This window comes from Cricetulus griseus, chromosome X (assembly GCF_003668045.3).
Source record: "Cricetulus griseus strain 17A/GY chromosome X, alternate assembly CriGri-PICRH-1.0, whole genome shotgun sequence".
NCBI classification, from domain to species: Eukaryota; Metazoa; Chordata; class Mammalia; order Rodentia; family Cricetidae; genus Cricetulus; species Cricetulus griseus.
The window spans coordinates 44033735-44177913 of NC_048604.1; the positions used below are offsets into that span (position 1 = coordinate 44033735).

The following is a 144179-nucleotide window of genomic DNA, read 5'->3' on the forward strand; positions in this document are numbered from 1 at the left end:
TGTTTGTGTAACTTTCCTCCTCATAGACTTGTATCTTTTCAGTTCTCGTCCATGCATTATGAAGAGCATGTGTTTTCAAATTTTAAGTATTCCTCCTTCTGGGTCATTCAGTTATGCCTTTGTTTTTTTAATTAATTTTTATTTAAATTAAATAGAATATTAGATTATGTACCAATTGCACTACCCTCTGCTCCACTCCTCTAAACCCCTCCCCACTAGTCCCCCATCAAACCCTGAGAGAGCATTAGGCTTCCCATATGGAATCATCATCAAAGTCTGTCACATCTTTAGGGTCAGGACCTAGTCCCTAGTTCCTCTCCTGTGTGTCTAGGCTGAGAGGTGCCTGCAAAAGAATGCCCAAGACCCCAACTGACAGCCACATTCAGGGGGCCTGGGTCAGGCTTATGCTGGTTCCCCAGCAGTCTGGCTAGTGTCCTTGAGCTCTGACTTGCTAGGTCAGCCATCTCTTGGGTTTGTCTTGACCAATCTTGCTCATTCCTGCTGCTGATTCCAGGAGTTCGGCTCAGTGCTTAGCTCTCTGGCCTCAAACTCACAGAGGCCAGCCAGTCTCTAGCTCCAGAGCGATTGGACTAAGTCGTGTGCCACCAATGCCCTGGTTGCTTGGATTCATAGTTGGGGTATTTTTTTTATTCCAGGGTATTTCCCTGGGCCAGTTATGATTTTTATTAGTTGTCTTTTTGTGAAATCTTCACATAGGCTCTGTGACATGCATTTTCTTCTGTGTGTTCTCTTTGACATTTACAGGCTTATTTTTATATTCTTATTTTGTGTGAGAGGTAAGCCTACACATGTCTGTTTAGTTGTGAAATCAGCATGTTAGCCTATATGACAGCATCACCCTAGAAAGCCAAGTATTAGGCAAATGGATGGAACTTGAAGAAACCATTCTGAGTGTGGTGACCCAGTCACAAAAAGACAGGCATGGTATGTACTCACTCATACGTGCATTTTAGACATAGAATAAAGGATTTCTAGCCTGTAGTCCAGGCTTCTGGAAAGGTGGTAAACAAAGAGGATCCTAAGAGAGACATACATGGAACCCTAGAGATGGGGAAAGGGACAAGATCTCCTGAACTAATTGGGAGTATGGGGAGAAGGGGGAGGAAATTAGGAGAGTGACAAGGGGAAAAGAAAAGGGATGAGGTAGACATGATGGGGCAGGGAGGATGAGTTGGGGGAAGAATAGAGGAGAACAAGATAAGAGATACTATAATAGAGGGATCCATTATAGGTTTAAAGAGAAATCAGGCACTAGTGAAATGTCTAGAGAGCTACAAAGATGACACCATCTAACAATCTAAGCAAAGGAGGAGAGGATAATACAAATGCCCTCTCTTGATAAAGAGATTGATGATTACTTCATATGCCATAGTATAGCCTTCATCCAGCAGCTGGTGGAATTAGAAGTAACCTTGAACTGAGCTGAAATCCAGTTGCAGAAAAGGAGGACTGATGAGCAAATGGGTCAAGACCAGGATGGTGAAAAACACAAATAAGCTGTCCTGAACAATGGAGAGCTCTTTGTCCCCAGACTGATAACTGGGAAACCAGCATAGGACTACTGCACTCCCCCTGAATGTGGCTGTCCTTGAGGAGACCTTGGAAATATATGTGGCCTCTCATAGTGGCTCAGTACTTATCTCTAGCATAGGAATGGACTTTGGGAGCCCATCCCATATGGAGGAATACGCCCTGAGCCTAGACACAAGGGGTTTGTCCTAGGGCTTATCCCAAAAATATGACAGAATTTGAAGTCCCCCTATGGAAGGCCTCATGCTCCTCAGGAGCAGAAAGGGTATGGGACAGGTAGGGTCTTAGTTGTGGGGGAGGGAAGGAGGGGAGTTTGAGGGACCTGGGATTGACATGTAAAATAATTTCCTAATAAAAAAGAAAATATAATTCAAAAAAGAAAGCCAAGTATTCATTCTGTAATTTGCAACTATCCATGATTTACAAAACTATCTTTCCACATAATAATCTCTGAAGCATATTGATTATAAATGCATTTTTTCTTCTTATTTTTCTTACCTAGAAGTATTCATTTGAGATCATTCAATATATATCCAGTAGTTTACACTAAAGTTTCAGATGGAAAACAAAAGTATGATTTAAAGGATCTAATTATGTCCAAGATCTTCCTTGAACTTCACATGCCAATGTAAAGAAAGCTTAATTCCACTAGGCCTAAAATTACATGTAATAGGACATATTTGGTCAGTCATTCAACATGAAATTCCCACTTTAAAATTCTTTTACTCAAGGCTGGAAAGACGGCAGAGCACTTAAGAGAACAACTGTTCTTACAGAGGACACAGGTTTCGTTCACATCTAGCATGTCAGGAGGTTCACAGCTTCCTGGAACTCCAGCTCCAGAACTTTTGGGTATTTTTCGTCAGTTTTTGATTGTGTTTGCACATGATATGATGTAGGTCCTAATTTATATTTGTGGGATATGGATATACACTTGCCTCAGCATTCTTTTCTTAAAGAACATCCTTTCTACACCAAATTGCTTTGCATATTTGTCAAGTATCAGTTCTCCAGCAATCCAGAGATGGTACATATATCAATAATCCCAGTGCCTGGGAGGCTGCAGGGGGAGTATTGTCAGTCCTTCTCAGCCTAGACTACACACAAGTTTGATGGCAGCATGGAATACATAGAAAGATGTTGGCTCAACAGAGGCAGTGGTCTGTAAATGTGTGGGTGTAACCCTGGAGTGTTGATAATGTGTCTTTACTTGCCTGCTTGGATTCCTATTGCAGGATGGCCCACCTAATGTAGTTTCATATACAGAACTCCTATCAGGCAATGCTCTTCTCTCTATTTATGTTTCTAAGATCCCTAATTCAATGCATTGGTCTACAACGTTTAGAATACCCCACCCAATTAAAATAGGGTAATCTTATTGTTTTCCATGGATTCTGTAGATCAGTTTTGAATCAATAAACATCTTAACAATAATTAGATGCTTGGCACATAAATATAATATATCCTTCATTCATGCAGGTTGTCTTCAATTCAGCAATGTTTTGACGTGTTTCAATCTATAGGTACTGCAGATTTACAGGGCAGGAGTATTCGTTAAGTTTTGCAATGTTTTAATTCAACTATCCCTGGTATTATTTTTAAAATTGAATTCCTAATTATTGTTTTTTTCTGTGAAATAGCTATTAAAATTTCTGTCAAATGTCAGGAACCAAATGTCAACGGTACCCATGAAAGATGTTTTTTGTTGAAAGCATGGATTACTCCAAGAATAGAGACCTTATTTGATACTGGATACAGTTTGCCCATATTTTCAAATCAGAGTTCAGAGGTCATTGACAGTCAATTGGGAGGAATGCCCCAGAGACAAGTCCACAGGCCATGTACACAGGAGCCACACCCAAAGAACATATTTAGTAGCTTTCAGCATCCCAAGTGTGGTTAGAGATGAATCTGTTGCAAGATGTGATTTCACCTCTTGACCTCTCTGTTAACACTGTAATGGGTATCAGGGAGCTAGGATAGTGAGAGGGCGAGGTGTTGTGTCTGTGGAACAGGAATTCCTAGACAGATGTTGGGACTGCAGAGACTGAAGGATTGATGGACAGAACTTGAGTGATGTGGAGAGGAATGAAGATTGGAGCCCAGAGGCTAATTACAGTGTGTGCTCTCCTTACCCCATGAGTAGACACTCCTTGGTCCCCCTGTGTTGGAACTACCTCACATCTTGTCACTGACACATGAAGTCGAACCTGACATCCTAACAGTTTTTTTTTAAACTCAGAACATATAACCTTAAAACAAAGTCTTAATAGTCTATCAGTCAAAGAACTGAATGTCATCACACAGCAGCTAACACCTGTGCTGAGGTTTCTCTGCTTTACCTAACATCCTCAAATATAGGTATGTAAGGAGTAACTGGATTCATACTGGTCTTTGTTCTGTTATAAAAAGTTTATGAAATTGTTCCCACATTGTAACATGAAAATTTTACTGTCTCACTCACATTTTCTCATTCATATTTGATCTCAGAATAAATTCTCTCTTCCTCCTTTGAGCAGAGAGCTGTGTGGTTTTTTATAAAAAATTACATCTGTAATTGTGTATTCTCTATATGTGTATGCATATGAAAACATATTTTTGAAGTTGCCAGGCAAATTCAACTTGTGCCAGACTGAGGGTTAAATGATGTGATCATTTCATTCATAGATTCATACCCATATGAGCAACAAGTTTGTTGTGCTGTTTTCAACATTGCCTTCATTTCCCTGCATCTCTACTACAGGGACATAATGACTTCTGTGACTAATGGAAGATAATAAAATTATATTCCTGAGTGTCTGTTAAATAACTTACTGCTATGAGAGATTTTAAGTGGTATAATTCTGCTAGTGCTTCTTCAGTGATGGTCTGGTGTTTATATATTGTTTATTTTTTCCATAGTCATATACTCTTATATTGATTTGTATCACTATGACTCAGAATACACATTACTATTATCCTCTCATACTGCCCTTCTCTTTATTGATGACCAATTTGTCCCAGTATTGGCCAGAGAAATCCATTTACAATGGCATCCGTGTTCATCTGGTGCCTCTGGAGTCTTTGCTGAGTCTAAACATTGCACTCACTGACCCCGTGTATATAAAGGAGGCAATGATGCTCACATCCAAGGATCATGTTCAAGACTTAAAGAGACAGAAAACAAAACCTAGTGTTTCGTGTGTCTTGTTTGGCACACTCCCCTTGCCTCTTTCATGCTGTCAATGTGATGGCTCTGGCAGGACAGAGTGGACATGAGCACATGAAAAGAAGGATAGGATACTTTTCGAGGTAATAGGAAGTGAAGAATCTCACATTTCCATTATGTCTATGCATTCATGGGTCTCACTGTGTGTGTTCAGGGGAATGTGATGAACTGGGAAGAGGAAGACCATCATTGCATAACTTCCACTGATGGAGTCTGCACAGGCAAGCCACCACCATTCCATATCGTGGCTTTTATGTGCTGGCTCATCCTGGTTTCCGCTGTTTAATGTGTAATATTTCCTCTTATGCTGCCTTCCAGTATAAAAGCAAAGGATTTAATCTCTGCATCCCAGAAGCTGGAGCTGGTAGAGAAGAATACATTGTGATGTGACATCTGTCAGACAGAAAGGGTGACTAGAACATGGTGACATTATGGGTAAGTCACTTGTCTTCCTGCATCCTTATCCATTAAGGGTGATAACACTCTCCAGTCTTTTGTTCATCAGCAAACCTTTGAGGCATCAATGCCTTGTCATCTCAGATGGATGGTAGGACCATGTACTTTGCAGTAAATTGTATTATATCAGCTGTTCCAGGACTTGCTGGTCGGTGTTATACTGGAGGTACTCTGATCTGGTGAGTGCCTGCATGTCTAAACTTTCTGATATTACTGTGAATATATTCCCTTCACTTGAACCCTTATAAGAACAGAGTCTCCAATACATTTTCTCTATGTCTAAAGAGGACCACATCATATCCCATCCCATTATATTTCTTTCATGAACTATCACACAGAACTGAGAAATATGAAGAGAAAAGCAAATGTGTGCCTTTTTTCATCATTTGTTTCCAATACTGCCTCTGTGCAATGACCTTCAGGTATTCCACCCTGGGTCTTCCTTCTTTTCAAGCGTCCAGAGGAGGTGGGAACAGCAGCTTCAAATGGGCAGACTGCACACACAGGCAGGGTCTGTGCACTCAGTGGAAATCTGTGACTGGGAACCTGTCCTGAATCCAGGACCTGTTCTCCATCTTTTCCGGCAACACCTCTCCTTGCTCCTTAGCCACCATTTCTTTTCAAGGCTTGGGCTCCAATTCCAGATGCTCCCTTGGAGTCTATGATTTTCCCAGTTCTGGCAGCAGCTCAAGACCTCCCCTTGGAGATTACAATGTTTTGGGGAGTGGGAATGGCAGAAGAGTTTTCCACGCCCTCTCTTTCAGGGATTCTCTATGCCTGAGTCTGAGATGAGGACCCTGAAGCAGGGCAGAGAATGGTCAGTGAGGGGAGGCTGGGTATTCTGGTGGGGTGTGGAGGTCAGGCAGGTGTAACTGGGAGGTTCTGACTTCTCTACCTACCTTGCCTTTAAATACATCTGAATATGCCCCCTAATCTGTGACATACTCTTACCTGCCATGTTGATTTTCAGTTTTTTTCTTTCACATTTTCCTGCTAGGACAATTTATTTCATTCCCTGTATAAGTGTAGGTGTACCATGTGGGCACCTGGAATCCCAAGAAGTCAGACATGGAAGGAATGGCACCAGATTCCTTGAACTGTAATTATACAAGGTTGTGAGCCTGTTGGTGAATGCTGGGAACCAAACCTGGGTGTTCTGCAAGAACAAGTGCTCTAAAGGCATTAGCATTGTCTTGCAGAGGCTGGAGGGATGGCTCAGCTTTTAGGAGCCCTTGTTCTTGCAGAAGGCCCTTGGTCAGTTCTCAGCACCCTAATGGAAGATCATTTCCTGGGGATCTCATACCTTCTTCTGAACTCTTCCAGCATCAGAAACTCAATGGCACTACATTTATGTATGTAGGCAAAATGCACACAGATAAAAATGACCCTAAAATATATGTTTTTCATTGTCATCAAATTTACATTGAGTCTTTTTTTACAAGTTGATTTTTAATGAGACCAAGAACCTCAAGATATACTGCTGATTGTTCTGGTATCAATGTGTCTTTTTTTATAAATGTCATTTTTGGTTTGTTCCTTGAGACAGGGTTTTTCTGCAAATTAGCACTGGCTGTCCTCTAATAATTTTTTAGACCATGCTGTCCTTGAACTCACAGAGGTCTATACACCTCTACCTCCCAAGTACTGGGATTATAGGCATGAACCACAATGCTAGGCTTCCAGATGTCTTAAAATGTATATTAACTGTGAGATGAACTATTCCGGTTTTTTTTTGGAGTTTTTCTCCTCATAGGATAACAATATTTGATCATTACAAAAATCCATAATGGACTGACATGGAAAAGTTTGGGAATCTGGCCATTTAGTGTGACATTAGTAATGAATACTTTATCTCTTCCCTTCTTAGTTCTTCAGTCTCTTGTAGACATGGGTGTGCATATATTCTCGAGTTTATATACACCTTATCACTATTTGGTGTTGCATTACCATATACTGTAAAGAAGACTCTTGGAAGATTTTCAATACTTAAGTTTGTTTTACATGTTTGTCTTTAGAGTTTGCACACTGATTTTCTTGTGGTTCATTTTCTAATCATTTGGGGGTATGTTTCAAATAGTGTGGATTTTACCAGTTGGCTGGCCAAATGTTATATATAAAGGCAAACCCATCAGAATACCACCAAACTTTGCAATGATGACTTTGGAAGCCAGAAAACCTCAAAAATGGGACCTAATCCTCATTTTATGGATGATGAAATTAGGGACCAGAAAGGGTACAGGTATAGCCTAAACTCTGTAGTAATAGAGTTATTATAAAAAAAAGAAAGGCAGTGTTGCTATATTGGGAATTGTTGCTATATTTCATTAGAAATATGCTGGTATGTTTGTATTTCCATAATCGTATATGAAGAAAACAATCATGTATTCCTCTCCTTACAGTTTTGTCATGGGTCTGATACACCTTTCTCCACATGCTGTGTGCTGGAATCTTAGCACCTGCCTCCAATCTGGGTTAAAAGAACTTTTTTGTCTTTTTGGATTTTTTCTGTAGTTGTTGTTTGGATTTTTAATGTTCCTTGGCTATTTAGTGACGGCTTTGGAGAAAAAGCTTGCAGTTTCTTCCACACATGGATTGTGCATCTTGGGCATCTCTCTAAAGAGGTGTTCCACAGTCCTTTAAACATCCCATGCTATGTATCCATGGTAGTCGCAGAAGCTCATAACTATAATAGAGAAATTCCTGAAGGGAGATACATTATTTTCAAATGCTGAATCTGTTAATTGCTGAGTGCCATCTACACCATCTTAGTTATGCTTCTCAATTGCTTCCCTTCTAAGGAAGGCATTTAGCTTTGATGGAAAAGTATGGAGACAAGGATGGAGTATGTCTCGAGAGGCGTTTCCCCTGTGCAGGAACAGTTGCAGAACATGGTTGTGATTGAAGTATGACATCAAATTAGCTACCCTCAGGGCATTTCTTCTGTACCCCTCATATTGAAAATCCTTTCTTTTCCTGTACAATATATCCTGATTAGAGTTTCCTCTATCTTTACTACCCCCGGTTCCTGCCCTACTCCCATGTCATCCAGTCCCACCCCATTGGTGATTCTCATTAGAAAAGAACAGGCTTCTAGCAGATGCAACAACACATCGCAAAATTAATCGGACTAAGATAAAAAAAAACACTATAGGATACAGGCTGGACAAGGGAGACAACAGAATGAATTTTGGAGAGCAGTAGAGAAGGGAAAAGAATCAGAGACCCCCCTGGTTCACACAGTCTGGAGTTTCATGAAGATGCTAAGCTGAAAGTTTGCTATGGACACAGAGGACCTGGTGCAGAGCCCTCATGCAGGCTCTGTGTCTGCTGCTTCAGTCGCTATGACTGCATATGAGCTTTGTTCAATTAATTTAGAGTCCGTGTTCTCCTGGTGGCCTCCATCCCCTCTTGTTCTTACAAGTTTTCTGCCTGTGCCTTTCAGGGTTCTATGATCACTGTGAGAAGTGATTTGATGGAAACATCATAGAGACATCACTTTAATGTCTTTTTGTTCCAACGTCTGTCTGTCTGTCTCCCTCTCTCTGTCTTTCTATTTTTGGTTCTCTGTCTGTTTCTATCTCTCTTCTCACGTGTCTACACTGGGGATTCTGTAATTGTTTCTAGTTGCTGCAAGATGAAACTTCTCTGAGGAGGACTGAAATCTGATGACTATAGCAGAACACCGTTAGGATTTAATTTTTCACTACTGGGGGAAAACCAGCATTGTTTCCTTTAACACTATCTAGTGTCTGGTTTGTGGTCAGGAAAGCAGTATCAGGTAGTGGTACCACGTGGTAGAGTGGCCTTAATTCAAACCAGACTTTGGTTGATTATTCCCATAAGCTTTGTGCTTCAATGGCCCTAGCATTTTTTGTAAGCAGGACTGCAATGTAGATCAAAGGACTTTGGCATGGTTGAGAGTTTTATTTCTCTTTTGGAAGCCTGAACAGTACCTTCCTATACTAAAGACACTGTGATGTAGTAATGATGGTTGTATGTAGGCACAAGCTTGACCTGTCCACATCCAATGAGTTCTGTGTGACTATCCCTCAGCTACGGGCCCTTGCTGTCAGTATATGGTTATAAAACTATTGTCTAAACATCTGTCTGAGGTGTTTGTGGATTTCGACCAGTCGCCTTTAGCCAACATCTCAACTTTATGTAAACCAGTCCTGGCAATGGAAGTTTTGTTTGATGAGAAGAGATTTAGAGTGGGAATCTGTCTCTCCCCATTATTTGCATACATCATCAGGATTGTGTTATTATATTTTGCAAAGACTTTACTGCAATAGATTTCCATACTACCCCTCAAATCCCCTCAATTATACTTGTGTCTCCCTGAATTCCCTCTCTCAAACCCATTTCCCTCTGCATCCCAACCCTATGCTGCTGTCATAGCCCCTCCAGTCCACCCATAAAATCTTGAATATTTCCCACTATCAGGAAGATCCTTGTTTCCTTATAGTCTCTTCCATTACACATAGTCTCTCTGGGTGTTTAGGCTGAGGCTTGGTTATCCTGTTTTTAACCCATAATATCATCATATAAGCATATTCATATCATATTTATCACCCTGGGTAACATCACTCACAATGATATTTTTTGCTCCATCCATTTGCATGAAAATTTCATGGCATCATTTTTTAAACAGCAGAGTAATGTTTTTGTTGTATGGGTGCACTATGTTTTCTTTAACCATTCTTCAGTCGAGGCACATCTAGGTAGTTTCGAATTTGTGGCTATTATGAGTCCAACAAGAATGAACATGATTGAGAAAGTGTCATTTTGGTAGCTGAAGCGTCCTTGTGGAACATGCCCAAGACTGGTATCTCTGGAAGGAGAGGTAGATTGATTTCCATGTGGAGTGGTAGTCACTGTAAATCAATGGAAAAAAAATCACAGAGACTGAATCAGCAAAGACTGGGATTGAATGAGTCTGCAACAGGTCTTCTATGTATGTATCGTGCCTTTAGTATATTGGGAGTACTTTTTATTTGTATTTTGTGGAACCTCTGATTCTATGAACAAAAGGGTCTCTGAGTTTTGGGTTTTTTTTATTTTATTAATTCAAGTTAGGGAACAAGCTTGTTTCACATGTAAGTCCCTTCTCCATCTCCCTCCCCTCCCTCCCATCCCTCCTCCCCCACCCCAACCTACCCCCACCCCATCCACTCACCACTCCCCAGGCAAGGTAGGGCCCTCAACGGGGGCTCTGCAAAGTCCACCAAATCTTCCTGTGCTTGGCCTGGGCCCTCCCCCATGTGTCCAGGGCCAGAGTGCATCCCTTCACGTGGGATGGGCTCTCAAAGTCCCTTCTTACACCAGGGAAAAATACTAATCCACTACCAGAACCTCCCTGGAGTGCAGAGGCCTCCTTATTGACATCCATGTTCAGGGGTCTGGATCAGTCTTGTACTGGCCTCCCAGACAGCATCTGGGGTCGATGTGCTCACCCTTGTTCAGGTCAGCTGATTCTGTGGCTTTCTTCGATCTTCATTCCTCCCTCTCTTTAACTAAATTCAAGATTTCCTCTCAGTGTATATCTGCGGATGTCTGTCTCTGCTTCCATCAGCCACTGGATGAGGGCTCTAGGATGGCATAAAGAGTAGTCATCAATCTCATTTTAGGGGAAAGGCTTTTAGGTTATCCTCTCCACCATTGCCTGGATTGTCAGATCGTGTCATCCTTGTAGGTCTCTGGAGATCTCCCTAGTTCCAGATCGCTTTTCGAACCTATAGTGGCTCCCTCTAATATGGTATCTCTCATCCTGCTCTCTCTCCTCTATTCCTCCCCCAACTCAATATTTCTGCTCCTCCATTTTCTCTCCTCTGCTCCTCTTCTCCTGCTCTTATTGTAGCAGCTCCCTCCACCCTACCCTGATGCTCCCAATTAGCTCAGGAGTTTATGCCACTTCCCATTCCTGGGGTCCATTGATCACTTAGAGTCCTTCATGATTTCTAGTTTCTTTGGTGAAGAGGATTATAGACTGGTAATTCTTTGCTCTATGTCTAAAATTCATATATGAGTGAGTACATACCATGTTTGTCTTTTTGTGACTTTGTTACCTCACTCAGGATGGTTTCTTCTAGTTCCATCCATTTGCCTGCGAATTTCAAGATTCCATTGCTTTTTTCTGCTGAGTAGTACCCCATTGTGTAAATGAGTTTTGGGTTTTTTTGTGGACTCTTTTCCTCCTATTGGTTTGAATTTCCAACTTCTATTTGATAGTTGTGTTTTGTCATATTCTAATTTATTTTGTTGAGTTTTCCTCTTATCTCTCAGGATCCTGTTATTTTCTTGTTTTAAACAAGTTTATTTATTGAAAGAATCTGAAAATAGTAATGACGCCTTCATTAACAGCTAAAAATTTTTAAATATCCATATGAAACATTAAGACTTACATGAAAACTCCATGTGTTATACAACATTCTTGTAGCAGCTTGCTTCTAGACTTGTGAACACTTTCTTGTTAGATGTGTTAACCATGCTCCAGATACTGCTCTGCTGTGGATCACAGCAGAGGCCTCTGTGCTCACAATCACATATGAACAGCACAGCTCTGGGGACAAGCTACCACAGCCAACAGCACAGAAGCCAGACCACTTAGGGCCCCATAGGGGTTTACTTTATTCAACAAGGCCCCAGTAGGTCCTAACTTTAACAGCAGAAGAGAGCTCAGCGTGGTCACACCTAGAGCTGCCGACCATCCTTTTTGAGCAGCATGAGACAGAAGCCGGGCTTCACCCCGGAAGCCAGTAGAAGACTGGGCAGTCCTCCCTTCCTACTCCTGCCATGAGAGGTGAAGGCAAAACTGAAAGCAGACACCTAAATGAGGTGAGTTTGCTGACCAATGAGTTCAGAAAAGCTCCACAACCCTTGTGACACTTACGTTTGCTATTTATTTTACATACATGTCTGCACACAGGTATCTATATGGCTGCTGCTCAGATGCAAGGCTAAGACTCTTGTGGAAGAAGCAGGACAGTCCCACAACCCTGATGATAATAGTGAGGTGACCTCAGATAATTTCTAGCCGCTGCTAGAAGATAGGAAGATAGGAAGCACAGAGCCCTGTCCTGGATTGTGAATTGGGCTGGACACATTGTAAACACTGAAAAAATGGCAGTGTCCTCTAAATCTTCACAAAGCATGTACACCCAAATATGTACACAATGAGTTCAGAAAGTTTAAAAGAAACTCTAAAGAGTGTACACAAGATTTAAATTGTCTCAGGAGCTGCTTCCCTGCTACAGGAGGAATGTGATGTTATCAGATGGCTTTCCAAGGTGTTGCCACTGTCTACTCTGTAAGGTGTCAGAGGACTTGGGCCAGACTCAGAGGCAACTGAACATCACATGCCTTGCTAACCCATAGCAAAGCTTCCAGGTGACCCCAAGTCATGCAAGGGACAAATCCCTCCAGGCTCTGAAGAAAAGCACTGCACCTAAAGGAAGATTTATGGCTGAGACATTAATTTCATTATCAAACTGAAAATCAATCCATACTGACCCCCGCAGGATTTCAAACGAATGATTCATGGGAGTTCTTGACCTGGGATCTCAGGGGGCCCACGAGAGAGATGTAGGACACCCAGCCCAGTTGTCATTTTGCTTTTCTATAAGTGAAAAATGTTTACAAACTTTAAAGGCTGATGTGTTCTTCCGAAGGCAGTCCCATGCTCTCCCACTAGGCAGGCAGGACACAGATGCCTGAACAGCCATGTGGTTGGACAAGGCCAGCTGAGCCAGAAGGCCATGGGTAAAGTAAGCTAAGGAAGGCCCCCCAGGGCTTGAGGGCTCAGGTTGGAGGCTGGGAAGTGAGACCTAGCTGTCTTCATCCTCTTGGTCCTCATCCTCATCCTCTGGGAAATGAGCTTGCTTCTTTGGAACATTCTGTGCAGACACTGGGCCAGGATCTCAATACAGTCCGTCACGGGGTGCAAACATAGAAAGAGGACAGCTGGTATCAGGAGGTTGTGATGCTGATGCTGTCTCCATGGCACATTTCCTGCCTCTTCTGTCCATCTAAAGACAGCCGTGCAGTGTGACAGCATAGTCTTCAGCTAGACCACTGCGGGGATCTCCATCTGACAGAATGAGAGCCAGGGGCAGATGGATGTGACCCCGATGGCTTGCACGTTGGTGTGGATCATGAAGTCCCAGCTGCTGCAGCTGTATATGGTGTGCTGGCCATGGGGTGGAGATGACCTCTCCATTGCCCTGTACAGTGTTGGTAGGGTGTCCATCCAGGTAGACATCTACATTCGACAGGCACGAGGAGGGGCCTCTGAAGATCACCACTTCATTGAAGGCTTGGTATTACATGACCTGCTTTAGGCCCTCTGTGTTCAGGCCATTTTCACTGAGGCCATTATGATACCATCAAGTTAAACTTATACTACAACCTAAATTTGAATTCATGTGGATGGGCCTGAATATTTGCAAGTATTATTTATTGTTAGCTTGCCTTGTTTTGAAGAATGTAAAATTTATTATTATTATTATTATTATTATTATTATTATTATTGTTTGAATGACAATAGATTGTTTTCTCATCCAATAAATGCCAGAAAATTGTTATTAAAACAGTCAATGAGTAGCCATAAAATATACTCAAAAGACCTGATGCAGTTCCTTTCAGGCCCTACAAGTACTGGATCATTCTTCCTGCATTCATATATGATCTAATCTCCCCTTTCTATTGTGTGGGGATATAGCTCAGTGGTAGAGCTCCTGCTTTGCACGCATGAGATCACGGGTTTGAATCCCAGTGTCCCCCATTTCGTTTCAATTGTTCCCTTTCAGGATCCATTCCTACAAGTTAGGTCAAACTTTAACTTCCTGTTATGAGGTCAAATTTCCATAGCTAATTAGTGGATGAAATTGCCCATCTGTCACTTGATGGAGATGTTCATCTATGACTTGATAACATTTCCATGGAGACCACCATGGTCTGGTGAATAGAACGTGGATCATGTATTGTTCTTGGATTTAACAAAGAAGTAAAGCTCTGCCTTCTTGTTGGTGTGAGATTCTTTAATGGGTATGCTTTCTAGTCTGATAAAAAGGGTCAAGTGTTCTTGATGTGAGAAAAAAGGAGGAGAGCTGGGCAGTTTTGTATGCTGTGGCATCTTCTCGGGTTATTTTTATTATCATTTTACTCTTCTCATGTTATATAAAACAATTATTTCATGATGTTTTATGTTGAGAGGTATAGATTTCCTGTGTAGAAGGCAGGGGAGCATATTGCAATAAAAATTCATTATCAGAAAATTACATTGCGCTTGGGGAGATACCTAAACACACAGAAGGTGAAGACAGCACATTACATATTATGAACTATTAGTTGAATTTAAGTTGTTGCAATTAATGAAGAGATAAATAGTGTGGGAAAATTATGAAACAAGATGACAAGCCTGCCCTAAATAGAAAAAAAATGTTTTTCAAGTTCTGAAAGAAGCCGTGTTCTAAAAGAGAATAGATTTATGATCAGGATGGTTTCTGGAAATGACCCAAGCTCTTAGATATAACAGCATATTGCTAGTCAACAGCACATAATTAGTAATCCCTCAGAATAATCTCCCTTTGAACTAGTAGTAGAGCCTAAGTGTGAATTAAAATGGATGAGCCTGAGTAATTCCAAATAATATTTAGTTAGCCTGCTTGATTTGAAGAAGATGACGTTTATTACTATTATTATCTTGCATTGATTGGAAATAGATTGTTTTCTCATCCAATAAATGTCATAAAAAGTTCATGAAGATATTAAACTGGAAGTCATATAATATAGTCAAAAGACCTGATGTATTTCCTTGAAAGCCCTAGAAATGCTGATTCACTCTTGACTTATTCATATAGGCTTTGACCAACGGACTTTACTGTATGGGGATGAAGCTCAGGTGGTAGAGCACTCATATCTCATGTTTGAGGTCCTGGGTTCGATCCCCGGCATCTCCAAGGAAACACTTCTAATGTTTTTCTTTTTTAGTATCTATTCCATAAGGTGTCCCAGACTTGTGAGCTCATATGTGGTTGTCATAGAAACCTGGGGTCATTATGGTGACCGTTTTCAATGGCTACCCAGACAATGTCCTGGAAAGGAGAATTCCTGCTATTTGTACTGAGTGAGCTTCTGGGTTCCCAGAGGTGAGTACCTGAATCTTCCTGAGGGTGGGGAGGCAGATGCAGGGATCCCATACCCAAGTAGGTTCACTCTCCCTTCTAGATTTGCAGCCAGGTGTCTGCAGAAGGAGAGAAAGTGGGACCATTCTGCCTCCTGCATGTGCTGTGCTGTCTGGACCTGGCTGTGCTGGAGCCATAGGAGGAGTGTTCTGGGGGAGGGAGCAGCAGGGAGATAGACAGTAGAGTGAGCTCTCTCTGATCCCAGCTTGCTGCTCCCTGAAAAGGGATCAGATTGCTCCCGCACAGGATCTGAGGGACATAAAGCAGGAAAGTCTAAAGGCTAATCAGTGATTACCTCAGATGCCTCTGTAATATGCAGTTGGTTAGAGGACTATTGTTCCTCCTTAGTAGTTTGTGAGTTAGTTTGGTTTTGAGACAACGTTTCATTGTGTCCTACCCTGTCTGGGAACCTCTCAATGAATCTCCTGACTCAGTTGCCCTATGAAGGGATTACAGGTGTGGGACACTGTGTGCTTGTCACCAGTTGGTGATTTTAATTTCCTTTTTTGTGGGTCCCACCTTCCCTGGTGACCCTGATCTCTCCTCAGAATCCCTGCCCTGAAGCTCTCTGCATAAGGCATTAAAATTTCTATGTTATGTCTTATAAATAGAACCAAACCTATCAATGTCCCCTTGAACTGCTCACCTACATCTTTCGAATTCCTCAATTTCTGTTTGTTGACTGACTTTGTGAGCTTTTCTGTGTGTTTCATGGGAATTAATTATGGTATAAGTTTGTGTTACTTTCCTCCTCATAGACTTGTATCTTTTCAGTTCTCATCCATGCATTTGGAAGAGCAGGGGATTTTAAATTTTAAGTATTCCTCCTTCCCCACTTCTTCAGTTATGGTTTTGATTTTTAATTAATTTTTATTTAAATTAAAAACAATCTTATATTACATACAAATGCCAGTTTCCTCTCCCTCCCATCCTCCCACTCCCTCCAAGAACCCCCTATCCCAACCCATCCCCACCCACTGCTCAGGGAAGATTGAGTCCTCCCATGGGTTTCATCTAAGTCTGTCACATCATTTGTAGCAGGGCCTAGGCCTCTCCAGTGTATCTAGGCTCAAAGTGTATCCCTCAATAGGGAATGAGCTCTCAAAACCCATTGGTACACAAGGAATAAATACTGGTTCCACTGCCATAGGCCCCATAGACTGCCCTGGCATCCAGCTGACACCCACATTCAGGGGGCCTGGTTCAGTCCTATGCTGGTTCCCTTGCTGTATGTCTGGATTCAGTGAGCAAGCTCCCACTTGCTCCCAGTTGTCTCAGGTCAACTGTTTCTGTGGATTTTCCCACCATCGTCTTGACCCCTTTGCTCATTAATCCTCCCTCTCTACAATTGGTTTCCAGGAGTTTGGCTCAGTGCTTGGCTGTGGACCTCTGATTCTGCTTCGATTAGCTACTGAATGAAGGCTCTCGGATGGCATATAAGGTTGTCATCAATTTCATTGTAGGGGAAAGACATTAAAGGTAGGCTCTCCAGTATTGTTTCAATTCCTAGTTGTGGTCTTTCTTTTTGATTCCTGGGGATTATTGATGTCTTTTCTGTGAGATCTTCACCTAGGCACAGTGACATGGATTTTCTCCTGTGTATTCTCTTTGATATTTATAGACTTATTTTTATATTTTGCATCTCTAACAAATTTTGGATTGTTTTTGCTCACGATATGATGTAGGTCCTAATTTATAGTTGTGGATGTCGCTATACACTTGCCTCAGTACTGTTTGCTTAAAGAACATCCTTTCTGCACAAAATTGCCTTTGCATATTTGTCAAGTATCAGTTCTCCAGCAATCCAAGCACGGTACATGTGTCAATAATCCCAGTGCCTAAGAGGCTGCAGGGGGATTATTGCTAGTCCTTCTCAACCTAGACTACACAGAAGGTTGATTCGCTGCATGAGATACATAGAAAGATGTTGGCTCAAAAGAGGCAGTAGTCTGTAAATGTGTGGTTGCAAGCCTGGACTTTTGATTTGGGTCTTTACTTGGCAATTTGGATTCCAATAGCAGGATGGCCCAACCACTGTAGTTTCATATGCAGATCTCCTATCAGGCAATTCCGTTCTCTAACTTTTCCAGTTTCTAAGATCCCCCACAGAATTCATTGATCTACAAAGACTAGAATTAAAATATTGTTTAATTTTATTGTTATTGCATTGATTCTGTGGATCAGTTTTGAATCAATAAACATCTTAACAATAATTAGATGTTTGACACATGAACATAATGTATCCTTCATTTATGTAGGTTGTCCCCAATTCAGCAATGTTTTGACATGTTTCAATCTATAGGTACTATGCATCTGTATGGCAGGATCATTCCTTAAGTTTTTGCATTTTTTATTCCACTATACCTGGAATTATTTTTAAAATGTAATTCCTAATTATTGTTTTTTTTTCTGGGAACTAGCTATTAAATTTTCTGTGAACTGCCAGGAACCAAATGTCATCGGTACTCATGAAAGATGTTTTTGGTTGAAAGCATGGATTACTGCATGAATAGAGACCTTATTTGTTGATTGATGCAGTTTTTTGCCCTCATTTCCGAATCAGAGTAAAGAGGTCATTGTCAGTCAATATCGAGGAATGTCCCAGAGACAAGTCCACGGCCCATCTACACAGGAGCCACACTGAAAGAACATATTTAGTATCTTTCAGCAGCCCGAGTGTGGTTAGAGATGAATCTGTTGCAAGATGTGAGTTCACCTCTTGACCTCTCTGTAAACACTGTAATGGCTATCAGGGAGCTAGGATAGTGAGAGGGCGAGGTGTTGTGTCTGTGGAACAGGAATTCCTAGACAGATGTTGGGACTGCAGAGACTGATGGATTGATGGATAGAACTTGAGTGATGTGAAGACGAATGAAGATTGGAGCCCAGAGGCTAATTACAGTGTGTGCTCTCCTTACCCCATGAGTAGCCACTCCTTGGTCCCTCTGTGTTGGAACTACCTCACGTCTTGTCACTGACACATGAAGTTGGACCTGACATTCTATCATATCTTTAAAAAAACTCAGAACATAGAACCTTAAAACAAAGTCTTAATATTCTACCAGTCAAAGAACTGAATGTCTACACATAGCAGATAATACCTGTAGCTGAGGTTTCTCTGCTTTACCTAAAAGATTACATAATATTTCCACAAAAGTATGTAAGGGGTGACTGGATTCACAGTGGTCTTTTTCTGTTAGTATATAAAGTTTATGTAACTGTTCCCACATTGTAACATGGAAATTGTACTATCCTAATTCTCTGTCACTCATGTTTTCTCATTCATATTTGACACCAGAATAAATTCTCTCTTCCTCCTTTGAGGGGAGAGCAGTGTTTTTTTTAATTTATATCTGTTAATGTGTATTCTGTATATGGTTATGTGTGTGCAAACGTGTCTCTGATGTTTCCAGGCAAATTCAAACTTGTGCCTCACTGAGGGCTAAATGATGTGCTCATGTCATTCATAGATTCAAGAAATATGAGGAACAAGTTTGCTATTGTGCTTTTTTACCCCTTGTCTTTTTTTTTTCCGGCATCATTACCACAGGGCCATAATGACTTCTGTGGGATTTGGAAGAGACTAATAATATATTTGTGAAAGTGAGTTAAATTACTTAAGGCTATGAGAGGATTTAAGTGACATAATTCAACAAGTGCTTCTTCAGTGATGCTCTGGTGTTTATATATCAATTACTTATTTCCATACCTATATACTCCTATATTGATTTGTATCAGTATGACTCAGAATACACATTACTATTATCCTCTCATAGTGCCCCTGTCTATATTGATGACCAAGTTGTCCCAGTATTGGCCAGAGGAATCCATTTACAATGGCATCAGTGGTCATCTGGTGCCTCTGGAGTTCTTTGCTGAGTCTAAACATTGCACTCACTGACCCCGTGTATATAAAGAGGTAATGATGCTCACATCCAAGGATCATGTTCAAGACTTAAAGAGACAGAAAACAAAACCTAGTGTTTCATGTGTCTTGTTTGGCAAACTCCCCTTGCCTCTTTCATGCTGTCAATGTGATGGCTCTGGCAGGACAGAATGGACATGAGCACATGAAAAGAAGGATAGGATACTTTTCAAGGTAATAGGAAGTGAAGAATCTCACATTTCCATTATGTCTATGTATTCACAGGTCTCACTGTGTGTGTTCAGGGGAATGTGATGAACTGGGAAGAGGAAGACCATCATTGCATAACTTCCACTGATGGAGTCTGCACAGGCAAGCCACCACCATTCCATATCGTGGCTTTTATGTGCTGGCTCATCCTGGTTTCCTCTATTTCATGTTTATTCTTTCTCCTTATGCTACCTTCCAGTATAAAAGCAAAGGATTTAATCTCTGCATCCCAGAAGCTGGAGCTGGTAGAGAAGAGTACATTGTGCTGTAACATCTGTCAGACAGAAAGGGTGACTAGAACATGGTGACATTATGGGTAAGTTACTTCCCTTCCCACATCCTTATTCATTAAGGGTGATAACACTATCCAGTCTTTTGTTCATCAGCAAACCTTTGAGGAATCAATGCCTTGTCATCTCAGATGGATGGAAGGAGCAAGGCACTTTGTAGTAATTATATCAGCTGTCACAGGACTCCCTAGTAGGTATTATACTGGAGGTACTCTGATCTGGTGAGTGCCTGCATGTCTAACTCTTTCTGATATTACTGTGAATATATTCCCTTCACTTTAACCCTTGTAAGAAAAGAGTCTCCAATACCTTCTCTGTATGTCTATAGAGGACCACATCATATCCCATCCCATCACTTATATTTCTTGCTTGAACCATCACAGGGAACTGAGAGATGTTAAGAAGAAAAGAAAATTTGTAGTTTGTTCAATCATATACTTCATTCCTTTTTTTGTTCTTTCTTCCTGTGTTTTCCAATGTTCTTAGCTCTTTGAAAGGACTGTTTTACCTCCTACCTCAAAGATTGACAACCACTGCTCTAAAAGGACATAAGTGATAGAATGTGGTCCATCGAGTACAACAATGGCTGCCTCGGGACAGTTGTTCATTTAACAATAATAGATGTCTCAGCAGTCCCAATTTGGTGTTAGAGTTCTAGAGGATCCTTTGGAAGCAACTACTGTTCTTTGGTCTGTATTGGAGTTTCAAAAAAGTAGGTTGCAACACTAGCAAAGGGATGCCTCAGAAACAGGATGGGTGAACTTGCTGGTAAGAATGCGGACAAGAGAATACAAAAGCTTTCTTCTTCATTTCCTTTCAAATGATCTTCCAACAGCGGTGTAGCCCAGATTTATGGAAGGTCTTCTCACTTTAGATGATACAGTCATGAAAATCTCTTCCAATGGTGATGCTTGGGTTTTAGTTGATTTCAGATGTAGTTAAGTTGTCAACCAAGACTAGCTATCACATTCCTCAAAGGAAAAATTTGCTATGTGGCTGGCATATACTTAGAAAAAGTAACATTTTCCTGATAAAGCTTAGCCCATAGCATTAATGATTGTTTCAAAAATATGTCAACTGCATTTTATTATTAGTCTTTTTTAAATATCAGAATTTTATCTCTTGTTTCTTTATTAGTAATTGGCTAGAATGCTTTTGTTCATTTTTAATTGTTTAGTGTAACATTTAAGTGGATATGTGGTTTGAAAGGCATTAGTTTCAGATTTTACCTTAACAGGCACTCTGAAAAGTTTTTTCTTTTCTTGGTAAATTCATTTGCATTTAAATGTTTTATAAAATTATTTCACTTGGTCATTTGGAATCATCTGTATCCTACTACATGAATACACATAAGCAGCACTTATCTTAATGATGTTGGCGAGACTTTCAGTATTCTAGATATATGGAGTCCATAATGTGACACATGACTTTCAAACATTTATTTGCCTACGAAGGGGCTTGTCTTCATTTTCAGCCACATACTTGGAAGAGTGTATATGTGTCACTTTATGGAAGTCCGAACAATCCACTTTTAAAATCATGAAAAGTGGTTAGTTATATATAAAAAGTTTGTTTTTAATCCATGTTCCTGAACATGGAGGTGTTTAGGTTGTACACTTTGGTGATTGTGTGTGTGTGTGTGTGTGTGTGTGTGTGGTGATTAATCTCTTTTAGATTTATTTTTATTTTTCCCTCATGAGAATGTTGTGAGTTTGTGTGTGGAAAATGTGCACATGAGTACATATGCTCATGGTGGCCAAAGCAAAACAAACAAAAACAAACAAACAAAAACCCTCTTTGCTCCTCCATCTTTCCTGCCTCTCCAACACTTCTTCATTCATCTTAGTGGCATTGGAATCCTCTGTGAGTCACACAGTATACCCTTTTGTCCAGTCAGCTCTACTTGCAATGAGTTCATTGCAATGAGTCATTGATTTTCTTCATGGCCTCTGGTTTCTGCTACACCATCCTCACTGGACCCTAGCCAAAACTCTTCATGGATATCCAGCAGCCACCCCAAGTAATGGAGAACCTGCAGGTATCATTCCACAGGACCAGGCCCTTTATCAGTTCCAACAGGTTCTATAGATGGGGTAGATGTTAGCATGGGCCACCCCAAGGCCCTGAACATGTGCCTTGGTGTAGCTGACTTGCCAGTCCAGGCCACTGTGGCTACACCTCCATCAGATTAGGGGTGGAGCCAGCTCTCCTATGCCCATGCCATCAGGGCCAGTTTTCACATTCCCACGGTGAAGGCTGGGGCCAGCTCTTTTTCTACCATGTATGGCTCTTATGACCTCCTGTGGTAACATGAGCCACAGACATCCAACCTACGGCAGGACTATGAACCCAGACATTGCCTTTGGCTTCAGCCATGACCTGGATCACACCATGGCTCAGGGTGGCAGCAGACAGCACTCTGATCAGAACTGTTCTTGCAGAGGCAAGGCCCTCAGACACCAATAAGGCCACAGGTTGAGGCCCATACCTCAGGCTCCCATGTGGCCTTTGGTGGCAACATGGGCCTTGGACTTCAACACCAGCTCTACTAGGACCATAGACCCAGACACGATCCTCGGCAGCAGCCAGGCCTGGGAGTCTTCATTGCCCCAGCTGACAGTGCTGGTTGTCAGTCACTCTTTGACTCCTCTTCATGTCAGTGTCAGGTCCCTTCTATGAGAAGAACAAAAGGACTGCAGAGAGAGCGTGCAGAAGCTTGACAACAAGCTTCCATATGTCCAACAAGTTTCCAATATGTATGAGTCATCAGTGCCACTGGTGTGTGTGTGTGTGTGTGTATGTGTGTGTGTGTGTGTGTGTGTGTGTGTGTGTGTGTGTGTGTTGGTGTGTGTGCATGGGTGTGTGTAGGAAGGGCCTGTAAGATGAGCAAAGAAGACAAAAGGTGTCACTGCACAGCTTCCACTGCACTGAATGTACAGAGCCTACTCCATTCCTATACTCAGTATAGTATAATGCATGCACTTTCTCGTCTGCTTTACTCTCTTTTTCCATGTGCTTTTTCTTCCCTCTCACTCTGCCTTCTAGTAGAACCTGAGAGAAAGCTTCGGGCTCTCCATCCAGAGCCAGCTTGTGGAGAAGAAACAATTGTGGTGTAGAGTCTTGTGAGCATGTTACCTGGGCCAGAGTGACAAGATCATGTGGGACACAATAGGTGAGTCATTTCCTTTCCTCTTCCCATCCCTCAGCTCTGTGGAGTCCTGATGCCTTGTAGGAAAGCATCCCGTGGCATCAGGTGGCAGCAGAGAGCAGCACACTTTGGGATAATGGCATTAATAGACTCCCCAGATGTCTGAACCCTGCAAGGGTGCCTTTAAATCACCAGTACTCAAACGGAAACCGTTCACATCAGAACATTTCCCGGAATGGGCCTGGAGTTACTGCATCACATCTGCAGGTCGTGCTTATGAAAATGGTAGAAATCAGAGTCCATGATAGACAGATGAATCAAACCCAGGAAGTGAGGTGGGGCACTTTCACTTCTTTCTGATGGCTGTCCCTGCTTAAAACGTATTGCTTTTGGGGTTTGAAATTCTGTCTTCTAGGATATTGTGCCACAGACTGCTTAATTCCCTTACATGGTCTCTCGCTGTTCATTTAAATACCAGTGTCTTATGTGGTGTGTCAAATATGCATCAATTCCTTCACTTACATATTCGCACTCTGTCCTCTTTTGTGGGCACCGTGTTCTTGCACTGAGAAGACAAGCAGGGGTCCTGGAGTATTGTATTAAATGGGGAAACTGTCAGCAAGCAGAGAAAATCAGTAACTGGAGAAATTCCTTATGTTATTTGTGCTTTAAAGAACACAGATGGGATAGAAAATGGTTGTGGCGGGGATTGTCGTATGTGGGGTTGTTCCTAAAGGTCAGTTTCAGGAACTAGCATTTGAGAGTCCTGAATGAGAATAAGAAGCAAGGTATATGCAAGCCATGTTGGTGTCCCAGTACCACAGGTAGTACAATGGATCTAAGAGCAGAGGACAAGGCCCATGGCCAGAGCCTTGGAGTCAGTGTGGACACTGCTTGGGAATGAGATGGAAAGGCAATGCTGTGACTTTTGCAAATCCATGTATGACATTCGGAAGGTTGGTTATTGGATTGACATAATTTGATTATTTTGGTGGAAGGTGTCTTGTGACTGTGTAGAGAATGGATTGAGGAGGGCAGGATGAGGGAGTGTGCAGGCAGCCATTGAAGGATGTAGACCAGGGGAGGGATGAAAGTGGAGAGAAGCCATGCTGCAGTGGTGCACAGAGGGGAGGTACCTCTGGGCAGCTTTGTCTGGGAGAGATCAGATAATGTCTGTATCTGTTGTGCTTCAGCTTGTGGAGAAGTTCAGTCTAGCACCTCTGGTTTTGTGTGACACATGAAGACACAGTGGTTCTGTTTACTGATATTAGTTGTTTCGTGTGTTTTTGACATATTCTCAGGATACTTTGAATACCCAATGTAGTTATTATAAAATTTAGCAATGTAATGTCATAAGTCAGTTAGTGAATAATTTTCAGATGTACACTTTTGCTGGTCCATATTTTTCTCCAGAAAAAGACTACCTTTAAATATCATATATTGCCAGGTAGTAGCACATGCCTTTGATATCAGCACATGGGAGGCAGAGGCAGGCGGATCTCTGCGTTTGAGGCCAGCCTTCTGTACAGAGAAAGTTCCAGTACAGCCAGGACTACACAGAGAAACTCCATAAAAATCCCTCCCTGCCAAAACTCCATATTTCAACATTGGTATGAGACATACTCAGGAATCTTCTTCTGACTGGGATTTAAAGCAGGTCTCATCACTGAAGGCCTCCCAAATCTGCAGGTGAGAAGATAGACTCAGAGAAGAGAGAATTCCTCTGTCTACTCCTCCCAGAAATGCCCTGCCTGGAGTTGGAAAATGGGTCCAGTACATGCTGGCTCAGGGAACCAAACTTGCTGGAGCCAGAAGGGTCTCACATGTCTCTCACTCTAGAGCACTGGTTCTCAACCTGTGGGTTGCAACCCTTTCCACAAACCACTATCTCCAAAGCTATTTACATTATGATTCATAACGGTAGCACAATTACAAATATGAAGTAGCAATGAAAATAATTTTTATAGTTGTGGGCCACCAAAACATGAGGAATGGTATTAAGGGGTTCATCATTATGAAGGTTGAGACTACTTGTCTACAGACATCACAGCAGAGAATCCCAGATCTCAAATAGGTCTAGGATCCGTTTATCTTTCTCCCCACATGCTTGGCGTGGGGCAGTGCCACATCAGCGCACCACACTCACAGCTGTGTATTTTCAGATTTGTTCTTTGTATCATCATCACTCAGCTTAAGGATGTGACTGATCATTTTGGCCAATTTTTTTCTGTTTGTGATTCTTCTGCAGAGTCTGGGTCATTGGCTCTGCACACATAGCCACAGCCAGTACAACAGCAGCATCCAATCCCTTGTTGTTACCTTTGAGGAAGCTGGGGCTTCTAAGGTAGGTTTGCTGGCAGGAGATTGGCTTTAAGGAGCATGATGGCCTTGCAAGAGCCTGAACTCCGGGATGCTGAAGCACTTAGATTCACACTGCATTGACTACCCCTGTCAAAAGTTTTGCACACATGTGATGACAACACACTTGGGTTTTTTATAAGTTGTCCCTGACATTGCTATTCCTTTCATAACTGTGGCAGGAAGTTCCCAGTCACATTGTTAGTCTCTCTGCTAGTTTATTAATGGGTATACTACTAGCGTGAAAAGAAGTCATTGGTTTATTTAAAAAGCCACAGTTAGGGGGCTGGGGATGTAGCTCAAGTGGTAGAGTGATTGCTTAGACTCCAAAGAGCATGGAGTTCTTTGATAATGAGGGATTGGTAGCCCTCATTTGTAATACCAGCACTCCAGAAGTAGAGGCAGGAGGAGGAAGAAAGAAACATCATAGCCATTATTGGTTGTGTGAGTATGGCTCTCAGCACCCATGTCAGGCAGGTAGTTAACAACTGCCTATAAAAGCCAGCTCCAGCAGGGGTTCACGTGTATATAATAACAAACAAAAAGATAGATAGATAGATAGATAGATAGATAGATAGATAGATAGATTAGAAATAAAATCTAAACAACAAAAAGAATAATTATCACTAGGTAACGTGAACACACCATAGAATTTTAAATATATGAACAGTAAAATGGCTAACATCCTTTAGCAATCTACAGTCCTGTTGGAGAGATGGTTCGGTGGTTAAGAGTGCATGAGGTTCTCAGACAAGGACCTAAGTTCTGTTCTCAGCATCCATGACCAACATCCATGATGCCCTGTAACTCAGCTCCCAGCAATCCAATGTCCTCTCCTGGCCTCTGTAAGCACCTGAATCCATGTGTATGTACACACAGGAACACACATAATTTTAAATGGTATCTACATCCTTTTCATTAAAAATTATTTATAAATTAAAGTAATTCTAGTGCAACAGATGTATCAAGCACTGATACAAACAGTTTCATCAGTGTTGTGTGGCATTTGCAGTTACTTTAAACACTGGGGTTACAGGATCACTTGTGCCAAGAAGCTGCAGACTAGCATGTATAATATAGAGAGGCCCTGTCTCAAAATGAAAACAAAAAAACCTAGAAACATCTCAGAAAATGTTAAATTTCTTAAAATAGCAACCTTAGAGTACATGTTGTTTCGAGAGACATGGGGCATTTTAAAATAAAATTTTGCAAGGAAAATAATTAGAAAATTACTGAGTGCCTGGGAAGTCAAGAAAAACGTTATTGGGCCAAGAAGAAAACAGAGTGGAAATAGTAATTAAGAATGTGTCTACATTAAAATGAATACTTGAGCTGGGGGTGGCTGGTAAGCTTTGAAGCCCTGAAGTCTGAAGGCCCAGGAAGGAGTCCCAGGCCAGCCTTGGCTACACTGAAAGTCACAGCATTAAACTCAAAAAGTAGAAAGCATGACTATTAGCATTACATTCACTTGTGAGAGAAGTTTCAGTTTAGCTCTGTAGATGGGAAGCCATCCTATTTTCATCCAATGCCAGACACAACCATGTGCACCACACCAGCCACACTTTTTCAGTCACAGAAGCCATAAAGATTAGCATTTACTAAATGGGAAAGCTGAGCAAATTCGGAGCATGGGGAAGGGGGGAACTAGGAGAATGAGAAGGGGAGAGAGGAGGGGTTATGAAGACTTTTTTACTGCAACATAAAGCAAGATGTGAGGGCAATGATTACTGTGACTCTATTCCGATAGCTCATTGTCAGGGACATTTCACTGAAGACAATCTTTTGGGTTGTGGGTAGGACTCAGCCCAGTGATGGAGACAGAGTCACTTATGGTAATAAATGTGCTTTTGTGTGTTTGAAATTTTGTATCCAGGAAGGAAAAGTAATTTTAATGTAAACAGAAAATACTGGTGCTCCAGTTGGTAAAAATAGGGCTGGGAGATAGCTAATCCATAAAGTGCTTGCCTTGTAAGCATGAAGACCCGAGATCCAGCCCCAGAATGCATAATTACAAAAATGAAGCAAAACTAAAGTAGAGAAAAATAACAAGTGTGGTGGCAAATGCTTACCTGTGATGGTGGAGACAAGCAGATCCCTGGGGCTTGCTGGCCAGCCAGGCCAGCCTACCCATTGTGTTCCAGGCCATTAAGAACCCTTGTCTAAGAAAAACTTACAGGGGGATGGCACCCAAGGTAAAACACTGGAGGCTGTCCTCTGTCCCATGTTATATGCATGTAAGCCTACACATCCATCCGTGCTACTACTACACACACATACACACAGTTTGATAAAGGATATATAGACCTTTGATACTTCTGGAAAGTATTCACTGTGTTCAGTTTCATGGGACAAATGAATTAGATGAACAAATGGAATTGAACCTGATTCTGTGTGCATGCATGTGTGTGTTCATGTTTGCACACATAGCTCCACCACCTCTATCTAATAGTGCAGCTTTATATTAACCTTAGACCAGGATCTGTTTCCAATCTCAGGTTTAGATTAGATATACCTAAGATGTGCATTATATGCCAAGAAAATATGTAGAGGTTAAAACAAACTGCCCAAGCTCCAAAGGTAAGGTCCCATCAAGTCCAGTTCACTGCCTATGTTCCTTCCCACCCCACCATAGATTCCATGAGGGCACTCCCAGATGCAATTCTTATTATGGCCAGGAGGTGGCGGCCAAACCATATTCCTACATTTTCATGAAAAAGGACTGATGTTTTACAGAGTATTGTAAAGTTTGTCTGGAAGCTTCACAGATATACTAAAGCAGTTCCATTTATGAATTGCCCCAAATCTAGTGCTCAACAATTCACTTCATCCTCCTTTAGTGTAAAGTGAGGAGTGCAGACGGGATATAGAGGGACACTTTGTAGAGAATATGGTATTCACACTTGGATTACCTGACACTCAGATGGGTTTCCCAGACTGTCCATCCCCTCTGCAGGAGGATACGGTATAGTCACCCAGATTCCGCCCCCCATCAGACAGCTGCCCTATTGGCCAATCACCTGCAGGCAAATTAGAATCATTTTGTACAAGATGGTTCAGAATCTCTCTCTCTCTCTCTCTCTCTCTCTCTCTCTCTCTCTCTCTCTCTCTCTGTGTGTGTGTGTGTGTGTGTGTGTGTGTGTGTGTGTGTGTGTGTGTGTGTGTGTGTGTGTGTTTTGTGCATGTGCAAGTTTACATGCATTTACAGGTTACAAGAGGATTTTGGGTGGCCTGGCCCATCACTTTCTGTCTTATTCCCTACAGATAGGGTCACTCACTAAACTTGGAACTAGGCTGGACACCAGCAAGTCCCACCCAGAAATCCATCTCCCACAGCAGTGGGGTCACAGATATATGTGTGTGTCACTATAGCCAACGTTTTTACTTTTGAAAGTCTTCATGGAAAGGATAGACATAGAGTACAGGAATACTGTGGGCCACTGTAAGGTAAGGAAGTACAGACTATCACTATCAGGAGCAAACTGTTGTGTGTGAGAGGAACAGCAATCTTTTATTTTTGTGCTTTGAAATTTTTCTAAGCACATAGAGACATACAGCGAAGACTTATCTACTTCAGTTATGATCTTTGTAACCCAACATTCCCATTACTACCATCATCTTCTCAGGAAAATATAGTTTATTCATTCAGGCAGTAAGTAGCTCACTATGTGGCCCAGGTTGGTCTGGAACTCATGGTATAGTCCCAGCTGGGTTGAATGTGTAATCCAATTTAGCATACTATTTGTTTATTTTAGTTTCATGAATGTTAAGTCCTACCCCGAAGAACACCAGCTCCAGGAGAATCCACACATTATCCTGACCCAACTCCTGTCTGTAGACTACCTTAAGATTTGGTGGTCCATCATTTCCATGACTGCAGGATTCAATGTCCTTTTGTTATCACAACAAAGGAAGATTTTTGGGCATTTCCCCCTTCACACGCCCTGCCTCTGTCTCCCAAGTACTGGAGTTGTGGGTGTGTGCTATCACACCTAGCTTGAAATCACATTTGTAAGCAATTGCCTACTTAATTTAGTATGATAATCAAACATATAAATTCATGATTTAACCATTTTGACATGATTTTAGAAGTTTAATGTATGTGTATGTATATATATATATACTATGTATGTATGTATATATATACATACTATGTATGTATATATATATATATATATATATATATGAACTACTCGTTTTTACCATCAGCTATCTCTGTATTAGTAAATAGTATTTGTTTCCTAGTCAAGATATTAAGTAAGCTTCTTAAAAAGTTAATATTGAGGGCAGATGGAGAGCCAAATCTGACCCTGAACCTGAGTAGAAAACCAACCAACCCCTGAGCACGAGATCTAGCCAATCTGAACTCAGCCAATGAAACCTGACCAACCCCCACCCTGGAAATCTCCTCCCTGGAAAAACTCTGCCCCTAAGAAGCCCTATATAAGCCCTGTGTCTGATCAGCTTGTGGCTGTCTGGCTGTCCTCTACCACCCTAGCAGAGGCAAGCCACTCCTCTGGATTCTTCTCTCCCAGTAAATCTCCTTTGCCTGAGGGAAAAGCAAAGAAGAGAAGTAAAAACTTTTCACCAGAGTCCAAGCAGAGAGGAGCAGAGCTCTAACACTTGCCGGGGAAACCTTCCCCTCGAGAAGCTGGGTTGTTACACTACACTCCTGGGATGGAGCACAACTGTAACTACTTCCCCGGGGAAGCCCTCTCCTGCTGGAACAGAGCTGTTACACTGGGAAAGCCTTTCCCTGGAGCAGGGCTATAAACTGCTATGCTTATTGTGACCTGTGGTATTCCCTGGCTCCCGATTGCCAGAATCCCTGTCTATCTAATCTGTCACAATGCTTATGGAAATATGCCCTGTCCCTGAAATTGGATCCAAAAGGATAAAAAGGGTCAGTTAAAGAAACACTTTGGCCCTGAAACCAGAGCCAAATCCGCCCCTGACCAACTAAGCAGAAAACCAACCAATCCATAAGCAGATCAACCAATCCCTGAGCACAAGATCTAGTCAATCTGAGCTCAAGAGACTAAAATCTGACCAATTCCCACCCTGGAAACCTCCTCCTTTGGAAAAATCTCTGCCCCTAAGAAGCCCTATATAATAAACCCTGAGCCTTTTCCCTTTGCTGCGTCTTCTTTCACCCTGGCAGAAGCAGCCTCTCTCCTGGATTCTTCCCTCCCAGGAAATTTCTTGAATGAGGTTTGAGTGACACCTTCCTTTGCCAGAATGGAGTAGAGGAGAGAAGTAATAACTTCTTGCTCGAGCCAGAGAGGAGCAGAACAGTTACAGGAAGCCTCCCCTAGCGGGGCAGAGTTGTCACACTCCGGGAGACCTGACCTGGACCAGAACTGTAACAACTTCAGTGGGGAAGCCCTCTCCTGTCCCAGCAGAGCTGTTACATTGCAGAAACCTTTTCCCTTGCACACAGAGCTGTAAGCTGCTATGCTTATGGTGACTGTTTGGTAGTGCTTGTCTCCCAACTGCCAGGATTCCTTTTCACCTTAGCTGCAATGCTTGCAACTACTATTTAAGCAAGAGTTAACAGAATATACCAATGATCCTGTGGTGGTCTCTTGCACCCTGCTCCATTTTACCAAGGGAGAAGCCCTACCCTGTCTTATTTTTCCTTAAATGCTACTCAACATGGAAAAAGTCCAGGATAGCACACTCCCTAAAGAGCAGGATTCCACGTATCCGTTGCTTTTGAGCCGCCCCGTCCTGAGTTCCAAAACTGTAAGGAGTCCACTTAGGTCAATGATCCCTGTCTCTCTCCACCTGGCAAGGATGTCCACCTCAGGGCATCCACAAGAGAAGGCAGGAAGTCAAAAGCTGCCCAATGTAGTCAAAAAAGGTGTCAGGTTTCTATGGCAACTGGGATGCACTTTGTCAAACCGGAAATGCCTGCGTGCCCACTCAAGTCTTTTTCTGTTTCTGAGAACAAAGCACCTTTCACCATTGAAGCAACCTGAGAAAATGTTCCTTAGAGAAAGTGGATTAGGACACAAGCCATTGACAGAATTAAAAAGTATGTTCTTAGCCCCAGAATGTGCTCAGAAAACCAGATTACTTAGACCATTTAAAAGACGTTTTGGTTGTCATAATGATGCCATGATTCTATCTTAAAACACCTATACATGACTCTCTTTTCCATGCCCTTGCCTGTCCCTGAAAGTAAAACTCCTTAAGGTAACCAAAGAAAACATAGGTATCTGAGAAAGTGTGCCAGACTGCATTCTGTTAGCAAAACTCTGTGCAAGTTGTGGAAGCAAAACAGATTCGCTGCAATGAAATCTTGTTTTCAGTATATGACACACATCTAACTAAAAAGTTATGGGCTGCCTTGATGATGTCAGGTTACTGTGGCAACAGTGGCCTACAGCCTTATCCTCCACTCTGGCACTGCTGGCATACAACCTTCCCTTCTCTTCCTTATCTTTCTCTGAAAGCAAAATGCTTGTTCTTTTGCAGACTACCATCTTAAAAGGGAATGCAGACAATTGGCAAAATTCTGCTCATTTCTGGAAAGTATGTACATGTCTGTTTGCAGGAATTTTGTTTGCTATAATTGTGAATATAGGGACATTTATTGTCAGAGAAACCCACATGTACTTATTATGGAACTGTATAGCCTTATCACTCCCTTTGTGTGCATCAGTTCCCATATGCTTAAAGTCAGGCAATAGCTCTGTCTCACAGGTTGTAAGAAACTTTTGAAAGTATAACTTATCACTTAGTGTCAGATACATGGAAGTTATCAACAAATATTATTGTATATTAGCATCCCTATCACCAGTGCTATTATTATGTCGATTGATACAGACAGGCATGAATTAATATTTACATATGACTTTCATCAAAGATGGTAAAGCCATGTCATTTGCATTCCTCACAAAGTAAGAGTTATTGGGCTGACATCATGGTTTAAGAGGTGCCATGGTGAAAGGAGAGAACCAACTCCCGAGTATTGCCCTCTGACTTCCACACATAGGCTATATTACTAATTTTCTTGGTGTCCTATAGTATTGTAAATGATAAGTTATGCTCTCTTTTTAATGACTTAAAATTACAGTTATTGATGTATGTCCATGGCCACACAGAGATCATAGTTTCCCATTACATTTGCCCCAAACTTTCCCAAACCAAGCCTGTTGAATTGGCAGAAGGCACCTCTGGTTACCCACTGAGTAGGGTATTAGGTCTGAAAATGAACTGTTCCCCACATGCTCTTGTTTTGAATGCTTGTTCCTGCCTAATGACTCCATTTAGGAAAGCTGTGGCAACTTAAAGAGATGGATATTGGTTAGAGAACGTAGTTCACTTTGGATAGGAATATGTTATCCTACTGAGTTCTGGGATTCCTGTCAGGCATGTGATGAATACCTTTCCTCTGCCACACACTCCTGCTGTTATAATGGAATTGATCATTAGTCTTCCCTGTGTTGGACTGAACCAAGATTAAACCTTTCCTCCTGGAATCTTTTGTCACGTGCACTGGTCAGACTCCCGCGGGGGTGGGGGGACCTCTTCACTTATAGCATGCTAGCAAGGACATGTTTTTGACTGTCTCTTGTGTTCTATTGTTCATGCTAAACTAGCTGTCTTACAAGTTTTGTCTTACCATCTCTTGTCTCATTGTAGGAGTGCTAGGATTGCAGACATGTACTGTCTCATCTAGCTTTTCTGAATTCTGAGGACCTGAACTCAGGTCTTCATGCTTTTGTGGCAAGCACTTTACCTGCAGAGCCATCTCCTCTCCCTCACATTTACTTCACACTGCTGTATTATGGAGTCTGTAATTGAAATCTCTCTCTCTCTCTCTCTCTCTCTCTCTCTCTCTCTCTCTCTCTCTCTCTCATTTTTGAGACATGGTTTCACTGTGTAGAACTGACTGTCCTGGAACTCACTCTGTAAAGCAGGCTAGCCTCCAACTTGCAGAGATTCTCCTGCCTCTACATCCCAAGTGCTGGGATTAAAGGTGTGCACCACCACTGCCCAGGCCAATCTTTTAATTAAGAGTTACAGGGCATTTTCTTCCTGAATCAGCCATCCTTCTTCTAAGGGTCTACCCCAAAGGCACAATAAGTCACAATGCACAAATATCAAAGGGGATAAATAGGCATGAGGTCTCTCCTTGAAAAAAATAAATAATAATAGAAGAAGACTAAAAATAATATACATTTTCACCCATGGGGGAGTCACTGAATAATGCAAGGTATATCTACATCCTATATTATACTGCAGGTATAATAAAGCAGGATCCCCTTTCTCTACTGTATAAGTTTCCTTCAGTGTATACTATTAAGTGGAGAAATTAAGATATGGAAAAATATCTAGAGCAGCTGCTATGTAATACTGTGGAACTAGCTAAACACAGCCACTAAAATTTAAGATTGAATTCCTACGAAATTAAATTTTCATTTTCCTATCACATGCATCATATTTCATGTGTTCATATATTCAGTGTCTAAAGTTTAAAGAAACTTAAATGGAAGCCAAACAAATAAGATGTATGGTCAACTTCACAGGGTCCTAGAATAACAGCAAGTTTTTTTTTGAAAAGGAGAACTATTGCAAAAGAATTAAGTATTTACATGAACCTTATTTGCATACCAGTGTTTACCAGGGTTAATGAGAAGTTTTTTTTCTTTTCTAAAGATTAATTTATTTATTCATTTATTTTATAAATGAGTGCTCTGTCTTCATGTACATCAGAAGAAGTAATCTGATTCTATTTATAGATGGTTGTCAGTCACCAGTTGGTTGCTGGGAATTGAACTAAGAGCCTTTGGAAGAACAGTCACGTGCTCTTAACTGTTGAGTCGATGAGAAGTTTTTGTAATAGAAAAATCCTAAATAATGAATACATAAATGCTTAGAAAATTACAATATCACCCCTTTACAAATGAAGATATACCCAACATTCTTCCTTGAATGCAAAAACTTCTTTGGTGTGTAATAAAGATTAGACATTTTATGATGACTTGATCAGTTAATAACACTTGAACCAGGTGATCAGCTTTAACATCACCAGAAGAAAGACAACTAGAATAGTGAGTTCTTAATGTGGTTGCAGGAATAAACATCACAACATTTGCCAAACTCTGAGTTTAGTGTCGTCTCTAAATTCAATATAAAGTTAAAAGGTGTAGAAGTGACCCAAATAATATATGGTATAATAGGGGTGAAATTAGCAAACTCCATAGGACATAAGACAAACTCTTTTGGAGTTTGCAAAATTAAAGACCTTTAATAAAACATTATTTTGGGTGTGTCTTTGAGGATGTCTGAAAGTGAAATTAAACTTGAATTTGTGAACTGAGCAAAATAGCTTGCCTTCTCAGATTCACCTCACCTAAACAACTAATGGCCTGACTAAATTTAACATGCTAAATTGACTGCTTGAACTGAGCTATCTCCTTTTACAGCTTCAGAACTGAATGAAAAAAATGTGATACTTCAAGTGAAAATTCTAGCATTGGCTCTCCCATTTCTTTGCCCTTGAGATTAAACTGTAACTATTCTATAGGTTATCTTTTATTTATAGCACGACTATCTAATGATTGTGTAAGTCAGTATATCTATATGGTCCTCTTTAGATATGATTCCTTTGAGAACATTGACTAATACAGGGGGGAGAGGACACACATACTTATACTTAAAAGATACACAACACTTTATAGATTTACCTATTAAAACTAATGGCAGCTGAGTTCAGTGGTACACGTCTTTAATCTCAGCACTTGGGAGGCTGATCCAGGATGATTAGAAATCTAAGGTCATCCTTAAACCCCCTCTCGAACAAAACAAGGGCTGGAGTTGTAGTTCAGTTGGTAGAGTACTTGCCTTGCATCTGTGAAACCCTGGATTCAATCCTCAGCACTACATAAAACCAGACTGTCTGGTGCATGCCTGTAACCCTAGCACTTAGGCTGTGGCGGCAGAAGAATCTGGAATTCAACACCATCCTCAACTAACTAAAATTCAAGATCAGCCTGGGGTACAAAAAACACAATTCCCTCTTCTGTAAAAACTTGAGATACTAAAACATCTAAACATCAAATAGATGGACTAGATAAATGGCACCAAGTGTTGGCAAGCTTGTGAAATAGTGCAATTCTTGCCTGGAAATACAGACTAGAACAATAGTTCTTAAATCTTGTTTTGTAGTATCTACTGATACAAGCATATATAAATTGTATGAGTCAGAAATGCCATTTAAGAAGCAAAACTAGCCGGGCGTTGGTGGCCCATGCCTTTAATCCCAGCACTCGGGAGGCAGAGGCAGGCGGATTGCTGTGAGTTCGAGGCCATCCTGTTCTCCAGAGCGAGTACCAGGATAAGCTCCAAAGCTACAGAGAAACCCTGTCTCGAAAAATCAAAAAAGAAGCAAAACTATCCATCCCACCCTTCCATGATTTCTCATTTCCCTGAAAGCATGACATATTCAGGCCTCCCAAAAAACCATACTCACTAGAAAAGAGTAGGGCAGGATGCAGACAATTGAGAGTTGTGACCACAGAAATTTCCCACTCTCAGGGAGATTTCTGCCTTTAAATGTGATTTTAGAGGAGTAATATCAGTACACAGAGACCCAAGGATATCTCCTGGTAATCTTTTAGGTGAGCTATCCCTCTAAGGGAAGGAAGACACACAGTTTTCCATCTGTTGCAAAGGAACTAAGAGACTGTCCACAATCACAAAATTAATTGATTTGGGAGCAGCAGAGCTTCACTGTTGTTTCAGAGTGGCAGGCCTGGGGTAATAGAGAGAAGCACAATCATTTCAAAAGTGCATTGGTTGATCCCGAGGAATTCTTTTCTTCCCATTCCATGGGATGATGCATTTGTCACCAACACACATCCAGTGTCACTATGCATTCATCTCTTCACCATGAAAATAACAACTTATGTTGCTGGAGAGTATGAAAGAAGAAATTGCCCAGGTCCTCTCCTTTCAACCACAGGTACTAAGGTGAGATTTTCACTTTAATAAGCAATTGAGTAAATGTTTGAAAAATCTACACCCCACCATATACACTAACACCCTAGCTATAGTCAAAATTATAGCAATGCCATAACCAGCCTTCCTGAAGTAAAGAACTATAAAAATATCCTATAGTAACACATTATAGTAAAAAGATAGATAATTTCTAATATCCACTTGTGTTCAACAAAGCAATAGCTACTGAATATCACTCAGGATTCTTCTGTACATTGATCAGGTACAGATAGGTGTTGTGTGCTCCATGTGGCATCTGTCAGTAGGGGATTCCAATCATCCTAAGTATCCAGAGACCCGCCTCTCATAGGTGAACACTTGTGTGATACTATTCCTAGGGAGACACGAACAATTGTCTACTTACCCCAGATAGGGAACCAATGATAGACCAAAGTAAAAGACATCACCAAAGCCCAACTTGATGAAACAATGGATTTATTATTTACTTTCAGGAGTGTGGGTGAGGAGTTACTTATAGACGGAAGAACCACTGAGGGGCAGCTGTGTCCCTGAAAGTCCATCCAAACATGGGCAATGGCAACAAAATCTGAAAACCTGAAGCTCAGTGAACAACTTGCTTATATAATCTTGGTGAGGGGAGTGCCTTGTGCATCTGGTCAGTTTTAAAGACTTCCAGAGACTGCTGAATTGTTTACTTTTGAGTCTCAAGGAGCCTGACTTTAGAATTTCCTGAGTCTTAACAAGCCCCGTTTAGAAATTCCTGGGTCTTAATGAGCTGTGGAGGAATTGCTATACAACGCCATCAGGGCTGGCGTCCACAGGGAGTGCAGCAGGCAGCACTATTCTTTAGAACACCCTGCTTCTACTCCACATAGCCTGTTGTGTTTATGATTGCCATATTTAACTCAACTCGCTACAATATCACTTCTACAAAACAATTCTTGTTATTGGTTGCAGTGTGTTGTATTATTTTGCTTAGCTGAAATCTGGATTCTACTGGAAATGAAGTATTTATACGTTACATCTGACCACTCTAGGACTCTCAAGAAAAAAAAAAACTAAGAGAAGTATTGCAATGGGAGACCCATGCAAAACTAGTAGATGAGATTAACAATACAGACAAAACATTGCCATCGTTAATGGAAACTGTTGATTTTATGTGTTAACTGATTGAATCAAGGTAATCCATTGTTTCTGGGGATGTCTGTGAAGATTTTCCTGGAAAAGATTAGTGTTTGACTCAGTAGACAATTGAATAAAGGAGATCTGCCTTCAGCAGTGTGGTCAGAAGCATCAAGCCAACTGAAGGGCCCAGACAGAAGAAAAGCATGGAAGAACTGTGCGCTGACACTCTACACTAGAGCCAGAATGTTCTTATGGAATGGGTGATGGTGACTCTCCATGGAAAATGCAGGGTGTCTGAGTATCTAGAGAAAAGACAGGCAGTTTCATTCCAGAAAGGCTTGTGCTGGGCTCAGCTAATTCAGATAAGAAAACTGACCCAGGACCTCCTTTCCTATTGCACAAACCAACACAGAGGCCCTGTATGCACAAATTCACAGCTTCTCTACCAGGCTTTTACACTACCAGTGGGAATTTTTCCACTGTAAACATAGTGGGGCCTGCTACCACATACCTCAGGGAAGTCTGCAGATTCCAGAGCTTTCTGAAATTCTTCAGAGTGCTGGATTCTAAGCCCATTTGTCACTTTGCATGGGAGGAATAATGAAGGCTCCTACCGTGTTTGCCCCCTGCTTTTTCTTGATCTCCTCTGCTGCCTCCTCTTGTAGAGCTGTGTGGCAAGAGAAGCTACTCATCTTAACAGCTGTGAGGAATGGACTCTTTCCATTGCAATGGCCACCTGATCACTTACCCTCACCATGCAGGAGCAGAAATGGAAGGCACATTGTGAGCACGCAGTTTCAATTACTAAGGTGACCATCTCGAGCATATGTGCATGAAAAATCATGCACAAGAATGGTCACATGACATAGCGACTCATATCAAAGCAGTCCCAGATGACCTAACTCGAGAAGCCCCAGAAATACTTTCCAGAATGAAAAGTGGCCGTCTGCATATTAATCTATGGGTTCTTTGACAGCTACATACATGCCAACACTCAGTTGCTTTGCATAATACTCTCTAACCATCCACATATGCCAGAATCCTAAGGGCACTGATCTCCCTGAGTGCATGAGTGTGTGCCCCCCCACCCTACACCTCCCTCTGTTGACCCAACCTTGCCAATTGACAAACTCCCTCTCGAGTCTTGCAACTCGTATTTTGATCACCAGATGGCGCCTGACTATTTTCAAAATGCTAGTTTTTAACTCTAAAAAGGTATACTTTTTGTGAACAGAAACAAAAATACTTCTCAAAACCAGTAATAAAAAATTAAGTACCAACTTAATTTGATTCTCTTTGTGTATTGTGTATTATACAAGACTGGGTGGAGGCACACACACACACACACACTTCCTTCGGCTATATCATCAATTTATTTCTGGGCACTAGGAGTTTACACTGTGCCAGGTATCATCAGTCCAACCCCATATCTACACGTCTCACAATTCCTTTTCTCCCTCTTTTGATCTGCTTATAAAGTAGTGGATTCCCATAAAAACGATTCAAAATGACTGCCATCCACGCATGTGTGGTACAACGTCACCTCTGGCCCAAATTATAATTGAAAATTGTACCGTCAAAATAAACCTCGGGAAACCATGGAAGCTTTTGACCCATACTTCCCATGGTGCTAGCTTTCAAGCCCCAACCTGCTCCTGAGTATATTTCACTTACGAAGAGGGGAGGGGAGGATAAGCCCTGTGTGGTGTCAGTCTTGGAAGTTTTCTGGGGGGAGGAGTAGTTTTTTTTCTGGCTCTGTTTTCCATTTGATAGTTCAGAGTGACATGTTTCCATACTTAACTTTAAGTACAGATGTTCTATAAGAAATCAATTTGTTGCTGGACGTTGGTGGCACACGCGTTTAATCCCAGCACTGGGGAGGCAGAGGCAGGCGGATCGCTGTGAGTTCGAGGCCAACCTGGTCTCCAGAGCAAGTGCCAGGATAGGCTCCAAAGCTACACAGAGAAACCCTGTCTCGTAAAACTAAAAAAAAAGAAAAAAAATTGTTTGTTTAAGGGAACATTTGAGGTTTCATGTGTTATGGAGAGAGGCAGAACTGGAGCCATGAGGAACAGACTGATGCACGTGATGTCCAACCTGTGCTGCCACCGAGGGCCATGCCTGGTTAATGGCTCTGCCACAGTTGGGGTGTGTGTTGATGTCCATTGCCTATGTTACCACCAAGGGCCATGAGTATTTCCATGATCTGTATTGTCTGTGGCCCGTATTACTATAAAAAGTCATGTGGATGCCTGTGGTCTGGACTGCCACCTAAACCCGTGTTGATGTCCAAGGGTGGTGATGACCTGGCCATACCCCTTGCCAGTACCTGGAGAGCTGGCCCCACCTCTCACCAACTGCCACACATTGGCATTGGTATGGTGTGGGTGAGGGGGAACTGGCCCCACTCCTCTCTGGATAAACCACCTACCCACCCAGAGCTGGCCCTGCCCCTCACCGGCTGCCACAAGGTTCTGGAGAGTTGTTAGAATCATATGCTGGCAACAGCAAGATAGTAGAGAGGAGTCACAGTGATGGTCCAGTATTGATGGTGTTGCAGGAGCCAGAGGCCTTGAACCAGACCAAGGACTCATTGCAATGAACATTTGCAAGCAAAGTTGTTTGAGAAAAAAGGTATACCGTGTGACACATTGTAGCTCCCAATGGCACTACGATGAAGGAATATGTGATGGACAAGTGGGAAAAAAGGAGTAGCAAAATGGTACACACATGGTGGTACTAGAGATGATACAGCCGTGACAGGTGTGCGAGAGCTCTGCAGTTAATAGAGGAGCAGGTCTTTGCTCAGAGGATTTGGCCAGATGTTTTTTGTTTTGCAAATTTAATTTTAATTTTTTGTTTTCTTTATCGGGGAGGTTACAAGGGTGGAAGACAGACATGGAAGGACTGGGAAATGAGTGGGATTGGGTTAGATGATAAATTCCCAAAGAATCAATAATAAAAAATATGTTTAAAAAACCGTCATAATAACACATATCCATGTGACCAAAAAAGGTTGCAAAGTTCTAAGTGCTGACAAGGATATAGAGTAGTGTACATGTCACATGCTGCTAGTGGGAATATAATAAAATAATAACTAGGGAAAATTGCTTAGCCTTGTCTACTTAACTAAACACATAATCTGCTCAGGTCTAGGGCAGGTTCATGCCCAAGAAAACTCAAAGTGAATTCCCATGCAAAACTATGTACAATGTGTTCATGACACCATAATTCAAATTAGTAAAAGACTAGGCAATACCTAGAATCCCATAAAATCACTATTTTTGATGAAACAGTCACAAACTGTAATACAATTTGCTAACAAGAGTAAATAAGATAGATAACAATAGATGTAAATATCACAGTAAGTTGCAAAGTGGACACACTGAAAACATGTGATGAGGGCTTCATAGACTTTCTCCTAAATCTCCCAATGAGAATTTGTGGCTAGTTAAGAAAAATCAACACACCCTTCCTTTTATTTTAAAGACACATAGTGTACTTTTACATTATAAGCTGGTTAACCTGGAGGAAATGTGTAACCAGCCCAGGAGAAAGAATTGCTATTGAAAGGAACAAGGCAATTTCCAGTGGACAGGTGTGTAACTGAGAAACAAAAAAACATGGCTGGGGCACAGTACCCATCCTAACTCATAAATGGCTGGTAGCCTTAGTTAATTAGACCAGACAAAGAAAACTTGAGCAGTCAATCCTCCCCAGCAATTGGGTCTCTAGAGAGACAAAAAATGTGATTTCCATATGAAAAAGCCTCATGAGTTCCTAACAATGTAAAAACATCATTTTATAAGTCCAAAGAATTGATGTAACAGTCATGGTATCCAACGCATAATAACTATGATATATACATAAAAACATAATAACTGTTTTTTTCGTTGCCATGCTTTTCTTAGAAAAATTAAGATAGGTTAGAACGATGTCGGTTGACTACTAAAAATATTCGACTGAGTTATTGTCCAGAAATAACAAGCTGTGGTAATTTGAATGTAATTGGCTCCCATAAGCTTATTGGTAGTGGCACTATTAGGAAGTGTGGCTTTGTTGGAGTGGTTGTGGCTTTGTTGGAGGAAGTGTGTCACTGTGAAGGTAGGCTTTGAGGTCTCATATATACTCAAGCTACACCCAGTGTCTCAGTTCACTTCCTTTTGCCTGCAATGCAAGATGAGGACACTCAGCCACTTCTCCAGCACCATGACTGCCTGCTTGTCCTACCATGATGATAATGGACTCAACCTGTGAACTGTAAATGAGCTACCACAATTAAGTATTTTCCATTATAAGAGTTGCCATAGTCATGGTGTCTCTTCAACAGCAATAGAAACCCTAACTAAGACATAGGCCTACTGTCATGTTTGTTTCCTCAGTGATGATTAGGATAAGAGTGGGGCTGTAGGGCAGAGTAGGGACAAAGGTATATCAAGTGAAAACTGATTTTACTTTTACTTCACACAAAACACGTGCATTTGCTTCAACACCAAAACAGGTATGTAATACAGACTGCAAAAGAAAAACATACTCAAGAATATATTAGTGTGTTTACTTTTCAAAAGTCAAATTATTAATTTCTTTTTAAAAATTGACTTAAACAGTGCTGGATAAAATAAAGTGTAATTTTATTACAACAGAAACTTCTTCATCAACTTACATATGTTATTAAATCACTAAGTTTCGCAATAACTGCCATTGGGTTTCCAAACCAGTCAGAGAATGTCTCAAAAAATGCATGGAACAACTGATTTCAGAAAACAGCATCACCATGTGGTCATGGAGCTAGAAAGGCCCAGGAATGTTTGACCTGCCTCTTCTCCACAAGCCCAAGTGCAGTCACTGCATTACCAAGAGCAGCCATGTCCAAAAGTAACCCACTGTCTACAAACTGCTACCATATAGCTCATGGTGACCATAATGGTGGTTCCAGCCTACTCTCTCCCCAGTTCCTGCTCAGGCCATTCTGCACACAATCGCTTTCCAACAAGAATCAAATCATATCTCTGACTCTTACCTTTCATAGTCATAATACAATGGAAAGACCTAGAGAACATGAGTCACGTACCCTTTCCACTACACATCAATATGGCTACATACTGTCTGCCAGGCACTATTCTTGTCCTGTACTCTTAGACCAAATGTAGTCCATGTGGTACCAGTTCACCAACAATATGACTTGTACACGACTTGCTTCTTTTTGTTGATCAGGACTCAAATCAAATGCTAATTCCTGAAACTGACCTTTAGGGACAACCCCACATACTAAAATCCCTATCACAACCATTTTTCTCCCCTCTTGTGTTCTATTTGTATTTATTTATTTATTTATTTATTTATTTATTTATTTATTTGGTTTTTCAAGACAAGTTTTCTCTGTGGCTTTGGAGGCTGTCCTGGAACTAGCTCTGGTAGACCAGGCTGGTTTCGAACTCACAGAGATCCTTCTGCCTCTGCCTCCAGAGTGCTAGGACTGAAGGCATGCACCACCACTGCCCGGCAACACAAACATTTTAAATGTGTCATATTGTTATTCTCATATATAAAGTACAAATCACCAGATTATTCTGCAATAATCCAAGTATAATTTGAGTTATGAATAGAGGAAGATGCATGCAATATTTTGTTTCTTTCATTTTTTTCTTTTGATGAAGTTCTGGAAATGAAAGCCATTACCAACAGAGCTGTTTTTATTTCCTACCTGTGGCCAGTGAAAACTACCAATTATTTCTAATCACTTTAATGAGGAAGTACTGTTCTCTCATAACTTGTTGTATAGGTACAATTGTAGAGGATTCAAGAATATACTAACAATTTTTCTTATTAATCTCTGATATACATACTGAAATATGGAAAGTTTATTCTATTAAAGCACAAATAACATAAGGAATTTCTCCAATTACTGATTTTCTCTACTTGCTGACAGTTTCCCCATTTAATACAATACTCCAGGACCCCTGCTTGTCTTCTCAGTGCAAGAACACGGTGCCCACAAAAGAGGACAGAGTGCGAATATGTAAGTGAAGGAATTGATGCATATTTGACACACCACATAAGACACTGGTATTTAAATGAACAGCGAGAGACCATGTAAGGGAATTAAGCAGTCTGTGGCACAATATCCTAGAAGACAGAATTTCAAACCCCAAAAGCAATACGTTTTAAGCAGGGACAGCCATCAGAAAGAAGTGAAAGTGCCCCACCTCACTTCCTGGGTTTGATTCATCTGTCTATCATGGACTCTGATTTCTACCATTTTCATAAGCACGACCTGCAGATGTGATGCAGTAACTCCAGGCCCATTCCGGGAAATGTTCTGATGTGAACGGTTTCCGTTTGAGTACTGGTGATTTAAAGGCACCCTTGCAGGGTTCAGACATCTGGGGAGTCTATTAATGCCATTATCCCAAAGTGTGCTGCTCTCTGCTGCCACCTGATGCCACGGGATGCATCAGGACTCCACAGAGCTGAGGGATGGGAAGAGGAAAGGAAATGACTCACCTATTGTGTCCCACATGATCTTGTCACTCTGGCCCAGGTAACATGCTCACAAGACTCTACACCACAATTGTTTCTTCTCCACAAGCTGGCTCTGGATGGAGAGCCCGAAGCTTTCTCTCAGGTTCTACTAGAAGGCAGAGTGAGAGGGAAGAAAAAGCACATGGAAAAAGAGAGTAAAGCAGACGAGAAAGTGCATGCATTATACTATACTGAGTATAGGGATGGAGTAGGCTCTGGACATTCAGTGCAGTGGAAGCTGTGCAGTGACACCTTTTGTCTTCTTTGCTCATCTTACAGGCCCTTCCTACACACACCCATGCACACACACCAACACACACACACACACACACACACACACACACACACACACACACACATACACACACACACACACACACCAGTGGCACTGATGACTCATACATATTGGAAACTTGTTGGACATATGGAAGCTTGTTGTCAAGCTTCTGCACGCTCTCTCTGCAGTCCTTTTGTTCTTCTCATAGAAGGGACCTGACACTGACATGAAGAGGAGTCAAAGAGTGACTGACAACCAGCACTGTCAGCTGGGGCAATGAAGACTCCCAGGCCTGGCTGCTGCCGAGGATCGTGTCTGGGTCTATGGTCCTAGTAGAGCTGGTGTTGAAGTCCAAGGCCCATGTTGCCACCAAAGGCCACATGGGAGCCTGAGGTATGGGCCTCAACCTGTGGCCTTATTGGTGTCTGAGGGCCTTGCCTCTGCAAGAACAGTTCTGATCAGAGTGCTGTCTGCTGCCACCCTGAGCCATGGTGTGATCCAGGTCATGGCTGAAGCCAAAGGCAATGTCTGGGTTCATAGTCCTGCCGTAGGTTGGATGTCTGTGGCTCATGTTACCACAGGAGGTCATAAGAGCCATACATGGTAGAAAAAGAGCTGGCCCCAGCCTTCACCGTGGGAATGTGAAAACTGGCCCTGATGGCATGGGCATAGGAGAGCTGGCTCCACCCCTAATCTGATGGAGGTGTAGCCACAGTGGCCTGGACTGGCAAGTCAGCTACACCAAGGCACATGTTCAGGGCCTTGGGGTGGCCCATGCTAACATCTACCCCATCTATAGAACCTGTTGGAACTGATAAAGGGCCTGGTCCTGTGGAATGATACCTGCAGGTTCTCCATTACTTGGGGTGGCTGCTGGATATCCATGAAGAGTTTTGGCTAGGGTCCAGTGAGGATGGTGTAGCAGAAACCAGAGGCCATGAAGAAAATCAATGACTCATTGCAATGAACTCATTGCAAGTAGAGCTGACTGGACAAAAGGGTATACTGTGTGACTCACAGAGGATTCCAATGCCACTAAGATGAATGAAGAAGTGTTGGAAAGGCAGGAAAGATGGAGGAGCAAAGAGGGTTTTTGTTTGTTTTGCTTTGGTTTTAATTTTTATTTTCATTTGGGATGAGGGGCAGATGGGAGGGAGACTAAGAAATGAGCTGAATTGGGTTCATGATGTGAATTTCCCAAAGAATCAATAAAGAAATTATGTTAAAATTATAATAATCCAAATTTTTTAAAGTGTATACTTAAGTAATAGATAACAGCCCAGAGAAAAGTCTGTGTTAAAATCAAGAACATTCTGTTAAAATCAGATTCTTAGCAAGACTGTCAAACCAAATGTGTGTTTTACATCCATCTGAGACTTTCCAGTGTATCATTGATGATGCTTTCTGCCGGTATTATCATTGAAGGTTCCAGAGTTTCTGTGGATGAACCATTCTTACCCCCAATTGACAGAACTGGGAGTTGGGTGAAAGCATGCATTGCTGCCTACTTTATTTGCCACCAACACCTCACATTTTCCAAGAAAAAAAAAATGGCTCCTGGGAACCCTGCACCAGAACAGTATACTATTGTGTATCCAGAAGGCATCCATGTCTTTCCCTCGGGAGATGAAGCATCACCAAACTGACTTGGGTCTAAGATATTTTTTTGTCTTCCCACGTCCATGGAGGTCAGTCCTCGCGATAGGGCACTCACACTCACAGCTGGGTCCAAATAATAGGGGCTGTGGGCGGGGAACCTCTGCTCTTCTTGCCAGATCACCCAGTGCTCCATAAAAAAGACATCCTGGTAGCCTTAATGACGTCAGGTTTCTATAGCAACCGCCATGCACAGGCTGCTGTAGAGAGACGCCCCCACCCATCCTCCCTTGTGCCCTAGACTTTCTCTAAAAGCAAAATGCCTTCGAAGACCTTTGGGCTACCTGAGAAAGCACACGGAGAGAAAGTAGAGTGGAACTCAGGAAATTAGAAGAACTTTGACCAGGTTATTCCGAACAAAACATTTCCCCAATGACTGGCCCCTTCTCTCCAATAGATCCAATGGTTTCCATTTAAAAGTCCTCAAGGTCACCCTAATGATGTCAGGTTTCTATGGCAACCACTATTCGCAGGATGTTCAACAGACTGGAAAAGCTTCCCCCATAGCCCTCCCTTCCTTGTCTTTGCATTTTTCTGAAATCAAAACGGCATCACCTTTCCAACCCACCTGAGAAAGCAAATTCATTAAAGAAATCAGGCAGGGAAGCAAGCAATTGGCAGAAGCCTGTCCAGATGGGTGAAATGAAGCATGTTTTGTGGCCAAGAGTATTGTTTTCTTTAAAAGTATCTCCTTGAATAAATACTAAATAATTAAATAAAACAAATACATTTTTAAAATGAATGATGATTATGTTGTATCTTATACATGGAATCTGGAGAGAAACGACATAAAAATAGGAGTATTGTTAAGAAGGAGAAATGGAATCTGTGGAGAGGGCAATTAGTAGAAGATAATGTGAACAAAGTATAAAGCGTGTATGAATATGTCATAATGAAGCCCATTGTTTTAAAATATTATGTTTTTAAGGACCCTGTCCAAAACAAAACAAAACAAATCTTGACCATGGAAGAGTAGTACAAGTGAAAAGTGAGTCAGGGATGTTTGTGGCTCCAGGAGATTTGCTAGCACTTTCTGGTAAGCATATGATACTTAATACACCTTACCATACAGTCAGCCATGTATAACAAAAAAACAAGACCCTGTCTTCTATCATGTGACTGAGTGATGCAGAAACCAACAAAAGTCATTTAATAAATCTCAGAATCATTTCAGAGAAGGAGTCTTAGAGTGATATGGCCAAAATTTAGTTGGCAGAAATCTAGCCAATTCTGTCATACATTGGTGTAATCTGAGGAATTTTTATCCTCCATTCCTGATGTTTTCTCCCATATAGAAGAACAGCAACTAACCAATATGCATCTAGCCCCCTCCATAGTCACCCATGATCTACCTGATTTGAAATACTGGAAGTTGTACTAGTGTTTCATACCCCAAGTGCTCTCCCTTCAGTCAGAGACGAGGTAAGCTATCTTGCAGGAGTTATGTCTCTGATTTACTGTGTGTGTGTGTGTGTGTGTGTGTGTGTGTGTGTGTGTGTGTGTGTGTGTGTTGGGATGATTTTTATTAGTCTTAAATCTGTTTTCCTGTTTCTGTGTCTGTCTACCAAAGAATTCTTATATTTTTCTTCACAAGACTTAGCTGATCCAACAATATCCTCTTGACATTGCAACATTACATTATCATCTACAAAGTCCATGCTCAAGAGCTGTGCAGTGAAGTTCCAAAAGAAACATTGATGAAAAATGTTTTCAGTAAGCTCATGATTTAGGGTTGGGCCACATTCATAGTTACCCTTGAACAGAACAGCTAAGAAGATAAAAGAAGAAAACTACATGGACTTTATTCTTTAGAAGGCTGATATTGAACAATGTTACTTAAGACTTGTCAGCATGTTGGCTGCCTACTAATTAATTCCAAAATTTTCCATACACATTCACCTGCAGTGCTGAGTTGGGGCAGTCACAAGGGGAGACTGTAGTACACAGGTACCTGATGTCTTGCAAAAGAGTTCTGTACGTGACTGGGCAAGGAAAGTGACTTTTTTGACAAGGTTTCTTCTGGTAGCAGGAGACAGTGTTGCAAGAACCACCTCTGAAAAAAATTTGTTTGTTTTATAAATACTTATGGTATGCATATTGTTATTTGCATTTAGCCACCAGGAAGGATGGAGTTTGGTTTCTCTATGCCCTGCAACCAAAGCATGTTGTGTCTTCAGCAACAAGGTTTTATTATCTAGTTATAATGGGCAACCAAGAAAAATGACAATAGTCTGTGTTGTTTGGGGGGCTTTGCATGCCCCCTTGACTAATAAGGAGGTATCTAATACCTACCACTGAGACTCTCATTCAATAATCTATGTCTTCAGGGCAAAGACATGGACATATTTTTTCAAACTCACTTTAATTTATTTAATTTGCATTTGTTTTATTTGTGTTGGTCTTTTGTCTATATGTCCTTCTGTGTACCATGTGTATGCCTGTTGCCCATGGAGACCAGAAAATAAGTTGTGTTGCCCCTGGGAGTGGAGTTACAGGCCATTGTGAGCTACCATGTAGGAGATGAAGTTAAACCCATGTCTTGGGAGAGCAGCTAGTGCTCTTAAGTATTGAGCCACCTAGGTCTCTGACCTCTATGGACATCCCAAATTAAACACACAAATCTAACAATGTGAAACTAGGATCCATATATGAGAGAGAAAATGTAGCATTTCTCTATCCTAGTATAAGATTTTTAATTCTATTCATTTTCCCCAAAATTTCATTTTTCTTTAAGATGAGTTATACACACACACACACACACACACACACACACACACACACACGTTATCCATTCATCACTTGATGGACACCTAGGCTGACTTCATTTGATATGTATTGTGAGTAAAGCAGCAATGAAAATAAATGTGCAGTTATTGTTATGATAATGTGTGTGGAACTTGGCGGATTCCATGGCAAGCTGACTGAAGCAGGGGTCAAACATGCCACGCAGTCAGAACTTAAGTGAGAAGTTTTATTAGAAAGGGAAGGGGGAAGGAAAGAGAAAAGAGTTAAAAAGACACATATATAGAGGACAGAAGAGAAGAGGGAAACAGGAAAAGTCCTGTCCTGCCCCAAGGGAACAGCAGGAAAGAGAAAGAGAAGAGAGAGGAGCAGTAAAGAGAGTGTAAGTGGGCTGGGTCTTTCTTTTAAAGGGGTCCTTTGAACCTGCCTGCAGACTATGCAGCCATGGAACCCTGAGCTGACTAGGGTACTGCCTGAGTGCATTCCGCCAGTTGACAGTGGCAAGCCAGCATAATGCCTGAATCCTTACAGTTATCTCCATGGTTGGATACAGAATTTGAATATATAGCTAGGTCATATGTTAGTTCAATAGTGAAATCATCTATTTACATTCCCAATGGTGGATAAAGATCCATTTCTCCCCCTACATCCTTGCCAGCATTTGTTGTCATTTTTCATGATAATAGATATTCTAACTGGGATGAGATAGAATGTAGTTTAAATGTAGTTTCATGAAAGTTAATGGTGTTGATTAATTTTTGAAATGTTTATTTGCTATTTGTATTTTTTCTTTTGAGAATGCTTTTATCAGTTTTGCAATCCATTTTTATTGGGATGCTTGTTTTCTTGAATTCTTTCTATATTCTAGATGCTAATCCTCTATAACTCATTTTATTAGGTAGCTTTTTTTCTTGATGTTTGGTTTCTTGAGTTCTTTGTATATCCTAGGAGCTAATCTTATGTTAGACATATAAGATGCCAAAGAATTTCCCTTGTTCTGTGCTTTACCTGATTAGCAGTTTCCTTTGCTTTTTAATTTCATGAGATCCCATTTGTCAACTTTCTTCTTACTTCTCAAGTGATCGGTGACTAATGTAGTTTTAAAGCTATTGTGAATGGAATTGTTTCCCTGATTTTTTTAATTGAAGGCTTGTCCTTGTTATATTGAAGGCTACTCACTTCCATATGTTGGTTTTGTTTTCTTCCACTTTGCTGAAGGTTTTATAATCAGTTCTATGAGTTTTCTTGTGAAGTCTTTTGGGTTACTTGTATATAAAAAAATCATATCATCTGCAAACAGAGATATTTTGACTTCTTTTTTGATGTGCATCTTTAATTAGCCTCTCTCATCTTAAGTCTCTAGCCAAATTTTCTATACTATTTGAAATAAAGCAGAGAAACCAGAAACCTTTGTTTTATATAGTTTAGTGAAAATGCTTGTAGATTTTCCCCATTTAACATAATGTTTGCTATGTTTGTTGCAACGTCTTTATTATGCTGACATATTTCCTTCTATTCCAAGTTTCTTGAGAAATTTATCGAAATTCTTTCTTACATCTATTAGATATAGATGACCACATGATTTTTGTCATCTGTATAACATATAAACTCATACATAAATTATAGTTAATTTTCTAAAGAAGTCCTATCAAGTCGTGAGGAATAAGAGAATCCTACTAACTAAAGCATGCCTTGTAATTCTAAGGCATGTGACAAGCAAACAAAAAAGGAGAATTGTTTCTTATCCAATGAAAAAAGACCACTCAAAAGGAGGGATATTTAATCAAGCTTTAATGTTTTGGACTTATATGTCTGCTTAACAGATACCTCTCAATAACATAGGCGTTGATTCTCGGTAGTCCATAGACTTGGTCAATAGACTTGGCTAAGATGGATGATTTTCTGTTCCATATGGTGCCTGTCACCTAGAGCTGCAGCCATTTGGAGGATTTATTTATCTGGAAATCTAGAGGGTCTCTTCACATGCTTTGTAACTAGTGTTGGCATCTGCTGAGTATTCAGTTGGGGCTCTTGCCAGAAGCAACTTGTTTAAACACCAGTCCACCAGGGTTATCAGAGGGAAAAGAGCAACAACTGGTCACATTAGTGTTCAGAATAAGTGATGAATACTTTTCATTTGTGTGTGAAGTTTCATTGTTTGTATTAAACTGGCTTGGCCATTGTGCTTAGATAACTGAACATTATTCTATATGTTTCTGTGACGATGTGTTTTCGGATGCATTAACATTTAAACTTGTGGTGACTCAGCCTGAGTAAAGCAGATTGTACTCTATAATGCAAATGAGCGTCATCCAGTCATTTGGAAGACTGATTAAAAAGTCCAACTGCCCTTGAGTAGGAGGAGAGACATTGTAGCAGATAGAACTCCAGCTTGATCTGCATTAGATTTACTGACTTCTCCAGGATGCCCCTTCACTCTGTCTCCTCCATGCACCCACAACCACACCCACACACATTGTCTCTCTTTCTCTGGATGTAGCATGCATCTTTATTTTGTTCATTTGAATGCAGCTGTACTTTCTGTATTGCTAAATCTAGCAGTCCTCAGGGAAGAACCTCTGAATACATAATATAATGACCATCTGAGATAATACTTTCAAAGTGGCAGGTCTGGTAAAAATATCTTGATTGGATTGTCGAAAAAAGACAAAGACTGATAATATCTAGAATAAAAGGGACTTGCACAGACACTATTGGCATCAAATAAGTGTATGAGTTTGTTGTTTTGGGCTTGTATTATTATGGCTTAACAGTTTGATTGGCTTTTCAAGAAGAAACCCTATTTCTAACAAAAGGGGAGTTCTTGCTTGGCTTAGAAAATGCACATCGAAATGGTTATGGTATGCACAATTGCTAAAGAGCACTGGCTAAAGAGGCAGGTCATGAGGTCACTGTAGCATTTTTTGCTCTAAGGGAGAAAAAACAGCAACTATTTATAAAGCATGTTTTTACAAGAATTGCAGCTACAGGCTCTTTGGTGTCTGCTTTGAATCTCAGGACAGGACCTCTTATGAGGTATTTCTGTTCTGTCTTCATGGATGTGTGACTACAACACACATGTTCCTAATCTCAGAGACAGATGGCAAGGAGTCTGCTCCAGACCCTTGCCAGAGCGGGGGTGGTGTGATATTCTGTCAACCCAGGCAACTGGAAAGGATGGTGGAATATCAAATGTGTGAAAACACATTCTGCTGTGAGGGTTGATCATCTCCCGTGTTTACCGACCTGCATTTCCAGCAAGGAGGCAAGTTTAAGACCACCTCCCTCCACCTTGTCCTAGGGAGTTTTATGTTAGATATGGAAAAATAAGCTTTGTAGGGCCAGTGCTTCTTTCATCTTATATGAAAAATTATGTGTATGGAGAATGTAGGGCTGCTGTACCTGGTAGGTAGAGTCAGGCTTTGGTGGACATTAGAAAAAGGATAATTTTCTCAGGCAGGGATTAATGAAGAGGTTTACAGATTCCTTCAGGAATAGGGTTCTGAACTCTACAACAAAGATTAAAGGGGGCCTTATGTTGTGCATAAAAACTGAGTAGCTAACCAAGAGGTAGATTTTTCTGTTTAGGTGAATAGAGTGGTGTCCTGAGGCCAAAAACCATAGAGACAGCTTAGGACCCATCAACTCAGCCATGAACAATGAGACCACACAGGTAAGGATAGAAGCGCACCCCTCAAGCTTTGTCTGGAGTATGAGGAGGACTATTTTGGCAAATGGCATTCTCATTTAACATTTTAAATATTTATCAAGCAGTTAAAAATATCTCTTTAGTACCGATTCCAGTCAAGTACCCTCTGCTTCTTCACATCTGTGCAATAATGGGCTTCCCAAAAATCATTTATAATTGTTCATGTAGTGTACTGTTGTTGAACTGTTCATAAACTTCCCCAATTTTCCATCTTATTCACAAATAAATAACGTATTTGACAAACAAATTTTAATTGTTAGAGACAGTGGATTTTTTAAGCTTTTATACAAGCCCTGGAATAACTGTAGTTTGGCAAGATTCGTGCTACATCCTTTTAAGATGGAAATCGGAGATGTGTGAGATCTTAATAGAATACTGGGAGAGGAAAACTTGGCACACTTTCTTTGTGGACATCCTTGGCAATGATCAATGAGTGAGGAAAGAGAGGCTGCAACAGCCTCTGCTTCCTTAAGGCTGTACTCAGAGAGTCTTGGGCACACAAGCAAGCATGGTCCATGCAGCCTAGCTAAAGTAACAAAAGATTTCATTTAGAGAAACTTCAGAACCTTTCTTAGAAACAAATCCAACAATAACCAATATGTAATACCGATAGAGTCAGGGATTAAAACATGAAAGCTGTTGGGTGTGCTTTGTTTGTGGGTATGTTCATGAGTCAGTAAAAGAACAAAGCATGAGAATGATGAAAGTAGCCTGTGGAGAGTGGTTCCTACTAGTGGTGAGATAATTGGAGGGGTCACTCAGAGGAGTCCATTCTGGAATAATTTGCTTTCTAGCCTTGACTGCATAGGAATATGCCTATTATGACTTTATGATGCTTTTTAAAAATGTGCTAAATCAAACACAGTTATCACAAATAAATCTCTAATTAGTTTCTATCTTGGATTATCAATGACCCATTATCTACTTTGCAAATGCAAGAAATGCATTCACTATTTGGACGAGATCCATAATCTTCAGACCCACCATACTATTATCAGAGTGCTGTTCCCTCCAATTATCATCTACACATGTGTGCACATGTGTACACATATGTTCATTGTATGTGTGTTGAACACAAGTCTAACTTAAATGAACCAATAGGAAGCAAGAAGTTTGGTTTGTGGTTCCTCTGCATTGAGATGATGCTTGCCGTCTGTGCTACTCCATCTGACCCGCTTCTGGTGCTACTCCTTTGGGAAAACTGCAACAATGTGAAACCGGCACTATTTGTTTTCACCATTTGTCTTGCACTATTGAAATAAGATTTTATTATTACTTTCAGCTTGCCTAGTGAACCATTTTGACACCCTAGTGCTAGCAAAATGGATGTAAAAGGCAGGATAGTCAAATTCAACACTGGTCTGTAAGACAGCATAGTTTCTGCTGTAAGTACCCACATGCTTTATTTTCACTATCTCTAAATTCAAAATAGTACTTGATTGCCATTCTAATTTCCTTTTTACTCACCCTTATTTAGATGGTATTGTTTGACTCAAACATTTGAAGACTTCTAATTATCCTTGCACATCTGGAAATACATTCAGACAGGCTACATTGTTTAAAATGTGTTGACCCTTCTTTTGTCACACAGTTTATATGTCAGTTTTGGGAAGTAGCACACAAATTTATTTATTTACTTAATTACTGAATTATTGTGGTACTGGAGACTGACCCTAGGGCATTGTACATACTAGAGAAGTGCTCTATCACTGAACTATACTTATAATGCACAGGTACGGTTTAAAGATATTTTCAGCTGTGTTTCCCATGTTGATAAGATAAAATATATTACTAGTTTTGCAAATCTTTAATATCACTCTGATATTTTCCTAATTATACTAATATACTCAAAATTTACATTATGCTTTCTTATATTGATTATAGAGTTTTCAGCGTATCTGGTGTGATTTAAATCTGAAATGGCCAGCCCTGCCCCTGAAGACTCGGCTGCCCCATTGTTGGATTTGGGGAAAATGATAGGTTTCTGAGGGCTCTGACCTAATCAATGGAGTAATCTGTTTGTCAGCAGGGAGGAGACAGACACTCCACACTGCCACCCTCAGCACCCTAAGAGTTCCCCTAAGCTTTTAGGGACCTCAGCTCAGGGTGGATTTTGTGACTTGGCTACTGAAAGGAACGGACTTAGGAGTAGCCAATTCATGAAGCCTTGCTGGAGATTTTATTTTTAATTTTATGATTTTTAAATAATTTTTGTTTAAATTAAAAACAATCTTATTTTGCATAACAATCCCAGTTCCCTCTCCCTCCTGTTCTCCCATTCCCCCAACTATGTCCCCATGCCAACTCCCCTTCCCACTCCCCTCACCCCCCACCCCATCCAAGTCCACTTCTCAGGAAGGTTAAAGCTTCCCATGGGAGATCATCAAAGTCTGTCATATCATTTGGGGTAAGACTGAGGCCCTCCCCCCTGTATCTACGCTGAGAGCATCCCTCCATACGGAATGGGCTCCAAATGCCTGTTCATGCATTAGGGATAAATACTCTTTCCACTGCCAGTAACCCCTTAGACTGCTCAAGTCCCCTCACTGACACCCACATTCAGGGGACCTGGTTCTGTCTTATGTAGTTCCCCAGCTATCAGTCTGGGGTCCATGAGCTCCCACTTGCTCAGGTCAGCTGTTTCTGTGGGTTTCCCCAGCATGGTCTTGACCCCTTTGGTCATCACTTCTCCCTAACGACAACTGGATTCCAGGAGTTCAACTCAGTGCTTATATGCTGGAGGTTTTTACTAAAGCTACTTTAATGAAAACTTAATCACAACAGTTGAGAAAAAGTCAGGCTCACAGAAGAAAGTAAGACATATTTGAAAGAATGTGTATGAGCTTCTCAAAGAAAGAGTTGCAGAGCATTAAGTGTACCCAAGTGTGGGAATGGGCTCCTCAAGGGAGCCATAATATACTATTTTGGTGGCTCTCAGATTGCATTTCAGAACATAGCTAAGAAATTGTTTTCCTTCACCTCTTTAGATAAGTGAGATTATAGGGGGTCATGAAGATGGCTTAGGTGGAATTAGAATCTGATAAGAGAAAACCAGAAGCCACTAGTATTGCACAATGTGTTTAGTATATGTCCTTCCATTGTAAGTGGACTGCTTAGCATGCTTGCTGAAAAATTCAGGTTTTTCAGGTGGGAAGGCAGAAAGGCCTTTTGCTCAAGGCAGGCAAGGTAGCAGCTGGTAGCAGTCCAATAGCACCTGTCTAGGAGTTCTTAATAACAGTATGCTGGAATTCTTGCTTCTTTGCTGGCAAGAAGCTTTCACTGGATTCTAGGGCAAGGGGGAGTCCTTTCTCCTTCTCATGTCCCTAATATTTCCCCTGTCTTTATTATCCTGCCTCCGTTTGGTGAATCCACAATGATGACCATATTGAAAGTTGGTTGAGAGAAGCAGATCTGCTGGTACATATCTTGCAAAATAGAAGTCGTGGCTGGCCCCTTCCTGTCTCTGTCTACATTGCAGCAGAGAAACTGAGCAGCCTTTGCCACATACTATTGAGTTTTGATGCTTTTGCTTAATCTCAGGCCCAATGCAACAGAACCAACTGATGATGGCTGAAACCACTGAGAACATGAGGTAAAATAAATCTGTGCTCATTTAAGCTGACTTTTTCGAGTATTTGTCACGGTGAGAGAAAAGTAACTTATTGTTATTGATTTTTTTTACTTTTGTGATAGTTAATACTGTCAGTTAAACAAAATCTAGACTCCTGGAGAAATGTCTGTCAGGGATTATATTGATTAGGTTAGCCCCCTGGGTATATGTGTCAGGTCTTATCTAAATTAAGTTAATGAGGTGAAAAGACTCATACTGAATGTGGGTGGGGCCTTTCAAGGGAGGGGGGAAGCCCAAGATTGCATGAGAAGTGAGAAAGCTGACAGAACAGTATCTATCTCACTGCTTCCTGCCTGCAGACTCCATGTGGCCAGCTGCCACCTCTAAGATTTTTCCACCATGCTTTCCCTACCATGACAGACTGTCCCCTTGAACTGTGAACCAAAGTAAGCCCCTTTCCTCTTAAATTGCTTGTGCCAGGACATTTAATCATAGCAACACAGAAAGCAGTGAAGCGTCCTTTCATGGAGTGATATAAGTTAAGGAGTATGAGACTCCTAGTGGGTTGATTGACAGTTTTTCTTTATTAACTGTCCCTGTTTATTACAGAACATTCATTGCCTTCTGTGATATTTAAAAAACAGTATCAGATATCTTATAGAGTATGCCTTTCACAGTTTTCTGAGGTTCATCTTTTCTCTGTCATTTACCTAATGTGAACATTTTATCACCGTCTTATATTATTTTCTTTTCATTGCTTTGCTTAGGAAGGGGACAGGCTGTAGATTTTAATCTAATTGTTGCTTCTGATAAATTACAAACTTGGAGCCTTAGGAACTGAGCTATATTTCTTCTCTAAACATTGCAAGCCCTATCTCCTCTCAGTCTCTATGTTCTCGTTGGCTGATTTTATCTTCTTCTCAGTTATTACTGCAGTCCTAAGAATGGCAATTTAATTTAATACTTCTAGGCAGACCTGTCTTATCCTACAGGCTTTTACCCGCTTGTCTAGAGTTCATTAAGTTTTGTAAAAGCGAAAGGTCTGATATAAACAGCTTCAAACACCCCCGATTGAACCTCCAGGAGGTGGGGAAGCCAGATGCAATCTTTGCAGTGTTCTCAAATCCTCTGTGGAGTGCTGAAGCTGGCTGATGCTGACAGAAGGGGAGTCTGGTTGGCTTTTTGGCTGATAGTCCCTTTGCTCAAGGCAGGCAGGGCAGGAAGAGTCCGATAACAGCTAGTTAGAAGTCCAATTGCCCTATCCATCCCCCATGCCTGCATATTTACACAAAAAGGACATAATTTAATAGTAATGGTGACTTTTAACAGTGCTTAATACTTACCTAGTGCCCCAGAGAGAAGGGAGTCCTCTTTGTCTGTCTCAGTTGCAATTATAATACAAGTGCAAATATAATACTGAAAAATCTAAAATGTTGCTCTTTCTAAACAAGATCAGCATAGCATTACATAATACATGTGATTATCAGGAAAGAAGACAGAACTGACATAGAATTTTGATAATCTTGTTAATGGAATCCAGACTTTCTTCTGTTACTGGGACAATTTTTAATCTTAAGTAAATAGTTCTATCTTGTTCTAGTAAACAAAAGTAAGTATAATGTATGTTTAAAAGGTTGCCAACTGAAATGTGCTGCCTCGAAAATTGCTACTGAGTTTGGCTAAATAATAGCTCATTTGGGGGTGATCTCATGTAGCAAGGAGATCCTCAAACTAAAAATATTTCTATCTCCACCCCCAAATTCTAAGATTACAGCACAGTGCCACCACACCCAACTTGAAAGGTGAGAAAGAAGCAGTTTTTTTTTGTTTGTTTTTTATTTTTTTTTCTGTGAGGGTCTGCATCTGACTCTACTGTGACTACAAAAAGGGCAAAGACAAAAATGACAAGTGGTATTTCTGGATGACAGGATGTGGTTGCTTATGCTCTTATTTACTTTTCAGCACAATCTAAGTGTGCATAATGACCTTTCATTGTATATTTCTAAAAGATAGCAAATTTTGAATGTTCATCATAAAAACATTGTTTATAAAAATAAATCAACCAGGAAGAAAAATATGGATTGTTGTATATAATTTTAGATTAATAACTGTGAAATTATTTAATAACTTAATAAATACCATCTTGCTATTAAATATATTTTATATTAGGCACTGTGCCAAACACTGACCTTCTGGATGGCAAAGACAAAATTATTGTTATAAATGAACAAGGCATGGACCTACACAGAAAGTATAATGCATAATTTTAGTATCATAAATTTATTAGTAGTAATGCAGTAACTTAACCAAACAATTTTAAAAATTAAAGACAGTACTAGCTTAAACTATACTCATACACTGAATATTTAATATAGTCCAATTTAATAATTTTAGAACTGTACATTCATTGTGTAATCAAGTAAAGGAATTCAGATCATGTTTGTAAAATGGTGAGATTTCCGACAGTTTCTTTGTACCTATGTTGTCAAAACTTAAGACATGAAAAATCAACTGGGTCACTGATATAAAAGTAATCTGTGATTTAGAGATTGCTAACAGTGGACAACAAAGCTGAGAAGGGCACCCAAGTGTCAAGAATTCAATCTTAGTGTTTCCCTTATGTGTACAGGTAGGTGCATTGTATTCCCATAAACACGAACATATTATAAAGTCTATAATTTTTTGCATATGGGATTAAAGACTTTCTTTGGGGTGCTGTTTTAAAGTTCCCAGATCAGTGATTACTAGCCTTCTTTCATAGAGTCAATTAGGAACAGTATCAAACAGGGTTTCTAACTCCACTGTACTTAGCCTATCAGAATAATCAACAATTTCCGATTACTCTGTCAGGCACTGACTATTCAACTAAAATTGAGACAATATTACTGTCTAGAGGATACACCTTTACATAAAAATCATAAATTAAATAGTTTACATGGTTTTTAGGAGCTCACAATGGTTTTTGTGGGTATCACCAAAATGGTTACCCACAGAAACAGCTGACCTGAGCTAGTGGGAGCTCACTGACTCCAGACTGACACAGGGGTGGGGGATCCTGCATAGGACCAAACTAGGCCCTCTGAATGTGGGTGACAGTTGTGTGGCTTGGGCAGTCTGTTGAGCTGCTCACAGTGGAACCAGGATTTATCTCTAGTGCATGAGCTAGAGACAATTCTCCCTATGGAAGGATACTCTCACAGCCTAGATACAAGGCCTCAGTACTGCCTTAAAGAGGTGTGTGTGCACCAGACTTCCTTGACTCCCCACGGGAAACCTTACCCTCTCTGAGGACTGAATGGGGTGGAGTGGGGTGAAGATGGGGCGAACAGGAGGAGGGAGGGAGTGGGAACTGGGATTGGTATGTAAAATGAGAAAAGATTGGCTTTAAATTTTAAACAAGTGAAAAAAAGAGCTCACAGCGGCATTTATGTTTTGGTATGGATGGGACAAACAGGATGCAGCCAGAGAATGCCTGTTCCCCAATGAAACTGATGTTTCTAGGAAGTCCATTAAACTGGGGGAGGGTGGGGGGGCAGACCTGCTGAGAGCTGCTTTAAGGGAAATCCATGCAGGGTAGAACCACCATAAAGCTGTTAGCCTATTTGTGTTCTGGAGGTTTACAGTAATGCAGCTCTGGGCATAACCCTCAAAGACATCTGCTATCTATTGTGCTAGGCCCCACTGCACCCATGCCAGAGCTTTTTAAATGGGAACACAAAAATAATACCAGAAAGGGCTACTTTCTTAAGAACCATAGGGATTGAATCCACCTAGATAAATATGTCAAGTTATAAAGGCATTTCCACACTATCATACCGAAGTCACTACATACTTTAAACAAATTAGATTTAGCTATGCAGAGGACTGCAGGCATGTCATCCCCATTACAGAAAACAGGAATCAGAAGGAGATTTTTGCCTAAATCATATGCCTGTAAGCAGAGAAGTGCAATTGCAACATACAAATGACATGGAGGAACACACCTCTTTTTCCTGTATGGAATTGGGAGAATGGGCAAGGACTGAGGATTCCCCTCAGTTCTCCCCAACTATTTGGTAAGGGCTGGAGGCCTGGGCTTATTGAATGCCGGCTAACAAGTAGGGAAAAACCTAAGCCAGCAGATCCCCACACCTGATCTCATTTATTCCACACCTTTGCAAAACTCCACTCACCACTACGTCACAGAAGAGACTACAGGACACTCTTGAGAAATTGTATTTATGAGGATTTATGCCTTAACTTTGTTGAGCAAATATATACCTGTAATAAATTCATAACATCACTGAAAAAGTTTATGAAACTCCAAACAAAAGGAAAATTATATGCATGTGCCCCCGCCCCCGCCCCATCCCCAATACTGTTGAATTTCAGAATTTTTGTGGTTCATTTCTTATGTAAGTATGTATGCTTTAAGGAGACGATAATAAATATTCAGATTGCTTTTCAGTTGCTTTATTTACTTTACATTTTCCATGCAAATGGGCAACACTGTATTGTTGACAGAAATGTACACTGAGTGGGAAGGCAATCTCCAGTTAGAGAAGCTGGCAACACAAAAACCCACCTGGCACATGGAAATAACACAAGGCTCACCACAAAGATTAGTAAAGGCATTGTCAGGAAAATGCAAGGAATAGGAATACATTGGGAATCACAGTATGAATCTCATGGAAAATGGCTGAAGTCAAGGCATAAGGCAGAATTCATCGTGGTGATCATGGTAATTAGAGAGCTCCCCCATAAGAATGCGCAGACAATTTCTCAACTGTAGCTCCCTAAGTTTTCTCCTGATTTCTCTCATCTCCTCCATGAACATTTCCATATCATCTCCATCTCCACCCAACCCATCATGAATCTGCCTATTGGGTATGGCCCATCGAAAGTTAGGGGCAAGCCGGCGAGCCTGTCCTCTTCGGTTGTGGTTGTTTGCTGCAGGCTGGTGGCCATCACCTCCTCCCAAAGGGCGATCTTCTTGTCCATTCTGCAGGGGCTGATCCATTTCTTCGTTTTCCTGGTGGATATTTGCCATGATGAGATTTTGTTTTCTGGTTGTTATTCTTTGAACACAAGTAAGACAGGGCAAGGAAAGAAACTGAATCCTTGGTGCACTGACCAGCAATATTCCGAGACTAACAACAAAAGTTTTCATTATCATTTTATTTCCCCCCACATCTTAAGAGTCTCCAGGCAACCTTTAGGGAGCGTCCATTTCGAGCCCCTCCCCCCAGCTCTCTTTTCCCTCCCTCCTCCAAAGCCCACCATTTTTTATTTCCCAGGATCCTTTCCCTGAGCTCTGCAGGCACCAAAATGGAGGACTGAGATGGAGAGTAGGATGAGGGGGGGGGGTCTCAGTGGGATCCCAGTCAGGGCTTTCCCGTATGCTCCTCCAGCCGAACCCTCCCACCCCCCCCGACACACACTACCCCTGAACCGACCTGGGCCTATCCCGTGCCGCGTAGTCCTCTTCTCAATTGTCGCTGCGAGACGCTCCGGCTCCGCCGCGACTCTGCTACTAGACCTGCAACAGGGTGGGATGGGAGCGACTCAGCGCGGAGCTCAGTACCGCCCCCCGCCCCCCGCCCATCCCCCTACCTGGGCGCCCGCAATCTCTATGAGCCAGTGGCTCCCTTCGCCGCTCTCCAATGCCAGGTCTAGCATTTTTTTTCCCGCTAGCAGGCCCAACCAGCCCTTCCCAGAGACCCCCGCCATGCCCTTCCACAAGCAAGGCGCCCCTTCCCGGACGCAGCCACTGTTCTCTTTTCCGTGCAGAAAGCCGCGCGGCCGCTGCACGGTCCTACAGAGCGCTCCGGAGCATCCGGAGGCTGTCGTCCTCAGGGCCGCTGCGTGCGGGCCTCTTACCTGCTCCGCTCGCCCAGGGCCCGATGCCAGCCCGCCCTGCGCAGGGAAGCACCGAGCTGGTGGCCAGACACAAGTGACGACTGCACCCAAGGCTGCGTCGCTCTGCAGCCCCAGGTCACGTGAGGGCCCCGCGTCACCGCCAAGCTCGCTCCCCAGCTCAGGAGGCCAGTGCGACAGGAGGCCCCGCCTCCACCTCCCCGCCGCAAGCGAGCACCTCAGGCCCCACCCTCTACTCATCCAGATCCTCGCCAATCTGAAGACCCACAAGTGGCATCACCGTCTGGAGGTTGGACTTCTCCCTTCCCTGTTACCAGGGAGAGTCTGCACCATACTCCATCTCTGCTGCCCCCGCCCCCCATTATAGCCAGGTCTTGGCTTTAGCCTTCTTTGAGATTCCTCTCCACCTTAGCCAAATTTTTTCCCCAAGACCTCTCCCAACAGACACCTTGAAGTGGAGAATAGTGTAGATTGTACATACATCTCTTTACTTCCTTAAAAAGAAAAAAACCACACACACAACATGCTTGAGAAAATTGAAAATTATAAGGGTCACTCCTTTTTGGAATGTCAGGGATAGATCCTCTCTCTAGCCTCATAATTGCTGGACAAGCTCTCTTCTGAGCTGTATTCCCAGACCACTCCAGCCCTGCCACCACACACACTTTTTAAACTTAAAAAAAAAAAAAAATGAGGACAGTGCATGTCTATGTTGTTGGAGCTACACTTGAATTTTCAATCCTCCTGGGTCAGCCTCCCTTGTAGCTAAGGTTACAGGCCTGCACCACCAAGGCTGGTGAATTTTTCAGCTTTGAAAGAAATGCTTCATTCTGCAGAACGAAAAAAAAAAAAAACTTGTTTATGTTAACCTGTTTGTATCACACAGAAAATACATTCTCTAGGTTTTGAATGGCTGTTTTGTATTAGTCTGTTTCATTTTTTTTTTTATTTTAAGAAGGAGGGGCTCTTGCTGAATACAGCTAATGCTTTAACATTGATCTGAAATAGTTCCTTCAGAGAGGTCATAATTTTATGATTTCTTGTGAAAGGGTCTCACTATGTAGTCCCAGTTGACCTGGAACTCACTCTATCAAACAGAATGGCCTCAAACTTGGGGTGATCTTTCCTGCCTCTGCCTCCTTCCTCTGCCTCCCATGTGCCTGTATTATATGAGATTTCTCTGAGTCCATAATCCTCAGGAAAAAGAGCCATTTAATTCCTTGCTTTCCTCTCCAAACCTTTCAAACTACTCTCTAAATATTTAATGAACTGAGAAATAGAAAATAATCTAGAAATTTACTCCCCATACCTCCTACTCTGGTGTGAATGTTTCAAAAATATTAGAAATAAGCAAAAGATGAACGAAGCAATTGTATTTATACCAGAACTCATCCTGAATACAACTGTTTCTTCCACCCTGAAATCACTGTTTTTGTTTTTTGGCTATTTGTTTGTTTTGAGACTAAGTCTCACTCTGTGGCCCAGACAGGCTCGCCATTGAAATCATCTTCTTTTAAAAAATTATCACAGCTAGAAGATAGTTTTCTGGAAACATAGTGTTGTTATTTTCAATTTAATAACTTCATTATGAGAGGTAGCAGTTGGGCCCCACTATACTGTCTCCTCTCCTGATAAATAAGGCGGGATACTGGAGAAGTAAAATGCAAATGCTTGGTGTCTTAAGGTTTGTATATTACATCTAAAATTATGAGTTTAGAGATGTTACCATATAGCTCCAAAATCTCAAGTTGCAAAATCAGAGGCAGCAATTGCCTTTTAAAGTAATGCTCGTCATTTCTGGACTCTGTCTCACAGGTAACAAGACTCCTTTTTTAAAAAAGAAAAAGTTTAGACAAACTGATCAACTGGAACAAAGGAATAATTTACAAACTAAGAAGCCCATAAAGCCCAAACAGGTTCAGAGATGCTGTTCTTCAACATGGTCATGCCACATGTTTTGGACAGAAATGAGAATGTACAGAAAACAGAGCTGAGGTGGAGAGACAGCTTGATTGATTACAGCTTAGTACTTGCCTTTACTTTTAAGCATGGTGTGCTGGTGAGTTGTCAAGTTGATACAAACCAGAGTCACCTGGAAAGAGGGACCCTCAATTTAGGAATTGCCTCCATTAAATTGGACTGTAGGCAAGCTTGTGACCATTTTCTTGTTTAATGATTGGTGTTCAAGGACCAACCAAGCCAATTGTGGGCAGTGTTACCCCTGGACAGGTGGTCCTAGGTTCTATAAGAAAGCAGAGGAGAAAACCATGGAAAGCATGCCAGTAAACAGCACTCCTCCATTGTCTCACCCTCAGTTCTTGCCTTGGCTTAGCTCAGTGTTGGGTTATAACCTGTGAGACTAATAACCCATTCCCTCCCCCAAATTGTTTTGAGTCATGATGTTTTACCACAGCAACAAAACACAAATGAGAACATAGGGTTAGAACAGTTCCTCCCCAACTGCTGACTGAAGGTGGAATGCTGTGAATGGTTGAGAACGAGCTATTTGTTAGAAAAGTATACTCCAAACTTAGGCTATCATTTAAACTTTTTCTTAAGTTAATGCAGTTTGTTGTGTAATTGGCCAACTATAGGTCCATCTTTAGGTCAAATTTTGTTTAATTTAATATCAGAGAGACCACTGCCTGGTAGGATTCTGAATAGAAGCATGACCTAGGATATCAGACAAATCTGGGTTCAGATTTGGTCTGCTAGAGTAATGACCTGTAACTTTGAGTCAATTACGTATCAGATTTTGTGCTTCCATAGCAAAACATGGATTGTTTGAAGAATATGATTACATATAAGAATTCACCACAGAGCCTAGCAAATCAAAGATAAAACTGACTCATTATTTTTTACTACCATTAAGTTGCTTCTAACAATATTTTAAGAATATTAATTTGTGGTACTTTCCTTATCTACATTAACTTGTGAAATCCACATGTCTACTTTGCATACTTAATGATTTATGGTATTTTTGTACAAAGTAGGTGAATATTTGTTGAATGAAGGAAAGCATCCCTGCTTAAGCTAATTGTCATTGATGATATTGTTCTGAAGCCTATAGTGCAAAGTAGAAAAAAAATTAATGGATTACGTTGAATGTATCCCCTGAAAGTAGAGACATCGTTGTGGCATCACCATTGAATATAATTTTTTTTTTGTTTTTTCCAGACAGGGTTTCTCTGTGTAGCTTTGAAGCCTATGCTGGCACTCGCTCTGGAGACCAGGCTGGCCTCGAACTCACAGAGATCCGCCTGTCTCTGCCTCCCGAGTGCTGGGATTAAAGGTGTGCGCCACCAACGCCCGGCTATTGAATATAAAATTTATCAAGTGGATTTTTATTTCTTTCAGTGGGTGCATGGTTGCACATTGCCCTTTTGATCCATCTTGGATAAGCCTTTTGTTTGCAGTCACTTAATTTTCTTGAACAAAAACATACATATTATGTACTTTCAAATCAAATTTATTATAGGAGATTGGTTATAATAAAGTAATGGCTCTTTCTTTCTTTCTTTCTTTCTTTCTTTCTTTCTTTTCTGGTTTCTCAACACAGGATTTCTCTGTGAAACAGAAAGAAAACTGAAAAGATGATACAGTGGTGTGGAAAGGTGTAGAAAGGGCCAGGATTATTTTTCTTCCAAAATTTCCAACTCTGAAGAGGTAAGACAAACAAATCCCTCCATGATGGCAAGGTCCAAAGTTGAACTTGATGATACAAAAGTTTGAGATACAGAGTTGCAAAGTAGTACAAAAAGATACATATTATAGTAATGTCAATATAAATTTACATGTAAGATACTGCCCAGTCTTCAGAGATGCCAGCAAAACCTAAGAGAGCTGCTTTGGTGCAATCCCTCATCATTGGAATCTATAGGGATGTAGCTTGAGTCTCAATGGTGATGAATTACATGGGAGTATTACTTACCAGGGAGATTAGTTACATAGGAGTCACCCTAGATATTTGGATAAAGAGGTGTATTTTGTTTTGTTTTTCTGAGTGGTGAATATTGAACCTAGTGCCTTAAACAAGCAGGGTAATTACTTTGTCACTGAAGTACATTCCAAGAACTAAGACTTGTCTTTTTAGTCCTCTTCTGCAAACTTTTAAATCACTATACCAAACACACAAACACACAGAAGGAGAACTCTTAGGCAATAGAACACCTTGGTTCCAAACATCCTATTACCAGGAGCCACCATTCTAAAGGTCCTGAAGGCGTTAGGAGGACTCTAAATAGAAAGTGTGGTTGATTGCTCAAAATAAAAAGGTTCCAATATTCAACTGTCTGACTGAGCCTATTTTAGTAACTATAGCCAGTAAAAAGTTGAAGAGCTAGACTAACATATAGTTAAGCCCATAGCCACTGGGAAAACACTGGCAAAATCACATTATTGGGTTAAATTTTTGTTGTTGTTGTTGATGTTGTTGTTGTTGTTTTCATGACTTCACCTGCACTTGTTCAACCACATTCTGGAGCTATCAGGTTAATATCCAGGCAGAGCAAATTTCTTTTTGCTAAAATCTCATGGGTTTTTTCCACTACTGGAGACTGAATCAATGTGTGTCTGCTAGGCAAGGGCTCTAACCTTTGAGATACATCCCATCTTTCCTAGTGTTTGCTTGTTTGTTTTTGAGACAATGATTCACTGTGTAACTCACCCATACTTTGCTGGAGTGCATCCAGTTGTACTGTGTTAATTACTCTATGTTCTCCTGGTGGAATGTTAGGCTTGGGAGAATGCTCTGAGCACTGGCGGACTCTGTGGGTATAGCATCGCTGCTCTTGTTCAGCTGTTTCTCTGTAGCTTCCTGGTGCTTCATTGCTGCACTCTTCCTGTGTTTTACTCTTTTTATCAATGTTGAAACTCATATTACAAAGTGAAACTGGGGCCTGGAGAGATGGCCCAGAGGTTAAGAGCACTGGCTGCTCTTTCAGAGGTCCTGAGTTCAATTCCCAGCAACCATATGGTGGCTCACAACCATCTGTAATGAGACCTGGTGCCCTTTCTGGCCAGCAGGCTTATATGCAATACAGAATACTGTACACATAATAATAAATAAATCTTAAAAAAGATACTGATTCTTTAAAGACAAACAAACTGAAACTGGGTGTCAAGAGTAGAGGAAAGCATACTTCCTCAGGATTCCCATAAGGTATACCTGTTATAAAGTTGATGCCAAGACTTACACGGTACAGAATGGAACTAATGAAAGTTTAAAAGTATCTCTGTAGGAGTTTGGATCATTTGTAAGATATTTAATTGAAGAATGATGTGTGAAATAATGATTACTAGAAGAGAATATCTCCATGTCGTGTCCTAAACTGATAACCTGTGTTAACTATATATGGGCCAAGAGAATTCCTTTGGCCCTATTGTAATATTCCTCCTTCCCCTTGAACCTTTAGATAAACTAGTGGTGTATCAGAGAACTCATTTGTAGACTGGGGATGTAGATCAGTGGCAAAGCACTTGTCATGAAACTCTGGGTTTGCTTTTAAAAAAATAGAACTCATGTATAAATGTTTGTGAAGTCACTTTCTCTTGACTATCCATGCTTAGCTATTTCCATGTACATTCTGTTTTTAATATCTAACGTAACAAAGAACACCAGTTCTGGGGGGGTGGGACGTGGTAGGGGAGGAGGTGAGGGAGAGGGAACTGGTATTGACATGTAAAACAATCTTGTTTCAAATTAAAAAAAAGAACACTAGTTCTATATTAAAGGATATAGAAATTGTTGAGAAGTTTTGAGCTCTGTGAAACTAAATAATATATGAATGCAAAAGAAAGGTATCATAAATTAAACTTACAGGAAAAATGCACATACCAAATAAAAATTAGCAATGACTGGGTTGGGGAAGGAGGCAATGCCTATAATACTAGCACTTGGAAAGCGGGGGCAGAATTGCTCCAAGTTTGAAGCCATCCTGGTCTATATAACAAGTTGTGACCCACTCAGGTCTTCATAACAGGATACTATGTCATCGAAAAAGAAAAAAGACACAGAAAGATTAGTTTTTTGAAAGACAAGAAGTAGTTTTTTTAATATGACTATACAATAATGTTTTTATTACCTTAAACAACTAAAAGCTGAATATCTATCATATGTCAGCCATGCTCTTAAGCAACAGAGAGCAGAAAGCATAGATGGGCCCGCACACTTAAAGAACTTCTATTGTGATGGGTACAAATAGAAAACAGACAGGTAGGCAGATAAATGGGATAATTTTAGTTAGTTATAAGGTCTAAGGAAATAGAACAGAGAGTTGAAATAAAGGGTGACTGGGGGAAAGCAGTTAAGAGTATGCTGGACATTCTCATAAATACTGGTTACTGCACACTTTCTTTTTTTTAACAAATGAATACTGAGGTACTGATTAAGGGAGAGAACAAAGCCCCCAAATGTTAACAATTTTTTGCCTGTGGCAGTCCAACATTATGCAAGGTACATGATAGTTATCTGAAGCCATGCCTGTATGGCCCTTTACCTTGGCAGCATCTTTAAGGGCAGCCATGACTGGAGCTGAAAGACCATTCTCCACAGGACATGTCTCTTACAGTGCTTTCCCTCTTTGTAGAGTGATGGAGTCCTATTATTTTAGAACTCCACCAAGGGCAGTTCTTTTCCAGTGTCTTGGTTTCCTGTAGATCGTATGCAACACTGCCCCCTTTAAAATCCTCTCAATAGCCTGGGTTCTCTTCAAACAATCAGTTGTAATCTGCTTGAGCATATATATCATTCCCCAGGACTAAATTTATTATATTAACCAGGTTTTTCCATTCCTTGTATATTTTTCCTTGGACCTTTTGGTTGCCTCCATTTTATCTGTGTTTTTAGGAAGAGCAAAAATCAAATTGAAATGGTAACCTGGAGTGTATGCCTGTTCTGTACTTTCCTCCTAGTGCCTGGAACAGATGGATTGATGAAATGGGTGATCATCTAACAATATCTGACCTTGGAATTTTTGTCTTTAATTATAGTAAATTTGACCATATGCATGCCATCTTTAAGGTTTTAAAGTTTTACATATCATAAACTTCTTATATTTTACACAGAGATCCTATAACATGTTTAAGCCTTTTAGTTTAAACAAACAAACAAAAAAAACATGTAAAAGTCAAAGAACTTGCAAAAGTCACTACTCTAACTCCTCAGTGTGAGTCCAGAGATTAAACACAGGTCTTCCAGCATGGCAGTAAGCACCTTTGTCAGATGAGCTATCTTCCAGGTCTTTATTCTCAATTTTAAAAATGAATATTTTATTTTATGAGAAAACTATCTGAAACCTATTCTTGTCTGGAATCATCTACTTTTTTCTCCTTAAATATCTTACACCTAAAACTTTCTAGATCTCTTTTCTTGATGATTCTTCTCAGTTTTGTTTTCTCTGAAAAATTTAGAAAACATTTTTTTCTTGATAAAATAAATTTATAGAGCTGGAGAGATGGCTCAGAGGTTAAGATCACCGGTTGTTCTTCCAGAGGTCCTGAGTTCAATTCTCAGCAACCACATGGTGTCTCACAACCATCCTTAATAAAATCTGGTGCCCTCTTCGGGTGTGCAGATATACATGGAAGCAGAATATTGTATACATAATAAAGAAATAAAATCTTTTTAAAAAACTGAAGCCTTATGATAAAAAATAATTTTAAAAAACAAATTTATATTTTAGTGAGTTTTAGGAAGCTGTATATGAAATGCAGCAAAATCGTATTAACAGTCCTGGAAAACATTTTAAACAACAAATTTAAATGAAACCAAATTGTTTGAGGTTTAAGTCCTATTGTAATAGGTACTTAAAAAGTAATTTTTTAAAAAATATATTATGATGATGATGAATATAGGCCTTTTTCCATGCATGTCTGTCTATGTACCACATAAATGCCTCATTCCTGGGGACTGAAGAAGAACGCATTAGATTCCCTAAAACTGGTATTACAGGTTGTTGTGAGTCACCATGTAGGTGCTGGGACTCAAAACTGGGTCCTCTAGAAGGGTACCAATGCTCTTAACCAATTACCTATTTCTCCAAACCCTGGATTGTTTTTAAGCATGTGTGTCTCATTTGGGCTTATAAAGCAACCAAAAGCTAAAGCATTTCTGCCTTCATTTTATGTCGATTTTCATTTGTGTTGCTTCCTTACATTTGTAGGTAAGCGCATTAATTACACAAGGAGAGCAGAAAGAACAGAGAAAAGTCGTATTTCCAGTCCTTGGAGCAGCAAGCCTACCACCCCAGATTACTGCATGGTTGCTCCAGGAAGCAGGAATAATCTTTTCTTGAAAACCAGATTATTCACTTAAGCAACTTCTTGGAACATCTTTTAGAACCAGAATTAAGTTATCAATCAGATAACACCCTGACCATAACTGTCTAATTATGTATACCACTTGCCTTTGTTTTAACCCCAACAATGAACCTGGTGACACTTTGACTGATTATTCTGTCTGTCCCTGGCAATTACTCTTTCCTTTAATTGGTATATTAGGGCAGGTGATCAAGTGTAACTGGTTGAGGTAGTGGAGCTTTTTTAAAACCTTTAAACTCCTTTCACATTATGACCTGAAAGGAATTTGGGCTAACTTAACAATTTATGCGAGAACTCACTTAATATCAAATAGGTAGTATAAGAACATAAGTGCATATGATCAGTGCATACATAGTTATGCATGAAGATAGTTTTTCTTTTCTTTTCTTTTTTTGGTTTTTCGAGACAGGGTTTCTCTGTGCAGTTTTGGAGCCTATCCTGGCACTCGCTCTAGAGACCAGGCTAGCCTCGAACTCACAGCGATCCGCCTGCCTCTGCCTCCCGAGTGCTGGGATTAAAGGCGTGCACCACCAACACCCGGCCATAAAGATAGTTTTTAAAGACTAAATTTTTTAGCTTTCATTTAGAGATATTACTAGTCAGTTTTAAGCTAAATCATTGATCTAATTGTTTATCTTATAGTATTGAGCAATTCTTAATCCAAAACTATGGTATGACTTTTCTTAAAAACGTGATAGAGAATTTACATCTAAAAACGGAGTTTATCTTGATCACTTGTAAGGCTCAGTAGATAAACAGTAAAATCATAAAAGTCTAAGTCATTCAGATATACAGCAATATCTTTTCTATTTTAAGAACTAAATAGCAGAAGGGAAGTGACTTTATAGACCAAAAATAAAAATGTCTTTCTCTGTATCATTTGAGGACAAAACCTTTTACTTTCTAATTTATAGTGAATCCAAACTGTATTTTTGGTATTTGTTTGTGTATCTGACAGAAAGAGATAAAAGTTGAATAGATTTCTGGATGAGGAATAACCCATCCATCCAGTGCAAATCTGGAATATATCTCTGCTTGGATCAGACAATGCCAATGCAGCCAGAGAGAAACATTGTCTCAAAATTTGGTCCTCACTTGTGCTCCAGTGGCTACTTTTCCCTCTAGGTCTCCTTAGGAAGACTTCTTTAATGGCTTTGAGACCACTGTCCCATCCAGTGCAAAGTTGAAAGAATTAGACATGAACAGCAGCTGGGATTTCAACCTCTCATAAAATGAGGACATCTGGTGTCTAAATTCACCTCTGGGGGGAAAGCTGTTAGACTTCTTAATGTAAGCTGAGGACTGGTATGACTACATTCAGGAGGCCGAGTTCCTTTTGCCCCAGGCAGTCTTCTTCAGAGAGCACCTAATATAGGAAAAACAGCCAGCACCTTTATAGGAGACAGCTGAAGGAAAGAAAACAGAGTGCCTTTAGAATTTGGAGGTCGGAAAAGTATAGAAGTGGCCATCTCTAATGTGTTTTGCATCTGGCCTATAAGACTTAAAGGAGTCGTTTTTCCATGCATTTTATTCAGGCTTGTCTTGAACATTTGCGGGAGTGTGAGCCAGGATTGAGACTCTGGGTTATCTACTTTCATGACTGCCTTTCAGACAGAAACAATAAAGCTCCTTTTAACCTAGGCATGGGTATGGATGTGTCTAAGGGATTTCTAAATTTGGAGCCAGTAGCACTCTGGGTTTCTGGCCAGGAAAACAGCAACAAAGAAAGAAAGATAACATGCAAGCCGTGCTTAGCTGATGGGCCAAGTGACATTCGGGAAAAATCATGAATAATGCTTCAGATGGATCATGGACTTGGGGCTCATGATATCAGCAGTGAAGGCAAGGAGACAGGATTCCACACTGCCACCCTCAGAAGTCTAAGAAGTTTTTTTCAGGCTAAGCTGTGACTCAAGCCTTCAATGCAAGAAAGTGTGGGTGTGCTACCCAAGGAAAAACAGAGGAAACTGAGACAAACCCATGTGTACCTCTTGGCACCTCTGGTAGAATCATAATTAGTTATCTTAACACTAGTCATATATACCATTTTGGTGGTTCTCAAGCTACATTTCAAAAAGTTAGTGAAAAATGTTTTTCTCTTCTTTCTTTTTGGTAAGTAAAATTACAAAGTGGTCCAGGAGGTACCTTTTTTGTTTCGTTTTGTTTTGTTTTGTTTTTCAAGACGGGGCGGGGGGGTTCTCTATGTAACAGCTCTAGGTGTCCTGGAGTTTGCTTTGTAGAACAGGCTGGCCTCACAGAGATCTACCTTCCTCTGACTCCCAAGTGCTGAGATTAAAGGCATGCTCCACCACACCTTGCCAGGAGGTACCTTTGATGAAATTATAATTAATAAAAATAATACCATGAGGGGGGTCAAAATGGATAAAGGCACTTGTTTACAAGCCTGATGACCTGAGTTGAATTTCTGGAGCTTACACGGTGGTCAGTGGAAATCCACTCTTTTAAGTTGTGCTCTGACCTCCACCTGTGCTCGACTGCGTGCGCGCGTACAAACAGGCTAGAGAGACGACTTAGCTACTAAGAGCAAGACTCTTGCAGAGGATCCAAGTTGAGTTCTGAATACCCATGTCTGGCCTGTTACTGAGGAATCTGATGCCCTCTTCTAGGGCACTGTACTCATGTGCACACCACCACTATATACCTAATTAAGAATATAATCTTAGCCGGGTGTTGGTGGCGCACGCCTTTAATCCCAGCACTCCGGAGGCAGAGGCAGGCGGATCTCTGTGAGTTCGAGGCCAGCCTGGTCTCCAGAGCGAGTGCCAGGATAGGCTCCAAAGCTACACAGAGAAACCCTGTCTCGAAAAACCAAAAAAAAAAAAAAAAAACAGAATATAATCTTAAAAATTGTAAACACAAACAAATTAACACCAGCTAAGGTTTAACATGCAATTTCTGGTGCGAATCCTCAAAATTACAGGTTTTATATCTGAGAAAGGAGGAAGGACATAAACAGTTGTTAATTGTGCTGGAATTCTTGCTTATCTCCTGACAAAAAGCTTCACTGGATGACAGGCTTTTCTCCTTTTCCAGTCCCCCCAAATTTTCCTTCTCTTTCTATCCTGCTTCACTGTCTTTTGAAACTGCACACACAATATATGTTACATATGCACACATATTTTCTCACATAACACCCTCAGATATTATTATTTCCATGCATGTGAAGCATTTGCAATGAGCTTGTCCAGAAAAAATTCATATTTAAATCATTCACTTTCTAAAAAAATATTAATTACACTATGTATTTACATGTGTGAAGGTCAAATGACAACTTGAAGGAACTGTTTCTTTCCTTAAGTGGCTTTACCTGCTGAGCCATCTCACTGGCCCCATAAATTCACAATTTTTTAAACAAACTTTTCAATTGGACTGCTATGTTGGAAGGACTGTTTGACAGTTATGGTGCTTGGTGAGACCTTAGCTCCAGTGGATCCTATGAGCTTGAGTTTCATAACTAGCAAGGTGATAATTACCATATATGTAAGTGAAAGCTGATAAACAAGAATGTGGTTGATTTGGAGAGCACATGTCCAATTAAAATGAGATGGTTTATGCACATCTCAGGTCAACTGTTCTGAGGACATTCACGCCCAAGGTTGTCAAATATCCATCTGGAGATATCAGAAATATAAAAGTTTATGTGAAATTCATTCTTTCAAAATAAGTCACAAATTTATAACTATGCTTGATTTTTTATTACCTTTTCATATACGTCTCCAACTCTATTTCTTTGAGACAATTTTGCTATGTAGGGCAGGTTGACATCATACTCATGATCCTCCTGCCTCAGTTTGTCAAATGCTGAAAATACAGATGTGCATTACCGTATCTGGCTGCCCCAAACTCTCTTTGATTGACTTGATTATAAATAGGCTTCATGACTGTAATGTGTGTGTGGTGGTTTGAATGTGATGTCCCCCATAAGTCTCAGGCATTTGAACACTTTGTTCCTAATGATGACTATGGGGAAAGGGGAGGATGAGGAGACATTGTCCTGTTGGAGAAAGTATGTTAATTGGGGTTGGCTTTGATATTTCAAAAGGCTTAGGCCATTTCAAGTTAGCTCTCTATGTTTCCTGTTTGTGGATTGATATGCAAGCTTTCAATGGCTGCTCCCATCCCATGCATGACAGCCTATCTGCTGTACTGCAATGCTCCCAGCCATAATGGTCATGGACTCTTATCCCTCTTATAAACCTCCAATAAACCTTTCCTTCTATAAGTTGCCTTGGTCATGGTTTTCTGTCACAGCAGTAGGAAAGTAACTAATACAGTGCTATTGCTTGCAGAATGACCTGTGACCTGCTGATGGCAACAAACCACATCAGAATTCACTAATGTAAACTACAAATGGACGTACAAATATATATATATATATATATATATATATATGTGTGTGTGTGTGTGTGTGTGTGTGTGTGTGTATGTGTGTATACATATATACATATATACATATATATGTGTATATATATATAATAAGCTCAGAGATTCTGTTGTCAGGTATTCAGAAATAATACTGTAAGTAAGGGCTATTCTCTTCTGCTCTACAGTGTCTGGAACCATAGAGTGAATAGTTCAGTATAGACTAAATTGAAAGCCCATCGATGACACAAATGACCTGATGTTGGAACTAAGATGACCAAGAGACAGAGAATTCACGTGTAGCATATCCAACATGGTTATCTCAGGGTTTCGATAGCAAAAGGTCCCTGCGTGTAAGGTGGAAGTTATATGGCCTTTTATGATCTGGCCTTGGAAGTTCCACTGTGCTTAACCAATAGAAGCAGTCATAAGGCCTCTTCCAAGATTCAAGTAGATGGAATTTAGATGTCACCTCATCCAAGATAAGTGTTCACTAATTCTATCCATATTTAAAAGCTGTCATACCACTTACTGTTATAAACCTCTTACCATCCATTTCTTGACCTCCTGTTAGGCAATAGTCAATATGTTAGTAACACATGTTTGAGTATAATGGTTAGGTGCAAATAACATTGACTGTGACCTAGAATAAAATACCCTCAACTTTGTTCCATTCATGTTATTGCCACATGAAATATTTCTAAAGCATTTAGAATTAGCACAGTCACAAATACTCACTTGTATACTAATTGGGAACTAATGTGTAAAGTCACTACAGTGACTTGGAAAAAGACAGTAAAATAAACCATGAGTCCAAAAATATATTATTGGATCTATCATTTTTAAACAAGCATTGGCTTTTATAACTCTCTTTCCTGGGCTTTCCCCTAGTTTTGGACTTGTAGAGCAGGAGGTTATGGTCAAGAGTCTCATGCCTTCTCAGACAATGTATTGTGAAAACCAGAATTACCTTAGAAATAGTCTAGTCCAAGAGCTTTACTTTACAAACTGGGAAATAGAGACCTGGAGAAATTCTCAGGTTGTCAAATAGGGTAACAGCAGAGCCAGGGAGATGGATCAGCAGGGAAAACTGCTAATTACACAAGCCTGACCATCTGAATTTAATCCCTAAACCCACAGAACTCACATAAAAAAATTGTAATCCTAGCACCCCAAAGCAAAATAGGAGGCAGAGACAGGAACACACAGTGAAGCAGCAGAAAGAAAGTAGACCCTGCCTCTGGGTTTGATCCCTAAAATCACACACACACACACACACACACACACACACACACACACACCCCAAAACACCAAAAAAACCCTCTATTTAAAACAACCTATAAAATAACATATACAGGAGCTGGAGAGATGGCTCAGTGGCTATTCTTCCAGAAGAACCAGGTTCAATTCCCAGTAACCACATGGCAGCTCATAACTGTCTGTAACTCCAGTTCCAGGGGATCTGAAATCCTAATATAGACAGACATACATGCAGGCAAAACACCAATGCACATAAAATAAAATAGCATACACAAGCTAACCTGTTTTTCTTACACATACATAGTAATGAAAAATAGAAGAGTTAAAAATGTTGCTGTATGTGAAGCATTATTGTATGTACCTTAAGAATTCCATTTCATCCTTTCAACAGTCCTAGGAAGTAGGTGCTAATGGTACCTTCCATTTTACAAACAAAAGAACTGCATGATGGTGAAGCTAAGCAACAGATAAGAAGTAACAAAATAGGAATTAAGATTCTTGTAATCTAGTTCCTAATCTGTATTCTTCAACCACCACTCAATTTCCCTTGTTAGTAAATTCCAAGCTATATAACGTATTTATTCCTGTATTCATTAAACATTTATAATTTGATGATATTTTAGCTCTTTTGTGTTAGTGCAACATGCCCACATCTATTATTCATTTTCAGTACCTAATTTAGAGTTTTAAAGAGTTATGTGTGTGTGGCAGTGATGATGGTGGTGGTGGTGGTGGTGGTGGTGGTGTGTGTGTGTGTGTGTGTGTGTGTGTGTGTGTGTACACTCTGGAGCTTTCTTGGGGGAAAGGAAGGATATCTGCATTTGTCATCCTGGCAGTGCTGACCCTTGACTAAAGTTGAATGCTGAGTGAGTGCATTCAGAAGGTAGGGACTCAGTCCAATTACAGAATGTAGGCTGTCTCCTGGATGTGAAACCACAGAGAATGCTGGAGCCCAGTTATCCTTGCCTCGTCTTGAAGACATGATTCCCCAGAATTAGCAATGTGAAAGAAAGCAAAGTTCTCCAACAGTGCTGCATGTATGATAACAACCCTACTGACTGATATTCGTCAAAATAGGAGAACATCTGCACTGTGAAGGGATGGAATGCTGTAGGACAAGGGACAAGATTATCTTGGTTTTCTTTGTCCCTTTAATAGCTACTTATTTCGCTTTCTGTGTCTGTCTCAGCATCCTCCTGACAATTAGGTAAAACTCTTGGAATGTTATCAGTGAGCTTAGTAGACATCCAGTCTCCACTAAGCCTTAAGGTAAGAAAGCTAAGAATGCTAGAAGATAACATCTGAACTCAACATATTTGTTGAACATATTCATTTAAAACATTTTTCTTGTTCTTTAGCTATGAAAGTTCATGAAATCTTTTTCATTTTGAACATGCCATTTAAATTCATTTGAATCCATGTTTCTGAGCCATTGTCACATATATTTGATTAAGAATAAGCTATTTTCTTACATCCTTTAAAGGAAGGTATTATGTTACATTGACAGAGGTAAGCTGAGAGGCCTTTAGACTGCTATACTTCTCTCCAGGACAAATTTTAGAGTAGAAATGTCACCTTGAAAACAGACTGCTATGCTCCCTGTTCCCAGATCCACAACCCTTGATTAGATATTTCACCCTTGGAGATGTACAAGCCATAAAGCACGAAGCTACTATTCCACCAGTAGAACCTAGTTCATTTTGAACAGGAGAAATTCAAGCCAAGGTTCCTCCCATTTGTGGTGGAAGAGATTTGGAAGTAATTAGGTAGATTTAGTAAAGGGGCTTGACTGTTGTCTGGCTGAGACTGTTGAGGAGATGACTGAGAGGAGTCTTCCTACAGTCCAAATAAATATCAATACTGATCATTACCCAGACATGGTGGCACATGCCTGTAGTACCATAATTCCAATGGCTGAAGCAGAAATAATTCTACTTTCTGGGAAGCCTGGTCTACAAATCCAAAACCCTGACTCAAAATAAAACAAAATGAACTAAAACCTCTGGCCTTGGGATCTATTCTTTTAAGAGAGGCCACATTTTACTAGTTTTCAGAGCAATTGATAATCAAGGAAATTTCTGGGAACAATAGACCAATCAAGAGGTTATTAGTGGATTCTACAATGAGCATAGTTAGTAAGAGAGTAAGAAAGCCTTATTAGAGCCATTATCATTAAGGTGACACTACCATGCTGGGGATATGGCTCAGCTGGTAAAGTGCCTGCCCCTTAAACATAAAACATGAATTTAATCCTCAGCACCCATATAAGAACCCCACAGTTGCCTGTAGCTCCAGTACTGTAAATAGGGGCAGTGCTGGTGCTAGAAGCACACGCTACCAATCTCAGCTTTTACATAGGTTTGGGGATCAAACTGCTGAAAGGGTCTTCCAATGAAGCTGTACTATGCATGTTGCATTCCTACTAGTAATTACCAAGAGCTCCTACTGCTGCATATTCTTCCCAGTTATGTATACCCAAAATGTGGACAAAGGATATAATAGAATAATGGTATTTAACAATAAAGAGAAATGTACTGATACTGGACTATAGATACTAATATATGTGGATTGACCTTCAGAATGTTATGATAAATAAGCCACAGGAGACTATATTTTTTACATTTGAGAACCTGTACAGATAGAAGGAATATTGCAGTTTAATTAGGACCAAGGGGCTTAGGCATGTCATCCAGCTTCTTTTGACTTGATGGAAATTTACAGAAACAATTATAGTGGTGGTCGCACAGGACTGTGAATATACTGAAAATCACTGGACTATATCCCATGAGTGAATTGATGAGTATTCAAAATATATCCCACTCTATGCTATCTTAGTTACAGTTTCGATTATTGTGATAAAACTTTCTGTACTGAAGAAACTTGGGAGAAAAGGGTTTATTTCAGCTGATAGTTCCACATCACAGTCCATCATTGAGGAAAGTTGGGGCAGGAACTCAAACAGGACAGAGGCAGTGATGCAGAGGCCCTGGAGAAGTGTTGCTTAGTGGCTTGATCCATGTGGCCTGCTCAGCCTGCTTTCTCCTAGCTCACAGTACTACCTTCCCAGGATGGCCCCACCCACAGTGATCTGGATTCTCTCATATCAATCATCAATCAAGAAAATGCTCTACAGGCTTGTCCAGAGGCCAATCTAGATGGGGAACATTTTCTCAACTGAGAATACCTCTTCCCAAACGACTTTAGCATGTGTCAAGTTGACATAAACTAGCCAGCATATTTCCCAAAGGTATTATATAGAAAGATGTTATCTAACTAGAAGGAAAATACACCCTGAAATAGGAGTTATCCAGGCTAAGTATATAAGGGGTTGACTGAGAGATTTTTGTTAGTAAACCATACCTAATTTATCTACACAGTAATTGAAACTGAGCTTTTCAAGGGAGAATGAATTTTTCCACACGGTGGTTAAGTGTTGGGGTAAGACAGCTAAGTCTCAAATCCTCCTCCTTGATAGGGTTTAGTAATATTTATCAGGTAGATATGAGGCTTGAAGAAATGTAATTGGAACTAAATCAGCAGTGTGGACAAGCACAATCAATCTCCACAGCTCTTCAAGGGATTTATGGTCAGAAAATGATGGTGGAATTTTCAACCTCCTGAAAGCCAAAGTTACCTAGTAGACATCTTCACAGGCCCAAGTGAAGTGTTGGTGATCTCTACAAAAGTGATCTTCAAGTCCCTGGAAAGTAACCTAGGCAACCATTATCCTTGTGACCCACACACCAGAGGTACAGTGCACAGTAAAGCTAGTGGGAGACTGATAAATAGCTCAGGTGCTCACAACATCGAGAATTAGTGATTTCTAAAAGCAAGGAGGGGACTCAGGAAAGCCACAGAAGTAAAAGGTGAAAAAGATTTAGTTTAAGGACACAAGGTCAAGTTTGGCTTTTTATTTTGTTTTCAGAAGGTGCTGGTAATTATCGAAGTTAGGATTCTGTCTTTCCATGCAGTCTTGGCGACACAGTCCTTCTTTTGGTGGCTAAATTTTTGAAGGTTGTTCTTATGTCCTGGAGAGATGAGTTTTCGATATAAAGAAACATATTTGCAGCTGCAAAGCCTGCTTCAGTAAATACCCAGAAGATGGCTGTGGCCTATCAAGGGGATATAGGTTTTAGTTTTAAAGAGGAGAAAGTGTTGGAACCAAGACTAGAAACTGAAAGAACAAAGACCTTGGGGAAACCCGAAAAGAATTTCTTCAGCACAGCGCTGTTGTTACTATGTCTTAAATGCCAGCTGTTTCAGAGAAGTGAGTAAGAGCAAGGGCTTTGTGGCTGGCAAGACATTCCAGTCATAAAATGCATGCTGTGCAAGCATGAGGACTGGAGCTCCATCCTCAGAGCTCACATAAAAGTCAGGTGTGCCAGGGAGGTGGAGGTAGGAGGATCTCCAGGGCTTGCTGGCCACTCAGCCTAGCCTACTTGATGCAATCATGCCCCAGGAACAACACCCAAAGTTGAGCTCTGGCCTGCATATGTATATGAATGTATACACAGCTGCATGGACACACACACACACACACACACACACACACACACACACACACACACACACACACACACACACGAGCAAATATTTTGACCTTAGGCAGGCATTTCATTGAACAGCTTTGTGATCTTGGCTAATCCTCACATTCCATTGTCTACATTGATAGATTAATGTTATGACATCTGGAAAAGAACTCAGAGTTCATGGAAGTGAATGACTCTGTCTAAGTCCAAGCATAGCTTGATTTTTAGAGAACAATGGCAATAGAATTTCTTACTAGAAAATTCTAAAAAAAAAATATTAATTATTATTTCCTAAACCACCAGAGGACAAATAGACGCCTGGTAAAACACCACACTGCCCCTTATAAAGACAGGTCCCTTCCTTTTAACAAGCTAAGGGACATCATCTTGGTGTTTGTATGTGTGTTTACATCCATTAGTTTGTACCTTCTGCCTCCCTCCCCCCACCCCACACACACCAGTTTGTACAGAGGTTTATTTAGCAAACCTGCAGAAACAAAACTCAGCATAGCAAATACTCCACAAAGAGATGGGGGGTGCTCCCCAAAGCAAGAGCAGCCTGGTGGGTTCTCCTTGGTGATTTTAAAGAAGTTTTATAAATATTTATGAATTGTATATTAGAGCAACTAGGCCTTTTAGACCCTAAGCAAAGATTGCTATAGGGAAGCCCTGCCCCCATAGCTACTGCCACCAGCAGTAGCAAGCCCAGCCCCCTACTGTGCGGTAGGTGTCCAAGGCAACTTGAATTGTAGTCACACATTAATCAGCCCTGGCTCTCCTCTTATCTTGGTCAGCTTGGTTATCTCACACCCATCCTCCAGCCCTTTTCTTTCTCACCCCCACTGATCATGACACACTCTAAAACCTAGCATTCACTTTAAATCCCACATTTCTTTTTGCACAATAAGCCTGAATTGTTGCTAGTCTGGATATTTTTCTTAATACAGATAAGTATGTACATTGTCCATAGAAAATCCTCTTGTCAGTTGCATTTTTTAAACCCGGCATGGGGTGTTTTTGGTTTTGTCTTTAGGAAGTAAACCTGAGCTGAATTTTGACATGTGTTTTATTTTAAACTGGAATGGGGCATTGGTTTGCTTGTTTGTTTTGTTTTTGTTTGTTGTTTGTCCAAAGATTCCAGGCAAGGAGGGGAACACATTATTAGAGGCAAACTGGAATGGCGGTCAGTAGAAAGTACTTACAGTGGGCTGGAGAGATGGCTTAGCAGTTAAGAGAAGGTGTGGCTCTTTTGCAGAGGGTTTGGTTCCAGCACTCACCTGACAGTTCACAGCTGTCTGTAAATCTCATTGTCCTCTTCTGACTTCCCCAGGCACCCTCCACACACATGGTACATACATCCATGCAGACAAAACACTCAAACACATAAAATAAATAAGTCAATTAAAAAATAAAGTACTTAACAGTAAGACTTGATGGTGTGATGGCATCCCTAGGAAAAGTAGTACATCTCCCTAGTGAGGAAAAAAAAAAAAAACCTTGTATCTCCTATCCTTCTTAAAGTGTAAAGGAGGCCAAAGTAACTGTGTATGCCAATGAAGGTCAAAGGTTAAAAAAGAAAAACAGCATCAGATCCTGCATCAGCCAGTGTGAATGAAAGCTCTTAGAAAGAACTACAGCTACACTTTACACTAAACCTTCTACAAAGCTGCTACTGATTAGAAATTCCATCATTTTGGAGCGGTTACGTTTATCCCACTTAATCCCTGGTCCATCTCTGTATCTGTTCTAACATACTTGTGACTGTCTGTTGAAGCTTTTGGAAGAAAACTACTAGCTTTCACTAACCAAAAGCCCAAGAATGCCCTCAGATGGCATCTGAGCCCTATAGTAGAGAATTCCATACTGATGCTAGGAAGATCAGCATCCCATTTTGGGGTTCTTAGTCTCTTTAATAAATGAAACTCAATGAAAAGGTCAAGGACAATTTGATTAGAGTTTAAAAGAAAAATCCTGGGGCAGACCAGCTGTAAATCTTGGCAGCTGCCTGGAGGAGGAAGACAGAGAAGAGAAGGAGAAGAGAAAACACCATGCTGTTTGTGTGAAGCTGCTACGGAGGAGGTCAGCCACATGGTGGAGATGGGAGCTTTAGAAAAAGAGAGTTCGGCCCAGAGTGTTAGGGAAAGCATAGAAAAGAAAAAGAAAAGAGCCTGGGCGAATGTCAAGGTCATGACAGGGGAACCCACAGAGACAGCTGACCTGAGCTCATGGGAACTCACAAACTCTAGACTGACAGCCAGGGAGCCTGCATGGAACTGACCTAGGCCCCCTGCATGTGTGTGATAGTTGTGTAGCTTGGTCTGTTTGTAAGGCTCCTAGTAGTGAGATCAGGACCTGTCCCTGGCCTTTAGCTGAATTTTAGGAACCTGTTCCCCATGCTGGATTACCTTACCCAGCCTTGATGAAGGGGGAGGAGTTGGGTCCTACCTCAACTTGATGTGTCATGCTTTATAGACTCCCATGGGAGGCCCTCCCCTTTCTGAATCCAGATCAAGGAGGAGTGGATAGGGGGAGGGAGTAGAGGGGAGGTGGGGGGGAGGGACTTTAGAAGTGGAGGGAGGGAAAACAATGGTCAGTATGTAAAATAAATTTAAAAATTTTTATAAATGTAATCTCCAAAGAAGAAAATAAGAGAAAGCTAAAGATTCTGAACAATTCAGAAAAGCAGACAGACTTAGGAGGCTGCATGGCTGCTGCCCTGTAAGCCACTCTACCAGGGAGCAGACCTGCTTTGTGTTCTAACAATAAATGCCAAACAGGTACTATATATAAGCCTACCTCACTCCTTTAAATAACTACTTTACCACACTATACTAACACTAGTAAGGAAGATTTGAACAGAAGATTTCATGAGGATTTTCCAATTAAAATTAGTCAAATAACAGGGCATGGTGGCGCACTCCTTTAATCCCAGCACACAGGAGGCAGAGGCAAACAGATTTCTGTGAGTTCAAGGTCAGCCTGGTCTACAAAGCAGAGTTCCAGGACAGCCAGGGCTACACAGTGAAACCTCCATCTAAAAAAATTGCACACACACATACACCCATACACTCATCCCCTCCCCACACAAATGGTGTGTGGAAAACTACTACATACCCAATTATCCAATTAGACTAACATCAATTTATGTTGTTATTTTTGCTACATCTCCCAGCACCCTCATGGTGGCTCACAACCATCTGTAACTCCAGTTCCAGAGCATCCAATGCCCTCGTTTGGCCTCTGTGGGCACTGCATGCACGTGGTGCACAGACATACACAGGCAAAAAATCCATACTTTTCAGAGTATGAATGTATGTGACGTGGGGCTGATGTATAAACACATTCGTCTGTCCTTTTCCTAGTGAAGTATTTACACAAGTTTAGCCCTGTCTTTAGTATCCTGGTGAATCTAGTGGCCTTAACACTTCTACCTCGGTTGTTTTGAATTGATATGTTTTTTTGTTTCTTTGTTTGTTTGTTTTTTTGGTTTTTTGGTTTGGTTTGGTTTGGTTTGGTTTTGGTTTTTCAAGACAAGGTTTCTCTGTGTAGCTTTGGAGCCTATCCTGGCACTCGATCTGTAGACCAGGCTGGCCTCGAACTCACAGTGATCCACCTGCCTCTGCCTCCCAAGTGTTGGGATTAAAGGCATGCGCCATCAACGGCCTGGCTTGAATTGATATATTAATGCATTGACTAGTTGTATTGTATGCCATATTAAATTAACAAATTGCCATGTGCTTTTTAGATTACTGAGAATCTGGCTCTCAGTGTTCTTCCAAGGCCTCTTGTCTGGAGATAGGTTTGACCACCCTGAGTCTGTAACAGGAAAGAGAGTACAGCAGAACAGCCCAAGTAAAAACACAGTGTCCTTGAGAACAGCTAGAAGGTAAACAATTTTCAACAGATCTACTATTACTTAACCAAAGATACAAAAAGTGCCTGCAATAAGAGAAAGAATCCGGAAGTTCAGCCATGGTAGTTCAGTCATGGACAGAAAGCTTATTCAAAAACTTCAGCTGACCACCTCATCGTTTTCAGTTGGTTTTTGATTGATGCTGTAAGCTCCTGATTTGACAATATTATCTCTACCTGCTTTTATTTGTTCTTTTACTTGAAAGCCTCACCTGGGTGCTCTCCGTATTGAGAACTCCAGTCAATTGGCCCAAGAGCACTTCCTCAATCAGTTTCTGCTGGCTATTTTGAGTGTCTGATTCGATGATATTTTTCTATTTATCTGCCTGTCCATCCGTCGAACATCTGTATGTCTGATATTGTTTTTATTCTTTTACTTCAGCTTGCTGTACATAATTAATAAGTTCACTCATTTGAAAACAAAATATAGCCATTGTAGATCATTCTCCAGACCATATAGCAAATTATATCTTAGAGTAATTTCTTTTGAGATTCTGTCTTGAGTAGATCAGTCTGGGCTTAAAATTACTATGTTTCCCAGATGATCTTGAACTTGAGATTCTCCTGCCTTTGCCTCCTGAGTGCTGGGATTGTAGGCACTAGCCACTACTTTTAGTAGCATTTTGAAGTTCCTCAAAGACTTTCTCATAAGGCTTGACATCACCATGATATATTGTGCAGAGCAAACTGCTATTAGGAAAGGCAATCTGCCAAAGACCCTGAGTGTCCTTGTATGTTATTACTGCATATGCCAAGAATGTAGGGCCCTGAGCACTCTTTACCCAGGCAGATAATTTTTCAGTTGTGCTTACAGTAAGCAACCTTTAAGTATGAGGTAACACCTTTCCTTGGACACAGAAGAGGGTTATGATTTCTTTGAAAACGGTGAATTCCCCAGTTCCATTGAATATTTAAGCATCTATCATGGTCCTTTGTCACCCCAAGAGATTTGGGAATCAGAGAGACTACAAATCAGCATGAAGTTCTAGTTATTGCTTTTCTATAATAATGTTCTTAGTCTCTGACCCAGCAGTTTAGTGTCTTCTGCCAACATCCCACTGAAAAACAGCAGGCTAACTTGTTAGCTTTTAAGTAGGATATCACCTTTCCTGACAGGTGCTTGCAAAATACTATTTGCAAAGCAATTATGCTTTGGAAATTTTTCCTACCAGTATAATTTTTATCATGTCTGTGTACCACCAAGGCCATTAACACTGTGTTCTACTTAACATTTTTCTTCTGACCAAGTTGCCTATATCACTTCAATAGTTTTTCCAGAAAGGAAAGTTTATAACATGACCCTTGACCTGAATTATATTCATATATCATGTTCAAGAAAACTCATGGGCATTGCAATGTAAAATTTACACCTTGTCTAAAAATCACCTTCCCCTTCTACCAGGTCCTTCTCCCTTAACGTAAGTTGTCTGGTTACATCTAAAGCTGTTGTGTCTAGGACAAAGATTCCCACAACCAATGTTTCTGTTTAGTGAATTCTGAGCTAGTGCTTTGTTTCTTTTGAAAAGTGCCCTTTAAGTTCCCCTGATAAAAGAAGGAAGTCTAGTGTTTTGATGTGCAGTGAGGGAAAACTGCCCTCCTTTAGAAAGTTTGCCCACGACAACACAGCAATCATCCCTACTAGATGCCTACTGAAGGTTGGAGCAGAGAAACCAAAGGGAGGTCCACCTGGGGAAGAGTGTTCTCTGGGTGAGCCATTCCACATCCTGCTCCAGTGACCACCTTGAGAGATTCAGAAACCTAGATATACTTCTTTCTGTAAAATTGGCACTGCACACCCCTGGATTCTCACCTTACTCCAGCCAGAATTCCAGCCTCATCATCGTCTATCCAGCTGCCATAACCTTGAAGAAGAAAAATGAAGAGCTTCCAAAGGGAGCATAAACGACAGATTACATACAGGTGGCATATTACCATCATGCTTTCTTTCCAGCCAGAGGTGGGGACATCCCCAAATCTGAGTTCAGCCTCCCTATAAAATTTGCACAAGTTTTGGGGGTACTTGCTGATCCTGCTGAAGAGAAATGACTCCCTATAAAGAAGCAGACTCAGTAAGACCAAATGGTATCATCACATCCATGGCAGGAATTCTTATGAAAGCCTAAGTGGTATTCAGACTTAGGTGTTCGCTCAAACTCTCAGATGAGCCCATGCTATCTGATCCTTATAAAAGGAAGATCCCAAAGCTGTCAAGGCATAGCCATAACACTCTGACACTCGGCACTGCCAAAGTGTCTATCAAATTGGAAAAGATGGACAAAATTTCCATCACTTTTGATGTCTGCAGATCTGGTCCATTGGAGGTACCAAAGCAGTGTTCTCGGCTTTGGTACTTGAGAATTTTACAAAGCACCAGGGAACTGAAATTTTCAGAATGCAGGAGAGGGTCTGGAATACCATGTTAATGTCATAAAGCAGCTAGATGGGAGTCTAGACAAGTAGCACTCGCCCACCAGTTGGAGAGTGAGTTTGTTCTCAAGCACAGCATGAGAATTACTTTCTCTATGCTTCCAAATAGCAGGAACAAATCTCTAGCATTTGGATCCTGTGGGAGCAATGGTGATAAAACCCTGTCAAACAGCTCTGGGTATCTTATTTGGCCACCACAAAATTCCTACAAGACTATTATGCTTATTACTGCAGATAAGAATAGGTGTAAATTTTAATCTTTTAACTCAGTGGTTCTAATATTTTGTCAATGAATAACAAGTGCCCCAGCATTTTAGAAATTGATAAGAGCTGTTGGATGCTTATTTTTAGTTATAAAACCTTTATTATTTTTAGCAAGAATAATGCACGTTCATTTTAGGAATATGGCAAATACAAATAAGCAGAAGAAAAATCATTCATCTTTCACAAGTTTATATGTGCATTTATGTAGCATACAAAGGTACTCTTGTCTTTCAAAATATGATATCCTCATATTATTTTGTAACCTTTCCTCATTTTGTATCCCATCAGAAGCTCATTTTTTTTTTACAAATCAGTAAAGCTCTCTCATTCAAAGCCAAACACTTGTAGATTGATTCAAATATAAGCAACAGTAAGATGCAGACAAGAAGAGATACATCTAAAACCACTAATAGCAACAGATTCAAAATAGGGAGATGGGCAAAGGCATATCAGAAAATTGCTAATAAAAAGAAAGCTATATTGCAGTGGCAATACCAGATAAAACAGAAACCAAGGCAAGCTACATTAAATAGGGATAAGGGTGGTTTCGATTAGCCTTCCAACGCATCACTATAAGTTTGTTTCTCACTCTCCTTATCTCATCTACTTCATCCACATCCCTAAACATATCTTCACTGCTCAAATGCCTGTTATGTATATCCTCTTTAAAATCCTGAAGAGACTGAATCAGCCTCTCCCTAAAAGTTTCTTCCGATTTTTCCTCCTCTTCTGGTTCTTCCCCCTCCTCTGGCTTTTCCTCGGGCTTTGGCTCCTCCTCGGGCTTTGGCTCATCATTTTCTGGGGTTCCTTCCATTTTTTGGCAGGGTTTCATCTTGTGTGTGCTTCTCTTCCTTCTTTGCTTCTTCCTGCCTATTCGTGAATGCGATTATTTCTAGGAAGCAAGTAGAAGACAGTAAGCGGAAGACTTGGTAAGTGTGCAGGTGCTGTGCACAAAAGGTCTCCTCACCCTGTGCTCTCTCTCTCCCTGTCTCTCCCCACCCCTCGCCTCCCCCCTCTCTCCCCACCCCATTTTGGTCCAACTGTCCTCAGCAAATACCTTCCACCTAAGAAGCCCAGTCCGCAATCAAGGTTTCCCAGTGCCCGCCCCTCTTACCTCCATTTTCCACCCCCTCCCCTCTCTAGTCCCTCCCTCAAGCATTTTTTCCAAGGCCTTCATTCCCGCAGCGGGCCTTCACCAACCCACACCCTGGGAGTCTGGTATAAAGTTCCTTTCACTTACCAGGTACTGATCTGGTCAGTTTCTTTCTCCCACTTATTTTAGCCTGGAGCGGTACAAAGAACAAACCTGCAGGCAAACGGAGAAGGGAGGGGATGTTGGGGGTGGGGCGAGCGAGCCTTGGGCGCTCAGCAGAGCAGCACCACAGATCCAGCTCACGGATCTTTCCTTATTTAAGGTCTTGCTTACGGACATTTCCCACCCTTTGTTTCCCACAGGATTCCTCCTTCCCACCCCGCAAGTTAGCTTGTCTTTCTCATCAGACAGGGAATATTATTTCCCAACTGTCGGTAGATCCAAGCCGAGGTTTCGGAAGCCGAGCGGCTGTCAGAAAAGAGGTCCAAAATCTCAGAGTATGGTTATTTTTGAGCCGTCATTGGTCTCCTTGTTTTCCTTTTGGGACCCCCCGCCCCCAGTCCGGTTCCTTTCACGGGTGTCCTTTCCTGCAGAATTGAAGCTAAGGGGTGGAGGGACGGACTTAACTGGAACTCCAGTCTCTATCCTAGACCACCCTACACTAGAAAAACCCAAGCAATACCCCCTCTGACACCAACCTGGAGAATTTAAACAAGCTGTCTCCTCCTTCCGCGGGCCTCTTACACCGCCGCCTGCGAAGCTGAAGGAAGCTGGTACCCAGATGGAAACAAGGACCAGACTAGCAGGATTTCTGCACACGTCGACTCCTGGTCACATGAGATCTACGTCACCAGTGAGCTCGGGTCCCCGATCTCCACTCCCACAAAAAGCGCGGCAGATGTGGGCCCGCCCTCTGCTCCCTCACCTACCCCCTTCCCGAACACACACTTGGCTGTGTCAGTCTTTTCTGCAGGAAAAAAAAAATGTGCGTTTTTTTTTTTCTGTTTTTGCAGTTCTCTGATTACTAAAGAGGAGCATCTTATTTTCTGGAGCTACGAACTTTTCCGCTTCACTTAATAATTGACCCTTCCTGTCTCCCACTCCCAGCTGCCAGTATCACTAACTCCCCAATCTGTTTCCTTAGCTCCTCCCCCTTCATCTGAAAAGTACTCCTTTGTTGTGTGGAGCCAGGTAGGTAGGGCACGATTGGGGACAAAAAAGGATCTTGGAATAGGACTGTGATTTCTTGAAAACATTTTAAACTTTGTTCTTAATACTTCTGTAATCATTTCAAAAGAAATGTCGCTTTACAGTCAGAAGTAACAGCCAAGTTATTTTAGATACATGCATGAATTCATACAGGTACATTACTTAGACTAGGGCCTGGTATATAGTAAATGCTTTAAGGTATGTGCTTTTTAAATGTTTATTATTTTCTGATGTCATTTAGGGAGAATTTTTTAAAATAAATAAAGATAATTATTTTATCTCGAGCCCTGCTGGGGGTACTGTCAAGAATTATGTTGCCTGAAAAATCATTACTTGGTCAATTATCAGGTACATATTGTTAACACAAGGTCTCCTTATTCTAAAGAAGGTGATACAGGAACTATCATGAATTGTTGGGATGTCTTAACACTGTGTTTTTACTGCTCCAAACCACTTAGCTGTAGCACACCTTCAACATTCACTCATTCCCATTTTATTTCACTTGAATAAATACAAGTGAAATAACATGTATGTATGAATATATATATATATATATATATATATATATATATATAGAGTTTGCTGCAAAGAGAACTGATGTGAGAACAGAGCTGTGGTTTGGACATGATTTGATTAATGGGGTAGGGGGCTCTGACTTCTTTATATTTGAAATGACTTCAAAAATCAAGTCACTAGTTTTATGATGACAATGATTGCTTGGGTTAGGGACTTGAAAGCCTCTTTAGGTAAAAGTACTGGCTTTTCACTTGATTACACATGCCCTGTGGGTGTCTAAAATGTCTAGAAAAAAATGTGGCATTGCTGCCTTCATGTTGTAGCTTCTCTTTGGTTATCTTAACCTCGGAGTCAGACTTCTGCTCAATTTTACATGTAGACAGAGCAGTAATTTAAGAAATGGTTTGTTCAGAACAATAATACAAGGTTAGGTCTCTCTGTGTCTTCTCACTCTTGAGCCTGACTAATGCAGAGTGCAATATCTATACCACAGTCTGAATGTTATGCTGCCTTGAAAATTCCTTCACCAAACAAATCAGTACATTATTTAAAAATTCAGCCTCACTCAAGTTCTCAGGAAATGGACAGGATGTAGTTGGATTCTTTGCCTAGAGAAAGCATAAATGATCTCCATCTAGTCCCCAATGGCTTTCTTACTGTCCTTTGAAAGCTTGTGAGCGCTGGCCTTCCTATTCACCTTTCTATTGGCATTCCCAGCTTCTAAACTTACAGAAGAGCTACCACCAATTAAGTTCTTCTTATGCCATGCTAGGACTTCTCTATCTAATGACTTGTACAAATTCTTTCTAAAAGCCTACAAGATATGGCCAAGCAGTTATAGCAACAACCGTACTTCTCAGTATCAATTTTCTGTATTAGTTACTTTTCTTGGTGCTAAGACCAACTATTTCACAATAACCAACTTGAAGGAGGAAGGGGTTTTCTGGGCCACTCCATTATGGTGGGGTAGTATTAATGGTTTGTCTCTAGCATCCAACAACAAGCACAGAAAGGCAAATGCCAGCATTGACCTAACTTCCTCCTTTGTCTCTTTAATCTCTCTGAGATTCCAGCCTATACAATGGTGCTACTTACATACAGGCCAGGTAATGTTCCCTGGAAACACTCTCAGAGACCCATCCAAAGGTGCGCTTCACTCATGGCCCGTGCATCTATTAATCCAACCAAGTTCTCACAATCAACAATCACACAGGTAATAGATAAACAGAACTGGACCACAAAAACAAAAGCAACATCCCTGATACTGAGGACTGCAGAGGTGATCAAAGTAAGTTCAAGTTATGAAAAAGATGAATGTAAGAGATAATAGAAACTTAAAAAGCACAAGTCAGAACACTGTGGAAAAAGCTACCCAGTAGAAAATTAGCATACCTTCTAGCAATGAAAAAGGAAGCCAGATATTTATTTTGGGGATTCAAAAGGAAAGGAAACAAAAACGTCCAGGTAGAATCCTTTCTTTTGTTGTGTGATGCATACACATCTTCAAGAATTAATATGTATTATTTAGTAAATAATATTCTCTCACATGTAAGAACGGATTTTTTCCTGAACCCAATTTGCCTGTCTAGTGTAGAAACTTAAAGTGTAGGGTATAGCACCACCTTGTGACCAGGTCTAGTACTGCAAGTTGAACACTCAGAAAACCAGGCTATTTACTCTTGATCACTACTTTCCCACTTGATAGGCTGAGGTGCCCTTGAAGTATTGGAAGACAGTTAACCAGACATATATAGGAATTCCTAGGGTTTTGAGTTCTGGGTTATAGATGTAGACAATGTGGAGACTGAAAGCAGAGGACTCAGCAAATTTACGTAAGTGATTTTGGACAGTGAAAGCATAGCCATACTTTGTTTTCTGGCTCTGTGAAAAATTGCGTTTTAAAAAGGAATTATAAGTCACTTATAGAAACTAAGACTTTCACCAGGTGTGGTGGCACATGCTCTTAATCCCAGCACTTGAAGGGCAGAGGCAGGTTGATCTCTGTGAGTTCAAGACCAGCCTGGTCTACACAGCAAGTTCCAGAACACACAAGTTTGAGCATCAGTTTTGGAGATCCAAAAGTAAACATTTGTAGTTTTGTTCAATCAGTAAATACAGAACATGGAGATCAATTGAGAGGCATAGCACGAATATTAATTTAACTTGGCCAAATAGTCTAAATACCATTAAACAAAATAATAAATCACATGTTGCTCACAAGAGTGACACTTTAAGTATAAGGATTGAGAATGATAGAAAGTCAGATGTTAGAAAAATACTTGCCTGTAGTATCCAAAGAAAGACTGGCATTTAATCGCTACAAAAAATAATAAGACAAATGTTAAGACAAGAAAAAATATTAGAGTTGAAGATATATATTTTATAATGCTAAGATGGACAACATAACAGCAGAGGCTATAGCTCAGTCAGTAAAGCACTCAAGGTTCTGGATTCTATCCCTACCTAGCACTGATCAATCTAAGAAGAAAATAGTTAGGTCCTTTGTATTTCTGTTAACATTGTGTTTTAGCCCAGTTTCCACTGCTATAATAAAATTCTTGATCCTGAGTACTTTATAACAAAAAGAGTGTTCTTTAATGCCATTTTAGAAAAGTCTAAGATTAGGGAGCCTCTCCAATTTTGCTTTCGAAATGGACTCATGACAGATGGACTCATAGCAGCACACACATAGGTAACAGAGTAGTCGTATGTGTAAAACAGGAAGCAAGGCAATGTGGGTAAGATATTCTTCACTTTAGCAACAACCCACTCTTCAATGAACTAACTGGATTCCCAAAGGAAGTATGAGAACTGCCAGACACAGGTGCCTTTAATCTCAGCACTCAGGAGGCAAAGGCCAGCAGATTTCTATGAGTTCAAGGCCAGACTGGTCTACACAGAGAGGTACAGGCCAGCCAAGGCTGCATAGCAAGACCTTGTCGCCAAAAAACCAACCAACCAACCAAACAAACAAAAAAATGAAAGAAGTGTGAGGAGGCACATTAAACCCTTTGAGAGGTAGGGTACGCTGTGAGCTAGTCTATTTCCCTTTGAGGTGTCGCTTCTGAGATGTTCCACTGTATTTATCATCCATTTACAACATGTGTCACACACGCATGCGGCCATACAATTACATGCCATAGCGTGGATGCAGAGTTCAGAAGATGCCACACAGCGCAGAATTATTTTCTTCTCTAGTTCCACCATGTGGGTTACTGAGATGGACCTCAATTCCTTGGTTGTTCAGGGCACCAGACTTGGCAGCCAACACTTTTACTGGCTGAGGCTATCTCACTGGCCATAAAAGACTTGTTTACTAGGTTGGTTTAAACATGATAGTGGACAAAAGGTCGAGAATGAACTAGTTCAGCCCTCAAGGCTGTGCTACGTGTCTCAGCAGTCCTAATCTGCACCAAGAGCCTGGAGGATGCCTGGGAGAAACAGGTCGTCAGTTCATGTTGGAAGCAGGAAGGCGCCAGGTTCTATTATCAGAGAAGGAATCGGCAGCTGCAGCAACAGCATCAGGGTAGATAAAATCACCATTGAGAACAAAGGCCAAGCCAAAGAAGAGAAACTTTTCTTCTCCCACTTCCTTTTATCTGGGCCACTGGCAGAAGATTTGGCCCACATCTAGGATGCCTCTTCTCGCCTCAACTACTAACAGTACCCGGTGAGATGCCCACAGCCTGACCTGATCCAGAGAATTCCTCATTAAGACTCTCTTTCCAAGTGATTCTAGGTTGTGTGACATTGACGACTCAAATTAATCATCTGAAAGGAAGCAAATCCCAAAGTGTTTTCAAATTAAAGCAATAGACTTCTTTCTGGGTATGGCCAGACACACTTGTAATCTAATCACTTTCGAAGTAAATTCAGGATTGCCACAGTTTTAAGATCATCTTAAGGTCTACATAGTGAATTTCAGGCCAGTCAGATGACGCTATATCTCAAAAAGTCAATGGCAGCAATAAAAATACACTTATTAATAAATTGTAATCAAAAGAAATGATATTCAAATGTGTTGATATATTTAAAGGAATGATCATAAGAACACAACACATGAAAACCTTTGGAGATGAAACTATGTCGGCACTTACTGGGGAATTCCATATGCTCAATTACATCAAAGAAATCTTGACAAATTCCAATATCTAAGTTGTTTTTCAAATACCAAGAAAAGTGTTTTGCTTTTAGTTTTATGTTTGGATTTTAAGCTTTTTCTAGCATTAGGATAAGTATATATATTAGAACACTAGCTAAAGACATACTTAAAAAAAAGATGCCTCACTGATACCAAACAGTAAGAAATACAGTGTTTGCAAAAATAATTTGTAAATCTCATTAAACAAATAGACAACTGTATTAATCAGCAATCCCCCTCAATCTATTGCTCTCTGTCTCTCTGTCACGTGCGTGTGTGTGCACAGATTTACACACACACACTCACCCCTATATACCTTGGATGACGGAGAATTTGACTGCTAAAGTTGCCACAAATGTTCAGTTTTCACCAAAAGGCTTACAAAATAACAGGAGAGTGTATCTCCCTGGAGGGAGGAAAATAAAGCTACAGTCCTTGTGTGAGCACCTACCAAGTAATGCCTTCTGTTTGTTTACATTCAAAATTTTATTGCATAGCCAAGTGCAGCAGTGCACACCTTTAATCCCGGCACCCAGGGAGGCATAGCAGGCTGATCTCTGAGTTTGAGGCAAACCTGGTCTACAAAGTGAGTTCCAGGACAACCAGGACTGTAACACAAAGAAACCCCGTCGTGAAAACCCCAAAACATTACATATTTATTTATTCAGGTGTGCACATATGTGCTCATGTCACTAATCAAATAGAGAGCTCAGAGAAGAATTTGTGGTAGTCAGTTCTGGCCATGTTTGTCCCCAAGGTTGAATGCAGGCTGGTCGTGCTTGGCAGCAAACACATGTATCCACCAAGTGAGCCATTTCTCTGGCCCAATACATGTTTTGAAATCACTATTTTAAATGTCTTCAAAATGCTAAGTATGATCATTGAACAAAAGAAAAATGGAAAGAACATAAGAACAAGAACAGAAGAAATTATGAAAGAAACCAAGCAAAAGCTGTGTAGCTGCAAAGTGAAATGCATAATTCACTGGAGTCGAAAACTATTCAAGTATACACCCAAGAGGCTCCCAAACTCCAAGTGATGTAAACAGAAAGAGAGCTATACTAAGATGTATTTGTGCTCACACTGCTTAGAGCCTTAGAGACAAAGACAAAGACAGACTCTTGAAGGAAAGAAAAAAGTGTCTTGTTAAGTACAGTGGAAGCCTGGTAAGCCACTTAATTCTCAAAATACTTCTAGACCAGAGAGCAGCACAACAGCATGTTTAAAGTACTGAAGGAAACAAAGAATACCCTGCCAATCAACAGTTCAGTATTTTGTAACTGTCTTCAAAATGAGGGATAAAGTAAGGCATTCCTAGACAAACAAAAGCTGAAGGAGATTTTTCTTCCTGAAAAACCTGTCCTACCAGAAATGTTGAAGGGTATTCATCAAGTTGAAATGAAAAGAGACCAGACTATAACTCAAAGTTACATGACGAATGAAGATGTCAGATGAAAGTAACTGGACAGACATAAAAGCCAATATTTACATTGGGATTTTTTGTTGTTGTTTTTGTTTTTCGAGACAGGGTATCTCTGTATTGCTTTGGAGGTTGTCCTGGAATTCACTCTGTAGACCAGGCTGGCCTCAAAATCACAGAGATCTGCTTCCCAAGTGCTGGACTAAAGGTGTGTGCCACCCCTGCCGGGTTTATATTGGGTTTGTAACTCCTCTTTTTACTTCTCGCTTAATTTAGAAAACAAAAATATGTCCATATTTGTGTATGAAAAAAAATGCGGCACCTACATAAAATGGAATTTTACTCAGCCATAAAGAAAAAATGAAATTATGAACTTTTCAGAAATGGATAGAACTGCAGCATATGGCACTAAGAAGTGCTGCAGACTTAAATTCTAATATTCATACCTATAGTAATATGAGAATGAATATGTTTAGAGGCCAGGAAACTTAAACATGACCCTTGAGAGGAGAAAAGTGGATGGGAGAGGTAATAAGGCAAATTTCACCAACTCACAGATTTCACGTTTTTTTTTTTTTTAAACATACAGGAGACAAAGAAGGCCACTATATTTTGATTACAATGTTAAATTTATCAGTAATATATAATAATACAACCAAACAACAGAGCAAAGATGAGTCTTTAAGACAGAACAATAGCATAAACATGACACTTCTTTCAGTAATAAATAGGTGATCCCAGCTGAAGGTAAATAGGAAAAGAGACTTAAATAGCACTGTCAATTGAATATAAAAGAAATAGAGAGTAACTACAACAAAACAAAAGTAGAATACACATTCTTCTTAAGTGCTCATGGAAAATACCCTAAAATTACAATTTTATAATTACAATTTTCAATAAATTTCAAAAAGATTAATGCTATACAAAGTATTTTCTCTAACCACAATCAAATGATAAGTACCCACAACACATAAGCAACTTTCGCAACTCAGAGAAAAGAAAATAAACCTTTCACATTTCAAATGATAGGACTTTATTCTACAAAAAAAGATATAGAGGCCATACTCACATGAACAACTGTTCAGTATCATTTATTGCTAACAAAAGCACAATAAGATATGTCATAGGCACTAAGATATTTATGCTTCAAAGTGGGAAAGAAGCATTGGTAAAGATGTAGGGACCCCAAAACAGCTGACCTGAACAAGGGGAGCTCAAGGACCCCAGACTGATAGTTGGAAAACCAGCACAGGACAGACCCAGACCCCCTGAATGTGGATGTCAGTTTGGTGGTCTGGGCAATCTGGTAATGGATAAGTATTTATCCCTAGTACACAAATGGACTTTGGGAGCCCACTCCACATAGAGGGCTACTCTCTCAGCCTAGGCACATGTGGAAGGGTCTAGGCCCTGCTCCAAATGATATGACAAACTTTGAAGATTCCCATAGAAGGCCTCACCCTCCATAGGGAGCAGAAATGGGTTGGGATGGGGGTTGGTGGGGGGCAGGAGAGGAGGGAAGGGAGAGGGAACTGGGATTGACATGTAAAACAAACTTGTTTCTAATTTAAATAAAAAAGGGAAAAATGATGTGGGGACCTGGAATCTTTCTACATTAAAATGGGAAGGTCAAGTGGTGAAGTTGCTGTGAAAACAGCCTTGTATAGTGGTTCTCAACGTTCCTAGTGCTTCGACCCTTTAATACAGTGCCCCACGTTGTGCTGACTCCCAACCATAAAATTATTTTTGTTGCTACTTATTAACTGTAATTTTGCTGCTGTTATGAAATTTAATGTAAACATCTGATATTCAGGGTATCATATATTTGACCACCAAATGGGTTGCAACCCATAGGTTGAGAACCACTGACCTTGCAGTTATTAGAAAAATATAAGCAGGATTATCATATGTATTAGTTATGTCTCTGTTGTGATAAAATATAGCCTGATGAAATCAACTTAAGGAAGAAAGAAGGAAGGGATGGGGAGGGGGAAGGAGAGAGGAGGAAGATGAGAGGAAAGGGGAGGTTATTTCTGTTAACAGTCCCAGGGTATAGTCCTTCGTGGTGGCAGGAGCTTGAGAAGGCTTAACCATTATATCCACATCCAGGAAGTAGAGTTCTGTGCTCGGGTAGCTTCCTTGTTCATACAGTTAAGAATCCAAGCCCAGGGAATTCTATGGCCTTTCTTCAGAGTGGGTCTTCTTACCTCAGTTAACCCAATCAAGACAGTTCCTCCTAGGCTAATATAATTTAATCAATCCTTGCAGGTGTGCCTGGAGGTTTTTCTCCCATATGGTTCCAGATCCCCTCAGGTTGAGAATTCTAAAGATCACAAGTCAACCCCTTGCCAACTTGACTCACAAGCCCATCTATTATAAACTGTAACCTTCTGCATCTTAGTCCCATAATCTTACCTTACAATGCAAAAATATGACTCATCCAACTTCAAAAGTTTCCATAGTCTTTAACAATGTCAACACTTTTAAAAGTCTGAATTCTCTTCTGAGACTCAAGGAAGTCTTTTAATAGTGGACTCAGAGAGAGAGAGAGAGAGAGAGAGAGAGAGAGAGAGAGAGAGAGAGAGAGAGAGAGAGAGAGAGAGGAGAAGAAGAAAAAAGAATAAAATAAAAAATCAAATTGCTCAGTTCTAACACACAGTGGCACAAAATGTAATCATTAATTACAAAAGGGAAGAATATAATCATAGCAAGGAATGATCCAAGCAAAGAAAGACTAAAATGCAACAAGGTAAGCATCAAATCCTGTAACTCTATGGCCAACATTTAGGGCTCATGATGAATTTCCAGAGGGCTTGGGTAGCCCCGCCTGTCTACTTCTGCTGCTTGTAGCAATATATCCTCTGTCTTGGCAAGCTTTGCACTGTGTCTTCAGCTTTCTTCAATGAATATCTTACTGTCCTACCATCTGTAATATTCTAGGATCTCTCCATTGAGTCACCTTCAGATCTTCATGCAGTAATGTTTCAAGGTCACCCTACAAGTACTTCAGTACTGCTACATAGTTCTTGGTGTCAGTGACTCTCTGACACTGTGCTGAAAGGCTCCAAAGACCCCACCACCATGCATCTTCTATACCTGCAGAGTCAGTACCATATGGATGGCTAGACTTTTCTAGATTCTTAGTAGCAGCAAATTAATTCTTCCGCTTTTGTAAATGTATCTCTCAGATTTGGTGTCACTGCTCCTGAGTGGTTCTTTGTGTCCTGGGTGTTAAACAAAACATGTTGGCATCTTGACATTTTATTTTGAGACAGAGTTTCACTGTGGAACCCTGGCTGTCCTGGAACTCACTCTGTAGAACTGGCTGGCCTCGAACTCACAGTTAGGCCTGCCTCTGCCTTCTGGTTGCTGGGATTAAAGGTGTATGCCTGAAGTACCAAACATTGCAGACACCGTGTAGAATTTTTAAAAATCTAAGAATGGAAACATTTCAAGAGATGATAATGAAGTATGAGGTCATCATGCATGTGGAGTGCAGGGTCACGTGGCTAAATATCAGGCTAAACTTTTTGGAGTGTTTACAGACACCAGAGAAATGTAAGAAATGTAATCTAAAATACACATGACAACACACCATAAGTTGTGGCACACATAGATGACATAAACCATGATGTCCGCTTCAGTTTTCAGATTCTGTGTGACTCAACCGTGGTGACCTACAAAGATGCATCCCTGGCAAGCGAAGTTTCATGGATGAAGAGCTCTGTTCCCAGTATCGGGCAAAGTATTCTTTGACTAGAAAGATAATACAGAAAATAAAAAAGAACCAGAGTATCAGATTATGGGCAAAGACATTACCTGGGAGCATTCAGCACTTTCTTGCTGTCTGGGAAGATATATTGCTGTACTGTGTTCTAAAAGTGAAAGTGACACCAAATTTGAGAGCTACACTAACAAAATCAGAAGGATTAATTTGTGGCTACTAAAAATCCAAAAAGAAAAAAAGCCTAGATTTAGAGAGCTAGAAGTCAATTCATGAAATAGCAGTCATACTTCCTCTGCCTATTAATTATCTAAAAAGAGCAGGGAGGGTTGGTGGTCATGTGGATGACTCTTAGACTCCCTTACATACCTTTTTATGTCCCTGGAAGGATGCCCAGTCTTTGAATTGTGATCCAAATGTAGTGAGGCTTGGTCTGCCAAGCATTTCCCTAGCGTTCACAGAGAGGGAAGCAGCCACACATTCCCAGGATATGTGTGGAGAGAGAACACGTCAGTCACCACTGCCAATACAGTTTCCTAAAATTTGTTTTATATATTGGAGTTCTGTATTATTTCAACGGGGAGGATATGTTTAACATTAAATACACGTAATTATTTACTACAAAGTAAAAGTTGTTCATCATTAACACTATCCCCTTGCATTCCAGATAACTCCCAAAATAGCCAGGCTCCAGTGTGAAAGTCATCAGTGTAGGGATGTTGGCAGTTGTTTTTCATGTCAGTCAACACTTTATGTGCATAGAACAAATTTATTGTTCCTTGAATTCTCCAGCTATGAGGAACATTAATATAACCCATTTTTATGTTTAACAGGCAATAAAATGTTCAATTGTTCTTGCTTTGGGGAATGTTAAGTGTCCATTATTGAGAAAAGGTTTTGTATTTTGTAGCATTTAATTTCCAGCTGCTAACTTAAAGTAGGCTGCTACATCCACATATTTTCATTAATTATTTAATAAATATAATAAAAGATGGGAGTAATGAAAAAAGAAAAGAAGAGAAGGCAGAAGAAAACCACACAGAGAGACAACTTCATTTCTTGGTTTTTTTTGGGGGGGGGGTGGTTTCAGAGACAAATTCATTTCTACTAGGGTGACGAAAATAAAAAACATTTAGGCCATGAAACATGTTGGTCTGAGGAGATGGCTCTGTGGATAATCATGCTTGGTGTATAAGTGAGAGGACCATAATTCAGATCCTTAGAGCCCACATAAAAGCCTGGCAGGTGTAGCAGCTGCCTGTAATCCTAGTACTTGGGATTCAGACACAGGATCCTAGGGCTGGCTAGCTACATAAAGTACCTTAAATTGGTGAGTAAGGTTTGCCAAGAGACCCTGCCTCAGTAAATAAAATGGAAGGGGATCAAGGAAGACACCTGTCAACTTCTGGACTATAGAAGCACACACACACACACACACACACACACACACACACACACACACACACACACACACACACACACAAACACACACATACACACACACACACACACACACACACAAGAAAAATGTTATCAATGACTTAGGGAAATAAAATAACTTATGCAATGGTAGTGTACATATATGAAAAGCAGATTAGAAATTCCTGTAATAATTGAACAGAATTAACATATGCTCAAATGATTCTACTTCTCAATGTGTATCCAGGACAAAAATGTGTCCCAGGACAGTGTGGAACTGGCAATCTTCCAGCAGTGCCACCTGTTTTAAATGTCGCTACAAAACAGTGATTTAAGACACTGGGAGATCAATTCATTGGAAATTTAGTGGAGATTTGATACATAAAGACCCCAGTGCATCAGCCGCTGTGGGACTATCAGAGAACAAAAGACCAAGGCAGGATGTGATGGACACAAACGTGGTGTTCAAAAGCTGAGGGCTGTCATGGAAGGCACCACCTCTGCCTTCTGGGCTTGTTCTGGAGCATATATTGAAACATGCCATGTCCTTCCTTAAATGGATGCCTGTACACAAGCTAAGTTTCTGTATGTACAGGTGCATACAAGGTCTCATCAAACACAGCCCAGAGCTACCGTCCCATAGCAGGTCTGTGAGACAAAAATTCCTGTGATGCGAATACTTTCCCCCATGAAATGAGCAAGTCTTAAACATATGTATTTTTATAATGGTAAGGTTTATTCCTCTGGCTAAGAAATCCAAAGGTAATTTGCAATTGGCAATCCTTTTTATATTTCTGCTATTAAAAGCATACTGTTCACTGCTTTCCAAAAGTGGCTGATAAGCCTCTTTCATTTATGTCTTACTGTTTTTTTCATTTTGTGATGCAACATTAATAATACAGATACATATATTCATTTTGTGGAAAATAAGAAGAAAGAGGATACAGGTTCACCTCTTTGGCATAGAATAAGACTTTGCATGGCATAATACATAAATGGACACATACATATTGCTTTGGAGCTTGCAATTTTTGGTTTACAATGAACTACCAGATGATTTTCCTCTCGTGTAAATGAACAAAACTTCTTATTAAATCAGTGGCGTAGAACTGAAAGATGAGATGTGTTCAGCATGAAATTTATATTACTGTAACCAATAGTGAAAGATTGAAGGGAAATGATAGCACATATTTATAAAGAAAAATGGAAACAAAAAGCAGTGGAAGTATTAATAGCAGAAAATAATTTCTGAGGCCACTGCATTAAAAGGGATGGTCCCGAGAATGGGTATGGTTATAATGCAGAGCCCTAAATTTTTTTCTCAAACTTCTTATTTCTTCCAAACACCTTTCCATCTCTTCTTCCTCTCCTGTCATTTCTTCGCCTTTAAAATGCCTGTAGTCTAAGTCGTCTTTAAATTCTTCAAGAGACTCAAGCAGCCGCTGTCTGAAATTCCCTTCCATTCTCTGGCCTTCCAATGCTCTATAAGGATGTTCGTCCTCCGTCTTTGGCTCACTGCACTGGGCCTTTCCTTCTTTTTCGCTGCTGGACTTTTGCATGATGTTGTTGTTTCCTGCTTAACTTCAGGGAGAAAATGAAGAGACAATTACTTTCTTACTTTTGAATCGATTTCTCTTTGAATCAGGGTATGAGGCCATTTTTCCAGCCTTTAAAAACTGAAAATGTCTCAGCTTCTTCTTCAGCTTCCTGTTCAATCTTACCTTTTCCTCATCCCCGCCCCTCAACCTTGAACCCACCCTTTTGCCAGTAGATAAACTGAATGGCCAGTGAAGCTGCAAAATTTACCCAGCATTGTCCCTTTGCAACTCCCATCCTAAGAACCCCAGTCTAAGTGACTCCCACACACCACACTGTACACATGCAGGAAGGTTTCTCACTCGCTTTTCCCACTGGGTGGTATCTGTGAACACAGATTCCTGGACCTACAAACAGAAACAAGGGGCCAGGGAAGAGAATTGATATCAGACACGTGTTCTCATTATCTGGAATCTAGGGCTTTCATCATTACTTTCAAGTGATCTACTGCCTGTTTCTTTTCCTGTCCTCTAGAACTTTTGTGCCTATTCCCTACCTCTCACTCTCAGGCCTGATCCTTGTAAGAGTAGGCATCTCCCATTTCCCATTTTGACCCCACCATTGCAGGTTAGCATTAAATTAGGTAAACTATTTTCAAATTATCTCAATTTTTTATTGTCTCCATCCCATGAATTCAGTCTTTCTCCATCCATTACTCACATTTCAGTGCTACCGTGTCCTCCAAGGAATTGGGGAAAAACGAAGAAGAGGACAGAGTTTTCCAGGATAAGAGAACCCTATTGTTTCTCGGTTATATCTAAATCACTAGATGTCTCTCAAGCATTCCCCATGTTCCCTAGTTCTTTTCCAAATATACAATTATTGAGCCAGCAAGATGGCTCAGTGGGTAAAGGCACTTTCTGCTTAGCCTGAAAACCTTAGTTCAATCTCTGGGATCTACATCGTAGGAGGAAAGAAGCAACTCCAGCATATTGTCCTCTGACGTCCACACATACATAGTGGGACATGCACTCACAAACATGCATGCAAATAGGTCAATTGATTAAAAATTAATACATGTGCAATTATCTATCCCCAAATTAGATAGATGGGGAAATAAGTCTAGATGGTTTTCTGTCTCGTTCAGCCACTATTACTCAAAGGGGTCCTGGTGGTTTCTGCACACCAATCTGCTGGGATTTAAGGAATTTACCTTCTCTTCTCCTTGGCCACTAGTCTTCAGGGCAGTAAAGAGCTCGTACCCAGAGGAGAAAGGAACCTGGATATATAACGACTTGGGCTCTCGTCAGCTTCTAATCACGTGAGAATTATGTCATCTTCCAACTCTGGTCCCTATTTTCCCCTCCCATCAGCAGTGCTGCAGAAGTAGACCTGTCTACTAACGTCCCACCCCCACCACACCAGTTCCTGTCACTCATTTTTGCCTTTGCTAATTTCAGAGGTCAAAAGTGGCCCCTTCTCCTTATGGATGGAATGTGCCTTTCTCTGATTACCAGGGAAGGGCTGCATCTTCTCATGGTTATAATAACCATCATTCCTTTTTTAGAGGTTGTGTTGAGAGAAAGGATTACTCAGCCTTGTCTTGGTTGCAAGAACAGGAAAGTGGCAGTCTTGCCTCTACTCACTCTTCCTTTAGACATGAAAAAGTATCATTTTCCTTAGAGTCTAACCTTTGAAACCAAATTGGAGTATATGAGATACTAGGAAATGTGGCAATAATTGGGTTTACATATTTTTACTTTTTTCCAAGTATCTTAGGTTTCAACTTTCCATAAACACAAGTCTCATAATTTGAAATATGGTAAAGACATGCGTATTTTGAAAAAAAAAAAGATTAAAAATAGGAAGATAAAAAGCTCCAAGCACCTGTTTCCGCTAATGAAGTCACAATATAAATATAGATCTTTCAGGCAGGCACACTTTTAGAAGTTCAAAACGTACAGAGCAGTTGGAGCATGCCCTTTCACAGAGACTTTAGAGCAGGTGAAGTCCTTCTGTCACAGGGATAGCTAAGACTATAATCCCACAGCATTCTGTCCTTAGATATGCAGATCTCAAAAGTCAATCACAAATATCTACTAGTTTGATTTCATAATTTCACAGTTTGTGCCATGCCCTATCCCTTGAATGTTGTGCCCTGGATATCCCACTTTTCAAAATCTTTACCTTCAGTCAGAACATTTTTATTTTCGTTTACTTCTCTCAAACATCTCTATCCTATGTATGTTTTCCTAGACTTTAATCCACCATATTAAGGAAACCAGTTACAGAAACCACCACCCATCATACCAAACATTTCTTGCTAAGGATTTTGTACTTTTATAAATGGATTTGGTTACCTTTACATAAGCAATGGAAAAAATATGCAAAGTGCTTCAGTCTTGTTTACTAGGAAGTCTGGAGCTCGTTGCAAGTGTAATCACTACTAGCAAGCTTGTTGTAAATGATCCCAGAAAAAAGTTAACTGAGCAGAAGAAGGGGTATTTTTAAAAGTAGAGCTCTGTTGCACCGTTTTAAAGGAATTATTAGCTTTAATAGAGAAACCAGCTAGTGAACAGCCAGAGAAGAAATGAGGCTCTTAGTTCAAAAGCTTACTAGAAACTAAATCCTACTAACACATTTGTAATTTAAGAAGTGAATCTTCTTGCAGTCGAATGTTAATATGATACCAGTGTTATCAACACCTTCATTTCAATCTTGTAGGAGACCTTGAGGTGAAACCATCCAATCCAAACTACCTAGGTCCTAGCTGCTTGGCCCACAGAAATTAAGATGATAAAAGTTTGTAATTTTTCATTACTAAATATAAGCATAATTTGTAATCCAGAAATAGACAACACAGGTATCTAGGAATTAAGTTTGTGTGCTCCAGATGTATTTAACAAATTGTGGTTCTTTAACCTCTCTGAGATCTGCTGCATATGACATTTAAAATGTTTAAGTTTTCTGCACTGGACCATGACCATGCCTATCAGTTGGGTGCCATTTGTAGGAGGAGTCTTTTTAGGATCCCTGGCTCCAAAATAACTCACAGAGACTTAATATTACTAAGTAGCTCTTACATTTTAAATTAATCCATATTTCTTTTTATTATTAAAATTAGAAACAAGATTGTTTTACAATCTCCGTTCCCTCTCCCTCCCCTCCTCCTCTGCCTCCCACTAAAACCCTACCTATCCAATACCATATGTGCTCCCCAGGGAAAGTGAGGCCTTCCATGGAGGGGTCTTCAGGGTCTGTCATATCCTTTGGGATAGGGCCTAGGCCCTCTCCCATGTGTCTAGGCTGAGGGAGTATTCCCCAATGTGAAATGGGATTTCAAAAGTTTATTTCTATGCTAGGGACTACAAGAGGCCACATAGATTTCTGAGGCCTCTTATCTACCCTCTACCATGTGGTGGTACTTTCTCTCAATATGGCACATTCATCTTGCTTCTATCTGTTTCTGGTTCTTGCCTCCCCAGACTCCAATCTTCTTCTTTACAGCATTCTCTTTGACCCCAAAATCCTACCTAGTTATCAGCCAATCAGCAGTTTTATTAACAATGGGAACAACACATTTTCATAGTGTACAGAAGGATTATTCCATAGTATTTCCCCCTTTTTGTCTAAATAAAAAGGAAGGTTTTAACTTTAACATAGTAAAATTATATACAACAAAAAATGGTTATCAAGAATTACAGTAACAATATCCATTCCATTTGTATTTGCTAAATTTAGGGAAAATATTCTATTATTGATCTTATCTTTGTGAGTATAAAGTTTTGTACCTAATATACCTTTTTATCATAACTAAGGGAAACTTTACTCCTAATTATTTAGTCTTTAACTCCATCAAAGACCCCAGAAGGGTGAAATGTTACCTAATGGCAGGGACATCTGGCTGTCTGGACAGTCACTCAAAGTTCTTCTATAGCGTTGGGTCATCAACTTTGGCCTACAGGCCTAGCATATCTGACAGACATTTCTGTAAGTGGAATTCTTAATAAGTCTAAGTAATAAAAACCTGAAGTCAGATATAGAGGAAAATACTAAGAGATCAGAGAGAAGGAGCAAACCACCACCACACCTTATTGCCTTAACATCTCAGCAGACAAGAGAGTGAGTACCTGTTTCTACCTGCTTATATCCTGTTTCCACCCAGCTACCTCACTTCCTGTCTCTCTGTACACATCTCCAGGATTGTATGGTTAGCTAGTGGCAAGCTCCCTTCTCTGACCTTCAGACAGGCTTTATTTTTACAAGCAAGATATCACTACACATTTCTGAGAAGCAGGGAATTTTGAAGGACTGTCCTAACTTGTCTGGGCAAATTTTGGCAGTCACTTTTTGTGTGTGTGTTCTGCTGGTCCGGTTTGGACAGTATAATGTCAACAATTGAAGCAAGGGCAGTGTCTTTCCCAAAAGGCTAGCTTTTGCCATAAAGAAAAACAACTCCACACAGGGGTTCTTCAATGCCCATCATCTTTTTTAAGACAATCGGTGGTGTAAAGAGCAAACTTGTTTCATTGTAAAGAAAAGCTTTATGTTATTAAGATATTTTAAATGCTTAAATATTCTGTAGGTCTTTGAAGTGTTTGAAGACCATCTATCTACCTAAATATATCAGTTTAACTTTGAAAAAATGCCTAATGTGACTATAAGTTTGATTATTATAGATTACTATTACCCTGTATTTCTTTTTTGTTAGTTTGTTTGTTCTTATTTTTCAAGACTTTGGAGGCTGTCCTGGAACTAGCTCTTGTAGACCAGGCGGGTCTCGAACTCAACAGAGATCCTCCTGCTTCTGTCTCCCGAGTTCTGGGACTAAAGGCGTATGCCACCACCACCCGGCTTACCCTGTATTTCTTAATTATACATTATATTTTAAATGATTTGCATAGGCACAATACCCCAAACAAGAATAGAAACATACATACAGCATAACAAAATTAACTTTAAATTTGTATCAATAAACTAAACTATACCAATGTAAAATATTTTACGATTAATAGTTGCTTTTTTGGATTAAAGTAGATTCAATAATCTACTCTTTTATCTCATTATTTCTGCATCATATCCTTCTTTTTTCCCTTGAGAGAGAGCTTTGAATTTAGCTCTTTAGTTCTGCTTCTCCTTTTGACTACAACTAATGATAACTTGTAACCAATCCTCCTTAAATGGTAACAAACATCTATAACCCATCTTTTGGGAATGTGGGCATTGTTTTTTCTAGACTGCTTCCTATTGTCTGGGGTTTCTGTAGTTACTTGTCTCCTCACTGTAATAAAATATAGGACAAAAGCAACTTAATGAGAAAGATTTCTTTTTTTTCCTCTTTATTTTGTAAAGACAGGGTCTCTCTATAAAGCCCTGACTGTCCTGGAACTTTTTACTTATACTAGACTGATCTTGAACTCCCAGAGATTTGCCTGCCTCTGCTTCTCTAGTACTGGGATTAAAGGTGTGTGTCCCATACCTGGCTGACAGGGATTTCTTGTAGCTGGTCATTTGAGGGTACAGCCTATCATGGCAACAGAAGCTTTATGCAGTTGGTTGCATTGCATTCACGATAAGGAGGCCGAGAGAGACAAATGTAGGTTTCTCCTTTATACAGTGCAGGATGCAACCCCAAGGAATTGTTCTATCTAGAGGTAAGGTGGGTCTTTCCACCTTAATTAACCTATGTAGATAACCCTTCACAGGCATACCAGAAGCTTGTCTCCTAGATGATTCTAGATCATGTCCAACTGACAATATTAACTATCACAGATACCTAAACATATATAATGAATCAATAGGCAGGCACAAAATACTCATGAAGATGGTCATTAAGATGAAGCCAGACACAAAAGCGCACATGCAATATGATTCCACTTACAGAGCATTCTTCATTTGAAATATAATGACAGGAGTTGGAATACTGGGCTTCTGGAATGAAGGACATTTAGAGTACTGATTGCAAAGAAGTGTGACATTCTGGGGTAATACTAACATGGAATGTAATAAATGTGATTTCACGAGGGTATATGTTTGTTAATTGTTATTATTCATTTACTTTTAGAACTATTGTTTACATACAAGAAATCATATACGTATGAAGAAGACATTTCAAATGAGTAATGACAAACTTATAACCTCATGAAATCATACTTATTATATGAAACTTTGTATTACCCTAGAAAGTCATGCTCCTTTGTAATCAATACCTGAACAACCACACATGAGGAGATTTATGCTTGTGCAAAGCCATGGAACTTCTTTAGACAATGAAAGGCTAAATAGAATCTTCTTAGTCATCTTACTTTGGTTTCATTTTTATCTTAGATGTATATTATCTGAGGACAGAGGGGAAATTGGAATGAAATATTGAATGAATGCATACATACCTGTGTGTGCCCATATTTATGTATATACATATAATTTTAGTATATGTGAACACATGTATACATATATTTGCACACATGCATGTACACACACACACACACTTTTGAAATAGACACACAGACATTAAGCTATGGCGCTTTATTTATTTATTTATTTATTTATTTATTTATTTATTTATTTATTTATTAGCATTTTCAAGACATGGTTTGCTCTGTGTAACAGCCCTGGCTGTTCTGGAACTCACTTTGTAGACCAGACTGACCTCAACTCACAGAGATCAACAACTTGCCTCTGCTTCCCTAGTGGCTGGGATTAAAGGTGTGTGCCACCAGCACTGGGCTAAGCCACAGGGTTTTAAATAGTGCCTACAACAAAGATTCTGCCTTTGTCTAAATGACACTGTTCAGTGTCTATAGGTCTACGGAGACCACATTTAATTTTTAGCTCTCCGTTAATATTGGCATTCATCTTTAAGTGAGATCTTGTGCTATTAACATTAGTTAACCCAGTCTATCAGGTTAATTTTTGTAGTCACCCTGCTTCTGCACTTTGCCTGATTCTCTTGCCTTCCATATTGAGTATGCCTTGTATTAATTTTGACAGCTGCATTTAGTTTGTCTCTCAGTTTGTGTCCTTATCTTACATGTGAACTGTTAGGACAGATGATTCTATAGTGGTTTTTCTTATATTTAACCTCTTTCTCCTTCAGAGATATCTATGTAAGATGTGAAAGGAAGCTATCTGTTTAGCACTATGCATAAAAGTCAGCTCAAGATTTAAAATGAGGTCTGTCCCAATCTGCCACTACATTTTCTTCCAACTTTTACATACACCTGCTATCCTTTTATGCATTATAAATTAACAGTTAATCTTTGACTTTTCCTGATGCCCAGTACTATTTTCTTAGAGGCAAATTCTACACTGCTAAGAAATATTGTTTTTTGTTTTTTATTCATTTTGTTATTTTGTTATTTTTATTCACTTTACATACCAACCATAGTTCCCCCTCCCCTCACCCACTCCCCCCACCTCTCCCAATCCACTCCAACCCAATCCCATCCACTCATCAGAAAGGGAAAGGCTTCTTATAGGGAGTCAACAAAGCCTGGGACATTCAGTTAAGGCAGGACCAAGTCCAGCCCCTCTGTATCGAGGCTGAGAAAGGCATCCCACCGTAGAGAAAGGGCTCCAAAAAGCCAGCTCGTGCACTGGTCCCACTGCCAGGGTTCCCTAAAACAGACCAAGCTACACAACTGTTGCCCACATGCAAAGGGCCTAGTTCAGTCCTTAACTGTTGGTCCAGAGTCCATGAGCTCCCATGCGTTCGGATTAACTGTCTCTGTGGGTTTCCCCAACATGATCTTGACCCCCCCCAGATATATTCTCTTTAGGTGGTGGTTTAGAGTAAGGTTGAGAAGAGTGGACTGTGTGGATCAGTAGGTTATAGGAGAAGGCAATAGGTAGGCTGGCCCCAAACAGAAAAATGCTTTAAGAAATATGTGGACCAGCATCACAAAGGATAGCAGGATCTAAAATTAGGATGAGATGTATGGAGACCTGTCAAAGGAAGCTGAGCCATAAAACCTTACAATTAGTTACTTTATAAGTAGAGGTCCCCTCACTCCATCTTTAGGGGTGTTTACTGGTATTTGTCTGAAACTGTTTCCTGTAAGGACTTTATGACAAAAACCCTGGAAATCTCTACATTCTTCTAAGGAGTTTTGATTTGTTAGAGACAGGATAATATGTAGTCAAGGCTGACCTCCAGCTCCCTATGTAGCAGAGACTAGCCTTAAAATCTTCACTCTCCTGCCTCGATCTCCCACATACTGAGATTACACGCATATACCACCTAGCCCTGTTAAGACTTTCCCCTAGTTATTTCCAGGTTACAGTGTCATAGTTCGCCAACATTCTTGTATACAAGTATGTTAAAATACTCATCCACCGTTGAATTCATACATATATTACTAGGCATTCTTCCTAAAGAAATAATCAAAATTGTGCTGGGGATGTAGTTTACTAAGAATACTTACCTAGCATGAACAATGGCATGGGTTTTTTCCTTAGCACAACCTATAATCTGGCATCAGGGCACATGCGTGCAATCTCAGTATTCAGGAGTTAGAGGAAGGAGGATCATAAGATTAGAAATTCATGGCTGGGCATTGGTGGTGCACGCCTTTGATCCTAGCACTTGGGAGGCAGAGGCAAGAGGATCTCTGTGAGTTCGAGGGGTCTACCGAGCAAGTGCCAGGATAGGCTCCAAAGCTACACAGAGAAACCCTGTCTCGAAAAACCAAAAAAAAAAAAAAAAAAAAAAGAAAAAGAAAGAAAGAAAGAATAAAAGAGATTAGAAATTCATGATCATTCTCAGCTACATAGAGAGATCAAGGTCAATCTGGGAAATATACAACCTTGTTTCAAAAATCAAAATTACATAAATTAAATAAACTATAGTTTTAAAAATCAAAATTCCATAAATTAAATAAACTATGAAAGAATTATTTATTAAATATTGGGTGATCATATTTACTTTATCTACACTGATTCACCTGGTAAATATTAAACACAAATGGAGAAGACATTGTGTTTCATATTATATTATTTGTGTACTAATGTATACAAATGTATGGATGTATTCCAGATAATCACCTTTTCCAGAGTTCAGGAATCACTCATTTTAGCCAAGACTTAATTGTCCACAGTGATAATTTCCCCTATATTCCTTACCTAATAGAACTCAATTAAATTCTCCTTTCTAATATATTTTCTATTGTTTTATAAAAATTATATTAAAGGTAATAATTTATATAAGCCAATTAATCTATATTTGTGTATTGTATTGTATTGTATTGTTTCTCTTATATTTGTATAACTAAAATTGTGACTTTTTTTTTAAAAAAAGGGGGAGTCTCATGTAGTCCGTGATGGCCTCAAACTCACTATGTAGCCAAAGACATCCTTGAACACTTGATACTGTTACGTCTGTCATTTATTTATTTATTTTTGGTTTTTTGAGACAGGGTTTCTCTGTACTGCCCTGACTGTGCTAGAACTTGTTCTGTAGAACAAGCTGGCCTTGATCTCAGAGATCTGCCTTTCTCTGCCTCCTGAGTGATGGGATTGAAGGAATGCACCAGCACCATCTAGCAATATGACTCTTCTCTCTTGAGTGCTGGGGTTCTAAGTGTGTGCAATTACAACCATTTTATATGGTGTTGGAGACTGAGCCCAGGACTTTGTGCACAAGAGGCAGCAAGCACAATACCAACTGAGTTTTATATTTGTATTTATAAATCTTTTCAGATATTTGGATATTTTTCTGTAAAATAGATGTAAAATGTGAAGTAACTATATCAAATACTTTGAATATTTGTAAGAAATTAGAAAATTGTTATTAAAGTGCTCTGTAAAAAAGGAAGGGACAAGTGGGAGAGATTTCTCAGTGGTTAGAGCACTGGCTGCTCCTCCAGAGATTCTGAGTTCAATTCCCAGCACCCACATGGCAGCTCACAACCATCTATAATGGGATTGATTCTAACACCCTCTACTGTCATTCCAGCATACATGCAAATAGAGCACTCATGTACATAAAACACATACATAAATAAATAAATCTTTAGCTGGGTGGTGGTGGTGCATGCCTTTAATACCAGCATTTGGGAGGCAGAGGGAGGTGAATCCCTGTGAGTTCAAGGCCAGTGTGGCCTACAGAATGAATCCCAGGACAGCCAAGGCAGTTACGCAGAGAAATCCTGTCTCAAAATATAAAACAAAAAACAAACAGACAAAAAAAAATGTTCAAAGCTATTTGTCTCTGGTAGCTTGTTAATTTTTTTTCTAAAAGAAACCAGACTGAAGGTGAGTGAGATGAACCAATGGGTAAAGGAGCTTGCTGCTAAATCTGTAATCTGAGTTTGACACCCTGGACCTACAAGGTGGGAAGAGAGAACTGACTCAAAGTTGTTCTCTGACTCTCTCTCTCTCTCTCTCTCTCTCTCTCTCACACACACACACACACACATACACACACACAACACACACAAATAAAGCAAAAAGAGTCAGGATGAATATACTGCAACCGGCTAGGCAGTATCACAAGTACTTCCTGCAGCCAAGAAATTTTTTGCTTTAATAATTTACTATGAATAACATTATTAGGTAGATAAATTCACTTCAATGGGATGGAATCATATGTCGGATATATCACTGTCTATGGTGGAGGCCCCAGGACACTCTGAGATTGTGCAGGTCCTTGTGACTGAGACTCGGGTGTAATCTAGCTCAGCACAAGTCTGGATAGTCAAGGGTATAATGGATATTTCAATGGGCTAGAAGAAAATATTTTTGAAACTTTTAAACAAAAAGTAATGATAAATGTTTGCAAATATAGATATGTGTAAACTGATTTAAATGTTACTCAAACTATGTATGTTCTAAAATTGCACATGATACCCCACTGATACCTACACTTTTCATATTTTCATTTATTAGTAAAAAATAAATGTAGTTGTGTGCTGTTGTATTCATTAAATACAAAAACTGTTCCAGAGTGCTCATATTTTTATTATATATAATATAATATATATAATATTTGCTTCTAATATATATATATATATATATATATTATATATATATATATATATATTTGCTTCTAATACATTCTGTCATATTATTTGCCAAACAGGTAATGATAAATCTAGTTATATAACATCCTTGTAAAACACTGCTTTTGTCTTTATTTCAGACACTCTGAGGTGTGTTTACTGCTCTAACATTTTGTCTATAATTTGCATTTTTCACAAACAAATGAAATTGACTTGATTTGAACAAATTATTGGCCATTTGGATATTTTTATTTTGTGAAGTATGTTCTGCTTTCTATTTTATGATATTTGCCTACATTTAATGGGATTTTATTAATTCTTTTCTTATTAATTTACTACAATCCTTCCTTCCTTTCTTTCTTTTTCTTGCTGTAGTGCTGAGGTGGAATCCAGGGTATTGTGCATGGTGAACTATATCCTCAGCCCCTGTTGTCTAAAGATTCCTTATACAATGTGAGCAGAAATATCATAGCCTTGATCAAATATGATTGATTTATAATAATTTACTGATTTGTGTTCCCTTTAACAAAACTAGTTATTCCAAAAATCTCAAAGGCAAGCTCCATTCTAATGTAACATTAGAATTACAAGTCTACCTTTCCATTTTAGATTCAAAGGAGTTTTGTTGTTGTTCTTGTTAGTTTTCCTTTCTTTGTTTGTGTTTGAGACATGGTCTCGGGCCACCTAGGATGTCCATGAACTCTATCCATCATTGAGGATGCCCTCAAACTTGTGGTCTTTCAGTTCCAACCTCTTAAGTGCTGGGATCCTGAGACTATGTCACCCTGTGTGCTTTTATGTGGTGATGGGGTTGAAATGTAGGGCTGGGTGGGTGACTTTATCAACTGAGCTACATTTCTAGACCTAATGTTCTAGAAAGTGTGTGTGTGTGTGTGTGTGTGTGTGTGTGTGTGTGTGTGTGTGTGTGTGTTTATTTAAGGTGGGTTCAATGTGCATATTTTTTCTCATGGGGACATATAATTGGTCTAATACCTTTTAAAAAGAAACTCTTTTCCTCCTTCACAGTATATAACCTTCATTATGCACAAGTGACTGAATAGGTATGTTTTTCAGGTCTATAAAGTTTACATAGAAACACATTTTAATCTTTGTGACAATATATTAGGATGTCAGTATTAGCATTGTAATATTGCATTATCTATGCTTAATAGTATAGTATTATGTTACATTTTGATATCTGGTAGTAGAAGTATTGATGCTTCTTAATCATCAAGATTGTCTTGACATCTTGCTCTCTGTTTCCATACATATGACTTGATTCTGGATATGAAGAAAAGTAACCTCTTGAGATTTTTATATGGATTACACTGAGTTAAAAAATCAATTTGGGTATTTCCCAGGCTGTCCTCAAACTTAAGTGCTCAAGCTATCAGTTCCTCAAGTAGCAAGTACTACATGTGCTCCCCACAGAGAGCCTCATGCATGTCCAGTGAGTGCTAAGGGAGCTTTATTCCAAGCCCTCCATTTCAGTGTGTGTGTGTGTGTGTGTGTGTGTGTGTGTGTGTGTGTGTGTGTGTGTGTGTGTGTGTGTGGTATATGCTGATGGGGTGCACATGCTTGAGTGTATGTGTGGAGGTCAGAAGTGGATGTCAGGAGTCTTCCTCAGTCTCCCCCCCCCCCCGTCTCTCTTCCTCTCCACCTTTCATTTTTGAGATAAAATTCTATTTAATGAACCTGGAGCTTGCTGATTTGGCTGGAATAGTTGGCTATCAAGTCCAAGTGATCCTATGGTCTCCATCTTCCCAGTGCTGGGATTACCAGCACATGTTACCCAGCTGACTTTTTACGTGGGTGCTAAGGTTTCAGACTCAGGTTCATAAGTTTTCCCAACTGAGTGATCTCCCTAACTTCTCTACTACAATTTTTAAACTATGTTTTTAAAAGAGCAATATTTTAGCCAGGTGGTGCACGCCTTTGTTCCCAGCACTTGGAAGGCAGAGGCCAGCCTGGTCTATGGGGTGAGTTCTAGGACAGCCAGGGCTACACAGAGAAACCCTGTCTTGAAAAACAAACCAGCAAAGGCAATGTTTTAAATTTCATAACTCCAATTACTTGTTTTTTTATTTATGATTTATTATTTATATTCCATCTAAGGAATCTTCGTTTCCAAAGATTGTAGGGCTTTTATATCTTATTTTGAAAATTTTATAGTTTGAGTTTTTACATTTATTCCTATGGTCTGCTTTGAACTAATTTGTGTAAGTAAAGGTAAAAGAAAAGGTCCCTGCCCCTCACCAGCTGCTGCAGTCACAGTGTGGTTCCTACACCATGCCTGGACAACACAGAACAGTTGACCCTGAGGGTGTAGGTGTGAGAGGTCTGACCCTGAGGACATGAAAGCAGCAGAACTGGCCCTGCTCCTTGTTCATCGCTGGAAGGGGTCACCTACTCTGGGCCATGCTGAAGAGCTCTCCTTAATGGTGAGGGCAAGGAAGAGCTGGCGGGCTGACAACCTGCAACTATCCAGGCCCAGAACCACGGGTATGAATTGGCCCACCCCATCTGTGATATGCTGGAGCACATGAAGGTAGGGGTCCTGCAGATGTAAAGCTGCAGGATTTCCATAACACAGGGCCACAGCAGTATAACCAAGAGAAGTCCCAATGAGGTCCCAGCGTCGATAGGGTAGCAGAAACCAGAGACCTCAAACTAGACCAATGAAACTTTTAAGTAAAGATACATGGATAAAAGGGTTTACTGCATGACTCACTGTGTAACACTACAGCTTCCATGATGAGATTGAGTTTTTCCTTCTCTTTTTACTTTTCTCTTTTTTGGGGGGGGCAGTTAGAGACAGGGTTTCTCTGTGGCTTTGGAGATTTTCTTTTTTCTTAAATTTTATTTTATATTGGGGGAAAGATTACAAGGGCAAACGGTGGATATGAAGGGATGGGGAGATGAGGAAATGAATGGAATGGAGAGGCATGATGTGAAAGACACAAAGAATAAACAAAAAGGAGGGGAAAAGGTCTCTTTTGTTCCTGGAAGAATCTACATTTGTTTCCAGAAATATTTGTTGAAGAATATACGTTGCCCAATGGATGATCCTGATACCTTTGTAAAGAAATGAATTGGCAATATATGCATAAGTCTATTGCTGTACTCAACTCTATTCCACATCTTTAGTAATACTGCAATGCTACTACAGTCCTTTACTAAGACAACTTAAACCTTGAAATCATGGCTATCAATTCTCCAGATGTTTTTCCTCAAAATTAGTTTATTCTAGGTCCTTGGTCCATAAATTTTAGGTATAAGTTTGCAATTTATAAAAGAACTACTGCTGACATTGGGGGTTTTATTAAAATAAATGTGTTGATTAATTTAGAGTATTAAATTTCAGAACAAGATTATCATTATATATGATTACATTTGTTTTGGTCTTTGGTTCCTTTCATCATTATTTTACAGTTTTAGTATACGGCTTACTTTGAAACATTTCACATTTCAAGCTCATAAAACATAACAAATGATACTTCTACTTTTCAATTGTTTATCACCAGCATATAAAATCCAAGTGTATTTTGTATGGCAGTCATGTATCTGAAAGTCTCATACACTGAATTCCCAATTCTCTGGGGGATTGCCTTCTCCTGTCCTCTGCTCCCAGAATGCCACTCCTTCCTCCTGCTGTCATCTCATCCTGAAATAGACTTACTGTATATAACTTAAGATTATTTAAATATATGCTCATCGACTTGCGAACACATATGAACCATTTGAAGCAGACATTTTGGAAAGAGATTTGTTCATTTCTTTTCATTCTGAAAATCTCACACGGTTTTGTAGCACAGTATATTCTGGCTCACCTCATGAAAATTCTTCGCATGTCTAGGGGCCCCTCACAGGGGGAGCCATCAGCTGCCCTGTCCTTTACCAAGGTCCAAAAACAGCAGCTGTTGCCTGTAGAGTCTATATTTATATAATGACTTAGCAGAAGAGACAGATGGTTGTTGTTTTTTTCCCCAAATTTAATCCTGTTTTTCAAATAAGACCATGGTTTCTTTTTTTTTCCTTTCTGAAATGAGACAGGATCTCCTCAGCCTAAGCCAGTATTTAACTAGAGATCCTCCTGCCTCAGTTCTCCCAGTACTTGGTTTTTGTAGGCAAGAGATATTGTTCCCCCGCCTTTTCTTTTTTAATTTTAATTTAAATATAATTGCACTAATTTCCCTTCCCAAGTCCCTTCTCTCCAATTCCTTTCATGCTTCCTCCTCTCTCAAATTGATGGCTTCCTCTTCCCCAATGCTATCATTATATATAAAATACATATATTTCATTTATCACCAAAAACAGTACAGAAACGCATTAACAATTTAAAAAAATTAGCCAGGCGGTGGTGGCACACACCTTTAATCCCAGCACTCAAGAGGCAGAGGCAGACGGATCTCTGAGTTCAAAAACAGCAAGGTCTACAGAGTGAGTTCCAGGACAGCCAGGGGCTACACAGAGAAACCCTATTTCAAAAAAAAAAAAAAAAAAAAAAAAAAAAAAGGAAAGGGAAAAAAATCTACATAAGCTTCTTTCTTAACTAACTTCTTCACAGCCTTTATACTGAAGGGAAAATGGATTTATAGCGAAGGAAAATGGACAACTTTGGTAGCTGAGGGGACAGCTGGAGGTAGGAGGGGCATCCTGAAAACAGAGGAGTGGGGAAATCAATCCCTCAGAGAACTGGGGATGGCTAACAACAGCCCATTGAGAACACACTGCTCTCCTCCTTCAGACAAAGGAATGCCTGCAGCTCAGAGTGACAGGGTCCAGGCTGGAGATGTCCAAGTGACCTGGAGATGAGGAAGGGGCCTGGACTTTGCCTGAAAAGACACTCAGGGCAGGAGGAGAGGCTGGGGCCGGGGGCGGAGCTTTGGTTTGTGATGCAGGTCTCACGTGATTAGCCCACGCAGGCTCACACCCCTCTCCGGGTCTCTGGACCTGCCCTTGCTCACTCCCTCCAGCCCGCCATCCCCAGCTGAAGCACCTGTTCTGGTGGCGCAGCTCCTGGTGGCGCAGAGTGCTCGGCCCGGGCAGCGCGGAAAGCAGAAGCGGAGCAGGTGAGAGAGGCGGCGGCCGGGGCCTGTGGAGCCCGTCGTCGTCGTCGTCGTTGGGGGGGCGTGGGGGGGCGTGCGGCGGCCCATCCCCGTTGTCGCAGCGCAGGCCGAGGCAGCAGGTGGCCGACCCTGTGTGCGCAGCGGCCAGGCCAGCCGGACAGGGGTGGGCCCAGGGGAGACCCTCAGGGAGAGGGATCGTGCGCCCCCGACAGCTTCCCACAGACCCCCATCTTCGCCGCCGCCCCCCCCGCTCCCCTGCATTTCGGTTCCCGGGGAGGGGGGGCGGCAGGGCGGGGGCGGGGGCGGCTGTGGCGGCGGCAAGAGCCTGGGCGGGGGCGCCGCGGGTTCTCCCTCTCCTTCGCTCCCTCCCTTCCTCCCTCTCCTTTTAACCATCCCACCCACCCACCCCCGCTCAGGCCCGGTTTGTTTGCAGGTCCCAGGAGGCCAGCTTCGCAGCACACCTGGTGGTGAGCATATCCTGGAGAAGGAGAAGGCAAGCGTAGGCCCAGGTGGGTACTGAGACAGGGCTGGAGGCACGAGAAGGGGAAAGGGAACATGTGCAAACCTGGGTCTGACATCGCAGAGCCCAACTGGCCCCTTCTATGCCATCCTTCTCTCCCATCCTTTTCTTCCATTTTAATGACGTAGATGCCCTGGAGATGGATCTGCAGGAAAAACGGTGGGCTTTGGGGAGAGATGGGCTGGAATTGGGCCCTCTAGTGACCATGCGGGCCTCTTGGATCAGGAAATGAATTTTGAAAGGTGCATAGTAGGCACTCAGTCCTCCTTGCTAATTAGTCCACTAAGATGTTTTCCTTTTCTTGCTTTTAGGAACAATGGAGTCCAAAGATCAAGACGTGAAAAATCTCGACATGGAAAATGACCATCAGGAAAAGGAGGAAAAGGAAGAAAAGCCGCAAGATGCTAACAAAAGGGAGCTGCCGGTGACCCTGCCTTTTGAAGCAGGGCGCTTCCGTGTGCCTAAGGGAAGTCGCAGGCGGCTCCGCGTTAGGCAGCCCATCGTGCACTATAGATGGGACCTGATGTATAGGGTTGCAGAGCCCCAGGCAAGGATGAGAGATGAGAACATGGAGAGGCTTGGGGAGGATGTGAGACACCTCATGGAGAAGCTGAGGGAGAGGCAGCAGAGCCATACTCTGCGGGCAGTTAGCACTGACCCCCCTCACCATGACCACCATGATGAGTTTTGCCTTATGCCCTGAACACTCAAGTTTTATCTTAATATGGGGACCCCTGCTTTCAAGACTTACATGTTTGTGATGTACTGTTGTAAAATTTTGAGGTTAATTCTTTTATGTGGATCTCTTCCTGTTGCCAGCTTCTAATTAGAATTTGTGCTTTGACTCAGTCTGTAATTCTTGTTAGCAGAGTTTATCAGTTGCATGGAAAGATGCCCATTATATATTGTGAAGCAAATAAAGCAGATTGAAAAGGCATTCTCTGTACATTTACTTATTTTTTCTTTATATGAGTGCGAACAGTCACAAAAAAATGGAGTAAGTAATGTTAATCAGTGAAAGAACTGAAAACAATTTTCATTATATTTCTTTATTTTTCAAAATTGAACACATATTATTTAATGAGAAATTTGGTGGCTTGAGATTGATTAGCTCTTAAGAGCACTGGCTATTCTTCCAGAGGACCCAACTCTAATTCCCAGCACTCACAGGGAAGCTCACAACCATATGTAACTCCAGTTCCAGGGAATCTGATGACTTCTGGGCACCAGGGACACATGTGGCGATGACATACATACAGCCAAAACACTCATACATAAAATAAATCTTTAAAAAATTAAAAATTGGGGTGGGAGAGAGAACTGTGGTTAGAATGTAAAATGAAGTCAAAAATTAAAAAAGGAAAAAATTTAAAATATTAGGTTTTTAATAACCTTAGAAAAATGTGAGAATTTTCTAGAGTTGTGATATAACCTCAGATTTAGTTTACCATCTGGCATCTGTTACTGGGAAATTTATAAGTCTGTTTAGTATCTTCCTTGTGCTTATCAGTAAAGTGAAAATAATCACCTCAGGGCTGTTGTATGAACTAGATGAGGTGATAAGTTTCCAAGCTTTTTCAGAGTTTTCATTCTCTTGGCATGTGCATAACTAAACCCTGGAATGTTTGTAAGATGGGGTCTCTATTCAAAGGTCCTGTGAGACAAAGGATGGGAGCATACTTCTTTACTGTGCCCTATTACCATACTTTCCCTTAGCATTTATGTACTATGTTCCTATACCAGATCCCTACAGATACTCACAAATTCCCCAAAGTGAGAGATTCGCACTGATTTCTCTGGAATACCCATGGTACTGGATCCTGCTCTACATGCATAGCTATATTCCTTTCTGTTTATCTTTTTGATAAAGATCATTTTTCTGGGGGCAATTATCTTTTTAGTTGAGCAGCTTACAAAAGATGTATGAGGCAACAGCTCACTGAATCTGAGACAGCTGCTCACAATAGCTCACATTAACCTTAGGAATGTACAGAATTTTTGTTTTATGCTAAGTTGAATATCAGAAGATCATGTCAGTGTATCAGAGTTTTAATTACATGGAAAAAGTACATTTTATTTATGAAAATTAGCCAGGCGTTGGTGGCTCACACCTTTAATCCCAGTACTCGGGAGGCAGAGGCAGGCGGATCCTGTGAGTTCGAGGCCAAGCCTGGTCTCCAGAGCGAGTGCCAGGATAGGCACCAAAGCTATACAGAGAAACCCTGTCTCGAAAAACCAAAAAAAGAAAAAAAGAAAAAAAGAAAATTGATTTTATTTTGTGGTGCTGAGTGGTAAATCCACAGTCTTGCACATACCAGGCATGCCAGTGTTTTGCAAAAATAAACTTAAAATGTAGGATTCTGGAACAGGTTAGTACATAACTCATAACCAAATCTGGCACACTGTTTATTTGGGAAACTGTAAGGATGGTTGAAAAAAATACTTTGTAACACAAAAAATATAGAATTTTAATTTGGTGCTTATAAAATTTTATTGGAGCACCAAATGCTAGTTCATTCATACATTGTTTATGGCTGTTTTTCTATTACAGTGGCAATATTGGGTAGTTATAAAATAGTGAAGCTCATGAAAGACTGTTACCGGGTCATGATATACAATTGTTGTCACAGTCTACCTTAGACTATAACATAATAGTTGTACTTGGGGAAATGAGGGGAAGTTAACAAGTAAAACTATCCATCATGAAAAGTAACAACTGCCAGTATAAACTGTATGCTTAATTCCAAAGTTCCCTAGCCTGTCATAGGCACTTGAAATATAAGGCAAATTCGTGAAGACAGCAATTAATACAAAGTATCTATCTGTTTGGATGCATTTTCCTAACTGTCATTTCTGTACCTAATATAATGAGGTTCTTTTTCTACATTCTTTACAAAAAAAAAGTTAGGCAATAAAATTCTGGCAAGGTACATGCAGTAAGATTAGGGGTGTTCACAGAGAAAAAGAATGTTCAAAAAAGACTTGACCCTGCTCCAGTAACATATCAAATCATTTTGTCATATAATATATTTTAACTGAATCACTCCTTAATTTCTGAGATGTGTTTCTATAATGCAGCCAAAAGCTTTTAATTTGGTATAGTTTGAAAATATTTTGGATGTTTTGGCTTTTAAGACAGGGTCACACTCTGCAGTGCAGCTTAGCCTAGAAACCACTAATGTAGCCCAGACTTGAGAGGAACTCACAATGATCCTCCTATTTCAGCTGTCTGAGTTCTAGGATTACAGGCATGAGCAGCCATATTTGGCTGAAAGCATTTTTAATGGCAAAAGGAGGCTTTATGTATGTATGAGTGAATTGGATCATTGAGGCTTAGCCTATCATAGGTATCCAGTAAATGCTAATGAAATATATGAAAAAATAGCAATTTAGTGGTACTCAAAATTATCAGTATACAGTTTAGATGCTTGCATATTTCTAAAAATCTAACAGAACCAAAGTAATACAATCACTCATTATATATATTTTTCTTTCTAACATAATTTTTATTGATTCTTTGAGAATTTCACATTATGCACTCCAATCCCACTCACTTCCCAGCCCATCCATTTCTTCCCCTCACTACTTCAGTGTCCTTCCAAAAGAACCTCCCCCAAAATACCAATTCAAAACAAAACAAACAAAAAAATACCTCGATCCTCCATCTTCCCACACCTCTTCATTCATCCAAGTGACATTGGTAGCTGTGATGTGTCACACAGTATACCCATTTGTCCAATCAGCTCCCTTCATAAATGTTCGTTACAATGAGTCTTTGGCCTGGTTCAAACCATTATCACTGGACCCTCACCAAAACTCCTCTTGGATATCCTGTTGTTGCCCTGACTTATGGAGATCCCGTGGTTATCCTTTGGTAGAGCCAGTCCCTTCACACACTCCTGCAGGGATGAGGTAGATGTTAGGGTGGGCCAACCCAAGGCCCAGGAGGTGAGTTTTGGTGGTACCTGAGCTGGTCGGTCCGAGCCACTGGGACCACCCCCATCAGAATCAGCTCTCCTAGGCCCAAGTCATCAGGGCTAGCTCTACCACACCCATGGTGAGGGGTGGGGCAGCTCTCCCACGGGAATCAGGACCAGCTCTCTTTCTGCAGTGACCAGTGAGGTGCAGGACCAGCTATCTCAGGGTCAGAGAGGGGCAGGTCTGGCACAGCACAGAACTTGGATTTCAATGTTCATGGTCCCTGCGATTCCCTCTGGCAACATCAACAATGGACATCATCACAGACCCCAGCTGCAGCAGGACCGTGGGCCCAGGGCATAGTCCTCCGTAGCAGTTTGGGCCTGGATGTTGTCAAGGCCCCAGTGGCAGCACAGGCCACACAAATCAATATGGCCCTGATGACAGAATGGCCTTTGGATATCAACATGGTCACAGGTAGCAGGTCAGCCCACTGGTGTTTGCATGGCCATCATTGGTATGAGAAGCCATGGACTCAGATATGACCCTTGGCAGCAGCCCTGGCCTGGACAACACCCTGGGCCCAGGTGGCAACACTGGCCATACAGATCAGCATGGACCCTGGCAGCAGCACGGCCCTTGGATGGTAACATGACCACAGGATGCAGCCCAGACCCTGGTAGGACCATGGACATGAACATAGTCCTTAGCAGCCGCCTGAGCTCTGATGTCACTGTGGGCCCAGATGGCAGCATAGGCCACTCAGATTGGCATGGCTCCAGTGGCAGTATGGCCTTCAGACACCAACATGACTCTGGATGGCAGTCAAGACCCCTGGCATCAACATGGCCTTTGATGGCGTCAGAAGTCACAGACATTGACACAGACCCTTACTGCTGTAGGGTTACAGACCCAGACATGGCCTCCAACTACAATCAGGGTTCAAATGCCACCATGGCACTTTGTGGCAGCACAAGTCACTCAGATCTGTATGACCCTGGCTTCACCATGACCCTCTCACATCCCCATCTGGCCTCAGGTGATGGCCAGGCCCCAGGTATTTTCACAGTCTTCAGTGGCAGCAAAAGCCACAAATATCAACCCAGACCCTGGCTGCAGTAGGGTTATGGACCCAGACATAGCCTCATCAGATGTCATCATGGCCCCAGGTGGTAGCACAGGCCATCCAGATTAGCATTGCCCTGGCAGCAGTGTAGACCTCGGGCACCAACATAGATTCGGGTGTCTGACCACACCCTGGTCATCCACATGGCCTAAACTTTCTAGTTTACAGCAGAAAGTAAACACATAAAAATATACTCTGGGGGCAAGAGAAATAAAGCTTTCATCATTAACTATCTTTTAAACATTAAGATGGAAATGAAGTAACACCAATGAAAATGGAGTAACACAAACTAACTAGCATCCCTAACTGAAATTTAAAGCCTGAACAAAATTCATGAAATGGTAAGTTCTGGTCACTGAACATTAGGCACAGTAAATTGTAGAACAGAATACCAGAGAGGAATTAAGTCATTACATCATTTTAAGTGGTAAATTTAGACATATTATAGTGTTTCAAGGCACATGAAGCCAAAATTCTTAGTTCAATGAAAAAGAAGCAAATCACCAACAAAAGTCAGAAATTAAACATTGCCTCTAAAATATTAACAGAATAAGTAAACAGAAGACTTCAAGAATGTGAACCACTTAAATCTATTTGGTGATTGTGGAACTTGCCACCACCAACAGTAGAAATACCTGATTTATATGTTCATGGCATACTTACCAATGTAGTCCATATTTACAGTCATACAATAAGTCTTAATAATTTTAATAGGATTCAAATGATACTTGATACTGTGTTCTCAGAGCACAATGAAATTAAATGAGAAATCACAATAAATCCCTGGAAAATGCTAAAATCTTAAAGTAGGAACAATTAACATATGTCTAAGTAACTCATGGCCCAAAGTTTAAAAAAAAGAAATTAGGCCATTTAAAACGTTCATGGATAGACATTTGCATAGCATTTGGAGGCTCTGTGATCAATCCAAAACTGCAAAATATTTCAAAAAGGTTTATCATTTTCAAATGCTATTATCTATTGAGAATTTCATATGTAAGTACAATATTTATATCATTCTCCATTCCCTCCACCTTCCTACTTCTCCTGTGTCCCTCCACTATGACAACCTCTCAAATTCATGGACTCTTTCTCTTTCATTATTTTTACTTACTTAATTACACACACACACACACACACACACACACACACACACACACACTTATGAATACAATCTTCTGAGTGCCTTTAATGTCACTAATATGTATATGTGTTTATATCTGACTGCTTGAGATTGAATAATCCATTATGGGACTGTCCCTGGAGAACTGATTCTCTCACTCTTAGTAGCTGTCTGAGTCACTGTTCTGTTTCTGTCTAGAGACACCATGACCAAGGAAACTCTTTTATTTTTTTATTTTTTATTTTTGCCATGGGACAATCATTTTTTTAATTTTAATTAGAAAGAAAATTATTTTACATGTCATTCCCAGGTCCCTCTCCCTCCCCCCTCCCCTTCTCCCCAAACTAACACCCTAGCTATCCCATACACTTTCTGCTCCCCAGAGAGAGTGAGGCCTTCCATAGAGGGTCTTCAGATTCTGTCATCCTTTGGGATAGGGCCTAGGCCCTCCCCTGTGTGTCTAGGCTCAGGGAGTATCCCTCTATGTGAAACGGGCTCCCCAAGTCCATTCCTATGCTAGAGATAAGTAGTGATCCACTACAAGGGGCCCCATAGATTTCCAAGGTCTCCTCACTGACACCCACATTCATGGGGTCTGGATCAGTACCATGCTGGTTTCCCAGTGATCAGTCTGGGGACCAAGAGCTCCCCCTTGTTCAGGTCAGCTGTTTCTGTGGGTTTCACCAGCCTGGTCTTGACCCCTTTGCTCATCACTCCTCCCTCTCTGCAACTGTATTTCAGTTCAGTGTTTAGCTGTGTGTGTCTGCTTCTACTTCCACCAGCTGCTGGGTGAAGGCTATAGGATGGCATACAAGTCAATCATCAATCTCATTATCAGGAGAGGGCATTTAAGGTAGCCTCTCCTCTGTTGCTTAGATTGTTAGTTGGTGTCATCTTTGTAGCTCTCCAGACATTTCCCTAGTGCCTGATTTCTCTTTAAACCTATAATGTCTCCCTCTATTATAGTATCTCTTATGTTGCTCTCCTAAGCAAATTGAGAGTGTGAGGGAGGGGAGAGGGAGCTAGGAGAATGAGAAGGGGAGAAGAGGTGGGGTGAGGAGGACATGATGGGTCGGGGAGGTTGAGCTGGGAAACTTTTAAAAGAAAGTATTTAATTGGGGGTTTGCTTATAATTTCAGAGTTTTAGTCCATTATCATCATGGCAGCAGGCATGGCAGTCAAGATGCTGGAGAAGTAGTTGAGTGTTCTACATACTGATCTGTAACTCCAAGCAGCCTACACCTCCTAATCCTTCTAATCCTTTCAAATACTCCCACTCCCTGATAACTAAGCATTTAAATATATGAGCCTATGGGGGTGTTCTTATTCAAACCACTACAGGAGCTATTAATTGACTATAGCTCTTCATCTAGGAGTGGGGGTTTTTGGTGATTTCTCCCATTCACATTAGCATGCCAATGGTGCTGTCATTTTCAGGTCTTGTTTAAGCAGCCATAGTGTTGACATTTCATGGGTTCAGCTTCCTTGTCATATATATATATATAGAATAGTAGCTCTCAGCAGACATTCTGATCCTCTCTGGCTCGTATCATCCTTCCACTCCTTTTCAAAGTTCCCTGAAGGCTGGGTTGTAGAAGTATAGATTGGGGCTGGGTAGTTCTAAGTTGTCTGCATTTTTACCAGGCGGAGATGTCTGTAATGGATTCTGTCTACTTTCCTGACTTCTTTGGTTAATCCAGGTTATATATTCAGATCTGTAGATTCAGAGCTAGGATCTGCAAATAAGAGAACATGTGGTATTTCTCTTTGTGGATCTGCATTTCCTCACTCAATATAATACTTTCTAGTTGTAGCTATATATCTTTATATTTAAAGACTTCATTTTTTTCTTTAGAGTTGAAGAATATTCCATGAATATGTACCCAATTTTCATTATCCATTTGTTGGTTGAAAGACATTAAAGCTGCTCCCATTTCCTATAAAAAGGAATGAAATATCATGTATGTTAAAATGTGGATCAACTTTAAAACATTATGCAAAGCAACATAATTCAGACCAAATGTTTATGTGTTTAATAGTTTATTTTATATGAAATACAAAACTACATTAAACCATAGAGACAGAAAGCAGATTTTAATTGTTATCAGAGACTAAGAAGAGAGAGCTGTGAATGGTGCCTAGAAGATACAGGGGCTGTTTAGGGCTTAATGAAAGTATTTCATATCAGTAGAAGTGAAGATTGCACAATTTCTTGAATGTACTATGTGCTACTGAATTACACATTTTATAATGGTTAATTTCATATTATATGAATTTTCCTTACAAAGGACAATAGAGATAACTGATTTTGAGTATAATATATATACTTAGATGTTTTCTAGACCAGTGGCTTTCACCTTTTATGCATTATATACACCTTTGAACATTTAAAGTTTTATTTTTATTTGATTTCTTATGTTTTTTTTTTCGAGACAGGGTTTGGAGGCTGTCCTGGAACTAGCTCTTGTAGACCAGGCTGGTCTCGAACTCACAGTGATCCACCTGCCTTTGCCTCCTGAATGCTGGGATTAAAGGCGTGCGCCACCAACGCCCAGCCTTGATTTGTTATGAGAGAGAGAGAAATAGAAAGAAAGGAGAGACAGGGATGAATTTGTATGGGCTTGTGTTGTGACAGAGGTCAGAGGGCAACTTTCAGCAGTCAGTTCTTTTCCACTTTGCTGTGGCAGGTCCTCTTTTGCTGTATCTGCCCTGTAGTGTGCTCAAGGCTAGTTGTCCCACAGGCTTCTAGGAAATTCTCCTGTCTCTGACTCTCATCTCATCTTAAGAGTGCTCGGTTACACCACATCTAGCTTTTTACCATGGGTTCTAGAATTGAACTGAAGTCAAACTTGGGTTATCAAGCTAGTGCAACAGGTGTTTTTACCCTTGAAGTCATCCCTTTACCCTAGGCCTTTGAACATTTAATAAAAGCTAACAAGTCTATTCTCATCAAATGTATACATCAAATCAAATTTTTGTATCTTAGGTCCACATATATAATTTTGAACATAATTTAAGAGGTTCATAGTTTGAAAATGCCTGAACTCAAGGAATAAGTGAGTGTTCTGTTTCTCCTGCCCCCTATTGCATTCATGCATAGTGTCTTCTCTTTTCTCAAGCTCTTATTTCCTGCTTCCTCATTATGTCAACCTGGTTACATAACTGCATTATTTTAGAATCCTATGGCATAGGTCTTCCTACAAAAGTGTATATGATCCACTAAGTCTACACATAGTGCACCTTATATACTATCTTGGGTGGTCAGTTTGGAACATGTGGCTTAGATCAACCAGTATGGTCAGGATGTCAGATACCAAGTCAGAAAGTACCAAGGGGGCTGGAGAGATGGCTCAGAGGTTAAGAGCACTAGCTGCTCTTCCAGAGGTCCTGAGTTCAATTCCCAGCAACCACATGATGGCTCACAACCATCCGTTAAGAGATCTGGTGTCCTCTTCTGACCTACAGGGATACATGCAGACAGAACACTATATACATAATAAATACATAATTTTTTAAAAACAGAAAGTACCAAGATATGAGTATGGATTGCAGTCAAAAACCCTGCAGGGGCTGGAGAGATGGCTCAGAGGTTTAGAGTACCAACTGCTCTTCCAGAGGTTCTGAGTTCAATTCCCAGCAACCACATGGTGGCTCATATCCATCTGTAATGAGATCTGGTGCCCTCTTCTGGTGTACAGATATACATGGAAGCAGAATGTTGTATACATAATAAATAAATAAATAAATAAATAAATAAAATCTTTAAAAAAAAAAAAACCCTGCAGGATGGTGAGGCAATTTTCAGGTACCTCCAAGGTGAACATAGCAGAGTTGAGAGACTTTGCAAGCTATACCTTCCAAGTAAAATGGAAGGGAGCAGGCAGTGTTGAGGGAAGCTTCTACCCAAGCATTGTTAATAACCACAGGAAGAAAACACATCTAAGGGCTCTCCCTGCAGCAATTACTTTTCCAGGCTTCATGGTAACCCCAAGCTGCAGAAGGATAGAGGGGATCTGTTCTTACTCTCCTCTCTGCTGGGGCTAACCTATCCCGGTGGGAATTTGGAAGGAACGGATCAAGCACATTTGTTAAATTAGCAACTATGTCACCTACTATGTAGTTTTTTGAAGTTACCAACACAAGTGCCTGGAGGAAGAAAACAAAAAAGGAGAGGCTCAAAAACACAGGCAGAGAGATGGAAGTGATACCTTCCTTTTCTCTTCACAAGGGACGGATGACACAAACTCTCTCAAGCCCAAAAACCTGGACTACCTGGCTTCATAGCTCTTTCCTTTCCCCAAACTGAGTGAAATATCCAAGGTCCAATTTTCAAAACTGGTATTGTGTTAATCATTAGAGTTCATGTATCGTTTACGAATTGTTTGGAAACATTGGGTAAATATGTATTTTGAAAAAAAAATACATGTCAGCACCAACGACTCATGAAAAGAAGTTAAAGGTAGTTTGCATGTAGCCAATTACAAACTGGACAGATCTTCTGAGTAGAAATGTTGGAGACATATTTCCTTCTCTATCTTAAATACTTTATTTTAAATAAAATAGTTTTGTGCCTATAAGAATAGCTCGTGTTCAGCAGAGTAAATGGAATGTAAAAGAACAATTTAGTCAGGCGTTGGTAGCGCCCACCTTTAATCCTAGCACTGGGGAGGCAGAGGCAGGCGGATCTCTGTGAGTTCGAGGCCAGCCTGGTCTCCAGAGCGAGTGCCAGGATAGGCTCCAAAGCTACACAGAGAAACCCTGTCTCGAAAGAAAACAAAAAACAAAAAACAAAAACAAAAAAACAAAAAAAAACTATTTAAAAGAAAATCTCTTTTTAACAACTTGTTTCCCTTTCAAATGACCCACCTGGTACCCTTTATGTGCAAGTGTAAAATAGACCACGTGCAGAGCGAACATCAGTGGCTGGGAAAGGAAGTGGATTGAAGGAGTACATGATTTGGGATTTAAAAACAGCGTCCCCCCCCCAAATCATCTGAGATCTTAAGAGGCTGTGTTAGGAAAAGATGCAGCCTTCCTCTAATAACCACACAGGACTAAACACATACCACTGCACGAACTATATTTGACCTCTGGGATTTGCAAGTAACAAAATGAATGACAAGGCCTCATGCTGTGGGGGAAGGGACAGAAGGTGGTGGTGGTAGTGAGGGAAAAAGTAGGCTGGCTCCTGACGCACTTTCTGGTGCTTGGGAGGAGAACTAGGGACCGGAGCCCACTGGTGACGTTTTTGTCACGTGATCAGGAGCAGACGTATGCAGAAGTCCCTCTCTTCCAGGTACCAGCAGCTACCAGCTCCTTATCTCTGTGGAGGAAGGCAGACTTGAAACTGAGCTGCAGAAGGGGGGCGGGCAACTGCCCTATAGCCCTGCAGGTTGGTACAAGCCAGGGATTTCTGAGGGAGGGGTAGTGGTGGACAGAGGCTACCGAGCGAGGATTCTGTCTGCTTTTCAGATACCTCCCCCTTTCCACCCCCATTCATTTTGGCGCAGAAGATTGCGTGAGTGTTGGGGGTAGCAGCTCCTGTATCCTTGGAGAAATGTGGGCTAATGGCAGAAGGAAATATGAGAGGGAGTCATTTCCCTGGAATAGCTACAAATCCTTCACTGCCTGCAAACCGCTGGGTAGGAATGACAGGAGGCTAATACCAGAACTGATTCAAAACCAGACACCCTACCCTTTTCCAGATGCTCACCGACTTGGTGCAGGAAATGGATGGGAACGGGGACAGGGGTCATTGAAGGGAGATCAGGGGTATAGAACACGAATCGGAATAGTGATTGAGTTACATACGCTTTGCAGAGAAGGAGTGCGGAGGGGGGAGGGGACAGCGGGGGAGTTGGGGTGGTGATGGCCTAATCCCTTTTAGGTAGCAGGAGAGGGGCACAGGCCCTGACTCCAAGCTGAGGAAGGTGGACTGCCCCAGGCCTAGGCTTGAGTTCTCCCTTTCTCTTCTCCACCCCCCAACCATTTTGGAGCCCAAAATGGAAGGCCGAGGGGACCAAGGGTGGGGGTTGCTACATAGGAGAGCAACAGAGGTGTAGTACAACGGCTCTCAGCTCCCAGGTAGGGGGCGACTTCTTAATAGGAAGGTTTCAAAGGAGGTTTTACGGACCCAAAATGTTCGAGTTCAGAAATACTTTGTTCCTTTCGTTGTGAAAAGCTGTGTTTTCCTGTGTATGAGGAGAGGAAGGGGTATGGGAACCGCTGCTGTTCCATCTGCCCTCCTCCTTCTACTATCTCCATTTGCAGAAAAATACCCAGCTATGCATTATCAAGGCACCCTGGGGTGGGGATGGGGGCTGATACAGAGGGACCTGAGAGAAGCAATACCCACCTTCTGCCTTTCACAGCCTGAGCTCTGCTCAGTTCAGTGAAGTGAGAGTAGATTTGGGAAGGGAATTCAGACACAGAAACAGGGTTTGGAAAGATTTTCTTTGTAATTCTCACAGCTCAGGGCTAGAAAAGGGGAAAGTGCTGAGGGAGAAATGTGGGAGAAACTCAGAGAACACCGCAAAATGGGTGACGGGGTAGGAGGGAGGAATTGGCAATGTTTTGCCAAAAGATTCTATGTCCTGCTTGCCAGTCATTCAGATTTCTAATCCTTCATTCACCACCTGATGCCGATCTCCCCACAGGTCTTCAGGTCCGTGGTTGTGGGCATCGATCCAGCCAAGAAAAAGGAAAGCCGTGCAGTATCAGTACAGGTTAGTGGGAGAAAGAATGCGTCCCACCACCTCTGCAAGTAGAGCGAAAGCAGGGGAAGCCACTGCTTGCCCCCTCCTCCAACTTCCCTTATAGCAATTTCAAGGCACATTGCAAGACCCTAAGAGAATGTGATCCTTTTGTACCTGGTGAGGCTAAAGAGGAGGCCATGAAAGTACGGAGAAAGAATGGTATTTGCCATGATCTCCGAGAATACCAGAACACCTTTTTATAAGTGTAAGGATGAGGGGAAAAAAATGAAAATGTCCTGCAGGGTGCCTGTAGTTCTTTGTAAGTTGAAACTACACAGTGCCTCTATGGGCAGAGCCAGAACAAAGTTTAGAAACCATTATTCTCCACATTTCTTTCTTGGGGCGTTGCTTTAACAGTAGGGAGAAACACCCTTGGGATTTCCTGCCAAGTTGGTTCACGTGAATATGTATCAAGTGCATGGAGAAAGGAAAAGGAATGGAAGTGTAAGAGTCCACCTGAGAGATGGATTAGGATTTTGGGTTAGCAGATCTATGAATCAAGGAAAGCAGCTTTTAAAACCTTGCAGGTCTGTAGGTCCTTAGTGTTCTTTTCTTTGTCTTCTAGGACAAGCAGCAAAGGAAAATCGCAACATGGAAAAGTTCTACAAAGAAAATGAAGGAAAGCCCGAAAACAAAGGAAAGGCAGAAGACGAAGGAAGTACAGAAGAGGGAGGAAAGGCAGATGAAGACAAGTCAGATGCAGAGAGGAAGCCAGCACGCCAGGGGAAGCTAGAGGAGGGGGGAGGGCCAGGTGAGCAGGGACAACAGAAAGTTGAGGGGAAGCCAGAAAATCAGGGCAAGTCTGAAGGGGAGGGCAAGCATGATCCCCAGGCAAAGCCAGCCAGCGAGGCGCGCGCAGCAGAAAAGCGCCCTGCTGAAGATTATGTGCCCCGGAAAGCCAAACGAAAAACAGACAGGGGGACAGACGATTCTCCCAAGAACTCCCAGGAGGACTTACAGGACAGGCATGTAAGCAGTGAGGAGATGATGAGAGAGTGTGCAGATATGACAAGGGCTCAGGAAGAGCTGAGGAAGAGACAGAAAATGGGAGGTTTTCACTGGATGCCAAGAGATGCACAGGATGCGCTAGTCCCCAGGGGCCAACGGGGAGTCAGGGGAGTGAGGGGCGGAGGCAGAGGCCAGAAGGACTTGGAAGATGCTCCTTTCGTTTAATGCTTTTGGCCTTTCCTTCTGATTTCTTTGATGGGAAATATTCCCAGCCCTGCTTTCCCTGGCAGACATCTGCCAGGCTCTGTGCTTTAACCTTGTGCTGATATTTTCCTTTAGGTGTCACTCTTGTTACCAGCAGACAGCACTATGTCTTTTAGTAAAGGACTTTCACCCATGTGCATGGAAGAGATGTTCATGGTATACTGGAAAATAATAAAGATAACAGTTTGCATAACCATAAATACAGTTTTGGTCCATTTTTGAAAACAAAAATCATCACATAAAATATTTACACATAAGGAAAACTGTACAACTACATAGACCTGAGAGAAATAATGGCTGTCTCTGTGTGGTGGGACTTGATTGAGATCACTTTTTCTCATATAATCTCCTCCCTATTAAGAACAGAGGATAATTTTATTATAAAAAATTAAAAGATAAAATAAAGCTCTGGGTGCAGTGGCACACTCCTTTAGACCCAGGGCTCTAGAGGAAGAGGTAGGTAGATCTGTGACTTAGAGGCCTTCCTAGTCTTTATGGACAGCCAACTCAGGCCAGCCAGCACTACAGAGGTTTTCAAAATAACTACTAAGGTCATAAAAGCAAAGGAGATGCTTAAAGTTCTTGTCAGAATACAGAGTCACAGGTAAAACTACCCTGCCCTTGGGACTTCAAGTTGGAGGAATTTTTGTAGTCCCTGCCAATGATACTGCTTCCTTGTCATGTGAAATGGGGATGAGGTTTACATTGCAAAACTATGGAATAAATCAAATTTGGCAATGTGTGCTGCTCCTGTGCACAAGCAGCACCAGATCAGACACTTGGGGGATGACTGAAGGAAGCCTCAGCTATGCTCAGAAAGATGCAGAAAGCTGAGATGTGGGTAATACCTTCCCTTGGGCAAATATCACATCTGCTGGCCATTGTGCCTTTTCCCTCATGGATCCTGCATCCTCTTGAGACACCCGCTGCTGTTAGTAAGCTGAAGTCCTCGAGGTAAGAATGCCCCTTTTCTTTCTGTTAAGTAGAATATATCTACTTTGTTTAATTGTGATGTGTTTACAAAGAGGCTTTTCTCACTTTAATGGTTGTCAATCATAAAAAGAGGTGGAAATGCCTTGTAAATTTTTAACTAAAAATTACACCCACTAGATTTATCTTTATTATTCATTTGTTTATGTAATTTGTGACAGGGTCTCATATAAACCTAGCCTGGCCTTGAACTTCGCTATGTATACAAGGAATGGCCTTTTGGGGTTTTTTTTTTTTATCCTGCTGTTTCTATATCCTTAGTGCTGGAATTATAGGTATGCACCACCAAGTCAGGTTTTTGAAGAACCAAATTCAGGGCTTCATATACTCTAGACAAACATTCTACCAATTGAGCTATATTATTATGTCTCAGACTTGGCCTTTATAAAGCCAATAACTTACCTTACTTTTTTTTGCTTCCCACAACACTTAATAGAAACTTACAAAATAAACACATTAACCATCATGTCAGAAGATCTCAGTTTTTCAACTACTTCTATTCTTGGTTGTATGTATACTCTTAAATACGCTATTGTTGCTATTGTTGAAGCAAGTGTCTCACATAGACATGGCTGGACTGTACCTAGCTATGTAGCTGAGGCTGGCCTTGGATTCTTGAGCTCCTGCCTCTGTCTCCAACCTGCTGGGATTACAGGCATTAGCTATCACACTTGTCTCATGTAACTTTGTTCTTATGCAACTTAAATTTGCCATTTCAAAAGAAACATGTCAGGGGAGAAATTATTGTACAATTCTTTCCAAATGGTTTTAACATTGCTTGGAAAAGGTTGAGAGCTACTGGTAGAATATCTGCATGGAAATGTTATCTATCATGCAGAATATATAGAATCCTGACTTCCACATCAGACCTAAGTCATCAGAATCTCTTCTGATTTTATATTTCTTCCACATTTGGTTCACTTTAAAGAATATTACCCAATATATTCATTTGTGGGAGGGGTGTGTGTGTGTGTGTGTGTGTGTGTGTGTGTGTGTGTGTGTGTGTGTAGCATGATGTAGTTGTGGAGGTGAGAGAGAGGGCAGCTTATGGGACAATCACATCTACCATGTGGGAAGTGGGGACTGAACCAGACCAACAGACCCTTTTATATGCTGACTCATGTCTCCAGTCCTCAATTTTGTGTTTCATAAAACAGATAATATGAAAATGAAAACACCAATGGTGCAAAAGAGTTTATAATTAATAAACACTGCAGTCTGTGTTGCCATTTCATATTCCTAGTATGATTATGTTTGGCTTCTGGTAGCTACCAACATATTTGACAAAAATGGAATTCGTATTTGATGAAATGTAACTCACAGATCACAAATGTTACCCACTTAAGTGCACAATTAAGTACTTTTTAATATGCTAGCAAAGTTCTGAAACATCACACTATCTAGTTCTAAATTAGATATTTTCATCACCCTAAAACGAAACCTTATACTCATTGACACTGTGCCTATTCCCTGTCCCTAGCATCTGGTAAGCAGTGATCCTTTTTCTGTCTGTAGGGATTTATCCATTCACATAAATAGAATCATACACTACATGCCTTGTTGTATCTGGCTTTTTTAACTTGTTATAATGTTACACCATACATCATCACTAAATATTTGTGGATAAGGTTTTGTTTCATAGCGAATGTTTTGTTTTCTTGGGTATATTCTTAGGAGATGAATTTTCTAAAGTCTATAATAACCTGGCATAAGTTTTGAAGGCCTGCCAAAATGTTTTCTAAATCAGCTGTGACACTAGGCATTCCTACCAGGAGTGTATTAGGGTTCCAATTTCTCAATATCTTTGCTGACTCAAATTTATTTTAGCAATCTTAGTTGATTAAAAAGTATCAGCTCATAAACATTTTGATTTGAAATTTCCTAATGGCTAACAATCAAGCTTTTTCTGTATTCTTATTGACCATTTATATTTGTTCTGAAGAGAAATGTTTGTCCAATTATCCTGCTGGGTTTTGTGTGTTTGTTTGTTTGTTTTTGATACAGATCTCTCTTTGTAGTCTTGGCTGTCCTGAACTCAATATGTATGCCAGGCAGTCCTTGAACTTGTAGACATTGCCCTGCTTCTGATTCTCAAGTGCTGGGCTTGAAGGCATGCACCACTATGCCTTGCCTATTTTGCTGATTTTAAAATTAGATTGATAGTCTTTTATTGTTGAGTTGAAATTACTCCTCATCTAGTTGAGAAGTAGTCCCTTATCATATAGATAATTTGCAACTGTTGTTTCCTAACTTGCTAAGAATAGCCATTATCTATGGGCCTTCTGATATGATAATAGAGTATATTCTGCCTTATCATATGACTTGATCAGTTTTCCAGTGCCATGACGAATGTCTTGGGAAAATCAACTTAAAAGGAGGAAAAGATATGATTTGAAAGATGGTTCAGAGGTTGAAAACCCTGGCTATTCCTCCAAAGGACCTTGGATTAATTCCCAGTACCCACACCATGGGAACCATCTCTAACTCCAGTTCCAGGGGATCTGACAGACTTCTCTGGTCTCTGGGGGCACTATGTGCACTTGGCACACTTACATACATGCAGGTAAAGCACCCACAAAATGAGAGAGAGAGAGAGAGAGAGAGAGAGAGAGAGAGAGAGAGAGAGAGATGCAAAGGATCTGGGTAGACAGCTCAGTTGGTAAAAATGCCTGTTGTACAATCATGAGGACCTGAGTTCAGATTCCTAGTACTCATATAAATGCCAAGTGTGATCGTGTGCACCTGGAACTCTAGAACAGGACAGGTGGAGTGGTGGTAGGAGTGAGATGAGTAGATTCCTGAAGTTTTCTGAACATTCACTTTAGACAATCAGTGGACTACAGTCTCTGAGGACCTGTCTCAAAAAAATAAAGTTGAGGAGCTGGAGAAATGCACTTGCTGTTCTTGCACAGGTTTGGTTCCTAGCCCCATTCTGCATGGCTCATAAGTGCCTGTAATTCCAACTCCAGGAGATCTCGCACCCTCTTCTGGCCTCTGTGGGTACTGCATGCATGTGGTGCACATAAAGGCAAGCATGAATATACACATACACACATATACATAAATAAAATAAGTAAATAAAAGGGGCCTGGAAATATTGATAAATGGTTAAGAGGCCTTGGTAATCTTCTAGAGGACCTGGGTTCAAGTCCCAGCGTTTACATGACAGCTCACAATTGTTTGTTACTCCAGTTCCAGAGGATCTAACACTCTCTTCCAGCCTCTACAGACACCAGGCATATATGTGATACAAAGACATACATGCAGTCAAAACTCCCATACACATAAAAATAAATAAATAGATGAATAAATAAATAAAAATAAGGATCTGAATGTAGTGGCTCATGCCTTCAATCCCAGCACTTGGAAGGAAAAAGCAGGTGGATCTCTATGAGTTTGAGGCCAGTCTGGTCTACAAAACAAGTTCCAGGATATCCAGGGCTGTTATACATGCATACATGTATACAGGCATACATGCAGACAGAAAGTTGTATACATAATAAATAAATCTTTTTTAAAGATTTTATTTATTTATTATGTATACAGTCATCTGCATACATGCTTGCACACCAGAAGAGGGCACCAGATCTCATTACAGATGGTTGTGAGCCACCATGTGGTTGCTGGGAATTGAACTCAGGTCCTCTGGAAGAGCAGTTGGTGCTCTTAACCTCTGAGCCATCTCTCCATCCCCAATAAATAAATCTTAAACGTTTATTTGGGCATATAGCTTCAGTGGTTTCAGTCCATGGTCACCTGACCCTGTTGACGCTGAGCCTATAGCAGCCCACTTCATTATAAGTAAAGTTTGTGGCACAGAAGTTGATCAATTCTTAGTAGATAGAAAGCAGTGAGAAAAGAGTTGGGGTCTCACAGTCCTCTACAATAGCACTCTTCCAGTGATCTAACTTCTACTCGCTAGGCTCTACCACTTAAGTTTCCCCCACCTTCCAGCAGCCCCAAACCATAGCAGCTAGAACTTTAACTCATGGGCTTTTGGGGGACACTTAGAATAATCATTAAACTACATAATTCCTACTGTATATTGTCTAACCCACATACACATACATTCTTACCACATTTAATAAGTACACCAGTGACTATTAATGAACTCTGAAGTTTATTTGTTGGTGTAAGGTAAGTTTATACTAGAGCTGCTAATAATGCCAAAGTCCTGATGACTTAATATGACAGAGATTTATAGAGATAGATAACTCAACAGTTAAGATCACTGATTGCTCAGCCAGGGGCCACATGTTCAACTCCCAGCACCCACAAGGAGACTCAAACCACCTGTAACTCCAGTTTCAGACAATTCAATCCCCTCATCTGGCCTCTGTAGACACCAGGCAAACATGCAGTACACAGATGTACACAGAGGCAAAACACCCATACACATAAATTTTTAAAATTAAAAAATTGTATATGTGGGGTTTATTTCTTAATCTGTAGAAGACTGGAGATGGAGAAACTCTGTTTGCTGTAGTATCTCAGGGATCTAGTTTATGATGGTACTGTAGTAGCAGTTGGTAAAAGTCCCTCCGGGGCAGAATGAAAAGATGGGGAAAATTAAAAGGACATATGAAGGGAAAGAAGTTCATTCCGAGATCTGGTTTTCATTTATTGCTGCCTAAGAGTCAAGAGTTTCAACACAATTGATAAGATCAAAACTACTATGAAGATGGCCTACAGAAACAATAATGAAATAAGATGAATGATGTACACAGTCACACACTGGTAAGAGAAGGAGCCTAGGTTGAAATCCAGGTTTATTTACCTCTAATTCAATAGCCCTCAACTTGTTTTGTTTCCTAAATTAAGAGATTTTAATTTGAACTTCAGTTTATTGCCCAATCAATCCTTTAGGATTTCAGGAAAATTGTATGTACTATTTCCTAAGAGGAAAAATCTTTGTTGTAACAGAGTTTCAATATGATCCTTGTCTGTCCTAGAACTAGCTCTGTAGATCAGGCTGGCATTGAATTCAAAGAGATCCAAGTCCCTCTGCCTCCCCAGTGATGGGACTAAAGGCATGTGGCACCACACCCAGGAAAATCTTAAAAATTACAATAACAAAGCGTTGACCAAGTGACACTACTTATAAGATTTGCAAGACTGTATACGCCTAGAATCAAGTTTCTTTTACCTGCAGTCTGTTAGGACCTAGGGATGACTTGAACATAAGCAATTCTACAAATGAAACAATGTAAATGACTTCCAACCAATAAATTATAGTGAAATGTGGTACATATACACTATTGAATACTATTCAGCTGTTAAGAAAACTGAAATCCAACCGGGCGGTGGTGGCGTATGCCTTTAATCCCAGCGCTTGGGAGGCAGAGGCAGGTGGATCGCTGTGAGTTCAAGGCCAGCCTGGTGTCCAGAGCGAGTGCCAGGATAGGCTCCAAAGCTACACAGAGAGACCCTGTCTCGAAAAACAAGAAAAAGAGAGAGAGAGAGAGAGAGAGAGAGAGAGAGAGAGAGAGAGAGAACTGAAATCCTGAAGTCTGAAGGTAAGCAGACACAATTAGAAAATATTACATTGACTAAATTAATCCAGACCCAGAAAGACGAACGTCGAATGCTCTTTCTCACCAGAGGCCCCTACCTCAAAATAACCTGATGTGTGCACATAGCCTGGAGTAACTGCAGAACCCTGGAAAGAAAAGTGGGTGGTCATTGCTAGGATAGCAGGCTTGGGAAACAATAGAGATGGGAATAGCTGGGTAAAAGTGATGGGATCAGTGAAATGCAGACTCTTTAGAAAAGGAGTGGGGGATACAGAAAGAGGAAGGGAAGGGGAAAAAGTGGGACTCTCATTAAGGAAGGAAAGGAAGGTAAATACAGGAGGAAAGTGGAAGGTAAAATAACAATAAGGATGTCTGAAAAAGTCATAAGAAATCAACTATTAATTATTTACCTAAAAACAATCATAATGCATGTAAGTCTATGTATAAATATACATATATAGTTTAAATGAAATGTTCTTATCTGGGCTGATAATGTTCCATTCCAGAGTCAAAGACAAATTAATAAAACCCCATCACCGGGCATGGAAAGCTCTCTTTTGAGTTGTTGGCCAAGATTGACTAAGAGTTTCCCAAAACAACTCAACCCTATGCAAATAAAAATTCCTAAATGCTGTGAGAGAAACAGTCCTCCCCAGGGAAGAGCACACCAATTGGTTATCCAGTACCAAACAGTCAGCCCTGAAAACATGTGTATGAGTAACATTATTGAGTAGGAATGTCTATATATATATATATATATATATATATATATATATATGTATATATATACAAATACATATATACATCTAAAAAGAATCAATGAAGAAAGAGGCCATGAATATGAAAGAGAGAAATGAAGGGTATATGGGAGAGTTTAGAGAGAGTAAAGGGAGAGAAGATATAATTTTATTGTAATCTCAAAAAGAAAAGAAAAAGAAAAAAAGGGAATACCTATTAACAATAGGAACAGAATCAGGCATGATGTTGTACACCTTTGATTTTGTTTTGTTTTTCAAGACAGGGTTTCTCTGTGGCTTTGGAGCCTGTCCTGGAACTAGCTTTTGTAGACCAGGCTGGCCTTGAACTCACAGAGATTCACCTGCCTCTGCCTCCCGAATGCTGGGATTAAAGGCGTGTGCCACCACAGCCAGACAGACAGTGCTGCATGCCTTTAATCCCAGCACTCAGGAAGCAGAAGCAGATGGATATCTATAAATTCAAGCTGAGCTTGATTTACATAGAAAATTCTTAACAGTCAAGGCATAGAGACACCCAGTGTCAAAAAATCACACAACAACAACAAAACGTAATAGGAACACTCAGAGTCTATGGCACTGGAATCTGTTCATCCATTCTCCTCCCTAGCTCAACATGATGAGAATACCCCAGAAGTGTTCAGCTAAAGCTATGAATTTCATCTGCCCCAGTTCACTCTCAGAGGGTCACAGCATCTTTGCCACAGACAGAACTTCTCATCCTATGTTAAACTGTATTGCACATGCTAAGTTCTGAATGGGTACAACTGAGAAATGGGAGCTTTCAGGACCAACTACTACTTTTTCGAAAGTGGTTTTAGCTCCAGTACAGACTGCTGGAAATACTGGGGCCCCCACATTCCTGGGAGAGATAAGGTAAGAAAACTTGAATGAAAGCAATGTCCATCTTAGGCTCTAAAGCAGGAGTATATTTTAGAAACAAGTATGTCACTGTATCTATCCCTAGCTTACAAGTCTTGGATCAGAAATTTTGCCGGGCAAGAATTGGGCTTTAAAATGTAGGCCTCACCAGACCAGACAGTGGTGGCACACACCTTAAATCCCAGCACTCGGGAAGCAGAGGCAGGTGGATCTCTGTGAGTTCGAGACCAGTCTGGTCTACAAGAGCTAGTTCCAGGAAAGCCTTCAAAGCCACAGAAAAACTGTCTCAAAAAACCCAAATATAAATAAATAAATAAATAAATAAATAAATAAATAAAATATAGGCCTCCTGTATACTTGCTTATATCTGGGTATTAATCAAAAAATGATAACCAAGATATAATCCATAGCCTGAGAAAGGTTAGGGGGAGGCATGGATCTTCCTTGGAAAGGGAAATAAGATAGGTTTTATGGGTGGAATGGAGTGGGGGAGGCAAGAACTGGGGGATCCAGTGGGAATGAGGAGAGATGAGATTGAGGGAGAGAATGAGGGGAGAGACAGCTAGAATTGAGAAGAGATATGGTACCTAGTGCAGGAGAAAGTAACAATAAAAGGATTCTTGACTCCTAATGCTTTGTACTCATAGATCAGTACTCATAGATGACTTATCCACTCATCACCAGAGAGGCTTCCTCCTGCAGCAGATGGGAACAAATACAGAGATAAAGACAAAAACAACTGAGCAAAGCTCATATAAATTCACAGAGAGTGAAGGAGTGTGCACAGGGCTGACATGGGTCTGCACCAGGTCCTCTGTATGTGTACTATAGCTTTCAGTTCATGAGACTCCTCAATGTGTGACGGAGTGGAGCTCTGACCCTTGTGTCTGCTCTTGGGGCTCTTTCATTTTCTGTTGGCTTGGCTTGTCCAACTTCAATATGACAGTTTTTGTTTTATCTTATATTTTATTTTGTTATGTTTTGTTGTTATCTCTTAGAAGCTTGTTCTTTTTATTTTATTTTTAATTTTACATATCAATCCCAGTTCTCCCTCCCTCCCCTCATCCCGCTCCCTCTACCTTCCCCTCACCCCACCTACCATATCCTCAGAAAGGATGTGTTCTCCCATGGGGAGTCAATGAAGTCTGTACCATCACCATGTTGAGGCCTGAACAAAGCTGTCCCCCCTGTGACTGGGCTGAGCAGGGTATCTCTCCATAGGAAATGGGCTTCAAATAGCCAGTTCGTGTACTAGGGACAGATCCTGGACCAACTGCCAGTGACCTCATAAACTGCCCAATCTACCCACTGTCATCTGCATTCAGGGGATCTAGTTCAGTCCTCTGAAGGTTCCCCAGCTGTCAGTCTGGAGTCGGTGAGCTCTCGCTAACTCGGGTCAGTTGTTTCTGTGGGTTTCCCCATCATGGTCTTGACCCCTTTGCTTCTTGGATTATTATTATTGCTTCTCTCTCTATTTGACTGGACTCTGGGAACGTGGCCTACTGCTTAGTGTGGATCTCTGCATCTGCTTCCATCAGTTACTAGATGAAGGTTTGGCAGTTATGGTAGACCTCAGTGTGATTGATTACAAGGAAAGGCCAGTTCAGTCCTCTCTGCTATTGCTTATACTTTTACCTGGAATCATCCTTGTGTGTTCATGGGAATTTCCCTAGTGCCAGGTTTCTTGTGAATACCATAATGGTTCCCTCTATTAAAATATTTCTTTCTTTGCTCTCCCTCTCTGTACTTCCCCCATCCTTCCAGTTCCTTCATGTTCTCCCCACTTCCCTTCCCTTCTTCTCCCTCTCCCTCCACACTCCCAAATTACTCAGATCTTGTCTAATTCCTCTCCCTAGGCAGAACCATCTATGTTTTTCTTAGATACCTCTTTGTTACCTAGTTTCCCTGGAGTTGTGACTGCAGTCTGGTAATCCTTTGCTTTATGCCTAATATCCACTTATGAGTGAGTGTACATAGGTAGTGGTTCATGCCTTTAATCCTAGCACTCAGGAAGCAGAGTCAAGCAGATCTCTTTGAGTTTAAGACAAACCTGGTCTACAGAACTGTTCTTTTTCTTTCTTTCTTTTTTAAAGAACACTTATTTCTTTTAAAATATTTTTTATTTTATGTATATGGTGCTCTGTCTGCATGTACGACTGCATGACAGAAGAAGGCATTAGATACCATTATAGATGGTTGTGAGCCTTCATGTGGCTGCTAGGATCTGAACTCAGGTCTTCTGTAAGAGCAGCCAGTGCTCTTAAGAACTGAACCAACTCTCCAGCCCTCCCTGCCCATTTTTTTTTCTGCTGAGAGACCCAAAGGGAGTGGATCTCGGTGGCAGAGGACATGGGAAGGAACTAGGAGAAGTAGAGGTAGGGGAAACTGTATTAAGATTATATTGTATAAGAAAAGATTATGTTTAATAAAGGGGAAATAAATAAATAAATAAATAAATAAATAAATAAAATAGAGACCGCTAGATCTCTTGCCAGATGAACTAATTCACCCATATAGTATGCTAAACGTGATGGCTAAAGGTTCTTGGGGATAATGGAGGTTGCACTGAAGAAGAATTAAGAGTAAGCAAGCAGATTTGTCAGAGGTAGAAGCTAAGTGTTAAGGAAGATAGTTTATCAATGAACAAAAGATACTAAGTAGAGACTTCTTGGGTCAAAAACATATCTCAAACAATGACCTCAAAATCTATTCTGGAAGAGTTCCAAATAAATTTCATGAATCTGAAAATCTGTAGAGTACTTCATGCCTAAGTCTACTGCTGAAAACTATAAACTATACTGCAATTGGTGGCTCATAGCAGCCAGGTATTTTCACAGAATGAGAAAGTCAAAGGCAGGGTTACAAAAACACAAACACTGTGTCTAAAGCCAAGGCTCCTTGTGAGGAACAACATGAGAAGTTCCACACAGAAAGGGTAGAGAAGAAATAAATGTGACTGTCAGAAACTAAGTAAATGATTAACAATAATAAACCTCTGAGAGAATAATACATATTCTAAAAGCTCTTTTTAAAATATTTTATTTATTTACTATGTTTTCAACATTCTGCTTCCATGTATATCTGCACATTAGAAGAGGGCACCAGATTTCGTAACGGGTGGATGGGAGCCACCATGTGGTTGCTGGGAATTGAACTCAGGACCTCTGGAAGGGCAGTCAGTGCTCTTAACCTCTGAGCCATCTCTCCAGCCCCATTCTAAGAGCTCTTGTTTCAAATAAAATGCAAAGAAACAGACAGTATGAGCCATATATGAGGAAACCAGAGAAACTGAAATATTCTCTCTCTCTCTCTCTCTCTCTCTCTCTCTCTCTCTCTCTCTCTCTCTCTCTCTCTCTCTGTCTCTGAGATAACATCTATATAAACCTCTCTGACCTAGAATTCATACAAGTCCTC

At 40.7% G+C, this 144179-nt stretch overlaps 5 protein-coding genes, 2 long non-coding RNA genes and 1 pseudogene across 10 annotated transcripts; 4 read left to right on the plus strand and 4 right to left on the minus strand.

Annotated features, from left to right (window-relative positions):
• Positions 1-631, minus strand: part of LOC118239382 — a 9430-nt pseudogene extending 8799 nt beyond the window's left edge.
• A 4449-nt stretch (positions 632-5080) lies between these two features.
• Positions 5081-19633, plus strand: LOC107978879. Of its 2 annotated transcripts, XR_003488392.2 has the most exons (5): positions 5081-5394; positions 11936-12049; positions 15203-15360; positions 16756-16875; positions 19547-19633. It is a non-coding gene; the product is annotated as an uncharacterized LOC107978879 (long non-coding RNA). The 2 variants fall into 2 exon arrangements; XR_004771436.1 differs by lacking the exon at positions 5081-5394 and having other exon boundaries at positions 11328-12049.
• Positions 19634-19727: 94 nt separating this feature from the next.
• LOC103161412 lies at positions 19728-38705 on the plus strand. The gene is made up of 5 exons (XR_004771435.1): positions 19728-19847; positions 22867-22993; positions 24417-24658; positions 25218-25313; positions 36787-38705. It is a non-coding gene; the product is annotated as an uncharacterized LOC103161412 (long non-coding RNA).
• Positions 38706-60333: 21628 nt separating this feature from the next.
• Bex3 (brain expressed X-linked 3) lies at positions 60334-61917 on the minus strand. 2 transcript variants are annotated; one of them, XM_027433028.2, is made up of 3 exons: positions 61757-61917; positions 61333-61415; positions 60334-60908 (listed from the first exon to the last, which is right to left on the minus strand). In XM_027433028.2, exon 3 carries the CDS (start codon positions 60894-60896, stop codon positions 60582-60584), a length of 315 nt encoding a protein of 104 aa, XP_027288829.1. In that variant the 5' UTR covers positions 60897-60908; positions 61333-61415; positions 61757-61917; the 3' UTR covers positions 60334-60581. The 2 variants fall into 2 exon arrangements, with proteins under 2 accessions (XP_027288829.1, XP_027288828.1); XM_027433027.2 differs by having other exon boundaries at positions 60334-60954; positions 61757-61916.
• Positions 61918-87019: 25102 nt separating this feature from the next.
• On the minus strand, positions 87020-88792 carry Tceal9 (transcription elongation factor A like 9). Its single transcript, XM_027433012.2, has 3 exons — positions 88639-88792; positions 88088-88153; positions 87020-87739 (listed from the first exon to the last, which is right to left on the minus strand). The coding sequence occupies exon 3, from the start codon at positions 87677-87679 to the stop codon at positions 87368-87370; it is 312 nt and encodes a 103-aa protein (XP_027288813.1). The 5' UTR covers positions 87680-87739; positions 88088-88153; positions 88639-88792; the 3' UTR covers positions 87020-87367.
• A 12839-nt stretch (positions 88793-101631) lies between these two features.
• Tceal7 (transcription elongation factor A like 7) lies at positions 101632-101928 on the minus strand. The gene has a single exon (XM_035449935.1). It carries the CDS (start codon positions 101926-101928, stop codon positions 101632-101634), a length of 297 nt encoding a protein of 98 aa, XP_035305826.1.
• A 15898-nt stretch (positions 101929-117826) lies between these two features.
• On the plus strand, positions 117827-119422 carry LOC100765265 (protein BEX2). 2 transcript variants are annotated; one of them, XM_035450107.1, is made up of 3 exons: positions 117827-117974; positions 118388-118480; positions 118803-119422. In XM_035450107.1, the coding sequence occupies exon 3, from the start codon at positions 118808-118810 to the stop codon at positions 119192-119194; it is 387 nt and encodes a 128-aa protein (XP_035305998.1). In that variant the 5' UTR covers positions 117827-117974; positions 118388-118480; positions 118803-118807; the 3' UTR covers positions 119195-119422. The 2 variants fall into 2 exon arrangements, with proteins under 2 accessions (XP_035305998.1, XP_027288669.1); XM_027432868.2 differs by having other exon boundaries at positions 118405-118480.
• Positions 119423-132002: 12580 nt separating this feature from the next.
• Positions 132003-132733, plus strand: Tceal5 (transcription elongation factor A like 5). The gene has a single exon (XM_035450297.1). The coding sequence runs from the start codon at positions 132005-132007 to the stop codon at positions 132584-132586; it is 582 nt and encodes a 193-aa protein (XP_035306188.1). The 5' UTR covers positions 132003-132004; the 3' UTR covers positions 132587-132733.
• Positions 132734-144179: the final 11446 nt, after the last annotated feature.

Bases quoted from the DNA above. Each gene is read 5' to 3' on its own strand.
- Bex3 (XM_027433027.2), bottom strand. From the start codon at position 60,926: ATGGCAAATATCCACCAGGAAAACGAAGAAATGGATCAGCCCCTGCAG.
- Tceal5 (XM_035450297.1), top strand. From the start codon at position 132,005: ATGGAAAAGTTCTACAAAGAAAATGAAGGAAAGCCCGAAAACAAAGGA.
- LOC100765265 (XM_035450107.1), top strand. From the start codon at position 118,808: ATGGAGTCCAAAGATCAAGACGTGAAAAATCTCGACATGGAAAATGAC.
- Tceal7 (XM_035449935.1), bottom strand. From the start codon at position 101,928: ATGCAAAAGTCCAGCAGCGAAAAAGAAGGAAAGGCCCAGTGCAGTGAG.
- Tceal9 (XM_027433012.2), bottom strand. From the start codon at position 87,679: ATGAAACCCTGCCAAAAAATGGAAGGAACCCCAGAAAATGATGAGCCA.